A 144,179-nucleotide genomic window follows, 5' to 3' on the forward strand; every position below is an offset into this window, starting at 1 on the left:
GTACAGTACAGAATGCGTTTAGCTTGTCGAATTTACATAAATCTTCGATCGCTAGCAGTGTAACTCTGAAGTGCTGTACTGTATGTTTGGAAGTTTTCTCCCAAACAAACACAACAATGCCGACGAAACGTTTTGCACCCTCAAATGCACCTTTAGGTTTCATTCCATAATACTGGACTTATGTTTCTACGAAGGTTTGAACTCTAAGAGTGTTTAAACAAAAGAGAAAAGTGTGAAAATGTTCATGCCTGTCTGAGAAAAGTGTATAAAGCATGTAGTGAGGGGTTTTACAGTCTTAACATCTATAATAATTGTAAAAAATAAAGTTGGCTACTTCATGGATTTCACCTACCGCGGGTTATTTTTAGAACGTAACACCAGCGATAAACGAGGGGCTGCTGTATTATTAATAGTAGAGTCTGGGACATCTAATTGATTAACATCAACATTGATTATTATGCACTATTATTTTTGTTCAAGGAGAGCCAAAAATATAAAACTCTCTCTCAGCTTGTTTGTTGCCAAAAATGGCCACTTTTTGTGTATGTTCACAAAATGCTATAAAATGTAGATTTCTTAAAACATTTTTCTACTTTTACCGATGTGACTCTTTAAAATAGCACCAGTCCTTTTCATCAAAATCAAAACTGTATCTAAATGTTTTACTCTTTATAGCCAGTTAGGTTATATATTACCATTAACTTTTCAGATAAAACGGTGATAAAGTCCTAATGTTTTCATGAAACTTCCTTTTTTTTCCCCCATCTGAGCATCGGGGAAAAGGCTGTCTTGCAATTGTTGAGGTCACTAGTGTGTGCCCCGTTTCTTCCAGGATCACTCTCTTTATAGGTTTTAGTGGACTCCTAGTACTGCGAAGTGGTTTCATGGTACAAAGGGATTGTATTCCAAGATCTGGGAGACTGTAGAAATGAGCAGTGATGCCCTTCCTACCATCTTTCCAGAAAAATAAGTGATCTGGAAGCTGTTAGGCTTACTTACAGCAGCAGCACTTTCTGCACCTGCATAAACTCCAGGACACATTTACTAACGGTGTTTGTTGCTGTATGTGCAGCTTTGAATTTTTTAATAATATATATTTTGTTAATATTTTGGCTATGGTGTCTTGTTATGAAATGTAAAAGAGTAAAAGTGTTGTTAGCATGTGCTTCAAAGATAAGTTTGACTGGGAAACTCAAAGCTCAATTGGCTGTATCAGCAGAAATTCACTGCAGCCTATGTAATATTTCATGCATCATAATTTATTCTACTCTATCTTGCAAATACATATTTGTGTGGCAATGTCATGCACAACACACACAACTATTAGATCCTTAAGATCAAACCCGTGTCATTGTTTTGGTCCACTGCAGTGCAGTAGTAAAAAAAGAATAAGTGAAGTGTCCACAAATGGCCAGGATAGAGCACAGAGTGTTAATGTTTAAAATGTATAAAAATATTATTGATTACAATTCTTTACTGTTAATATCAACAATAAGCTTTTTATTTTGAAAATACAAGTTTAAAAAAAAATGCTGTTACATTTAATGCTGTTACACTGTAATCCTTTATTATAAGTATGGACACAGAATAAAGTGAACAACATTTTGAAATAAGTTTAATTGGAATTTTGTACTATGTAAAAAACAAAACAAAAAAACAACAACGACGACATATTAAACAAACAAACAAACACAGCCAGTGCCTTCATTTGTCCATTACATGTCATAGCACTGACCCTTAGTCCCTGCTCATCAGCACATGCTTTCAAAAAGAGCTCCATGTCCTCTGCAAACTGAAAAACAAAGAGGAACAAGTCCCTTGCTCCAGTGTCTTCTTCCTCTGACATGTCTCTTAAGACCCTCTGCTGGTCCCCTTGATTTAAGGACAGATATTTTGGCATTGTTACGTGTCCACGGAAAAGTGCCTTATTTTGGACAACCCACTGCACAGCAGGACGCAGATCTTCAACAACTGCTGGCTCCTGTGTCAGGCAAATGGGGATAAAAACATAGTTATTTCTCTGTTGCAGAACAGTTTTTAACAGTTATTCAAATGTCACTAACCATGTAATTACACTACTGTTTAAAGTGAATACTGACCTGACTGACTTCCTGGAACTTGTGCTTTTTCAGTCTGAAAATGGGCACGTGTTGTCCTTCAAGCACAGCTTTGGCTTCCTCTCTCCAGTGTGCAAATAGCTTGCCAGAGCTACGAAGAGTAAGGCCACAGTGAGGGCATGTCATTTTCATGGACTTTCCATCAGCTGCAGTTTTATTGAACACAGAGGGTAGAGCATATGAATGTTCTAACAAAGACTCAGAAAATGGTTCAGATACCGAAGACAAAACCTTGGGGGGGAGCCGGGGCTCCTCGAAGAGTACTGCCGGAGGAATACGGGTCTCCTCGGAGAGTTCAGCGGGGAGCAGTCCTGATAATGGTGGCTGACTTGGCATTGAAGAATGCTGACAAGACAATATATGCCTTGCCATATCCCCACGCCGTATGATTGTAATCTTACAGACAGGGCGGTGAAAGTGTCCTGTTGTCCTACGAGGCAGCCTGCACCGGCATATCATTTTATCTGTAAGAGAAAAACAAACAAACAAACAAACAAACAAACAAACAAACAAGTAGACAGACGTAATTTAAATGTAGTTGTATAGAATGCAATCAATTTGTCTAGCAATCAGATTGTACATGTTAACAAAAACATCTAAGCCAACCTCAATAATGAAAGCAAAATGGTATGGATCACAAAAGTTATGTCAAGAAAAGTGGTGAAAAGTAAATAAAAATATATTTTATAAAAACACTATTTTTGTTGCAGATGAATGCACTGAACTGTACAATATCAACAGCAACTTTTATGTCAACAAAGATACTGCAGAAGTGCTTAAAAAGTGCATATTTATAACTATAAAGTATATTTAATACAAACATACCTTTGAAAGGCAAAGCATTTTTTATATGCACACTTAGATGCTCCTCAATCTTTGCCCTGACAGTAGGGCTGAAAGTGGGGCACAGAGGGCAGTGAAAGAGTCCTCTGCAACACGTGTTGCATTCCTGCAATTCTGGCTTTAAGCCCGAATTCCAGATTGATATGTGCATCTAAAACAGAGAGAGAAACAGACAGACATATAACAGTCAATTGAACAGGGGCTAACTAAAATCTGGGCAATAAAAAAGCTGTACAGAAAAGAATGATGAATAGAAGTATTGATAAATATATAAATCTGTTTGTGACGAAATTTACAGTGTTGACGCTAACCAAAGGTGTCACAAGTACACACGTTCCTTACTACAGTTTAGATACCTCTGTTTAAAAAGCACTGACTCGACTTTTTAGTTAAGTCGAAGTAAGAAGTACAGGGTCTAAAATATAATTTATGTACAAAATTTTGAAGTAATATTGCGTCCAAAGCACGCGTGCGGGGGGCTGATTTACAAATGTACGGATTACAAAGTACAGATACACGTGCTAAAATGTGAGAAGTAGAAGTATAAAGAAATATACAGTAGGCACAAAAAAGTACAGCAGTAAAGTAAAGATACCAGAAAATTCTACTTAAGTACAGTATTGAAGTATTCGTTATTTTGCATCTCTGACGCCAACAATAAATCATACTCTAATGCAAAATGTGTTTTTTGCTTCTTCTCGCCCACAGAAGTCGTTAATCCAGCTCTCTTACTTAAACCAGGCCCAGGAAAAAACATATCTGTGTGTTTCTCTGCCATGGAGCACGATGAAAAAACATTAAAATAAGGAGGAATGTTGTTGTAACGCAAAAAAAGTGGCAACATGATCATTGTAAGAAAACTAGACGATTCCTAGAATTATGAAATCACTAACGGCAAATTTATTTAAGAAAGACTTAACCAACCTTTGCGATCAACTTGTAAGACTTCCACGGTATCCATGCGTGTTTACGGCTAGTGTGGAGGTCACGTGCTTCCGGCTACTGTGGAGGTCACGTGTTTCCGGTTACTGTGGAGCTCCACAGTGGCTGCAGCCAGACCCTTCTCCCTTTTTTCAAGAGCGTCTGGCTGCACCCACCGGTGAGCGCCATATTGCGACCTCCACACTAACCAGAAACACGTGACCTCCACAGTAACCGGAAACACGTAACTTCAGTTAAATCGACTTTGACAGCTAAAACGAAATTGTGTTTTTTTACTATTCATGCAGCTGATAAAGAAATTTGGTTCTAATTTTTTTTTTTTAACAATATGGGTTTATTAAAAAAAATCCATCTCTTCGGCTTGTTCGTGGAAAAAGTGTCCATGTGTTATGTTTTTATTTCTTTGCTACTTTTTCTGCATAAAGGTTTTTTCATAAATATAAACTAGTCATTACTTTTTACATTTTTAATCCTTCAAACACCTTTTTCTAGTACAATGCACGTGTTTGAAGACAACCTCAAAACTCACCATTTCATATATCAGCAGTGCTACTGGAAATTGTTGTACAGTGGTCCCTATATATATGTTCTGGAAACGATATATCCATAAAGTTAATGTCAAACAGGAACTTTTGATATTGCTTTGTAGATGCTGGTGTTGCATGTTGACTGGTTTAGAAAGTCAAGAGTTTTTGTCTGCGATCATTTTCTTATGTGCTACTAAAAAGTTCAAAAATCTCTTTTTTCTTTGTTATAATACTTAAGGATGACATTGATGCTCGAAGGGAGGCCCTCATCAAAGTGCTCCACATGTGTGTGAAAGACAATTGCAACATCTTGGTGCAGGAGTTCATGGTGAGTGTTTTATGAGTAGATTGTGGCTTTGCAACATTTAAAAATGCATTTAGTTATCCACTTGATCCTCATTGGACTGGTTAGGACCAGTAGTCCTCTTTAATATTTGAAGTTCACATGAGGCCTGGTAGTGAACTCTTGAGGCCCCACCCCCACCCCTGTATTAGGGGTGGGGGTGGGGGTGTGAAAAAACTTTACATTTGTCATTCTAGTGAACAAAGGAAAATCCCACCAATATTTACATTAGCTTTTGTTTGAAAAAAAAAATGACCAACTGACCAACAGCTAACCAAATTGTGAGGCTGAAAGTCTAAATTCTAACATCTTCTGAGTGACATAACCTGGATTTCTGATGGGCCGGTGTCTTTCTAACAAAAACTAATGTAAAGCATTTTAAATTATTATGTTTTTCACTCTCTCTTAGAAACTCTGTTAGACCATGAATGGCAGCATGGCAGGCCACTCTTTGGCTATAGCTATTTACTATGTTGCTTGCATTGGTTTAAATTAATCTACCATTAGAACTGGTAGATTCAAAAGAGATGAGTTTAAAAAGGAATCTTAAAGAAATGTTTTGTGTTTAACCAGGACTTGACTGAGGCTACTGCACAGATTGAGAAAACCACAATGAACATCTGTCTCCAGAGGATGCGCCAGGCAATGACTTTTCTGATGTTGGCATCATCATCGAGGGTATAGTAGTTCTTCAAGATCTGGATAACGTGACCTTTGCAGTAGCCATGCTGTTTGGACTTTTTTTATTCCTTCAATATGAGTTACCCATCACAAATCTGCTACATTTTTGAGGTGATTCAAAGGGTGTAATGGAGTAGCAACTCAGCTCTCAAGAAAAGCTCACAAGACAAAACTGCTCCTGCAAGGAAAGCTCACTGTTATGCATGTGAGGTGATCAGCTCTAGGTGAGAGGAGATTTAAATCTCACACTCGTTCTGCAGCATTTTTCAAGTTCAATTCCAGAAACAGATCGCAGGGTTCATTTTTATATACTCTGCAACTGCCATGAGGACAGGGCCATTTTTTTAGTTGTTGTTTGTTTTTCCTTTTGCTCTGTACAAGTTCTCTGTTTGTCTGTTTGTATTTTTCTTTCTTTTACTAGTGAAGAGATGTAGCGTGAACAGTTATACAGTCTAAATATCCCATATGGGTCATGTGAAATGGTATTTTCAGTTTCATTCGGTTGATGTAAAGAACGTTGAATATTTCTAAGTGTGCTGTTTTGAACCAAGATGTCACAGTATGATCAGTGCTGTAATTTTTGACAGTCACTGTATCAATGTTATTTTTGCGTCTCTTGAATAAAGGTTTTGACCTGCAAGTGCTAAATTCTTTAGTTATTGGGGTAAAATGGGTAATGTTAATAGGGAGGTGTTTGCCAATTCAGTAACCTAATTCAATGTTAATGGAAACTAACATTACCCCAAATTGTTTAGTTATAATTGTTGTTTAACTGAATCTTGATGTCACAGGCCTTAAATAGAATGTTTTGTATTGTTCTTTCCCAAGATGGTTACTTGCAGAGATGGGCAGTAACACGTTACTTGTAACGGGTTACTGTAATTCGATTACTTTTTTCAAGTAACTAGTAAAGTAAGGGATTACTATTGCAAAAACGGTAATTAGATTACTGTTACTTTCCCGTAGGAACGCTGCGTTACTCCGTTACTAAAACCGTGATTTTTTTGCGAGAATGTCTCATGACAGTGACGTAAGCAAGTGCAACGTTCACGACAACAGCTGTGTGCAGATCAACAGTGGATCATATATCAGTGCGGGAGAGGGTATGAGCGTGCAGCATTTAAAGCGTGAAAGTACTGACCTTATTTTAAGTTTGATTCCATAAAAATTGACAAAAACATTAGTGTCCGTTGTGGGTGGGAAGAAAACTTATTTTTACAGTGAAAAAAGCCCCCTAAACTTCCAAGAAAGCACCGAGTACGCAACAACGTAATGGGAAATTCACAGAGAAACTGCTGGATTCTTCCACTGACTGCTGCGGCACACCTGCACCAGGATAAACCTCCGCCTACCCTGCTCCTGCTTTACAGGTGAAAATAAGGCAACAGGACCGCTAGTCTTTGACTTTATTTATTTTCTGCTGTGTTTTACTTGCATCTATTTGAAAGAGTGAGTGTAAACACACAAAAAAAGATTTTATTTTATGTGCTGGAATGTGCAGAAAATAGGTTTAAATATTAAACAAATTTCTTCCAGTCAGAGAATGTTGCATATAATTAAAATTTTCTTGATGCATAAAGTTAAAAGGTTAAAACTAATAAAACAAGTTTCAAAAAGGGCCTTTTCCATTTGATTACATTTTGTAAATGGCCTGCATTTGTATAGCGCTTTTCTAGTCCCTAAGGACCCCAAAGCGCTTCACACTACATTCAGTCATTCACCCATTCACACACACATTCACACACTGGCGATGGCAAGCTACATTGTAGCCACAGCTGCCCTGGGGCGCACTGACAGAGGCGAGGCTGCCGGACACTGGCGCCACCGGGCCCTCTGACCACCACCAGTAGGCAAACATGGGGTTAGTATCTTGCCCAAGGATATTTGGCATGCAACCAGGAGGCAGCCTGGGATCGAACCACCGACCTTCTGATTAGTGGCTGACCTGCTCTGCCATCTGAGCTACAGCCACCCATGATGATGGATTATGGTACCGGCCTGCTTCAAATCCACCTCCATCGTCCCGATACCCAAAAACTCCAACCCATCTTGCCTCAATGACTACCGCCCAGTAGCACTCACCCCCATCATCACTAAGTGCTTAGAGCAGCTGGTCCTAGCACACTTCAAATCCTGTCTCCCCCCCACCCTGGACCCCCACCAATTCGCATACCGCCAGAACAGGAGCACAGAGGATGCAGTCTCCATCGCACTGCACTCTGTCCTCTCACACCTGGACAACAACAACACCTACGCCAGAATGCTGTTTATAGACTTCAGTTCAGCATTCAATACAATCCACCCCTCACAACTCATCAGGAAACTGACAGACCTGGGCATCAGTTCCCTCATCTGCAAATGGTTACTGGACTTCCTGACCAACCGCCCCCAACATGTCCGGCTGGATAACCACTGCTCATCTGCCATCACAATGAACACCGGTGTACCACAAGGCTGTGTGATGAGCCCTTTCCTCTACTCCCTCTTCACCCACGACTGCAGACCTGCTGATGGTTCCAACACCATCATTAAGTTTGCAGATGACACCACGGTGATTGGCCTCATCAGTGACAACGATGAGGCCGCCTACAGGGAGGAGGTGGATCGTCTGGCTGAGTGGTGCGACACAAACAACCTGCTTCTTAACACCGAGAAGACCAAGGAGCTCATCGTGGACTACAGGAGGAATGCTGACCCACATCCACCCATCCACATTAAGGGGACGGCTGTGGAGCGTGTGAGCAGCTTCAAGTTCCTGGGAGTCCACATCTCCGAGGATCTCACCTGGACGACCAACTGCTCCAAGCTGGTCAAGAAGGCTCACCAGCGCCTCTTCTTCTTGAGGACTCTGAGGAAGAACCACCTGTCCTCAGACATCCTGGTGAACTTCTATCGCTGCACCATCGAGAGCATCCTGACCAACTGTATAACAGTCTGGTACGGGAACTGCTCTGCCTCGGACCGGAAGGCGTTGCAGAGGGTTGTGAAAACTGCCCAGCGCATCGCCGGAGCACCACTTCCTGCCATAAAAGACATCTACAGGAAGCGGTGTCTGAAAAGGGCTGGGAAAATCATCAAAGACCCCAGTCACCCATCACATGGACTCTTCACCCTCCTGCCCTCTGGGAGGCGCCACAGGAGCCTCCGGACTAAGACCACCAGCTACCGGAACAGCTTCTTCCCCACAGCTGTCAGACTCCTGAACTCTGCCTCCTGACATCTGACCCACGTTAAACTCATGGACTGAACATACACACCCCCACAATGGACAACTGTACCCTCAAACACACAATAATAACATGGAGTGAACCACCACTCACAACCACTAGCACTTTATATAGCCTCTGTAGGAATTATATCTCACTTATCTTAACTGCACTACTGTATAGCTCTGTGTAAATAATCATTCTGTACATTCGATAATCTTTAATCCTACAACTGTTTACAACTTGCATAGTTCCCATTTCTGTATAGCTGTATATCCCAGATTCTGTAAAGTTATTTATTTCATATTCTGTATAGTTTTTCATATTTATATCCTGTTCATAGCCTGTACATAGCTTGTACTCACTACAGCCTGTACATACTTAGTTATAGAATATTCACAACATACTTCATACCGTGTACATTATAACATACCATAATAGACCCATTTCTGTAATATACTTACATATCTATACTATTGCTAATATATATTGTAATATACCTATATCACTAAAGCACTTCTGGATGGATGCAAACTGCATTTCGTTGCCCTGTACCTGTGCAATGACAATACAGTTGAATTCTATTCTAATTCTATTCCTTTAAGCTCATGTCCAGTGGTGAAGGATGACCCACACTAATCACAGATGTGCTTTATCACCACACTGTGGAAGAGTTTGTGTATTTTAATGTACTTGGTATGTGGAAGCTTCTCCCACATTCTTTGCAGTAGTTCATTTTGTCTCCAGTGTGTCTACGTTGATGTGGTTTTAGGTCCCATAATTGATTGGAAGCTTTTCCACAAAGCTTACAAAGAAACTCTTGAGAACTGGATCCATCTGTGTTGCTCTGCTTCTAATCAATATATTATAACACTGAGCTTACCGAGGTTAAAATAAAGAGACAAAAAAAAAAATCCATACCTCACAGTAACTGCACTTGTAGAGTTACTTTCAGGAGTGGATCTGTTGGTGTTTTTTCAGCTGATGTGGAGCTTTAAACGTCTTCTCACAAAGGTCACATTTATAAGGTCTCTCCTCAGTGTGGGTAAACATGTGTTGTTGTAACTGTGCATCTGTTGCAAACAGTTTCCCACACTGATCACAGCAGTAAACATAATTTCCAGTGTGAATCCGTAGGTGAATATTTCGGTACCGTTTGTCGCTGAAACTTTTGCCACAAAAGTCACAGCTGTACGCCTTAATTCCAGAGTGGGCAATTAGATGCCTCTGTAAGTTGCTATTTCAAGCAAAAGACTTTCCACACAATTCACACCTGTAATTTTTAACTCCACTGTGGACGAGTTGGTGTATTTTTAAGTCTCCAGCCTTGGTAAAAGACTTTCCACACAAGTTACAGCTGAAAGGTTTAAATCCACTGTGGGTGAATTGGTGTGTTTTTAAGGTTCCAGCCTGGGTAAAAGAATTTCCACATAAGTTACAGCTGTAAGGTTTAACTCCACTGTGGACGAGTTGGTGTATTTTTAAGTCTCCAGCCTTGGTAAAAGACTTTCCACACAAGTTACAGCTGAAAGGTTTAACTCCACTGTGGATTAATTGGTGTGTTTTTAAGCCTCCAGCCTGGGTAAAAGACTTTCCACACAAGTCACAGCTGTAAGGTTTAACTCCACTGTGGATGAGTTGATGTTTTTTTAAGTTTCCAGCCTGGGTAAAATACTTTCCACACAAATCACAGCTGTAAGGTTTAACTCCACTGTGGATGAGTTGGTGTATTTTTAAGTGTCCAGCCTTGGTAAAAGACTTTCCACACAACTCACAGCTGTAAGGTTTAACTCCACTGTGGATGAGTTGATGTTTTTTTAAGTTTCCAGCCTGAGTAAAAGACTCATCACAGCTGGAGGTTTTCTCTCCCTTTCTTCTGTGAGGTTTGTCGGCCTCCTGAGAGCGCTGACTTCTTGCTGCATGTTGGTCCTGCAGTGACAGAGATACAAACAGAGGCAGTGAGTGAAATGCAGTCGTGGAACAAACTGAAACTCCCTCCGTTGGTGGAATCAAACATGTCAACAAAGACATTGATGGTGTGTTACCATCACCTTCTGGTCATAGTATCACATTACAATGATGTGCTTCAATGAGAGTTGTAATGAAAATGACATTATTGAAGAAATACTGATCAGTGGAGAAAATCTTTCACTTCATAAATAATTGTGAGTTGAACTGATGATATTGTTGTTTATATATATTTATTATTTATATGTGCTGATAAAATATGACCTTTGTATGTTCTTTTAACTTCTGCGGTTTTTGGTTGAGAATGTAGATTCAGTATAGAGATTGAAAATATGACGTAAAACCACAAAGGATTGTGGGTATGAGTGGCAAGCGGTACTAGCGCAGTCTTTCACATGAAAACAGTCACACAGCAATAAAAAGAAACACAAAAAATGGCAAGAAGCTGTTGTATTATTAACTGCAATAGCCGATCACATGACAGCCACGGGAATCCGACGAGTAAAGAGATCGGTTTTTATCAGATTACATCATGGAAGAGAAATTGTTTAAGCCATGTTTCCGAAGAAACAAAGAGCTGACGGATGGCCTTGATTGCAGACCAAATATAACGTTTCAGAACACTCCAGCTCACATGTTAGTCTGCTCCAAGCATTTCCACAAAGGTAAGTCTTCTGTTGTAGTTATTACGTAATTTATAATAACATAATTGTTGATGTAGGTTACAAATAAGTCTTATATTGATTTGAATTGAATTTGTTGCGCTCTGCTGCTTTGTTCACTGTGGCTTTGCGGGCTAAAGTTTGTTGTGTTTTGTAGGAAAACCAGCTTACAAAGTGCAGGAATGTACAAATCACCAAAGTAAACTGGACTTGGGCTTGTTGCAGGGATCTGAAGTTACTAAACATTTTGTGAGTGTGTGCACTCACACTTAGGACTATATAATAATAAATATGTGCGTGATGAAAGTTGGGCAGCACAGTAACATCCTTATTCCACTCTGTATGCTTGTATGGGTCTAACCCTTTCATTCAGATATTTTCCTTGTACTTTTTTTTATGCCTTTTCGTCAACTCTGTCTTTGTACGGACCTGCCGTGTTCACCATCGTTTTGTACATAACTGTTTTTGAGGCTAATAAAATGCAAGTTGGGATTAAAAGCACAAAATTTATGATTACAGGTGCTGGAAATGCTAGTGCTTGATGCGGTGTATTGATTTTATTGCCACTCGTACCCACAATGAAATGCGCGAAAGTCACATGGTCTGTCAATCTCTATATATGGATGAGCCCAGGATGGAAATATAAAGCTGGTGTTAAAGAGTTTTTAAAAACCAACCAGCTGTGCACACAGTTTCGATAACAATGTAACTGTGATATTTTTCTCACTTTTTGTGTTGAAGTCATTGTTTCCTCTGTAGTGGCTGAGCTGAGTCCAAATGGCTGAAATTGTTCCTCTGCTGCTCCACCAGACTCTTCTGCTGTTACTCAGCTGGGGCACAAAAAAGTATATTTATTGTATTCCAGATAAAAAAGAAGCAGAGCAAATAAACATTACTACACTCCTTAGTGACAACAAGACCTATGAAGCTTCAAGGTGAAAGCCCAGGTGAAAGCCTTGTAGGCCCTACAAGCACCTGAAAGGATAAAAGCCACTGACTACCCCGCACATCACCGCATTTACCCAGGGGATGCTACACCCTGTATATATGGACTTCCATAGTTCCACAAAGGAGTCCCGCTCAGAAACATTGGTAGCAGTATAAACTCAGCCACCTACAACATTTCCAAGCACCTCATAAAACATTTCAAAAATCACTTTGTTAATGTGGAATTCAAAAATGACTTTACAAATGCAGAATTTATTCTACAATTCATTATCTAAGCACAGAATTCTGTTTTTGAAGTGTGTGGCTATTGTATTCCTCCATATAGGGGGAGCAAAAATCAGATAGGAAGTGGCACACATCATGAGGGGGTACCTGTTAACACCAAACAGTGTGGTTGGCTAAGTTAACTTGCAAACAGGAGTTAGCTGTGCCTGACTACGATAGAGACTTCTTTCTTTTTTAATGTTAATGAAACAACAAGCTAGCAGTAGAAACTTAATTCGAAATAAGAAGTTCTGCTATCAGCAATAAACATATGGGGACTGACTGGACTGATAATGGGGACAAATGTTTGACTGACTTTACACTGATATGCAAGATTGCACCTTCTCCACCCAGACAAGGAAAAGGGTGGATGTATGCATGTTTTTCAGGAGCAGGAAGATGACAGCAACATCCTAGGGTCGCATGAGCTTGTGGGCCATGCAGACTTAATCTTGTAGTTGTTCATTTCTGTCTGTATTTACCAGCGGTATGTTATTCATGATGTGGTGGCAGATTTCTTTTCTTATGTATTAATCAATTTTCACATTAGTAATAGTGCTATTATTTCCTCACTTTAGTGTTCACCAGTTGTATTCATGCATGTAGAATGCTATCACAAGTGGACCCCTTGTTATTGCACCTTCACGGTGGACCCATTGTAGACTGGAAGATCTCCAGACATCCTGCTTTAAGGGAGGTTACGGGTGGTCATAACCTTTCTAAGAGATGGAGAAGGTCAAGGATGAGCTGGACTGAAAAACCCATCTCCATAGAGACTGTGTCAGCTCCCAAAAAGACAAAAAACAAACTAAAAACCAGCAATAAACAACTTAAACATAAACAATTACAAAGAAAGAACAATACAGTATCCACATCTGAACCAAAGAGTAAAACAGTGAAATGTGGATTATTAAATATTAGGTCTCTCTCCTCCAAGTCTCTGTTAGTACATGACTTAATAATTGATCAACAAATCGATTTACTCTGCCTTACAGAAACCTGGTTGCAGCAGGATGATTATGTTAGTTTAAATGAATCAACACCCCCGAGTCATTCTAACTACCAGAAATCTCAAAGCACAGGCCGAGGGGGCGGTGTGGCAACACCAGCCTATTAATTAATGAAAGACCAAGACAGACTTTTAATTCATCTGAAAGCCTGATGCTAAGCCTTCATCCCCCCCCCCCCCCCCCCCTTCTTAATTCAGATAAAACTGAGGTTATTGTACTCGGCCCTGAAAATCTTAGAAATATGGTGTCTAAGCAGATTCTTACTCTGGATGGCATTACCTTGGCCTCCAGTAACGCTGTGAGGAACCTTGGAGTCTGACCAGGACATGTCCTTCAACGCACATATTAAACAAATATGTAAGACTGCTTTCTTCCATTTGCGCAACATCTCTAAAATTAGAAATATCCTGTCTCTTAGTGACGCTGAAAAACTAGTTCATGCCTTTATTACTTCCAGCCTGGACTACTGTAATTTATTATTATCAGGATGTCCAAAAAACCAGAGGTGTGGACTCGAGTCACATGACTTGGACTCGAGTCAGACTCGAGTCATTAATTTTATGACTTTAGACTTGACCTGAAAAAATGTTCTAAGACTTGTGACTTGACTTGGACTTTTACACCAATGACCTGGGACTTGAATTGGACTTCAACCGGTTTACTTGAAAAGACTTGATATTTCATCCCAAATATAAAATTTAACATGCATATTATATAGAGATTGAAAATGTGAAGTCATTCAGGGGTAAAACTGCAAAGGATTCTGGGAACTCGTGGCAAGAGGTACTAGCGCACGCATGCTTTCAATTGAAATCAGTCACACAGCGATAAAAAGAAACACAAAAAATGGCAAGAAACTGTTGTATTATTAACTGCAATAGCCGGTCGCATGACAGCCACGGGAACCCGACGGGTAAAGAGATCGGTTGTTATCGGATTACGTCGTTGAAGAGAAATTGTTCGAGCCATGTTTCCGAAGCAACAAAGAGGCAACTGGATTGCAGCCATTCAAAGACCAAATATAACGTCCCAGAACACTCCAGCTCACAGGTTAGTCTGCTCCAAGCATTCCCACAAAGGTCAGTGTTTTGTAGTAGTTAATACGTCATTTTTCTTAACATAACTGGTAATATAGGTTACAAGCAAGTCTGGCGCTGAACAGAAATTGTCGCGCTATGCTCCTTTGTTTATTGTGCATAAATAGTGAATTGTCCTGACACAATATTGCGTTTCGCTTCTGTTATTACCATGGTACATTGACAAAAACATGTACATTTATTCACAGGGTAAAACAGGTTTTTGTATCACCAATTGCCCAGTGCGATTACAACATACAATATTGTCAAAGGAGCTTGCAAAGAAAAGCGTCTGGACTTCTTTAAGTTACTTGAAGTTTTCAAGTAACTTAAAGAAGTCCAGACCTGGATGACTGAGAACCTTCACAGACAACATACAATATTATTGTCACTGCTACATTTCTGTGATGAACCAGAAATTATTTCCACTACTAATTAATTACCGTTGAGCTCAAAGGTTATATTGATAAACTGTTAACGAATGTGTATTTATGACGACGATTTGTGAGAGTGGTAAACTTATGATACGTACGATGGTCTTTCGTTCTACACGGTGCATTTCAAGGTCCTGCACCCATCCGTCAGTAAACTGTACCTGGGCTTGTTGCAGTGACCTGAAGTTACTAAACTTCACGAGTGTATGCACTCACTCCAAGAAGCGTATAATTATAAATATGCATATAAATATGCTACGATGAGATAGCTGACTTCATCAAACTAGCAAATCTTATCCAGGCTACGTTGGTGATGCAGTTTTTTTTTAATGTATATGATATTTTTGTCATGCGATTTTAAAGCCGGTCCTACAACCCCATCCAAGAATAACATGCAGCTTATCTCAGAACTGTCGGTGAAAATTATTCTAGGAGCTAAGTTTAATTGAGCTGCATTTTAAAGAGGTGCAATTTCACAATTTGTGTATATTTTCTAAGTTCACTATTTCGTCATGTGTTGAGAAAAACACAAATTTAAAAATTACATGGTCTAATATTTACATTTAGCATATAACTGCAACATTATTTTTTCGTTTGTTTTTTTTAAATACTCGAAAGGACTTGAAATTCAAAATTTCAGACTTGTGACTTTACTCGGACTTTTACACCAGTGACTTGAGACTCGACTCTGACTTGCCTGACATTACTTGAGACTTGACTTGTGACTTGAGGATAAAGACTTGAGACTTGCAAAACAATGACTTGGTCCCACCTCTGCAAAAAACTCACTGAAAAGCCTTCAGCTAATCCAAAATGCTGCAGCAAGAGTACTGACAGGGACTAGAAAGAGAGAGCAGATTTCTCCTGTTTTGGCTTCCTGTTAAATCCAGAATTGAATTCAAAATCCTGCTCCTTACATACGAGCTCTCAAATAATCAGGCCCCATCTTATCTTAATGACCTTATAGTACCATATCACCCTATTAGAGGACTTTGCTCTTGCTCTGCAGGCCTACTTGTTGTTCCTAGAGTATTTAAAAGTAGAACGGGAGGGAGAGCCTTCAGTTTTCAGGCCCCTCTTCTGTGGAACCAGCTTCCAGTTTGGATTCAGGAGACAGACACTACCATGTGCAATCCTACCATGTGCATTCATGGATTTTTTTTTTTCACATTCTGTCTCTCACAGTTGAAGTGTACCTCTGGTGCAAATTACTGACCTCTGTCATCATTTTAAGTGGGGGAACTTGCACAATCGGTGGCTGACTAAATACTTTTTTGCCCCACTGTATAGTTAGGGCTGGACCAGGTGACCCTGAATCCTCTCTTAGTTATGCTGCAATAGACGTAGGCTGCGGGGGATTCCCATGATGCATTGAGTTTTTCCTTTCCAGTCACCTTTCTCACTCACTATGTGTTAATAGACCTCTCTGCATTGAATCATATCTGTTATTAACCTCTGTCTCTCTTCCACAGCATGTCTTTTATCCTGTCTTCCTTCTCTCACCCCAACCAGTCGCAGCAGATGGCTGCCCTTCTCTGAGCCTGGTTCTGCCGGAGGTTTCTTCCTGTTAAAAGGGAGTTTTTCCTTCCCACCGTCGCCAAAGTGCTTGCTCATAGGGGGTCATGCTGCGTGCCAATGCCAAATTGTTATGGAAATTTTAAGAACAACCTGCACCACACCTTGTGAGCTTGATTGAAGTACGTTTAATAAGCAATGTGGAATGTGAAACATTCCAGCCAAACACAGGGATCATCTCTAAATAATGGCCACCACCCTTACAGCTTATATACACCATCACAGATACTCTCGAACATTCCACAGCACATCATGCATACCTATACCTTCAATTCAATTCAATTCAATTTTATTTATATAGCGCCAAATCACAACTAAAGTCGCCTCAAGGCGCTTCATAGATACAGAGAAAAAACCAACAATCATAGCTAACTGACTTAGCGTGACTATGCTAAGTCACGTGGTCTGTCAATCTCTATAGGCTGCGGCTGTAGATCAGAAGAAAAGGAAACGATTTGTAAGTGTGTGTTTTGTTAGGATGACTTTGTTAACTCCTGTTTAAAGCATAAAAATGATACCACAGCAAGAAAGCAAACATTTCATGTCATCTCAAATCTCACAAGAATGAGATTAAGTTGCTGTACCCTTGGGAATATTTAGATGTGACACAATTAAAATTACCACTACAAACAATATTAGGAGATAAAAAATATATATATTTGGAACAGAAAAACAATCTAAACGAGTGGACTAAAACTCCTTTAAAGATATGGTATGATGAATGCGAAAGCTTCAAATCAGTAGCCAACATGAAACAACTCAGATGGGTCACATATGATAGGGAATTTATCCCTGCATAAATAGATGGACATTATACAAATTGGTTAACAAGGGGGATTGGACCATTTTGGTCAATGTCAGGAAAAGAAGGATTACATAGTTTTGCTATGTCACATTTGTCTCTTAGCAAAAATATGTAATTTGCATAGATTCGCTAAGAGACACCTATGGTTTGGAAAACTAAGTTTTTTTTTTCCAATATCTCCAAGTCAGCTCCTATTTTAACAGTAACATAAAAACTACAGAAGAACATAGTAGAGGCCTAGTCCCTCTTATAATAGAGGCTTATAAAGGTAAAGGTAAAGGTAAAGGTGATGATGAGATGATGATGAGATAGCCATTATTTGTCAGTTGCAGGTCTTTTGCCCACAACCGAGATGACAGACCTTGCCGACCGTACATACAATACAAACATCACATTGGGGAGACAGGTCAGGCCAGGTAGCTAGAGGTAAGATTAAAAATAAATTGATAGCTAAACTTATAAAATATTTAAATATGTAAGAAAAATTGAAAAGAAATCAGATGAAAACTACTAGTTCGGGTTATTGGAATTGGAATTCACATGGAGGGAATTCACATGGAAAAATTTTATTAGTTTTTTTTTATAACCCCCAAAATAAAATACAAACAAAAAGGTCAACCGAGAGATGGATACTGCTGGAGAAACTGTGGGGAAACTATGGCAGATCACCTTCATATATATTGGAAATGTGGATTTATAATTTGGAAAAACTATAAAACTTTCAATGAAAATAAAGTCTAAAAAAAGCCAGATAAACAGCGTGGAGGACAGACCAAGCACCCCACTCTATGGCTGTATCCCAATTCAGGGTTGTAGCCTGAAGGCCACCAATGGGCCCTTCACTTTCCCGGATTTGAAGGATGGGTCAGGTGTATCATTCGCAGCCCAGTATATCCCAGAATTCATAGAGCAGCAGTGGCTTTGGCTAATTTTTTCACAAAAAAAACCAAACAAGCAGATGGCTGAAGCGTGGTTGCTGAAAAGTAAACTTTTAAAACTAAGTATTGAATGTTATACCACTTATTTATGTGCAAATGTTAAATAACAAAGAAGATTAAAACATTACTGTTGGCCACACGCTGGCAAAGGTATGTGACATTAGTGATGTTTGTACTTTGTGCGTTAACTTGGTTTTAAAGCTTTGACTTTAAAATATACGCCGTTCAATAGTCGACCTTAATATTAGAGTGAATGTGATGATTTTATGGATAATTAAAGTCAGATATATATCCACAAACACATTAAGCTGAAAGTCAGTGAATGCTGCTCGGTTTGCAGTCCTGAATATCACGGCACAAGCAGGATTCACTGCACTGTTAATGTTAGCTATGTTATATTGCTGCCTCTGTTCGGTGGTGTCGAGCCAAACAAACTTCAACGTATGTTTGAACGAGCTGACGGTTCACTTGTTAAGCTGAAAGAAAGATGCTTTCAGCTTAACAGTGGTCACGCATGTGTCCACTGTACCATCTGGGAGCTCTTCTTGTTTAGCACTCTGTGGTGGAAAATTTCTTTTCTCATGTAATAATCACATATTTAACCATATCACATTAGTTATAGTAATATCGCTTTCTCAGAGCACTCCTGTAACTAGTTCACATGCATGTGGAATGTTAACACAATGAGGCCATTGTAATGGGAAACGTTAAACAGATAGCGAGACTCCTGCTTATCAGGGATGTAAATCCTTAGGTGAGGGCCACTCAGAAAACAAGGTCATAATTCTCTCTGTGAGGGAGGAGGTATAGCCCCGTGAGAGAAGCCAACATGTGTGTTTGTGGAATGTTCTTTGTCTGTGTGTCTTTATATAAGATGTAAGGTTACTTGTAACGCGTTACTGTAATCTGATTACTTTTTTCAAGTAACGAGTAAAGTAAGGGATTACTATTGCAAAAACGGTAATTAGATTACCGTTACTTTCCCGTAGGAACGCTGCGTTACTTTTTTACCAATGAGATGTGGCCATGCAGTCACATGACCAGTTTGAAACTGTGGCGGGCAGAGCGGCCCAAGCGTTTCAAAGTAGCGGACACACGGAAAGAAGAAACATGAAAACATGGCGGAGTCTACGCTAGAGCTGAAGAGGATGAACAACCTTGGCCTCACATACAAAGAATGTTTCACTTAAAAGCAGTACAAAAGAACAGCTATGTCTTCAGTGTCGGTCTCTTCAGTGAGAGCCAAAACGAACCTTTTCTTTTTTTCAGCGTGAAACAACTCAACTCGCGTAACCTGAGGAAACAGTAAGTTTTCTCTAAATATCTTTTTAGCTGTGGTTAGCTGGATGTCAGTCTTATGTTACAGCAGCAGTGTTGAGCTAGAGCTGCGAGTCACATTTTTGGCGCTACGTTGTAGTGAGATAAGTTTGTGGGTGTTTTGTGCAGCTTCGGCTGTCCTTTTAAGCCTATAAGCTAACAGCTTGCCTGGTTAATGACGCTAGAGTTCCACGCACATGCAAACAGCACGTCTCTACTGCTTTAACTGTTAAAACAGAAGGCAATACTGCGGCTGACAGGGTTTATTATGTGAAATAGCAGCTTGTTTAGTTTAAACAGTCTGCAACAGCCAACAACCCTGCGTCAGTGTGGAGGGGCCTGCAGGAAATCACCAGCTACAGACGCCCCCCACCCACTATTGAAGCAAACAAAGACCTGGCCAACGAGTTAAACACTTTCTATTGCAGGTTTGAGACGGACAGACTCCCACACCCCACCCTCCCCTCCCCAGGGACATTGCTTCAGACATTGACCCCCAACACACATTCCACCTCTCCCCCCTTCACCTTGCCCCTCCCCAATCAAGACTCAACGACCACCCCCACCCACCCCAATCCAGACTCAACGACCTCCACCACACCTCTCACCCCCCTTTCCTCCTCCCTGAAACTCAGAATACACACTCAGGATGTGAGCCGATTATTCCAGAAACAAAAGCCCAGGAAAGCCCCCGGACCAGACGGCGTCTTACCCTCCTGCCTCAAAACCTGTGCTGAACAGCTGGGTCCCATCTTTACTCGCATCTTCAACAGATCCCTGGAGCTGTGTGAAGTTCCCTCCTGTTCAAACGCTCCACCATCATCCCTGTTCCCAAGAAACCCACCATCACAGGACTGAATGACTACAGACCTGTCGCCTTGACGTCTGTGGTCATGAAATCCTTTGAACGACTGGTGTTAGCCCATCTGAAAGACATTACAGGCCACCAGCTGGACCCTCTGCAGTTTGCCTACTGGGCAAACAGGTCGGTGGATGATGCAGTGAACATGGGGCTGCATTACATGTTGCAACGCCTTGACCGCCCGGGAACTTATGCCAGGGTCCTGTTTGTGGCCTTTAGTTTGGCTTTTAACACCATTGTGCCTGAACTTCTTTCCTCCAAACTCTCCCAGCTCAGCGTGTCACCAGCTACCTGTCAGTGGATCACCAGCTTCCTGACAGACAGAAAGCAACAAGTGAGGCTGGGGGAGATCACCTCTGAAACCCGGTCCCTCAGTATTGGTGCCCCTCAAGGATGTGTCCTCTCACCACTACTGTTCTCCCTCTACACTAACGACTGCACCTCCAAGAACTCGGCTGTCAAACTCCTAAAGTTTGCAGATGACACCACTGTCATTGGCCTCATTCAAGATGGTGATGAGTCTGCATACCGGCAGGAAGTTGAGCGGCTGGTACTCTGGTGCAGTCAGCACAATCTGGAGCTGAACACTCTTAAGACTGTAGAGATGACAGTGGACTTCAGGAGGCATCCCTCAACTCTGCTCCCCCTCACCATATCAGACAGCCCTGTGTCAACTGTGAAGACCTTCAAGTTCCTGGGTACAACCATCTCCCAGGACCTGAAGTGGGAGACCAACATCAACTCCATCCTCAAAAAGACCCAGCAGAGGATGTACTTCCTGAGACATCTGGGGAAGTACAGTCTTCCACAGGAGCTGCTGATCCAGTTCTACACTGCGGTCATTGAGTCTGTCCTGTGCTCCTCCATCACAGTCTGGTATGGAGCAGCCACTAAACAGGACAGGAGCAGACTGCAGCAGACTGTACAGGCAGCAGAAAGGATCATCGGCACCCCCCTGCCCTCCATCCACGATCTGTACCTCTCAAGAACCAGGAAACGGGCAGGGAAAATCATCACAGACCCCTCACACCCTGCACACAGACTTTTTGATCTGCTGCCCTCTGGCAGACGGTACAGAAGCCTGCAGACCAGGACCACCCGACACAGGAACAGTTTCTTTCCCCTCGCCATCTCCCTTCTTAACAGTTGACCTGTCACACTGCTCCCACTGCCAGACCGCAACTGCACCTTATGTACATTTTGTAGTATTCATTCCACCTCATTGATTTCTGTATTTTATGTTGTTACGAGTTCAAAATTGGGGATGGAAACAAGAGAAACACCACAATAACAACTCTGGTCCGGTCGGGTTGAGTCAAACGATGATTTTAATGAACACACGCGTGGGAGATGGACACTGATGCAGACAGCCTCAAAATCTCAAAATGGTGGAGCATTGCTCAAACTTTTATAGCCCCTGGTGCCTCCACCTTATCATAAAAGCCTAAACATTCACATTCTTTCTCTCACACAGCGCCTAAGCTACGACCTTGGCTCCCTGCTTATCTGCTCCTGCTGAGATGGGGCAGAAAACTCCAGCATATTCTGTTCTCTTCTAATCAGACAAATAAGACAGTAACTCTCTGTGCACAGTATTTCTTATAACTCAGCAGTATAATGCATCATAAAGCAATGTCATTCATTCACAACAAGTCAGCAGTTTAATGTAATGCAAATCAGTTTAACTAATGCAATAGTTATCAGCTTCTTCTAATTCAGGAGGAAAATGCAAACGAAACTACATAATAATTCACAATCTTTAATTCGGGGTATAACATGGCATAAAATAACACTACAATCCAACAATGTATATAAGTTTAGGTTCGTTATTTATAGTTGGTTTTCACAGCTTTGTGTATGTATGTGTAATGTGTATATATAGACACGTACGTGTGTGTGTGTGTGTGTGTGTGTGTGTGTGTGTGTGTGAGAGAGAGAGATTTACATTGCTGTGCTTGAGAGCCACCATCTTCTACCGGAACCAAATTCCCTGTATGTGTCTGCACATATACTTGGCCAATAAACACGAATCTGATTCTGATTCTGATTCTGCATTAAGCTGGGCAAACACTGTGCGATTTATTTTCAGTCGCGTTATTCAGCTCCTGCTCAATCTGTACAATTAAATCTCAGGGGTTAGAAGTTCATAGGTCACGATGCAGGGTCTCACACTACACGGCCTGATGTTCTGATGCAACCTGAGTGCTCAAACTGTGCGTCCATAACATGAAGGTTATCATACAAAATCTGTCTCTCGCTCTCCCTCTTTGTGTCTTTCACTCACTTACACAGACACCACCACCGTCAACTTTGCTAAATTACTAATGTAAAACATTGACCAGGCAGCTGTAATTGAGCAGCAATGTCCATCCAACTCTTTTCATGGTTGTTGTAGTCGTGATAATTTTGTGAGGCCACATTGAAAGGCCTCAGATACGGAAGCGTAGAGTTACCACCCAGGCAAAAGAAAAATAGAGCTATATCACGTTATAACATGAAAAGTATATTATTATTGTTCTAACAATATACCTTTCACGTTTGAACAATATAATATCACGTTATTACAATATACATAATTATCACATTCGTACAATATAAATATTATATTGCACAAACATGAAAAGCATATTGTCAGAACAATAAACTTTTAAGGTTATAACGTGATATGGTTCTATTTTTCTTTTGCCCCGGTGGCAGCTCTACGCTTATGTACTCAGATGGGCTTGCCTCATCCTACAAGTTATGCCTCCATCTCTTGTGTCCAGATCACACGCTGCACTGCCGTGCTGCTCCACCTTTTCTCTTTCATTTCTGTGTTTGTGCGTGCGCAGTGTGAGAGGCTGCGTTGAGAGGCGGCAGGATTTCAAACATGTTTGATTATCATGCAACCATACGATTGATGATTGGGAGCTGGTCGTGAGGTGTTAACTGCTTTTCGTTACCCCATGTATACTACATGATGCACACACGATTAAGGCAAAACATGGGCCGATCCCCAAAACGGTTGCGCGACTGAAAAATTGGCTCAAAATGGGCCACAAATCGCACAGTGTTACGGCCCTAGCAGGGCCTCCTCCTGAAGGTGCCTGTGTGGGCGTGTCCCACCACCTCTTCTGCCTGAGGTGCCACCTTTCCCTGTAACACAGCTGACTCACATCAGTAATTAAAAGTATTTAAGCCCAGGGAAAGGTGAGCTCTGGGCCAGAGTGCCATTTTGTGTGGTGTTTGCAGCTAGTGAGCTGTGTGTGTTTTGTGGTGATTGCAGCTAGTGAGCTGTGTTTGTGGTTTCCAGCTAGTGAGCTGCGCTTTCCTTTTGACTTTGCTTTATTGACCAACGCCTGAGTTTTGTTTGTTTTTCTTAAATGGTGATAGCGGCTTGTCCGTCTTTTTTAGTTGAGCTACTTTAATAAAACTCTTTGATTTAACCCTTTTGCCTCCTTGACTCCTTTTTCTAACCCGGTCACTTTTTGTTACTCTCCCCTCACCGCCTAGACCCCTCAGGGGAACGTAACAAGTGGGGGCTCGTCCGGGATCGTTGAAAAGGGAGTTTAGAGTTGGAATTGGTTTTTGATTATCTTGGGGTTTTTTTTCGCCTTTAGAGGTTCAACTTCCCAGTTTAGTTAGGTGAGTGTCCAGCTGAGCTTCGTTTTAAGTTCTTCCTTCGGGCACTCTTTTGTTATTTTGCCTTTTTTATTTTCGGAGTAATCCTGGGCGGGGATTAGTTCCCTGTTGGGGGTAGGCAATTCAGGGCTCCGGTCGCTGAAGTTCTGCCTTTCAAGTTGCCTCGAGCCCAGCACGCTCCAGAAGATAGGTAGGTAAAGTTTGTTGTGCTTAGGAACTGGGTAGGTTGTATTTGTTAATGTGTGTGTAGCAAAAGGTAAGTTGGTCAAGAAGAGTAAGTTGTTCGGTTACCATTAATTGTTGGCTAGCCTGTGAGAACTGGCACAGGTGTGTGTGGTGGTTTTCTTCAGGCTGAAATGGCGTTCCAGTTGAATCAGCTGGAGCTGACGAGCACTGGGCCTACATCTGTTGGTGAACAGGTGTCTAGAAGCTTGTTTGTGGGCAATAACATCCACCTGGTTCCCGTTTTCTGTGAATCCAGTGTTGAGAGCTTCTTCAGTGTATTTGAAAGCATAGCAACTGCATTACAGTGGCCTGAAGACGTGTGGGGGGTGATGTTGCTGTGTAAATTCACAGGTAAGGCTCAGGAAGTTTGCTCTGGTCTGTCTATGCAGGACAGCCTAGTTTATGAAAAGATTAAAAGTGCTGTCCTCCAAGCCTATGAACTTGTGCCTGAGGCCTATAGGCAGAACTTTCGAGGTTTGGAGTTGGCACAGGGTCAGTGCTACCTTGACTTTGCTCGGGAGAAGGCAAAGCTTTTTGGTAGGTGGTGCTCTGCAAGCCAGGTTAAAAGTTTGGGGTCGTTACGTGAGCTCATGCTTGTGGAGGATTTTAAAAACTCTGTTCCTGAGTGTATTGCTCTTTATTTAAGTGAACAGAGGGTTTCCACTTTACAGCAGGCTGCCATACTGGCAGATGAGTTTACCCTAACTCATAAAACAAATGCTGTAGAATGTGACATCCCTTCTCACTACAATACATCTTGGAGAGCTAGGAGGGAGCCAGCTAACGAGGCTGAAAAAGTGGTGGTTTCAAGTTCCAAAGCAAAACTGTGTTTCTTCTGCCACAAGCCTGGCCATGTGGTTGCTGATTGTGTGAAACTGGCACTTAAGCGGAAAGCGTATCGAAAGGGCAGAAGGCCTGATTTGAAAACAGTCACTCATGGTTCTCAAACTAACAAGGTTGTCAGGCCCAGCAAAGGACCACACTTGGGGCATAGTTGTTTAAGGGGCTCCTGTGGTCAGTGTAAGGGATCAATTAACTCTGAGCGGCCGCTGGTTGACAATTTCCCAGGTCCCCAAAATGACCTGCAGGGGGACAGGCTGTGTATAAAACCACCAGTAAGACCCGCAACCCTGGCTAACAAACATGCCTGTACCGGTGACTTGAGGAATCGTCTGCAAAGTGTTGCAGAAAGGTCTTCTGACTGCCTGTGTTCTCCACATGTGATGGCTCAAAAAAGCCCTAGCCATCACATGAGACATTGTTTTGAGGGTCTGGGGCCACCTTCAGTAAGTATTTTGAACCCATTGAGATGGGGTTGGCAGCTTCCGCTGACAATGCCTAACCGTTGCTATGGGGTTTGGTAGGTGGAAAACCTGCAATTTGGTGATGCAATGGTTACGGACTTGATTAATCATTTTGGTTATCGAGATAATTTGACAAACCACGGGTTTGTATTTATGGGAGGGGGTGTTACGGCCCTAGCAGGGCCTCCTCCTGAAGGTGCCTGTGTGGGCGTGTCCCACCACCTCTTCTGCCTGAGGTGCCACCTTTCCCTGTAACACAGCTGACTCACATCAGTAATTAAAAGTATTTAAGCCCAGGGAAAGGTGAGCTCTGGGCCAGAGTGCCATTTTGTGTGGTGTTTGCAGCTAGTGAGCTGTGTGTGTTTTGTGGTGATTGCAGCTAGTGAGCTGTGTTTGTGGTTTCCAGCTAGTGAGCTGCGCTTTCCTTTTGACTTTGCTTTATTGACCAACGCCTGAGTTTTGTTTGTTTTTCTTAAATGGTGATAGCGGCTTGTCCGTCTTTTTTAGTTGAGCTACTTTAATAAAACTCTTTGATTTAACCCTTTTGCCTCCTTGACTCCTTTTTCTAACCCGGTCACTTTTTGTTACTCTCCCCTCACCGCCTAGACCCCTCAGGGGAACGTAACACACAGTGTATGCCCAGCTTTTGGAGGCTAGCTCCAAACAAATATCCGCAGCTTGGCAGTGTATACAGCACTATAATGACCAGACCTAATTCTTTTGAAAACCATACATCTTTCCACGGGTCTCAACCTCATCAGACATCACCTAGACAGAGAGCTGGATGAGGCCAGCACAAATGGCAGCCTAACCGACTAAGATGATGGATCCATGGGGTCAGGAAAGCCAGAAGCAGGGGAGCTGGAGAGGTACCTTTCATGTCCATTCACTGCAGGTGTGGATCTATTGCATGGCATTCCTCACATCAAGAAGCTGTTGATCAAAATCAATGCAGCTCTTCCTGCATCTGGAGCTTGTGAAGGACTTCTTAGTCATGCAGGATTCCTGTTCACTGCTAAACAGTTACAGCTTCACAGAAAGAACCTTGAGAGCAAACTGCTGCTGAAGCTTAACCATCATCTCACTGAGTGAAGAAATGGCACATTTTTGCTAAATATGCAGAAATAAATGCACACCCATACAATTTATGGTAAACTGAGCTGCCTTGTATTAACATATGTTGAAGATGCCTCGTTCTGTTTTCTCTGAGGCTGCTGTGCCATTTGGAGCAGAAATGAATATAAAGTTTACAGCATATCTTGTCACTGGAAATTGTTTGCACTGTTTATATATTTATATTATTTACTGTAGGTATTGGTGAAAAAAGCTTTATGTTGTGAAAAACTGAAATCTGGAAATTAGAGTTGTTGTGCCTTATTTTGTTGATGTTTTTACATATATTTCTTTTGAAAATACTATACTTTGTATATTTATTTATTTTTGTTTTTCTGATAGCATTTATTTAAAAAATAAATCGGACATTTTAAACAGTTACTGGCTACTTGAGTAGTCTTTTCACCAAGTACTTTTTTACTCTTACTTGAGTAACTTTTTTGACGACTACTTTTAACTTTTACTTGAGTAATAATATTTTAAAGTAATGCTACTCTTACTCAAGTACAATTTTTGGGTACTCGACCCACCTCTGGTTGCAGGTTATTGTTAAATTTTCCACAACTACTCGTAATAACACAAACACTAAATCCTCCTTCTCTTGTGCTGTTGTGTAGCAGTGTATACACCTGAGACTGTCACCTGTCTGTCTGTCCTGCACTCTCTCTATTTATCTTTCTCTCTGATTGTGTAATAAAAGTATGAACATGTATTTATAAGTTACACTTGTGTTTGAATCCTGAAGCTTATGACACATTTGATTTCCATTTTTGACAACTGCAAGTGTCCAGAGTGAGGACAGACTGAGGGACCCACTGCTATACATCATCTGTGAGGCTTTGCACCCCTGATGATCCACCAGGACAAACTCAGCAGTGTGTGAGGAAGAGGAGGTGGAAGAGCCAGCAGCAGCTGACAGATGGAGAGAATAGACAGACTGTTCCCTGTTTGTGAAGGACTGCTAGAAAAGTTTAACATAACTAATCGCCTGTCCTGAATCAGTCTTATTAGGTAATGTTCACAGTAAGTTATCTTTCTTGTAGAATTGTGCTCCAAATAAAGAACTTTGTGTTGACAAGATTGTTAGTTAATCATTTACAAATCAATATTTGAAATAATCAGTCAAGAACAAGCCAAGTCTCCTCCTGTGATAAACCTCCACATGTACCACTGAAAACAGTTTATGTACTTTGAATCTGAAATCATGGGTCAAACTACTTGTTGTGAGACCATTTCTTTATTTTTCACACCAAACTATTTAATAAAAAAACAAAACAACCTTTACACAGAGTTAAGCAAACATAACTAATGCTTTAACATTATCAGGATTTCATAATACAAACTTCAAATCAATAGGAAAACAGCTGCAGAACACATGGATCAAAATGAATTCATTAAAAAAAAACAAAAAAACATATGGACTTCATGTAGACTTCAAGCATACAGTAAATACACCAAAGTAACAGGAGGAGCCAAAAATAGGGGTTTATTAAAATTTTTGAACTTTTAACATTTCTTCGCTGCCAATGTGCTCTTTGCGTAATTGAATCAAGGTTACACTGACTCACTGACTCCATCTTCTGATACAAACTGGTATTACATGGACCTACAGGCCAAAACCAGTTAGCGGGAGTTTATTTTATTCTGGACATAAAGTCACAGCACAGTGTTGTTTCAAAGCTGGTGGACAGATTTAGTTCATTTTGGAAGTTTTACGAGCAACTGCTGTGTAATTATTTGCAGTTTTGGGAAAAAATGATTTAAGAGAAGATTTTACCACAGCAAAAGATTAAATATGAATGAAGGATTGAAATTTAACTGAGATAACACATAAAATGAATACATTAAAAAAAGAAGTTAAATTTAGGAAAAACTAAGAAAGCTGAAATAAAAGAAATTGATATACATATCTGATATGATACCAAACTGATAGATTAAAAGTTTGGTAGAAAAAAAGACATTCCTATAACTTTAATAATACAGTAACAAATACAACTACTAAACACTACTGTGTCCTAAGGGAACAAAGATTAAAATGTAACAGGGATAACATTTTAGAGAATTAAAATCCCTCAAAGGAAAAAACATAAACTTGATATAAACATATATCTCATGTATATCTCATGCACATATCTTTCTTTCTACATAGCACTTTAATTCTTATTGTCTGCACTGAAGCACCGCAGCAATTTCCTAATGTTGTAAACCTCAACATCTGGCAATAAACCCATTCTGATTCTGATTCTGATTCTGAAATATCTATTAGGGGTGCAACGATACTCGTATCGACATTGAACCGTTCGATAAAGTGCTTTCAGTTCGGTACGCATATGTATTGAACAATACAAAATTTTTAATTTATTTTATCAACTTTTCTTCTGACGATGCTGTCTGTGCTGAGAGCTCAGTGGATCTGTGTTCGACTACTCCGCCTAGGCTGCACTGTCGAGCGCAGATCCACTGAGCGCAGCGCAAGCTAGCAAGACAGAAGCTAAGCTCGTTGCAACTTGGCAAATTGAACCTCCCCCACCCTCATTCAGATCTGGCCTTTGGAACTATTTTGGTCTTCATGTGAATATGACCCTGAAGGTAAGCTGTCATGGACAAAAGTAAAACAATATGTCGAATGTGCCACGCAATGCTCAATTACATGGGTGGGAACTACTGCGTTAGTGCAGTTTGCTCGTTAACGTGTTGATGCCGCCCAGCTGAAGCACGGGGCGATCTGCTTTGCCGTGTTGGGGCGTTAACGTCATTTCAGATTAACGCTGACAGCACTAGTGGGTACACAACGAATATTACTGCACATTTACACCGACATCATCCTAGTGCAAAGACAAGTGGAAGCACACAAAAACAAGCACGCATGCTACAAACTTTACCCGAGTCATTTAGACAGCCGTTAGCACATGATTCTTCTTATGGGGACCTGATATGTTTAATATGTTGCTGAGAAAATAGCCCAGAAGAAGCGTATAGTATAGCTTTTATTTCGGAAAGAGCCATTTCTCTGTAATAAACTCTCTTTTCCAAAGATGAGTTATTTCTCGATCTGATTTATTTATTTTTTTATTACTTTGTTGTTTCAGCAACATTAAATTTACAAACTGTACTTTTGAGTTTAAATATATATTTACAATTTTAATAAATGACAAATTAAAAAAGCACAAACATTTTTTTGTATTGAAAAAATATCGAACCGTGACACCAAAGTATCGAACCGAATCAAACTGTGAATTTTGTGTATCGTTGCACCCCTAATGTCTATACATGCAGCTTCCTAAATGTAACATTCAGGATTATTCACTGCAGGTCCAGAAATCAGAGCTACCTCATCAGATCCAAGTGTGACATCAGCTGACACTCTTTACAGGAGATTCCATCTGAACCCTGTGGAGCCTGATCTCAAGGTTTTTAAGTCTGACCCTGAAACCAGAAGAGGATCTTTCTCTCTCTTCAGATTCATTGTGATCCAGTGATTTCAGTCCTGCATGATCAGGCTGATGTTTGCACAGAGCAGATAATGAAGTGAATGTTTTTGCACATTGGTAACAGTGAAACAGTTTATTTACAGCTTGGGATCGTTTGTGTTCGGAGTATGAACTGAGATTCCTGAAACTCTTGTCACACTGGTCACAGCTTAAGTTCACTTCCATGTGTGTACGTTCATGTTTGTTACGATGACCTGATTGTGAGAAGCTTTTGTCAGTGTCTGCACTTGTATGGTGTCTCTCCTGTGTGGATTCCCTTATGCTTGTTCTTTAAGCTCTCGTGCAGTGGTGAAGGATGACTCACACTGGTCACAGTGCTTTTTGACCCCACTGTGGAAGAGTTCATGGATTTTAATGTACTTGGTGTTTGGAAGCCTCTCCCACATTCTTTGCAGTAGTTCATTTTGTCTCCAGTGTGTCTACGTTGATGTGGTTTTAGGTCCCGTTGATGATTGGAAGTTTTTCCACAAAGGTCACAGAGAAACTCTTTCCCACCACAGAGGTGGGAAAGAAAACAGTTTCCACTTCTAAACAAAGACATTGTAAGTCAGAGAATTCCTTCAACAATTTTATCCTGAACGTTGCCGGGAATAAAAAGCATCTCTGCCAACGTCCAATTACATTTTACTGTTTACATTATAACACTCAGCTTACTGGGCAAAAATTATTCTTCAATTTTCCAAACAGTTCATTCAGTATAATTCCAGAAGTTTACTGATCAGATTTGTTCCAAACACTCAGGTTACAATTACAATTACAAGATAAAAACTAAATACATCCTCACGGTAACTGCACTTGTAGAGTTAGTTTCTGGTGTGGATCTGTTGGTGGCTTTTCAGGTGATGTGGAGATTTAAAAGTCTTCTCACACAGGTCACATTTATAAGGTCTCTCCTCGGTGTGACTAAACATGTGTCGTCGTAACTGTGCATCGGTTGCAAACAGTTTCCCACACTGATCACAGCAGGAAACATCATTTCCAGTGTGAATCCGTAGGTGAATATTTCGGTAGTGCTTGTCAATGAAAGTTTTTTCACAAAAGTCACAGCTGTAAGGTTTAACTCCACTGTGGATGAGTCTATGTTTTTTTAAGTTTTGAGACACGTTAAAAGACTTTCCACACAAGTCACAGCTGTAAGGTTTAACTCCACTGTGGATGCGTTGGTGTATTTTTAAGTTTTGAGCCTTGGTAAAGGACTTTCCACAGAAGTCACAGCTGTAAGGTTTAACTCCACTGTGGATGAATTGGTGTGCTTTTAAGCCTCCAGCCTGGGTAAAAGACTTTCCACACAACTCACAGCTGTAAGGTTTAAATCCACTGTGGGTGACTTGGTGTATTTGTAAGCCTCCAGCCTTCGTAAAAGACTTTCCACACAAATCACAGCTGTAAGGTTTAAATCCACTGTGGATGAGTTGGTGTGTTTTTAAACTTCCAGCCTGGGTAAAAGACTTTCCACACAAATCACAGCTGTAAGGTTTAACTCCACTGTGTATGAGTTGGTGTGTTTTTAAGCCTCCAGCCTGGGTAAATGAATTTCCACACAAATCACAGCTGTACGCTTTCACTCCACTGTGTATGAGTTGGTGTGTTTTTAAGCTTTGAACCTGGGTAAAAGAATTTCCACACAAATCACAGCTGTACGCTTTCACTCCACTGTGGATGACTTGGTGCTTTTTTAAGCTTTCAGCCAGGGTAAAAGACTTTCCACACAAGTCACAGCTGTAAGGTTTAACTCCACTGTGGATGAGTTGGTGTGTTTTTAGGCTTTGAGCCCGGGTAAAATTCTTCCCACACTCATCACAGCTGTATGTTTTCTCTCCCTTTCTTCTGTGAGGTTTGTCGGCCTCCTGAGAGCGCTGACTTCTTGCTCCATGTTGGTCCTGCAGTGACAGAGATACAAACAGAGGCAGTGAGTGAAATGCAGTCGTGGAACAAACTGAAACTCCCTCCATTAGTGGAGTCAAACATCTCAAAAAACACTTCGTAGGTGTGTTACCATCGCCTTCTGGTGATATTATTACATAACAATGATGCGCTACAATCAGAGTTGTAATTAAAATTACATATTGAAGAAATACTGATCAGTGGAGAAAATATTTTACTCATAAAAAATTGTGAGTTTAACTGATGATATGATTTCAATGTGTGTAGATAGAATATAGTCTTTGTATTTTCTTGTAACTTCTGGGGTTTTCGATTTTGAATATCGATTATGTACATATGGATGAGCCAAGGGTGGAAAAGATAAAGCTGCTGTTAAGAGCTTTTTAAAAAATAACCAGCTGTGCACACAGCTTCAAAAAGTGTAACTGTGATATTTTTCTCACCTTTTGTGTTGAAGACATTGTTTCCTCTGTAGTGGCTGAGCTGAGTCCAAATGGCTGAAATTTTCCTCTGTTGCTCCACCAGACTCTTCTCCTGTTACTCAGCTAGGACACAAAACGTATATATCAGGGCTCTAGACTAACTTTTTTATTATTAGGAATTAATAGGCAAGTTGTATTTTTGAGAAATAATTTTATTATTGAACAACAACCATGTTCTCAATGAACCCAAAAAACTCATTAATATCAAAGCTGAATGTTTTTTAAGCAGTTTTTAGTTTGCTTTTAGTTTTAGCTATTTTAGGGGGATATCTGTGTGTGCAGGTGACTATTACTGTGCATAATTCAAGTCAAGTCAAGTCAAGTCAACTTTAATTGTCAATTCTGCCACATGTACAGGACATACAGAGAATAGAAATTGCGTTACTCTCAAACCCTAGTGATTAGAAAAATGCAAATAAAATAATTAAAAAGTAAAGTTTAAATAAATACAATACAATTTTACGTATAACAAAAAAAGCTATGCAATATACAATATACAATATACAATATTCAAGTAAGGAGGCATAGTGGTGCAAAATAGGCAAATAGTGCAAATGGAGATTTAGTAGTATATGGTAAGAGATAGTGTAACAACAGAGTCTTATGAGGTAATGGCAGTCCAATGCTCCACAAAGTGACTGGAGCAGGCCAGTGAGTGCGTCAGAGAGTGAGTGTGTGTGTGTGACAGAGTTCAGTGAGACCGTGGTGGAGAAGAGGGGAGAGGGGGGCAGAATCGGGAGGGAGTTAAGCTTCCTGACAGCCTGATGGATGAAGCTGTCCTTCAGTCTGCTGGTCCTGGCCTGGAGACTCCGCAGTCTCCTCCCTGACGGCAGCAGCTTGAAGAAGCTTTGCATTGGGTGCGTGGGATCAGCCGCTATGCAAAGGGATTTTTTAGTGAGACGGGTGCTGTAAATGTCCTGGAGGGAGGGGAGAGAGACACCAATGATCCTCTCTGCAGCCCTCACTATGCGTTGGAGGGTTCTATGACAGGACGCATTGCAGGCTCCAAACCACACAGTGATGCAGCTCGACAGGATGCTCTCGATGGTGCCTCTGTAGAAAGTGTACATGATGGGGGCTGGTGCTCCTGCTCTTCTTAGTTTGCGGAGAAAGAAGAGACGCTGCTGTGATTTCTTGGCCAGTGCTGTGGTGTTGTTCGTTAGTTATTAGGCAACTTAACAAAAAACAAATATATACCCATTTTAATTATTTATTTTTACCAGTGACACCAATATAACATCTCCACATTCACAAATATACATTTCTGACATTCAAAAACAAAACAAAAACAAATCAGCGACCAATATAGCCACCTTTCTTTGCAATGACACTCAAAAGCCTGCCATCCATGGATTCTGTCAGTGTTTTGATCTGTTCACCATCAACATTGCGTGCAGCAGCAACCACAGCCTCCCAGACACTGTTCAGAGAGGTGTACTGTTTTCCCTCCTTGTAAATCTCACATTTGATGATGGACCACAGGTTCTCAATGGGGTTCAGATCAGGTGAACAAGGAGGCCATGTCATTAGTTTTTCTTCTTTTATACCCTTTCTTGCCAGCCACGCTGTGGAGTACTTGGACGCGTGTGATGGAGCATTGTCCTGCATGAAAATCATGTTTTTCTTGAAGGATGCAGACTTCTTCCTGTACCACTGCTTGAAGAAGGTGTCTTCCAGAAACTGGCAGTAGGACTGGGAGTTGAGCTTGACTCCATCCTCAACCCGAAAAGGCCCCACAAGCTCATCTTTGATGATACTAGGCCAAACCAGTACTCCACCTCCACCTTGCTGTAGTCTGAGTCGGACTGGAGCTCTCTGCCCTTTACCAATCCAGCCACGGGCCCATCCATCTGGCCCATCAAGACTCACTCTCATTTCATCAGTCCATAAAACCTTAGAAAAATCAGTCTTGAGATATTTCTTGGCCCAGTCTTGATGTTTCAGCTTGTGTGTCTTGTTCAGTGGTGGTCGTCTTTCAGCCTTTCTTACCTTGGTCATGTCTCTGAGTATTGCACACCTTGTGCTTTTGGGCACTCCAGTGATGTTGCAGCTCTGAAATATGGCCAAACTGGTGGCAAGTGGCATCTTGGCAGCTGCACGCTTGACTTTTCTCAGTTCATGGGCAGTTATTTTGCGCCTTGGTTTTTCCACACACTTCTTGTGACCCTGTTGACTATTTTGAATGAAACGCTTGATTGTTCGATGATCACGCTTCAGAAGCTTTGCAATTTTGAGACTGCTGCATCCCTCTGCAAGATATCTCACTATTTTTGACTTTTCTGAGCCTGTCAAGTCCTTCTTTTGACCCATTTTGCCAAAGGAAAGGACGTTGCCTAATAATTATGCACACCTGATATAGGGTGTTAATGTCATTAGACCACACCCCTTCTCACTACAGAGATGCACATCACCTAATATGCTTAATTGGTAGTAGGCTTTCGAGCCTATACAGCTTGGAGTAAGACAACATGCATGAAGAGGATGATGTGGACAAAATACTCATTTGCCTAATAATTCTGCACTCCCTGTAATGTGTTTTCTGTATACACTGTGCTTTTTCAGCATTCAAAGATTGATGGCACCGTGTCAGAGCACTGGCTATGAATTTCAGACGGATCAGGCCTTAACTTAACAAAAGGTTATCAATAATTCTTTTAATCTTTTCTTATTAACCAGAGCTACATCCACTTCTGTCAGGCCTAGGCTACTCACTAGGGCTGGGTATCATCACTGATTTCTACAATCCATTCGATTCCGGTTCTCAAAGTCCTGATTCGATTCAACTTAGCCTCAGACAGTCAGAAATATTATAATTCTGATCATTTATCAGTACTGACACATGTGAGACTTCATCAGAATTGTGAACATCACAGCAGATGCCTTTGTGTGAAAGTAACTGAGAACAAAACACAGAAAAACATGAAGGAGACTGGCCTGACTTTTTATAGCAGATAACCTTAAAAACATTCTGCAATCTTATGAATAATTTTAAAAAGTTTAAATTTGTTCAGTATTGAACAGCAGAAAAATTAGGCTTTCTTGTCCGAGGTCATTTAAGTGAAAAAAAGTAAAGAAAAAGACTGGCTGACAGCGCTGTAAACAACGGTAGACTGGTGGGTGATAAGCGAATGAATAATGCAGAAAACAGAGATTTGAGACGGGAAACTGTTCTTGAAGTACAGAGAGAGAGAGCGATCTGTGCATGAAGTGTGATTTTTACCGTGGTGGAAAAAAAGAGGCAAAACTCATGACAACATTGATCATATGTCAAGCGCAGTTTGCTGCTTCTTTTGCTGCTGGCTTGGTGAATTTTGGTTGGAGAGAGACAAAACCTGCAGCTCAGAATCTGTGTGCAATCCGTGTACCTCATTTGCGGTGTGGTGGTTGTTGAAATAGTTCTGTGAGCTTTAACCTGAGAATCTGGTGTTTCTGGTAAAACACAGTTATATTTAAAAGTCAATTCAGGATTTAATGAATCGATATCACTTTATTCAAACTACTCACCTGCACTTTCAACTGGACCACGGCCAATCAGAGAGGTTCTGCCCCTGACTATCTCTGATTGGTTTATGCCACAATAGGGGAATAATGTGTGTCTGTTGTTGACCACACGGAGAGTTGCAGAGATTTTTTATTTATTTTTATTGTTTTTACCCGAACAGTTGGTCGCACCGGTGTAACCAAATATTTTTTTTAGTTGCACCACAAAGAAATTTGGTCACACTCTAGAGCCCTGTATATATATGTATTTTATCCCTGACAAAAAGAAGCAGAGCAGATAAACTACACTCCTCAGTGACAACAATACCTGAAGCTTCAAGGTGAAACCTCAGTACCAACTACAAAAAGAAAGTCATCAGGTGTATTCAAGAACTTGAAAGGGAAGAAGCCACTGACTGCCCTGCACATCACCGCCTTTACCCAGGGGATGTTACGCCCTGTATATATGGACTTCCATAGTTCCACAAAGGAGTCCCGCTCAGACTCATTGGTAGCAATATAAACTCAGCCACCTACAACATTTCCAAGCACCTCATTACCATCCTAATGAGGTTTTTAAAAAAACATTTCAAAAATCACTTTGTTAATGTGGAATTCAAAAATGACTTTACAAATGCAGAATTTATTCTACAATTCATTATCTAAGCACAAAATTCTGTTTTTTGAAGTCTGTGGCTATTGTATTCCTCCATATAGGGGGAGAAAAAATCAGATAGGAAGTGGCACACATCATGAGGGGGTACCTGTTAACAACACACAGTGTGGTTGGCTAGGTCAACTTGCATGAATTTAGTTGTGCCTGACTAAGATAGAGATTTTCTTTTTTAGATGTTTCTGAATCAAGAAAGTGTAGAAAACAGTTTTGTTTGGGGGGAAAAAAGGGGGGGGATAATTAAAATGACATACATGAGCACAAAACGTATTAATCCTACTAACACATACACACATGCAATGAAGCTCATGAAGACCAGATGATTTTAAGCATGTTTTTCTAAATTTAATCATCTTGCTCGGTTCACTTAGTGCAGGGGTCTCAAACTCAAATGAGCCATGGTCCACTTCTAGCTTAATTGGAGGACCACTTTAGTGTCCAAGTAGTACAACAAACAAACAAACACGAAAACACCCACAAAATGTACAACCCATTCCTAAAATGTAGTGTTTTGTTTGTTTTATTTAATTCCAAATATTGTGTAACAAGACAAAATTGCAAACATGAGCACAATTTTTTTCTCACTCTTAACTATCTGAAGTCTTTAAGTTTCATTTGTCATATGCAAGTTAGCACAGGAACTTGAAAGGGAAGAAGCCACTGACTCACAGGGTAGGGCTGGGCGATATGGCCTAAAATTCAAATCGCGATATAATTTGAAGCATGTGCGGTAACGATATATATCCCGATATATTCTTTTCTTCTTTATAACGTATTTTCCACACTTTAAGGCACACTTAAAATCCTTTAATTTTCTCAAAAATCGAGAGTGTGCCTTATGTATGAATTCTTGTTGTGCTTACTGACCTCGAACCGATTTTGGCTGCAGAAATCTGTTAAAAATGTTTTAGTACAACTTTGGTAAGCCCCACCGCTTGATGGATTGTCAGAGCATTATGGCTGCCGTAGTGAGGAGCTTCGCAGAGTAATCTGGGTCCAAAACTCCGTCCAATTTAGGTCCCAAAGTCAAACGAACACTAAGAGTTAAAAACAGTCTAAATTATTTCATCTTTAATTAAATCATCAGCGTTGCTGCTTCTCTGGATCCATGAAAATAAAATTTATTAAATTTAACGGAGTTAGAAGTTAACAGGAAGTTAGCTCGCTAGTTTCCACCTAAACATGACATACCATGTTCTGACTGAGAGATTTTTGTAACTAATTAAAACGTACAGCTCTGCTATCACTTCCAACATAAATGAAGACAGAAAACTAAACAGCAGTGGCGTTTGTAGGGTTACTGAAGTTGGACTACCTGGTATATAATGTGCTACGTGATTGCTAGCGACACAGCTATGTTAGCATAACATTAGCACAGTGAAGCTGGAGGATGAACGCCAACTTTTTTTTCACTCGATAAAAGTTAACGTGACGGATTCTGGTGGTTAGGGACAAATGATATCACATAGCAGGATGCTGTACACGGGCCAAACTGCAGTCAGGAGAACAACTGAGATTATTCATCCGCAATATGAGGTTAGTTATTAATATACTGCAACAACATGGGAATAGAACAGCTGTGAGAGAATTCAACATTAATGAATCAATGTTATGGAAGTGGAGGAAGCGCAGTTTTTGGCTTTCCCCATATTTCAAAAGTGCTACGACTGTTGCCCGGCATAATTTGCAGACGATAATGGTTGTAGCTGCTGCAATGCTTTCGACCAAAACAAGCTCAGCTTGATGCCATCATCAACATGCGCTATCGCGATATAGTCAAAATCTCTATCGTTGGCCAAATTTATATCGTTTCTATCGTATATATCACCCACCCCTAGCATAGGGTCAACATTGTAATGAAATGTATTTGGCGAGCAGATGACAGTCACTCAGCAGTGCAGTACAGTAATTTCATTGAACTACCAAATAAACAACTCTTTCTGGCCAGACATGCGGCAGCACTTTTGCTACAATTTTGTTTGTGTGAGGTGTGTGATGGCATGCCACACATGGTAAGCTCCACACCTCACCACCCGCTGTTCACTTTAGTTTAATTAACAGTCACTACTTTAAAATATTCTATTTATTGTTCAATATTGTTTCTTTATTAAATATATTCATTTTTCCATCACACCTTCCAATGTTTATATGGCGTGCACACATATTAACCTTGCAAGGTCAAAGTTCTGTTTTATGTTATACAGGGAGTGCAGAATTATTAGGCAAATGAGTATTTTGTCCACATCATCCTCGGAATCGAATGGATTGTAGAAATCAGTGATGATACCCAGCCCTAGTGAGTAGCCTAGGCCTGACAGAAGTGGATGTAGCTCTGGTTAATAAGAAAAGATTAAAAGAACTATTGATAACCTTTTGTTAAGTTAAGGCCTGATCCGTCTGAAATTCATAGCCAGTGCTCTGACACGGTGCCATCAATCTTTGAATGCTGAAAAAGCACAGTGTATACAGAAAACACATTACAGGGAGTGCAGAATTATTAGGCAAATGAGTATTTTGTCCACATCATCCTCTTCATGCATGTTGTCTTACTCCAAGCTGTTTAGGCTCGAAAGCCTACTACCAATTAAGCATATTAGGTGATGTGCATCTCTGTAGTGAGAAGGGGTGTGGTCTAATGACATTAACACCCTATATCAGGTGTGCATAATTATTAGGCAACATCCTTTCCTTTGGCAAAATGGGTCAAAAGAAGGACTTGACAGGCTCAGAAAAGTCAAAAATAGTGAGATATCTTGCAGAGGGATGCAGCAGTCTCAAAATTGCAAAGCTTCTGAAGCATGATCATCGAACAATCAAGCGTTTCATTCAAAATAGTCAACAGGGTCGCAAGAAGCGTGTGGAAAAACCAAGGTGCAAAATAACTGCCCATGAACTGAGAAAAGTCAAGCGTGCAGCTGCCAAGATGCCACTTGCCACCAGTTTGGCCATATTTCAGAGCTGCAACATCACTGGAGTGCCCAAAAGCACAAGGTGTGCAATACTCAGAGACATGGCCAAGGTAAGAAAGGCTGAAAGACGACCACCACTGAACAAGACACACAAGCTGAAACGTCAAGACTGGGCCAAGAAATATCTCAAGACTGATTTTTCTAAGGTTTTATGGACTGATGAAATGAGAGTGAGTCTTGATGGGCCAGATGGATGGGCCCGTGGCTGGATTGGTAAAGGGCAGAGAGCTCCAGTCCGACTCAGACGCCAGCAAGGTGGAGGTGGAGTACTGGTTTGGGCTGGTATCATCAAAGATGAGCTTGTGGGGCCTTTTCAGGTTGAAGATGGACTGGGGGTTGAGCTTGACTCCTACTGCCAGTTTCTGGAAGACACCTTCTTCAAGCAGTGGTACAGGAAGAAGTCTGCATCCTTCAAGAAAAACATGATTTTCATGCAGGACAATGCTCCATCACACGCGTCCAAGTACTCCACAGCGTGGCTGGCAAGAAAGGGTATAAAAGAAGAAAAACTAATGACATGGCCACCTTGTTCACCTGATCTGAACCCCATTGAGAACCTGTGGTCCATCATCAAATGTGAGATTTACAAGGAGGGAAAACAGTACACCTCTCTGAACAGTGTCTGGGAGGCTGTGGTTGCTGCTGCACGCAATGTTGATGGTGAACAGATCAAAACACTGACAGAATCCATGGATGGCAGGCTTTTGAGTGTCCTTGCAAAGAAAGGTGGCTATATTGGTCGCTGATTTGTTTTTGTTTTGTTTTTGAATGTCAGAAATGTATATTTGTGAATGTGGAGATGTTATATTGGTTTCACTGGTAAAAATAAATAATTGAAATGAGTATATATTTGTTTTTTGTTAAGTTGCCTAATAATTGTGCACAGTAATAGTCACCTGCACACACAGATACCCCCCTAAAATAGTTAAAACTAACAACAAACTAAAAACTACTTCCAAAAACATTCAGCTTTGATATTAATGAGTTTTTTGGGTTCATTGAGAACATGGTTGTTGTTCAATAATAAAATTATTCCTCAAAAATACAACTTGCCTAATAATTCTGCACTCCCTGTATTAATACATCTTTCTTTGTTTGAGTTACCTGGGGGTTGGTGTCTCCTCCTGTCTGGCAAAAGGTGTTGCAAAGGGCTGGGAGACCTGAAGTACTACTGACAGCCTAATTGGATTGCACCACATGCTTCATTGCCTGGGGGGTGTTTCACGTTTGTTTAAATGTTTTGTATTAGTTGGTTATATGGCAGCCATTTTGTTTTCCCCCGTGTGTGTCGTTTGGTTTAGCTAAACCAGTATTTAAGTCCCCCTGTGTGTCATTTCAGCAGGTCAGTTTGTCATATGTTTGTTTGAGGTTCTGTTAATTATTATCTTGAGTTTAGTCTATTGAGTTGACCTCTTTTATTGGTCTGCCTGTTTAAGTTTTGGCTTTGTTAAATATATTTTCATATTTTTGGGTCAATAAAACCCATTTTTTGAATTAAAACCACCTGTGTCCTTTATGCTTTACTGCTTGGTCCCTGACAGCGCTAAACAACAGCAGCACGTTTAAGCTTGATCAGTTGTTGTTAGAATTTATTTAATATTAATTTCTAGTATCAGCTGATGTTTGCTGGAGCCACAGCTGCAAAAAAGCTGCTGGTCATGATATGGTTTGGTTATCTGGTGAGAGGGAAACATGAAGATGATACCAGGAGATGTCCTTACTGGATCATCAGAGCTGAGCAGGTGATGGAGAAACAGGTTTATCTTTTAGGTGACATGAATGAGTTGAAGGGAAATTATGAACTGTTTCTGAGAGACAAATAACACCAGTATCCTTTTTTAGGTAGCTGACAGGTGGTAACTGTGCAGGGGCGGGTCTAGCAAAGTGTTGCCAGGGGTCCATGTAGGGCATTAACAGGGAGAGGGGGGCACAAAGAAGTACAGAAATACTTTTCTTTCTTATTCTCATTTAAAATGTCTAGCTTTAAAAAAATAATTATCTGAATCTTACAACAAACGATTGATAGATTAATGCATATATACCATCAAAACAGTGTACATCACTGTCACAACAGTGTTTATTTTCATTCAAAGGCTTTATGATTTTCCCTACAATGGTGGGCCAGTCTCTAGTCAAAATGCCCGGGCCAATTTTCTGTCCCAGTCCAGCTCTGTATGCAGCTCATGTGGAGTCTGGTGTTACCTACATCTTCCTATTCAGAAGGCAGAATTTCCGAGTTCTGAGTACAATCGAAAGCATCACGACTGCAGTTTTTGTGTTGGATGTAAAAGGCGCACATGACGCTGTGACGTAGGCTGGAATCATGGCAGCAGTCAATGACGGTCCAGGTGTGGGATTTCTCTCGTGGAAATATGCACATTATCTTTTCCTGTCTATTGGTAGGTGGCACAGTGCACTTGTGGCAAGTAAGCAAGCTAGAAGACTGGCAAAGTTATGGAAGCAACACATTAACAAGAGAATTTTGAGTAAAACCAAAGTTACTTTCCCTAGTAACTAGTTACTTTGAAAGTAACACATAACTTGAAGTAACTGAGTTACTTTTGAGAGAACTAACTAGTAATGTAACTAAGTTACTATTTTAAAGTAACTTACCCAACACTGGTTAAGAGACAGCGCAATATCAACACAGCCACGAAACGTCCCGCATATATGTGCCCAAGTGTTGTATTGAATCAATCAAGTGATGAATAACTATTTTCCAGTATGTTGTTTTGATAGGTTTTTTTGGCATTGTTGATTCATTTTTTAACCAATGTAGCTAATAAAGCACAATGGAATACAATTTTGCCTCTTTCTTGTAAGATTCTATAATAGAATGAAATAATAATGGCAGTTATAAATAAAGACAATAAATTGAATGAATTATGAAACACTTATTTTATTTCTATTAGATCTGAAAATTTTGTGTAATACTACAACGTGAAACGACAAATAGATAAAGAAAAAAAATTAACAACAGCTGTGTATGAAGCGGTGTATGAAGAGTCAGATGTGGACAAGGCTTATGATAATTTTCTAGATATTTTTACTATGTGGTACAATAAACATTGTCCTATAAACGAACACATGACAAAGAAAAGAAAAAAAAAGATAAAAAGTCCTTGGCTCACAAAAGGAATTATTAATGCTTGCAAAAAGAAAAACAATCTGTATAAACAGTTTATCAAAGTAAAAACAAAAGAAGTGGAACAAAGATATAGAGCATATAGAAATAAATTGACTGATATTATAAGAACGAGCAAACAATTTTATTATAGAAGAAGATTATATGAAAATAAAAACAATATTAAAGGAACTTGGGATGTGTTAAACAACTTAATTAAACAAGGATCTTCTGGAACATCATATCCTGAATATTTTACTGATGCAAATGGTGAAAATCACAACATGAGTAATATTGTCGATGGGTTCAATAAATTCTTCATAAATGTTGGCCCTGAACTAGCAGCGAACATCCCGTGTCATAAAAATGAAAATATCAGTAAAATCAAATCCCTTTTCACTGTTCCTCTCAGCTACAAATGAGCAAGAAGTAATAAATATCACATTAAAATGTAAAAGTAAGTCTTCAATGGATTATCATGACATAAATATGTCTGTAGTTAAACAGGTTATTCTGAATATTGCTAGTCCCTTAACATATATCTGTAATTTATCATTTCAGTCCAGTTGTTTTCCAAAAAAATGAAAATTGCGAAAGTAATACCACTATATAAAAGTAATGACAAACACAGTTTTACCAATTATAGGCGTATTTCTCTACTGCCTCAATTCTCAAAAATTCTAGAAAAACTTTTTAATTCAAGATTAGAAAAATTCCTTGAAAAACATCAAATAATAAATGTTGGTCAGTATGGTTTCAGAACGCAAAGAACCACTTCAATGGCGATAATTGAGGCAGTAGAAGAAATTACTAATGCACTGGATAAAAATAAATATGCAGTTGGTAAATTTGTTGATCTCAAAAAGGCCTTCGACACAATCAATCACTCAATTTTATTGGATAAATTGGAAAGATATGGTATTCGAGGGAAAGCTGGTAACTGGTTAAAAAGTTACCTAACGGGTCGGGAACAATATGTTAGCATAGGGCATTACCATTCAGAGAAACTTGGTATTACATGTGGTGTTCCCCAAGGGTCAGTGTTGGGACCAAAACTTTTCAATGTATACATAAATGATATTTTTGATGTTTCTCAAGTACTTATAAGCTCATACTGTTCGCAGATGACACCAACATATTTTTCAGTAGCGATGATTATACTGATCTTGTAATGACCGTAAACAGAGAGCTAAAATTAATTTTAAAAAATGGATGGACATAAATAAAATATCATTAAATATAAATAAAACTAAAGCAATGTTTTTTGGTAATTTAAAATATAATATAGAATTACCAATTGTCATTGAAGGTGTACCAATTGATAATGTGAGTGAAAACAAATTTTTGGGAGTCGTAATTGACAATAAAATTTCATGGAAACCCCACGTCAGACACATAAAAACCAAAATTTCCAGAAGCCTCGCAGTTTTGAACAAAGTGAAACAATTCCTTGATAAAGATGCACTTCGTACTCTGTACTGTACCCTGGTTCTTCCATATCTTACATATTGTGTGGAAGTGTGGGGAAATATGTGGTGTGAAAATCTGGAACAGTCTGAGTTTACAATTGAAACAATGCAAAATATTCATAGATTTAAATTTCTCTACAAACAGTGGGTCTGCTCACAGTATACTCAATGATGGTTTTTAGTGTGCTCTGTAATGTCTTCTCTTACCATTGCTGGTATGGATTCCAAAAAAAAAAAAAAAAAAAGTGCGTATGTATGTACATATATGTATATGCATGTGTTTGTTACTTGTAGTTATTACCGCCTGTTACCTGTGGTAATGCAATTTATAATTTATATATTCAGTTATGAAGGCTCTAATTGTTGTTTGCGAGCTGCCGTTTAGATGCTTGTATGTGCCCGGGGCTGTTGATGGGTCTGTATGCAATGATAGGCGTAGCTGCGGGAAGTTTATTGTTTTTTTTTTTTTGTTGATGAGTGAGAATAGGGGTGGGATTTAATAAGTTTTCTTCGTCCCACTCCTTTTTCAGGCAATTTTTGTTTTTTGTTTTGTGCATTTTATGTTCAATATAGGTATTTGTTGTGCCTGAAAATGAACAAATAAATGAAATGAATTAAATGAAATGAAATATTTTAATGATACAAGTTTGCATATGGTAGAATACTGCATGTAATCATTTGTGTTTAGAAGCATATAGTTGGTGACATATTGAAAGAATGTTTCAGACCCCCTAGGATGAGACATTCTAAGGTGTTCTAGCGTCCACCCCCACATCCTGGGAGCATGGGAAGAGGTCGTACCTTGTCTTATTGTTTTACAGTAGGATTAACGTAGCTATGTCAGTTTTAGTCTAAGTGCTTTTTTACATAAACAGGGAGTGCAGAATTATTAGGCAAGTTGTATTTTTGAGGAATAATTTTATTATTGAACAACAACCATGTTCTCAATGAACCCAAAAAACTCATTAATATCAAAGCTGAATGTTTTTGGAAGTAGTTTTTAGTTTGTTTTTAGTTTTAGCTATTTTAGGGGGATATCTGTGTGTGCAGGTGACTATTACTGTGCATAATTATTAGGCAACTTAACAAAAAACAAATATATACCCATTTCAATTATTTATTTTAACCAGTGAAACCAATATAACATCTCCACATTCACAAATATACATTTCTGACATTCAAAAACAAAACAAAAACAAATCAGCGACCAATATAGCCACCTTTCTTTGCAAGGACACTCAAAAGCCTGCCATCCATGGATTCTGTCAGTGTTTTGATCTGTTCACCATCAACATTGCGTGCAGCAGCAGACAGAAAGAAAGACAGACGCAACAACATTGTCATCCCCTATGTAGCCAGTGTATCAGAAAAACTCAGGAGGGTTTTCTCCAAGCATGACATCCCGGTGCATTTCAGACCCAGCAACACGCTCAGACAAAAACTGGTTCACCCGAAAGACAAAACGCCAAAACACAAACTTAACAACGTGGTGTATGCTGTACAGTGCAGCGAGGAATGCCCAGACCTCTACATTGGAGAGACCAAACAGCCACTTCACAAGCGCATGGCACAACACAGAAGAGCCACCTCCACAGGACAAGACTCAGCAATCCATCTGCATCTTAAGGATAAAGGACACTCTTTCGAGGATGCCAATGTTCACATTTTGGACAGAGAGGACAGATGGTTTGAAAGAGGAGTGAAAGAAGCCATTTATGTCCACTGTGAGCGACCATCTTTGAACAGAGGCGGTGGTTTACGACACCAACTTTCTGCCATTTATAATCCAGTTTTGAAATCCCTTCCCAGACGCCTTGGCGGCCACTCACATCCTGGGCCATCTGATCTCAGGAATTTGCATGATAAGGTGGGGCCAGGTTTCACAATGAACTCACCCGAAACTCTGGCTGATTGGGACCCACACCCAGTTTCACACCTTGGCTCAGGTGATTAGAGGATCATCAGGGGGTCCTTTTGTCCCTCTGTGGGGGATACTCCCACTAGGTTTATATCTGGGACTCTCCACCATTTGACCTTAGAACTGAAGAAGCTTCTCGGATGAGAGGTGAAACGTCTTCAAGTAACTTAAAGAAGTCCAGACGCATTTCTTTGCAAGCTCCTTTGACTACGATGACCTGGATGACTGAGAACCTTCACAGACAACGCATTCTGTACTGTACAGCAGCGGTGTCCAACCTTTTTTGCACCACGGACCAGTTTAATATCAGAAAATATTTTCACGGATGGGCCTTTAAGGTGTTGCGGATAAATACAACAAAATAAAATGATACAGACAAAGACAAAAACTGTGGTATTTTGTAAATATAATGAACGCAAATTCAGCTGTGTAATTGTGCAACTTTATTAGCATTGTTCTCCTGAAATGCACCAACAGCATCGAGAGTAACATCCTCCTCTCTGCTTCTTGACGCTCTCTAGTCACTATGGTAATGCGTAAATAGTTCTTTCAAAATAAGATACACAACTAGGGCTGGGCCATATTATACCGTTCACGGTAATACCGGTATAATGTTAGGCAACGATAGGAAAATGAAATATCGCGATAGAATGGGAGTAAAACGCGCATGCGCAGTGCCTTTGTTTTCATACGCACTGTACGCATTGTTGAGCGAAACAGATGAACCAGAATTGGTTTGTAAAAATGGTGCAACTTCAGTGATGTGGAACTGGTTTGGTGTTTGTCCGTCAGATACACGACAAAGCACATTTTTTTGCAGAACATGCAAGCGGCCGTCGTTATTGTCGTATTTGTCGGACTAAGATGTTCTTAAATCTGGGAGTAATCTGGGTCCTAAACTCCGTATGTTTCAGGTCAAACGAACACTGCAGCATCACTGAGTTAAAAACTGTCTCAATTCTTTCATCTTTAATAAAACGGTCAGCATTGCTGCTTTACCAGGTGTAACTATAAAGTTTAACTTCCAGGCATCCATGAAAAAAAAATTATTACATTTAACGGAGTCAGAAGTTAGCAGGAAGCTAGCAGAAGTTAGCTCGCTAGTTTCGCTAGTTACCTAAGCATGATATTGCATGTTCTGACTGAGAGATTTCTGAAAAAATTCAAACGTACAGCTCTGCTATCACTTCCAACATAAATGAAGACAGGAAACTAAACAGCAGTGACGTTTGTAGGGTTACTGAAGTTGGGCTAGCTGGTATATAATGATGTGCTACGTAATCGCTAGCGACACAGCTATGTTAGCATAACATAAACAGTGAAGCTGGAGCACGAACACTAACACTTTTCCACTTATAAAAGTTAACGTGAAGGTTCCTCATGGTTAGAAACAAATGCAATCGCATGGCATGATGCTGTAAACGGACCAAACTTCAGTCAGGAGAACAACTGAGATAATCCATCCACAATACGAGGTTAGTCATTAATATACTGCAACAACATGGGAATAGAGCAGCTGCCAGAGAATTCAACATTAATGAATCAATGGTACAGAAGTGGAGGAAGCAAGAAGAATGAGTTTAATAAAGTTTGATTTATCTGACTGCTTCGTTTCGCTTAATGTGCCTTATAATCCCGTGCACCTTATGGTCCGAAAAATGCGTACTGCACACTGCAGTTTAATGTTGCAAAGCACCTCTTTTTAACTTCAGTGGATATTATACATGGTTATGCTCAGGATATGTCAGCCCATTTCTACTGGAAATGCCTTTTGGTTAAACTTTCAGCAAGGAATTTGCATTTGCACTGTTACATTTTTATAAAGCTTTAATGTACATAAAAACCAGCTTCTTGTTTAAGTGAAAATAAATGGAAGGTTGTCTTTTTGCGCTAGTAATGTTGTGGAGTTGTATTTTGTCTTGCATCAATTATATCGTCAGTTATATCGTTATCGCAAATTTTCAAATACATATCGTGATAAATATTTTGGCCATATCGCCCTGCTCTATACACAACTACAACACGGGAAAAGACCCAGGGAACCAGACTTAACGATTAAAAACCCTGAAAACCATACACTTCACGCCCGAGCCTCAACTCTCGCGACCCGGTACCAAAGGAGCCCTGATGTTGCGGACCGCTGCTGTACAGGAGACATGGCACTAGATTGATTGACAATGGTCTACAGCAATCAGAATGCACAACACAATGTGCTGTAAAATCCAGTTAATCTAAGCGCCAGTTAATCTGGAACACCAGTGTTCCAGATCTACTGCCGTTTAGATCAACTGGCGTTGGTCGAACAGATGTGTGGCAGACTTGCGTTTCAGGAGCTGCTACCGACAAATCAGCAAAAAAAAAAAAAAAAAAAAAAAAAAAAAAAAAAAAAACGCCAAATGTGTCATCTGTGACACTTGTGAGGTTATCTCAAACACACTCTGTCAGTCTTGATGCTGTTGAACAACACAATGTTTAAAAATGTGGCGAGTTTACCTGCTAATATCCTCATGCGCGACACAATCACGAAAACAGCAAACAATTAACACCACGCCGATGTTGTCCACAGGACAGCAGGAGTAAACGAGCGGGAGACTCTTGTCGTCGTAATCGTCCCCCTCGCACGTTTTATTTCTCCGGTTTCAGCGTTTTTGCTTCACAACTAAAGCGAGCAGTTTACTTTGTGCACTAATATGGACTCGAGTCAACCAGCGCCACCTCTGGCCAAGTGCCACAGCCTACAGCCAGAACAACTTGTGACACACATCTGCACCACGTTTGAATTCGTTTCTTGCACAACACATTTGATTGCCTATATTTCTCTGGAAATGAATATTTCCAGCCAATATAGGCAATCCTTCAACATGGCTGGAGAGTTGGTAGTTATATACAGTCTGTGGTTAATCTAATGAACATTTGTAAGGAGATGGCAGTTACTGTGAATTCACAGCAGTTACACAGTGATTAGTAATAAACAGCCAGAAGAAGAAAGAAGAAGAAGAAGAAAGAAGTGTACTTTATTGGTCCCCGTGGGGAAAATCCCTCTCTGCATTTAACCCATTCACTCAGTGAAACAGTGGGCAGCCATTGGGCGCCCGGGGAGCAGTGTGTAGGGACGGTACCTTGCTCAGGGGTACCTCAGGGTAGCTGTTCAGGGGAATCGAACCCCCGACCTTCCGATCATGGGGCCGCCACTCTACCCACTGAGCTATCCCTGCCCTACAGTGAGGGTGAGTGGATATAAGAAAGTCAGTGACTCAGGTGTGTCGCTTGGTTTGTCATCTGTTTGTGAGACTGGAGGAGACGTAGAAATCTTTTGTTTTAAATCTTAGTTAGGAAAGTTCCTGTTTTAAAACAAGCACTTTTTGTGAGAAATGCAAGAAGTACATCTACAGAAAGCACACAGTTACATTCTGTCCATCATGTCGACAAAACTGAAAATGTTGAACATTGAAAAACTGAGAACGTTGGGCAAGTTCAAAAGAAATGTGTTTGTAAGAACGAAAAACCAAATTGTTCCTAAAATAGTTATGGAAAGTCTAACTGTTGTATGTCTTTGTTCTACATGTTTATCTCATGGGAAATAAAGTTGCTATTGTTTCAGTGCAGTTTTTTGACAATTCTGAGTGGATTGACACAGTACAGGTCAAAATGACCCGCAACAAAATCAATGTCACTTTTTTGTTCTTCAACATAATACAAGGGTTAACCCTGGTACATCCAAATCTACCCACAAACATGTTGAAAGATGCAATCCCAGCAATGTGGATTGTCAACACTAAAAACAATCAGTAAGCAAAGACAACAGGGATCAATTTTCTCTGTTTATTTAGCACCCACAACATTTGTAGTTGCCTTCTGCACAAGGGAAGTCCCAGTGCCGTAGCTCCGCAAACGCACATAACGCACACTGCGTAGGGCACCAAATGGCCGGTAGGGCACCAAAAAAATCAGGGTCGTAAAAAAAAAAAGTAAACCATATTAATACTATAAATATCATATGCATTAATATGGTTAAACAATACAAAAGCAACATAAAACAATTTTCCCGAGAAAAGGGGTGAATCTGCTTTGTGCCCTGTCTCCAGTCTCCTCCTGGTGCCCCCCCACTCCCAGTGGTCTGTTCTATAATTGGTAAACACCTGTTTGAACATGGCCTCGAAACGGCAACAGGAGTCGGGAGCGGAGAAAAGAAAGAAGAAGAGGAAGCGTGATGAAACTCAGGCGTCGCTTGCCGGTAAGGCAATGTTTAAATAATAATAATAAAAAAAGTTCATTATTGTAGCCCTTGCTTGCACGCTCATGTCCGTCAACTCTGTGATAGCTCCTGTTAGCAGTGTTCATACTGTGTTAACAAATGTTGCAAATGATTGATGTTGGGTAGTTTGTTTACGTTGTGGATATGAATATAGAATGGACTACTAAAAGCAACTCATCATGGTCACTCAATTGACGGTTTTCAGATAACGTTAGCAATCGTGACTCACGATTGCTAACGTTATCGTGATTCGTGAGACTAGCATTTCCCTCCTCAGGTTGCTAGCTGGCTAACGTCATGCATGCTACTGATTAACCTTAACTTTGGGATAGGTCAGTGATGCAGTCAAGTATTATTATCAGATTAGACAAGATTACTTTGTATGTTGCTGCATTTCAGGATATCTATAAAGACGCATATCTTATTTATGCCATTGACGTCTGAACACATAAATAGTTCTCGTCTTTCTTTAGGTTCATAGATCAAGGGCGACATCTGTTGGTGAAACTGTAATATGAAACCTATATCTTCCAGTAATATAGATTTCCTACTTGCGCATTTATATCAAATTATGTACAGCATGTTTATATTGCCATTTGCCATTATGAAAATCTATACATGTAAAATATAGTTAGTAATTTTTAAATGTACCAGTGACTTACTTAATTTATTAGTCTTATAATGCAATCTTTCGTAGGCCTACTGTAGATTCAAAATTGTATTTCTGTAAAATCCCTGAATATTTTCTCTTGTATGCAGGGTCAATGCTTAAATATGTTCAAGGAGGATCTCAAGGACAGGATGAACCATCCAGTAGTAGTGCCATCCCTGGACATCAACCACCAGCCATTGTAGACCCTGCAACAATCCCTAGCCAAGAAGAACAAGAACCATCAACCACCAGTTCAGGTACAGTTCCATACACAAGTACCACTGAGAGTCCTGTCACTGAGAGACTATCAGAAAGTGACACTGTGGAGACGTGTGCCCCCTTCAACCGATCCTGCTCTTTGGCCAGCTCACATTGTAGATGCTGATCGTGTTGAAATTGTGCGGAGAGGTCCTTTTAATGTCAGCTCTGATTTTAATTTTCCAAAGGGGCCTGATGGAAGAGCATTTCACACTAGCCTTAAGTTCAAAATTCTTCCCAATGGAGAAAAGGTTCACCGGAGCTGGTTAGTGTACTCACCGCAGAACAATGCTGTGTTCTGCTTTGCATGTAAGCTTTTCAGTGTGAAGGATATAAAGCTGAGTACAGAGGGCTTCAGTGACTGGTCGAACATCAACATCCGTTTGAGGGGTCATGAGTGTAGCCAAGACCACATACAGTGCATGCTTAAGTGGAGAGAACTGGACACACGGCTAAAGAAAAGCATGGCAATAGATCAACAGGAGTTGACCTTACTAGAGGCAGAAAGGAAAAAGTGGCGAGAGATTCTCAAACGATTACTCTCAATAACTCTCTCACTGGCTTCCAGAAATTTGTCTTTTAGGGGCTCTTCTGACTGTCTTTATGAGCCGGACAATGGCAACTTCTTGAAGGAAGTAGAGCTTATGGCAACATATGACCTTGTAATGGCAAATCACTTGGCCAACATAAAAGATGAAGGTTCCCACACACATTACCTCAGCCCTGAGACACAGAACGAACTAATTCAGATTATCTCTTCAGAAACATTCCGCGCCATTGTGAAGCAAATCCAGTTGGCAAAATACTTCTCCATCATTCTTGACTGTACTCCAGATGTGAGTCACACTGAACAAATGTCAGTCATAGTACGCATTGTTTGTTTCCAAGCACAACCAGATATTAAAGAATACTTTCTTGGCTATATAAATGTGGAGCAAACAACTGGCCTTAACCTGTCCAATGTTGTCCTTGACAAGTTGAAGGAGCTTGGCATTCCATTTGAAAACTGTCGAGGACAGGCCTATGACAATGGGGCCAACATGAAGGGGAAGAAGCAAGGTGTTCAGGCCAGACTGCTACAATTAAACCCGAGAGCATTGTTTGTGCCTTGTGGAGCTCACACGATGAATCTGGTCATAGCTGATGCTGCCAAGTCCTCTCCAGATGCAACTGGCTACTTTGGGTATTTGCAGAAGCTGTTCAATTTCTTTTCCAGTGCCACCCAGCGATGGGCCATTTTAACAAAACATGTGAAATTGACACTTAAATCTTGGAGTGACGTTAGATGGGAAAGCAGGCTTCAAAGTGTAACTGCTGTCCGGAGTCAGACAAAAGAAGTGAGGGATGCTCTCCTGGAGGCCAGAGAAGCTGTAAGTGATGCAGTCGCAAAGGTGGAGGCTCAAGTGCTTGCTGAGGAAGTAGCCTCATTTCGATTTTTGATTTGCTCCATCGTGTGGTGTGAACTTCTTACAATCACAAACCAGGTGAACAAGTTACTACAGTCCAGCTCCATGCAGCTCGATGTTGCTGTCAGGCTCATTGACACTGCCAAAAGTAACCTCTCTAAATACAGACAGTCTGGGTTTGATGAGGCTGTGTCAGCTGCCAAAGAACTCTGTGAGGCCCTGAACATAGAACCACAGTTGAAGGAGAAAAGGCTCAGGAGCACAAAAAGGCAGTTTGCATATGAAGCTGTTGATGAGCCCCTCCATGATGCCCTTAAAAAGCTTGAGGTCACATTTTTCAATTGTGTTGTGGACTCTGCTTTAATCTCCCTACAGGAGAGGTTTGAGACCATGAATCAAGTGAAGGAGAAATATGGAGTGCTGCTTGATTTCAGCAAAGTGAATGGGATGTCCAAGGAGGATTTAAAAAAACACTGCACTGAAGTACAGAAGACACTGACAGATAAGGGAGTAGCTGACATTGATGGACCTGAGATGATGCAGGAAATCATCAACCTTCCTCAGCTGCCACCACAGACGTCTGCTTTGGAAATGCTGTCATTTTTACATGACAATCAGCTTCAAGAGGTATATCCCAATCTGTGGATTGCTCTGCGTATTGCACTGACCCTGCCTGTCACAGTTGCCTCTGCTGAGCGAAGCTTTTCAAAGCTCAAACTCATTAAAACGTACCTGCGTTCATCAATGGGGCAGGAACGTTTAAGTGGTCTGGCTGTTATCAGCATCAATGGTGACGTGGCTCAGAAGCTATCATATGATGACCTTATAGCTGATTTTGCAACCAGAAAATGCAGGCGTGTGCCTCTCTAGGCCCTAGAGAGGCACACCACGCCTGCATTTTCTGGTTGTCAGAGTATGCCCTAGACTCTAGGGCATACTCTGACAACGAATTGTAAAAATGTTTAACATAGTTACTTAAGGAATGTGGCTTTTGTGTTCAAATTCTTATTTTTCTTATTTAAGTTTCTTATTTAAATTCTATTGTGAAACTATTTGTAAATATATTAATAATAATAATACTATTATATTATATATATTATTTTTTTATAAAAAAAAAATTACACATTATTGCCAGGCTCTTTGTTCTTGTTCCAATGTTCAATTTTTGTTTCAGTATTTATTTGTAACAGTATTTTTAACCTCCTTTAACCTTATTTATTTGTTTAACTGTCATGTTTGTTGTTATTTAATTAAACAAATTCCACTGAGAAATTCAAAAGTATTAATGTTTTTTTTTTTTTTTTCAGTGGCGGGGGGGGGGGGGGGCACCATAAAGCATTTGTGCTTAGGGCACCCAAATGGCTAGCAACGGCCCTGGGAAGTCCACACACACTGTGTGGTACCACTTTACGCAGAAGGTGCAATCTGCAAGATTGAATGAGATTGTCAGTCATTGTCTGACTGTTTATTACTAATCACCTGCTGTACATTCACAGTAACTGTCATCTCCTTACAAATGTTTATTAGATTAACCACACTTATACAGACTGTATATAACAACCAGCTCTAAAATGTTTGTTCGCAGAGAAAAGACGCAGACAGACTATGCTAACAGCATGTGATGTTACAAAACTAGTGAAATATTAGTGTCATTTTCAAAGGTTTATTTGCATGACGCACAAACAGACACAATTGAAAGGTACAAATGTGCATGAAACGAATTCAAACGTGGTGCAGATGTGTGTCACAGGTTGATCTGGCTGTAGGCTGTGGCACTTGGCCAGAGGTGGCGCTGGTTGACTCGAGTCCATGTTAATGCACAAAGTAAACTGCACGCTTTAGTTGTGAAGCAAAAACGCTGAAACCGGAGAAATAAAACGTGCGAGGGGGACGATTACGACGACAAGAGTCTCCCGCTCGTTTACTCCTGCTGTCCTGTGGACAACATCGGCGTGGTGTTAATTGTTTGCTGTTTTCGTGATTGTGTCGCGCATGAGGATATTAGCAGGTAAACTCGCCACATTTTTAAACATTTTGTTGTTCAACAGCATCAAGATTGACGGAGTGTGTTTGAATTAACGTCACACATGTCACAGATGACACATTTGGCGTTTTTTTGCTGGTTTGTCGGTAGCAGCTCCTGAAACGCAAGTCTGCCAAACATCTGTTCAACCAACGCCAGTTGATCTAAACGCCAGTAGATCTGGAACACCGGGTCTAAAGTAGCCTGCGTTTAATATGGCTTTTGTGCTGTTAACATGTTTAATGTTATGTAGGAACACGGGCCGATTTTTTAGTTTGTTTTTTGTTAAGTCCTATTCTAAAGGCTGATTGCCCTCCCCCACGCTTGTACCTGTGGCTTTCTGTCCTGGGGGTGGGGGCTGGTTGTTCTCCTGCCCTGCACCCAATCCTTTTGTTCATATTCAAAGACTGTTTTTCTGTATGTATTCTTACCCCCTAAAAGCCATTATAATGTTGCAAGCAATCACAAACTCTACAGTCTGTCTAACTCCAGTGTATACCAAGCAATCTATTATCCTCAACAGAGCTAAACTCAACATAAACTGCACCCACATTAAAGTTAGCTCGGTGCTTACCTTTAGATGAGCCCACAAACCGAGAGAAACTTCGTGATGAAGCTGGAAGTTTTTCCAAACACAGGGAGCAGAGACCCACGTGATTCACGCTGATCTCAGCTACGATCCAGGAGACAAGGGTGTGCAGATCGATGCAGATATCGATCCAAACGTTGCTAGTGGTATATGTTCCTGTAAGTTCACTACTTTACTCCCGTTTCATGAAAAAGCAGCTCTCTATGCTCGACTCCTCCGCCTCCTTTCTTCTTCTTCTGTGTGTTTAACGGCGGTTGGCAACCAACGTAAAGGAGCATTACCGCCTCCTACTGTTGGGTCAGACCAATGGCTGTATCCCAATTCAGGGTCTGCAGCCTTAAAGTACGCAGCCCCAACGATCCTCAAGGGCCGCGTACTTAAAGACCGCTAAGGCCGGAAGTCCGAGCCTTGTGAAATGGGACGGTCTAGGTTGCGCTGCCCAGGTTGCCTAGCAACCATGATACTAACAGCTGGAAACGTGTCATACAGCTTTGTTTGACAGAAATGAAGGAGAAAATATTTTGTTCATTTGTTTGTTTTTTTCTACATGAGCTTAGAGCTGGGCGATAGAACGATAACGATATGTATCGCGATATAACTTTTACTCGATAGAGAAATTAAACTATCGCGATAGACCTCGCCGCTCTTGTCCTCTTAAAAAAAAAAAAAAAAAAAAAAGGTCAGCCAATCCAAATTAAGTAGCGCAGAGCCGAACCAATCACAGCCGCAGCGTCACGTCGCGTGACTTGTTACGTACAGCACAAGTGCCAAGCCGCACGTGTATTTGTTTGGGAAGCAGCCAGCGACCGTACCGCCCGGGTAATGGAGGAAATGAGTGTGCCGACTAGAAAAATCAACCGAGCTTGACTGAAGGTTACCGAAGAGAAAACAGATGATGGTTCCAATGCCGGAGAGATTGTCGAACGGAAGAGCCATAGAAGTTCCGTAGTGTGAAGGTATTTCGGCTATTTCAAGTCTGACAAAAAACAGAGTAGCGTGCACTGTAAATTGTGCTGGAAATACAATAAACTGGTGCATGCGTCACACTGTGCGCCACGTTATTGTTTCAGTGAAATGAATTTCTACAATACTGTTACTGTTAATTCTACTCTGCAGTGTTTAAATACAGACAGTTACTGTCCCTCCACACATACGACTCGGTTCTTCTTCTCTGCCCCAGCTTTGTTTACTTTTTCCCACCGAGGCTTCTAGACTTCTGATTGGCCAACATTTCTGCACGGTTAGGAATCTAGCTCCACCTGCTGATTTGGCAAGTTCATAGCAGCGTTTTCCTTCATTTCTGCCTTTATGTGTGGACGGGATTATTTTTTAAAACGAAAATGGAAAATCTCCGTTTTCAAAAATACCCGTGTACGTGTGGACGTAGCCTCAGTCTCTGACGGGAAGCGCTAATTCGTCATTTGGCTTTTGTCAGACTAAAGTAACTGTTAAAACTGTTTGAAAAGCTAAGCTATACAACAAGGAGAGATTGAGAATTTCCTTTTAGTTCTCAGTTTATTTGATATTGACAAAAGTTAGTCAGTTTTGTCTGTTCTTCTGTAAAACAAACTAAGATTTATTTTTAGAATTAATATTTTGTTTCTAAGTGGAATTGACATTTTAGTCTGTTTCGTTTGGTCTATTTTGAAACGTAAACGCTTTAGCGGCTGCCTTTTGTGTAGTTTGCAATATTTGCCTTTATTTATCTGAAAAAGTCTCATGTTCCTTAAGTACATCTACCCTGTTGAACTTATTATGGGAAATAAATATTTAAATAAAAACAAGCTGCTGATTATTTCACATTTTACTTGTGAGCAACGGCACATTTAAATCTTAGAAATATAGTTATTTGGCTTATATCGTGATAGATATCGTTATCGCCTGAAATGAAAAAAAAACATATCGTGATATGAAAAAATCTTATATCGCCCAGCTCTACATGAGCTTTGATCATTCTCTGTAGGATTAAGCTCAGCTATTGAACAGCGTATATTTTAAAGTAAAGGCTTTAAAACCAAGTACAAATGTCACTAATGTCAGATAACTTTGCCGACATGTGGCCAACAGTAATGTTTTAATGTTCTTTGTTAATAAACATTTGCACATAAATAAGTGACATAATATTCAGTACTTAAAGGTTCACTCTTCGGGCGCCCCTCATCCACCGTTTTTTTCGGCAAAAAATTATCCACACCCACCGCCGCGCTATGCATTCTGGGATATGTTGGGTCTTGAAGTCTACACCGCCACGTCCTTAAAATTCAGGGAAAGGAAGGACGCATTTGAGGGCCCCATTTCGAGCAGCCTTCGAATTGGGACAGCCTTCGTTGCGTCACGGTGACGTAATCGGCCTTAAAATGCGGCCTTCAAGGCTGCAGACCCTGAATTGGGATACAGCCAATGGCTGTGTCCCAATTAAGAGACTGCACACGGTCGATTTCCCCAAATATCAAGCGTGGTCCGGTGCACGCTTCGTGGTCCCATATATCTCACAATTCATAGCGCGGCGGTGGGTGTGGAGAATTGTGTCGCAAAATACGGCAGAAGGGAGCGGCCGAAGAGGTTTTTTTTTTTTCCAAACTTTATTGAAATCATAAAGCGAACAGTCAGTCATTCCAGTTCAGTTTGTACAGTAGACATACAAGGCAAATAAGAGTAACAATATACAGTACAATGAAATAAGAAGGATAAATAAATAAAGGAGAAAAAAAAGGGGGGGGGGGGAATGTGACAGACAGTTGTGACAGGTCATTCGTTAAACATTACTGAATGAATTTCAATCAATGATAAACCTTTTTTATTGGAAGTTAATTTAAGAGAGTTTAAGTAATATTCAATTTCAATCAAAAACAAATTAAATGATGGGGTTGAGTTTTGAAATTTACATTTATCTATATGGCATTTCCCTAATAAGATGGAGCGGATGAAGAGTGAACTGTCAAAAGTACTGAATATGACGTCACTTATTTATGTGCGAATGTTTAATAATTAAAGTCAGTCATATCTCCACCAACACTATGGAACGCCAGGACTGCCATAATGAATTAATTAAATACACCATTAAATAATTAATTAAATGTGTCAATAATTAATTAAAATTGGAATAAATTAATTAAATAAATAGTTATGACACATGTAATTAATTAATTATTGACACATTTAATTAATTATTTATGTATTTCACATTTTAATTAATTATTGACACATTTCATTAATTAATTATTGACACATTTCATTAATTATTTATGTATTTCACATTTTAATTAATTATTGACACATTTAATTAATTATTGACACATTTAATTAATTATTTAATGATATATTTATTTATTTCATTTTGGCAGTCCTGACGCCTGGCTCTCGTCATGAAATAATTTTATCTGTCAGCCTCACCCATCAAACTCAGGGGGCGGGGTTAACGCTGCCCATGCAGCTTCTCTAACATTTGATTGGTTGCCGTGCAAAGTAAGTCAAAACAGGTCGATCCTAGAAAATCGATTGCTTGTGTAGACTTGGGGCAGCCAGTTATCCCAGAATGCAGATCAAATCACAAGCAGCAATGGTGGTGGTGTAGTTTTAAAATACCCCGTTTTTCTGTCACCAGCTACACTTTTAACAGTGTTTTAGCCGCGAATGTCGCGACGTATGTCTGGTCAGGTTGTCAACATAGAACATGTTTGCAAAAGTGCTCAGATGTTTTCAGAGATTTCACTAGCTCTGCTAACAGTTAGCATGCAGAGTGCACCGAGGGGGGTACGTTAACCGGTTTGTTTACATATTCCACTCTCCGTGTTCCACATGTTGCATTCGCAGATTCTCACCGAACGATCGTCTCTTTCCGCCTGGTCTTGTGTCTCTGTGTTTCTGTAACATAAAGAACGAGCTGACATTTTTCTCACGAAACCAGCGATCAGCTCAACAGACCCTCAGTTTACCTGCATGCATCCTCCTCCTCATCTGTCAGCTGTTTAACACCTGCTGCTAATTCAAGAAACACGCCTAGTTACCTGGTGATAGTCACAGTTTAACTGGGCAGCCGGTGCTCGATATAACGCAATGTCAGCGCATTTTTCTGCACAAGATAAGTAAATATAGTGTTTTCCCCGAGCGCAGAGCTGCTGGAGCTCGTTTCCTTACAGAGCACTTTATAGGCGAACAGCTTTATCAGCGGCTGATGTCCAATCACCGGCACACAGCTTTAAAACCTCAGCTGAGTTTTAGCTCTCAGTGGTTAAACGCTGGACTTCATTCACTCAGGTTCTGTCTGTCGGGTCACGTTTACTTCGCTGTTTTATTTACAACTGAGCAAATCGGTTTGGCTGAGGTTAAAGTTACGTTTCATAACTGCATAGTTTCACAGACGTTTAATGGTTCACTGGCACATGTGTTAGACTGAACTATCATCTAAATATCATCTGTTTTTTAATAGTTATTCAACTGTATTCTAAGCACCAGCTGTCTGTTAGAATGTGATTTTTTTTCTCTCTCTGTTGGCAGAGGTATAAAAATGCGCAGGAAAATCTGACGTGCATGGCGAACTTCACCGACGATATTTAGGGAGGAATAAACACACATCAAACATAAATGAACCATTTGTCTGTCTCCATAATTGAGAGAATTTTCTCTTCTTATGTCAACACTCTCTCTCTTTTTTTTTGCTTTTTTTTTGCTTTTTCGGTCATGTTATGTTTACCTGTCAAAGGCTTGTTACAAACTATGAAACACATCGTGCAGACTTCTGGATGTTAGAAGAAAACTAATACTGCTCATGAATGAGACTAAAGGCAGGAAGGTGTCCTTTAAAACTAAACATGTTAATAGGACCTCCCTGTTTATATCATAGTTTATGATATAGCACGTGTATTTCAGTAATAGCCTGCTGAGGCCACTATACGTGCTGGCCTCATATCAAATGTGAAGGCAGACTGAGTCTATGTTTGACGTTTTTTATATCTAATCTTCCTTTTCAAACATTTAAACAGCAGCGAGTCTGCAGCTGAGGGAATACAAACTCAAATTGTCGGAACAGGTTTGCTCGTTTCTTGGATTCATTTGGTGATTTATTAAATGTATAACTGTTATTCTAATCTGCTGCTGAGTCTCTTACACTTTTCTTTATGCTGTATATTTTCACGTCTCTGGAATAGTTGGCAGTTAGATAGTCAGCTGGGAAACTTTGTGTTAACTCATGGAGCTGAGGATATCGTGGATATGCTGACCTCGCTGCGTGGTGTACAGAGCGAGGTCAGCATGATTAATATTCACAATAAAAATATTAGCCGAACATCATGAAGTCTGTATGTGTTTCATAGTGTCGAACAACCTTTGTACAGTTAAAGCCAGCAGTTACTACATGACGGAAACACCAACGTTATCTCTTTTATGTGTTTATACACAGGTCACGCTGATTACTGAACAAAAACCCAAAGATCAGATGTTAAACAGATTTTTTTGCTCTCTCTCCTCCTTAAACATGTTTTTAATGTTAGTTAGAATTCAGAATTGGCGACTGAAACACGTAGGACACATAAGAACATCAGGAAATAAAACACCGATAAATATAACCTCAGTAAAAGAAGTCAGCGGGGGTTACTACAGCTGTGTACCGGGGCCTGCGCTTTGTCGGTGGGATTGCTTGCGAGGCGAGCGGGTCTATCCCACGCTTTGCCGTGAGACTGGGCAGACATCTCCGAAATCATCGAAACACTTTTGCAAAGAGGCTGTATCTTGACAAACCGACCAGACACATGAAGATTAAACCACTACATTCTCGGCTAAAAAAATATTAAAACGGTATTTGGTGACACACAAACAGGGTTTTTCAAAGCTCAGTTCTGTTAGCTTCCACATGCTGGTTGTTGTGTGCTAGAAACAATGGCCACCAGGCCAAAGCAATGGTTTTGACTCGATCAGCGTTAACCCCGCCCCCTGAGTTTGATGGGTGAGGCTGACAGATAAAATTATTTCATGATGAGAGCCAGGCGTCAGGACTGCCAAAATGAAATAAATAAATATATCATTAAATAATTAATTAAATGTGTCAATAATTAATGAAATGTGTCAATAATTAATTAAAATGTGAAATACATAAATAATTAATGAAATGTGTCAATAATTAATTAATGAAATGTGTCAATAATTAATTAAAATGTGAAATACATAAATAATTAATTAAATGTGTCAATAATTAATTAATTACATGTGTCAATAATTAATTAAAATGTGAAATACATAAATAATTAATTAAATGTGTCAATAATTAATTAATTACATGTGTCATAACTATTTATTTAATTAATTAATTCCAATTTTAATTAATTATTGCCACATTTAATTAATTATTTAATGGTGTATTTAATTAATTCATTATGGCAGGCCTGGCGTTCCATACAACACAACATATATATATATATATATATATATATATATATATATATATATATATATATATATATATATATATATATATATATATATATATATACCGGCAGATAGAGGAGGTGGCTGATATCCAGAAATCCTACCAGTGGCTGGACAAAGCTGGACTGAAAGACAGCACAGAGGCACTAATCATGGCAGCACAAGAACAAGCTCTGAGTACAAGATCCATAGAGGCTGGGGTTTATCACACCAGGCAAGACCCCAGGTGCAGGCTGTGTAAAGATGCCCCAGAGACAATCCAGCACATTACAGCAGGGTGCAAGATGCTAGCAGGCAAGGCATACATGGAACGCCATAACCAAGTGGCCGGCATAGTGTACAGGAACATCTGTGCCGAGTATAACCTGGAAGTCCCGAGGTCAAAATGGGAGATGCCCCCAAGGGTGGTGGAGAATGACCGAGCTAAGATCCTGTGGGACTTCCAGATACAGACGGACAAAATGGTGGTGGCTAACCAACCGGACATAGTGGTGGTAGACAAACAGAAGAAGACGGCCGTAGTGATCGATGTAGCGGTTCCGAATGACAGCAATATCAGGAAGAAGGAACACGAGAAGCTGGAGAAATACCAAGGGCTCAGAGAAGAGCTCGAGAGGATGTGGAGGGTGAAGGTAATGGTGGTCCCCGTGGTAATAGGAGCACTAGGTGCGGTGACTCCCAAGCTAGGCGAGTGGCTCCAGCAGATCCCGGGAACAACATCGGAGATCTCTGTCCAGAAGAGCGCAGTCCTGGGAACAGCTAAGATACTGCGCAGGACCCTCAAGCTCCCAGGCCTCTGGTAGAGGACCCGAGCTTGAAGGATAAACCGCCCGCAGGGGCGTGCTGGGTGTTTTTATATATATATATGTGTGTGTGTGTGTGTATATATATACACACATATATAAGGTGGGACCAAACTATGACCCCCCACCCCCACTAGGTGATGGAGCTGATCAAAGGAGCCCAGAGCAATTGATCTGATGTGGTGGCAGAGGCTGTATCAAGACTAACGTAATCTAATAGATAATTTCTATATTGGTTAGAATTTTATTTTTCCAGTTCATGAGGACAGTTTTCTTGGCTATGCATAGGGCAGTGAAAATCATATGGGCTATATTCTTTTCTGAAGTGACATTATCTAAGCTGCCCAACAAACACACTAAGGGGGAAGTTGGAATGTTACATTTCAGACACTTTGATAAGTCTTCACATACCTCGCGCTAAAACTTCTGCACTGGTGGACAGAACCAAAGAGCGTGAATGTAATTGTCTGGTGTATTGCCTTGACAGTGTGAGCAGTTGTTGGAAGATGTAAAGCCCATCTTGAACATCCGATGACCTGTATAGTGCACTCTATGTAGTATTTTGTATTGTATTAATTGCAGTCTGGGATTTTTAATCAATTTAAAGGTTTTTAAGCATACCTGAGACCAGAAGTTTTGGTCTAAACTGACTGATAAATCTGCGTCCCACTTTGCAATAGGAAGGGATATTGATTCATCTAATTTAGAAAGTGTTCTGTATATTTTAGATAATAATTTGGGGGATTTAAGAGTAAGGAAATGTGCCGCACTTGGTGGTGTTTGTAATTCAACTTGACTGAGGTTAAATTTCTTTTTTATTATGGATTTAATTTGTTGATATTCTAAAAATCTTTTCTTGTTGATCCCATATTGTGCAACTAGTCTGTCAAATGGGATAAATTCTGTTCCCTCTAATATATGTTCTAAGTATTTAATTCCTTTACAACTCCATTCTGGGAAATTAATCATATTATTGTTTTGTAATATGTCAGGGTTATTCCAGATAGGTGTACGTTTGCATGGGATTAGTGAAGACTCCGTTATTTTTAGAAACTCCCACCATGCTGTCAGAGAGGAGCTGATGTTGATACTTTTAAAGCATTCATGTCTTTTGATGTTTGAGCTAATAAATGGTAGGTCTGAAATCTCTAGATCCTTGCATAGTGCCTGTTCAACATCTAGCCAGGGCTCATCTAGGAAGGTATGTTTTGACCATTCTGAGATGAACTGAAGCCTGTTGGCTAAGAAGTATTGGTGAAAATTAGGCAGATCTAATCCTCCTCTACCCTTGGTTCTTTGTAGCGTTTTTAAGCTGATACATGGGGGTTTATCTTTCCAAAGGAATTTGGAAATATATGAATCCAGAGATCTGAACCAATCTTGTGATGGTTTGTTAGGGATCATCAAAAATAAGTAATTTATTTTTGGCAAGATCATCATTTTTATAGTGGCGACCCTTCCCATGAGTGATATGGGTAAAGATTTCCATCTAGTCAGATCGCCTTCTACTTTCTTTAGAAGTGGGATGTGGTTTAATTTAGTTAAGTCTGAAAGCTTAGGAGAAACATTAATACCTCAATATTTAATATTTCTGGATTGCAGTGGGGCAGAGGAAGAATTATGGAAGGAGCAGTTAATGGGGAGAACTGTAGATTTTGGCCAGTTAATTGAATAATCTGAAACTCTTGAAAACCAGTTTATTAGCGTAATTACCTCAGAGAGGTTGGTTTGTGTGTTTTGCAGAAAAAGCAACACATCATCCGCATAGAGACAGATTTTATGTTCTATGTTCTTACATTTTATGCCCTTAATTGTTGTAGCCTGTCTAAATGCTGCTGCTAGAGGTTCGATAAAAATTGCAAAAAGTGAAGGGGAGAGTGGGCATCCCTGCCTGGTGCCCCTCAGGAGACAGAAGCTGGAGGATGTCTGGTCATTTGTTCTGATACGAGCTGTTGGGGAATTGTATAATATTCTTATCCAGTTTATAAAAGAGTTTCCAAAACCAAATTTGTGTAAAGTTGCGAATAAAAATTTCCAGTTAACTCTGTCAAATGCTTTTTCTGCATCTAGAGATAATATTATGGTTTCGATGTTTTTATTGTATGAGTAGTCTATTAAATTAAGTAATCTACGAGTGTTTGTTGAGGAGTGCCGACCTTTTATGAAACCAGTTTGATCAGGATGAATTAAGAGGGGGGTTATTTTCTCTAATCTCTTTGAGAGAGCTTTGCAGATTATTTTAAGGTCTACATTTAAAAGAGAAATTGGACGATAGCTTGAGGGAAATAAAGGGTCTTTGCCTGGTTTTAGCAGGAGACTAATGTTTGCAGAATTCATATTTGGTGGTAGTCTGCCATTTTCCTCGATTTCCTGCAACATTCCGTGGAATACTGGTGCCAGAATTGTCCAGAATTCTTTGTAGAATTCTGCAGTGAAGCCGTCTGCACCTGGAGCCTTATTATTGGGCATACTTATCAGGGCTTCTTGGAATTCACTTGGCGTCAGTGGCGAATCCAGTTCCATTGCTTGACTGTCTAGTAATTTTGGGAGAGTTACGTTGTCAAGAAACAGATCAATTTCATTTTTAGATGGGTTTATTTGTGGTGAGTATAAAGTTTCATAGAAATCCCTAAAAATGTTGTTTATTCTTCCAGGGTCATATATTGTGTTCCCCGATAAATCTTTAGCAGCACATATAGTTGTGTTTTCTTTATTTATTTTTAACTGGTTAGCTAGAAATCGACCTGATTTGTTACTGTGTTCAAAATTCTGCAAGCGAAGTCTTTGTATAAGGAATTGTGTTTTTTTATTAATAGTTTCATTTAATTCTAGTTTTGTCTTGCATATTTTGTTCAATGTTTCCTGATCTTGGTCGCACGCGTAGGCTTCTTCTAGTGATTTGATGTTTTTTTCTAATTCCTGAATATTTTTGTTTTCTTCTTTCTTTTTGTGTGATGAGAAAGAAATTATTTTACCTCTCATCACAGCTTTCCCTGCTTCCCATAGAACAGAAGCAGATATTCCGGGAGTGTCATTAAAGTCTAAATATGAAGTCCATTCCTTTTTAAAATATTTAATAAAATCTTCATCTTTAAGCAGTGATGTATTAAATCTCCAGTTTTTACTTGGCGTAGTATTATTCTTGTGCATTAGTTTTAAAGATACAGGAGCATGATCGCTGACAGCTATAGGATGAATCTCAGTGTCTGAAATGTCACACAGCAGTGAGCTGCTGACCAGAAAATAATCCAGACGAGAGTAAGAGTGATGAACATGCGAGAAAAAAGTATATTCCTTACTGTTGGGGTGAAGGGAGCGCCATGCATCACGAAGGCCAAAGTCGCTCATATACTGTTTGATTATATTTGTGGATTGCCAATTGCGCTGAGTTCCTGTTGTGTTGAGCCTATCGATTTCTTCATTTAGTCCAAGGTTGAGGTCACCGCCAAGAATGAGTGTGCAATCGAGGTGTTCAGAGAGTGCACTAAAAAATCCGTGGAAGAATGAGGGTTCATCAACATTTGGACCATATATACTTACAATACATAGTTTTTTGTTCAATATTGATAGTTTAATAATTAGAAATCTACCCTCTGGATCTATAACTGTATCGAATACTGTAAAATTAACATTTTTATGTATTAAAATTGCTACTCCCCGTTGTCTAGAATTATAACAGGCTGCAAACACGTTAGGAAACTCAGGTGTTTTAAGTTCGTTTAAACCTGTGACAGGTCTGTGAGTTTCTTGTAATAAAACAACATCTGCCTGTAGTTTTTTAAGCTGGTTAAATATCTTTAACCTCTTTCCTCTGGTGCCAGCTCCATTTACATTCCATGTGACAAACCTCAGCATGCCCATAATTGTGTGTGTATGTCTAATGATGTACGCTGGGTGTTTCGTTTAGACAGGTGGAGAGAATGTGGAAACATCACTTGTTTGTAAATAGAAAGAGAGAGAGGAAAAAAAAGTGTGGTGAGAGGCTCCATAAGTCTGACTATGTGTGAATATTCACTAATATGAACAAGCGTGGCTTGCTTATGTGTCCTGCAAGTCTGTGCGTGCTGTGGAGCCTTTCTGGATGAAGCTACGTCGAACTGGGAACAGGACCTTGCGTCGTTCCAGGATCTCTTTGGGGAACTGGTCGTTCACGCTGAAGTCCGTTCCTTTCAGCTCTCTGCCGCGACTCTTCACCTGTTCCTTCTGTTTGAATTGACCGAATTTGGCCACAATAGGCCGTGGTCTCCCGGTCCGCGACCACACGCCTCCCAGGCGATGTACTCTATCGAAGTCGATGTTCTTTACGGTGTCCTCCGGTAGCTTCAGGTGGATTTTGATGAAGCTTTTCACCGTTGCCTCCGCGTCCTCTCCGGCAGATTCTGGAATACCAGAAAACACAAGATTATCTCTCATGCTACGGGCTTGTAGATCGATAACGGACTCTTTTATTTTTTTATTTTCAATGTTTAGCTGGGTCACATTATCGGTGAGAGATTTGACCGACTGGTATTTTCAGCGGCAAGCGTTTCCACCTGCTGCTGGCTGAATTCCAGGGATTCTTTTAGAGATTTAAATTCCCGGTGTAAAATCTCCACCAGGGCCAGCCTCGCATCGAAACTGGACAATCGCTTGTCGATTGACTCCAGGATGTCTGCGATGTCTTTGCCGGCAGGCGATGTTGTACCGGGGGAGTCTGCCGGGCGACATCTCTTCGATGATGGCGTCTCAATTTTGGTCGGGGAGGATGTACTCTGGGCCTTCTTCATTACTAAATCTTGAAAACAGCGGTCGATGTAATCTTGGAGAGCGTCTAAACTCTCCCCGTTGTCCTCCAGGGTGTTAGAGATGATAGAACAGATGTTGTTAGTTATATGACAATTGATTAGTATATTTGGTAATACTGAAGCTTGAAAAACCTTTGTTAAACTCTATGCTACCATTTGCTTTTTTTTTTTTATTCCGCCAATTCTGCGGCGTTCTGCGTCTACAACAAGCGACCCATGTTGTAGGTGACCTACAACATGGGTCGCTTACCTTACTCGTCACTTCCGTCACTTACCGTCTCTCAAGCTTTCCAAAGTTCTACAAGTGCCTCCATCGCTTGTGTACAGATCACACGCTGCACTGCACGTGCTGCTCCGTCTTTTTCACCGACGTTTATGTGTTTGCGCGTGCGCAATGTGAGCAGCAGCAGTGACACCCTCACGACGGTCGTGAGGATCTCAAACCTCCCAACCAAGTGATTGATGATCGGGAGCTGGTCGTGAGGTGTTAATCGCTTCTTGTTACCCCACGTATACTACAGGATGCATGAGGCACGATGAAGGCCAAAATTGGGCCGATCACCAAAACGGTCGCACAACTGAAAATGGGCCAAAAATCGCACAGAGTAAGACCAGCTTTACGTTGCTTGAAGATGTTTCACCCGTCATCTGAGAAGCTTCTTCAGTTCTAGGGTCAAATGGTGGAGAGTCCTAGATTCAAGCTCTGTGAGGCCCTCCAGCGGAGACGAGGAGGTGCTAGCCGGGCTGACCAGAGCCGCCAGCGGAGACGAGGAATGGCTGGAGAGGTTCTCCTGAACCCCCAGCGGAAACGAGGAATGGCTGGAGAGGTTCTCCTGAACCCCCAGCGGAAACGAGGAGCAGCTGGAGAGGTTCTCCTGAACCCCCAGCGGAAACGAGGAGCAGCTGGAGAGGTTCTCCTGAACCCCCAGCAGAAACGGATGCAGAGCCAGCAGGTGCGGGGACCTCTGGCCCAGCGGATGCTAACTGTAGCGGCACAGGGCACGCAGTCGGCTTAGGATGCAACGGCTGGGGCTGTGCAGGGCAAACAGTCTGTCCAAAGTGTGTCAGCACCATGCAGTCCCCAGCTGGCGGAGAAAGTTCACAAAAGCTTCCAGCTGAGGTGGGCAGTGTCTGAACGGGTTGCTGAGCAATGAACTGAGCTGATGACGGAGTTAATAACTGAGCTGATAACTGTGCTAGAGACTGACCTGAAGACAAAATAGGAAACCGGGCCGATAACTGGGCTAATGACTGTGCTATCGATTGAAGTGCAAGTTGTAGTTGTGGTTGTAGTGATGGTGGGACAGCAGGTAGTTGAACCGGTGACTGAACAGGTGACTGACTCTTGGCTGCTCTCCTCCGAGGAACAGGAACGGGTGCTGGGCCCGGCCGAACACCAGTCATCCCCACCCGAGAAACAGATACGGGTGTAGAGACGAGCTGGGCTCTGGCTGCCTTTACCCTGGGGGCCGGTGTAGGTGCAGGAGCTAACTGGGCCTCTGCAGCTCCCACCCGAGGAACTGAGACGGGTGTAGGAGTCGGCAGGGTCACAGTAGACCTCACCCGGGGAACCGGAACTGGCGCAGGCATAGGCTGGGCGTCCATCAACCCCACCCGAGGGGCAGGTATGGGTGCCGGGACGAACGGCGCCTCTGCCAGGCTGGGGACAGAAGCAGGGACCAGCTGGACCTCAGCCACCCTCCCCCGAAGAACTGGTACGGGAGCAAGGGAAAGCTGGGCCCGCGCTGCCCTGGTTACAGGAACTGGAGGCGGAGAGCGAAGCACAGGAACAGAAACAGTCACTGGGTGAACCAAGTTGGTGGGGCCAAACACAGTGTCAGCAAACCGCGACTCATGGTGCGCTGGTGCCAGCAACGCTGCTGTACTTAAGTTGTCCATGTCATGATTAGCAGTTTTAGAAAGAGTGAGTCCAGGAGCAGCCACAGGTACAGGAAAACTCACACAAGCAGCGTCCGGATAATCTGGATGTGGAACCACACTACTCACAGTCGTACAGGACGTAGTCCGAGACGTAGTGCACATAGAGTCCATGAAACCTGGCCGAAAAGCATGGCGCACAGAGTTAAACCGACCTGACCGGGGAACAGAAAAGTTAACCTGTGCAAACAGCTCTGCAGTGCTCAAACTAAAATCTTTTGCCAGTCTATGTATAGCGGATGAAATCCTGCGACTCTTAACCTTAGCAGGCCTTGAATACACAGTTTCAGTGGGTATGTGTTTCTCAGCATGCACCGTCACATCTAGAGCTGATGATGCTAACGGTGTGTGGCTGAGCTCAGACTGGAAAACCTTAGAGTCTAAGGGCTGAAATAAACAGTTCTGCGGGGCTACGATGCTAGTAGCAGTACGTAGATGAGTCTGGTGTGAAGCAACAGTCCTAGGTTCAGTTAAATCAAAGAAAATACTGTGAGCATTACCAGAATCAGAGGGCTCAAAAACACAAAGGCTACTAGCGAGAGCAACCGGTGAATGATCTGACACTGAGGTGCCTCGCTGTACAGTGTCTATGGAGTCCAAACAAAAGGTGACGGAATTATCCGAGTCAGGTAACACAAAAACAGAGCCACTCACAGTAGTGCATAAGTCATGAAGTTCGGGTCCAGAAAACTTGGGCTGAGTATGTGACGCACGGTCACTCTCACCCAGGGATGAAAACTGCTCCGCTGCTCGGGAACGCCGTCGGCGTGAAAGCCGTTTTCTCCGGGAAGGGGAAGGAGACAAGCCAGGCCGCGAATCCGTCAGCGGACCGGGCTGAACATCCTCCGGCTCTTCATACTGGAGCAGCTGCTCCAGGCGGATGCCTACAGTGGAGATGAGAAAGTCCTGGATGTGGGGGCGTAGCACGCCGAATAGCCACGGGAGTCCGGACACCATCCGCTGCAGACGGACGGCTACGATCTCCCGGTATTCGCCTCCTGGCAGCACAACCCACTCCTGACAGTGATACTCCACTGTAAAAATCAAATCCTCCCGGAGCTCAGCGGAGGGGTTGTGAGTTGCTGGGTCCATTACTGGTTGTGTCGTACTGTCATGAACTGGCTGTGTGGAGGCAGAAGAGGACCCAAACGCAAAAACTCACGGAGACTGGAACTGAACTCAAAAATGCTGCTTTATTGCAGAAGTGCAAAGTAACAGAACAAAAACCGGGAATATAAACTGAAGACCGAGGGAACAGAAAGCCACACAGGTTCGGGGAAGACACATTGACGACGCAACACTGGACTGGGGGAGACATGCACATAAATACACAGAGGGTTAACGAGGGAAGTGGGAACACACGGGGACACAGCTGACACAGATAACCATAACGAGACAGGGCGGGGTGAACATAACATGACGTATACAGGCGCGAGAGTCACAAAGTAAAACAGGAAGTACACAGGGGTTCAGACAGGAGGAGAGAGAGAGCACAGGGAGAACATAGACATAACGGGCAGGGGAAACATGGAATAAACACAAAGAGAGACGAGGGCCCCCTGGCTGGGGGGCTCCTTGGCCTCCCTCCTGCTGTGTGCCCAGCCTGGAGGCTGCGGTCTGTGACCGGCTCCCGGTGCAGACGGCTCCCTGTTATAGTGTTTCCTCACTTGGCTCATGCGAGCCCAGCCCAATTTTTACGCTTTAAGTGTGCGCGCGTGTGTGTGTGTGTGTGTGTGTGTGTGGGGGGGGATATATGTGTATTGAGAGTGTGGGGAGTGAGTTGGAGGGTGGGGTGGGCTGCTTTTAACTATGTAAAGCACTTTGTGCTACATTTTTTTCTGTATGAAAAGTGCTTTATAAATAAAGATTGATTGATTGATTGATTGATTGATAAATACACAGAGGGGCACATGGGGGTAAGAGTCACGAAGGGAAAACACTTAGGGAACAACACAACAGGGCAACTCAGGAAACATGGCCTAAATAAGGAACAAAATACAAAAATACAAGAAACTAAGAATACTGGGCCAACATGGCCCAGGATCATGACATGAGGACCCGGCCTTTGCGTTTTAAAGAAAGCCGGGTAGTACCTCACGAGCTCCCTCGGTGGAGTGAAACTGCCGTCTGCTCCTTGCTATCCAAAATATAACCATGTGCTGACTTAAATTCTTGACCATCTCGCACTTCTGTTTAATCAGTTTTCTTTTTGACGTTTATTCAGCTGTGTGAAAACCCCGGAGGAACCTCCTGAGGGATTAATAAAGTTACATTTAACTTAATCTAATATAATAACTTTAATAATTCTTGGACTCTATTGCACCATTCAGAACTGTGCGCGCTAAGAATTCATCAGAACCGTGGTTGAACGATTACACCCGCTCCCTCAGACGCGACTACAGACGCGCTGAAAGGAGATGGAAAAAGGACAGATTGTATGTTTCCTTACAGATTTTAAGGACTCGTCTCTCTGCTTATCAAGAAGCTGTAAAAACTGCAAAAACACAATTTGTCTCAAACTTAGTATCAGCAAACGGTCATAGGCCTCAGGTACTTTTTAACATTCTTAATCGCTTTTTTAGTTTATGTGATAATCCTGGAGTTACTTCTTCACCAAGTATGTGCGATGATTTTTTAGCATTTTTCAATAACAAGATCTTATCGATTAGGGCCCTTGTTTCGTTGTCTGTTGTCTCAGTTCAAAGCCCTCCACCTGTGTGTTCAGCTGTCTTAGAGCAGTTTGATCCCGTCTCCCTTAAGGACCTGACCGCGATAGTTAGTGGCCTAAGATCATCACACTGCCCCTCTGATTCTCTTCCCCCGAGTCTGCTCAAAAACACTTTTAATATTGTTGGCCCTTTTATTCTGAAATTGATTAATACGTCCCTTACTACAGGCTGCGTCCCACTATGCTTCAAACAAGCTGTAGTTCAGCCTCTTCTTAAAAAACAAAACCTGGACCCAACTGTTCTGTCTAATTACAGGCCCATCTCAAAGCTTCCTTTTCTATCTAAAGTTTTGGAGAAAGTGGTCTATCTACAGTTGCAGGCACACCTCGATTCTAATATGATCTCAGAAAAATTTCAATCTGGTTTTAAATCATTACATAGCACTGAGACAGCACTTTTAAGGATTTTTAACGATATTCTCTTAACTATGGATTCTGGCAGCCCTGCTGCCCTTTTACTGTTGGACTTGTCAGCAGCTTTTGACACGGTTGACCACGACATCCTGTTATCACGGCTAGAATCGCATGCTGGCCTAAAAGGATCTGCCCTTCAGTGGTTTCGCTCCTACTTGACAGAAAGGTTCTTTTATGTCAATATGGGCCCCCACAACTCCAAATTAGCTCCTCTTAAATACGGCGTTCCTCAAGGCTCTATTTTGGGTCCCGCCCTCTTCGCACTCTATTTGCTGCCATTGGGCTCCATCTTCTCGCGGTACAGCATTTCATTTCATTGCTTTGCGGATGATCTACAGATTTATCTACCTTTAAAATCAGGATCAGATCAACCGCAGCTCTTATTACGCTGCCTTGACGACGTTAAACAGTGGTTATCATTAAATTTTTTACAGCTAAACGAAAACAAAACTGAGGTTGTCATTTTTGGCAATTTCAATCATATCGACAGCACGTTGGGTACCCTCTCCTCGTATTGTAAAACACATGTAAAAAACCTCGGAGTTTACATTGATGGTTCTTTTAAATTGAATAAGCAGGTGAGTGCAGTAGTTCAGTCCTGTTTTTTTCAGCTAAGACAGCTAGCCAGGATAAAGCCATACCTTCCGGCTGACGTCTTCGAGCGTATCATCCACCTTTTTCTTACTTGCAGATTGGACTACTGCAATTCATTGTATTATGGCCTAGATCATGCCACCATCCATCGCCTTCAGATGGTTCAAAATGCTGCTGCTCGCCTGCTAACCGGTACCAAACGGAGAGAGCATATAACCCCAATTTTAGCCTCTTTACACTGGCTCCCTGTCCCCTACAGGATCCAATTTAAACTCTTACTTTTTGTTTTTAAGTCACTCAACGCCCGAGCCCCCCCCTACTTGTCAGAGCTCCTCTCTGCCTATGCTCCAGGAAAACCCACGAGATCTAGTTCAAAACTATTGTTGTCCATTCCACGGACTAACCTCAAATCTCGTGGTGATAGATCCTTCTCTGTGGCAGGTCCCAGACTTTGGAATAGTCTCCCCTTTAATATTAGATCTGCTCAAACTCTTGAGCAATTTAAATCTTTACTAAAGACACACTTTTACGCTCTGGCTTTTAACACATTATGACCCAAGCATTTTGGATTTATCTGAATTAGTTAGTATTGTTTCAATTCTTCTATTTTATTGTTTCTATTGTCATTATTGTATTACACTGTAGTTTTTAATTTTATTGTTATTGTTAAGCACTTTGTGCAGCATCGGCTGTTGGAAATGTGCTATATAAATAAATCTGACCTTGACCTTGACCTTGACCTTAATATCAGCCAAACCGATTTACCCACAAACAAATAAAACACTGAAAAAGCCAAACAATAACATTTTTAAGTTATCAAAGTGACTTATATATCATGTTTAACCCGAGTAATGCCGCGGGGGTTTGAAAACGATGTGTCGGTCGGCTCAGATATTTGAAGTTTACACAGCTGCATTCTTACCTGCAAATATGTTAAAAGTTTTTTTGCGACCCAGAAAGAGAAATAAGAGTAATATTAAAACTAAGTCGCTGCCTCCAAACTGGAATTGGCTGGGCCGCGCTATGAATTCTGCGATATGGATTTTCAATTTTGTTGTCCAGGTGGAAAATCGGGAAAAATTCGGGAGAATGGTGGCTCCGAGAGATTTTCGGGAGGGGCACTGAAATTCGGGATTCTCCCTGAAAAATCAGGAGGGTTGGCATGTATGGTTGTGGCAACATCACTAACCTTGTCAAACACCTCAGAGTAAAACATATGACAGAATATGACGAGCGTATGTTGAGGTGAACTGAAGAGAAGAGGACAGGTGCTGCTAGGGCGAGACAGACGTCTCTCATGGAGTCCTTTAGTGCTGCAGGCTGGCAACGTGTTCAAATAGCGCGCAACTTCAGTTTTTGTCACAGGCTGGGTCTCCGACCCAGCACTCTGAGTTTTCTTTGTATTTTTTGATATGTTATTAGTTTTTGTGTTATTTCCTATTTTGCCTTTAGTTTAGGCAGTTATTGGTTATTATTCCTGGGTTTTCTATGTTTTGGGGTTTGGTATTTATTCATCACGTATTAGGTCTGTTAAGTTGTGTTGTCATGTTTAGTTAGTATTTCCTGTTTTATTCTGACAATGTCATGTGTTCTCTGCTTATTGTATTTAGCTTTTCTCTCCTGGTCCTGTCATTAGGTTTATGGCTGTCAGCTGTTTCCCCATATGTTTCCACTTCCCCTGATCACCTCATGTCTGTATTTAAGCCTTTTGTTTTCTTCATGCCATTGTCGGGTCGTCTGTTTATTCTGCCCTAGTTCTAGCCTGGTTCTGTTTATTTGACCTCAGTCTTAGTTTCGGTTTTCGTCTGTTATGTATTATTAGTCTTAGTCATGGTCTTTGCTTGTCATTTTCCACCACAGTCATAGTTTAGGTTTTGGTCTCAGTACCGTTTTAGTATTTTGTTTCTTAGTGTCTTGTCAGTTTACTTTGGTTTCCTGGTTTACTTCTGCCGTCATTTAAATAAAGCCTCACCTTTCTGTTAAAACCTTACTACTCCTCGTCGTCATCTGCTTTTGGGTCCTGTTTCCACTCACATCGGCGCACCCCGCCGTGACAGTTTTTGTATTTCTATATGATGAACTCTGCATTATTAAGTGATAAGAATAAGTAATCTGATGTCCTGTAAACATTATGACGCTATAATTTAAGATACAATAAATAAAATACGTTTTTGTACAAAGTATCGGTATCGGATCAGTATTGTCGATACCACCCTGAATATTACTTAGTATCGGATTGGAAAGGAAATCAGTGGTATCGCACATCACTATTGGATATTTGGTGAGAGGGAAACATGAAGATGAAACCATGAGATGAATCATCAGAGCAAAACAGGTGATGGTGAAACAGGTTTATCTTTTAGGTCACATGAATGAATGGAAGAGAAGTTATGAACTGCTTCTGAGAGACAAGTAACTCCAGAATCCTTTGTAGCTGACAGCTGATAACTGTGCAGGGGCCGGTCTAGCAAAGTTTTGCCAGGGGGCCAGGTAGGATATTAACAGTTAAAGGGGGTCACAAAGAAATTATTTTCTTTCTTACTTAATAAATAATTATCTGAATCTTACAACCAAAGTTTTCATCTGACATAAAATGTATAGAAATTATACATACATCAACAAGACAGTGTACATCACTGTCACAACAGCATTCGTTTTCATTCAAAGGCTTTATGGCTTTTCCTATAATACCTGGTGGACTGATCTCTAGTCAAAATGCCCGGGTTGATTTTTTGTCCCAGTCCAGCCCTGATCTTAGCCAAACTGATTTACTCAGGAACAAATAAAACACTGAAATAAACCAAACATTAACACTTAGAAGGTATGTAAGTGACTTATATATCGTGTTTAACCTCAGTAGCGAAATCTCTACTACTAAAAATAGTGTACATGTATGCCTTAATAAAATCAAGCAGGTGAGATGTTAGAAAACTTTGTTTTTTATTTTAGTGGACACTCAAATGTTACAATAGACAGCTGCTGGGGTTTGGAAGAGAACTGAACAAATATTTAAAATAGAATCTGATCATTTTGAAGCAGCCTTCAAAATCTCCACGTATTAACATGCTGTTTTTGTTCCTGGTGAAAATGTTTCTGTTGGGTCTGTGCTTCAGCAGACCCACTAGTTCAGAGACTTATCACCCATGAAGAAAACAAGACAATAACGTAGCCGGGTTTTATTTGCTAGCAAGGGAGGCTGATCGGAACCTGGCTCTTCGAGCTGAATGCTCCTCAATGTGTGTGTGTGTACATGACTTCCTGCCACACAATATTTCCTTACAATTGTTTAACCACATTTCCTAGTTATCCAAATGTCATCTCCCCACACCCGTACACGGCTTAACTTTAATGGTTCACCATATGCAAGTATAGGTGAGCCCCTAAATGGCCGGGGTGGACATCCCTCAGAAGATAAGGAAACCAGAATCTCACATGGAATGTACCTGCAGTTAAACAGCTACAGCTAATTACTCCCCCAGCACCACAGATGTGTAGGGGAGGAACAGATGAATATCTAACCATGCAGTTTAAGGCATGGTTTACAAATTTGAGGGTACCTTCTGGAGTAGCACATGGAATAGACGCGTTCCCAGATGCTCCTCCGTGCAAAACTTAGAAACTTATTTTAACGGTCTCCTAATTCATCTTTCTCTTCGCAAAAAAGTCAACTATTGAAGCTTGTACTGTATACAACAAAAGATGCCCAGAAAACCTGTTAAACAGATTAACTCTTCATCACGAATTATGACTTCAGCCAACACTGCTAGCGCTGTGGCTAACCCTACTGTTAGCATTGGCTCTCCTGAGGGCAGAGATGACAACAATACTGAAGAGATGCCGCTATTATGGGAGAAGATCTCCAACAAAATTCTCCGTCATATAAACAAAAGGTTTGACAATTTGGAACATAATCTTCATGCAGTACAGGAATCCCAAATAGAACTGCTGGAGAAAGTTAAATCTATGGAAGAGCAGGCTCTAGATCAGGAAAATCGTCTGTCCCGCTTGGAGAAAGTGGTCTCCAACTTGGAAAGCAAGAATAAAGCACTGAAATTAAAAGTGGATGACTTGGAGGGTCGTTCGAGCTGAAACAACATTATGATCATTGGCATCCCTGAGAAAGCAGAGGGACCTAGACCGCATGAATTTATTCAAGATTTGATCCCTAAACTCCTCGGTGAGGATCATCTCAAATCCCCGGTTATTGTCGACCGAGCACACCGCTCGCTGAGACCTCTACCGGCGGCAGGCGCAGCACCAAGACCAATCATCGCACGAATCCACTTTTATCGGGATAAAGAACTCATTCTAGAGAGCGAGCGTTGGAATACCAGGGCCATAAGGTGCTCTTTTTCCGGATTATACATCAGGGGTGAGGCAGCAACGTCGTGAGGTGTTGAAGGTATTACGGGAAAAAAACATGGAACACAGTCTTCGGTATCCTGCTAAACTTCATATGAAATATAATGAACACCTGAAGGTCTTTTCTACACCGGGTGAGGTGTCCGTGTTTATAAACTCCGAGCTGAATAGTTTGGAATAGAGCTGTATGATTTATGCTTCTTCTGTAAAATACTCTTTAATGTTCTGAGAGACTAGTATATTGCATTTTTTTTACTATTTAATAGTTTGTTTGAGCACGGAGTCAAGCGTAGTAATTCTTTTTATTTCATTAGACACTCTGTGGAGGAATGTGTTGAAGGCCGTGTGCCCAGTGGCCTCTGGCAGAGAGGGACGCCAGTACTTCATCTCAGAAGTGCTTTATGCGGGGGTGGGGAGAGGATGGGGAGTGGGGGTTTTTATGGGTTTGTTTTAGGCTGCTTAAGTGTGTTTGGTTTTTGTGTGTGTGTGTGTGTGTGTGTGTGTGTGTGTGTGTGTGTGTGTATGTGTGTGTACGCGGATGGGGATGGAAGTTGATATCTCATGGAGTTGATACATGATGTTTGGGTCAAACAATGAGGTGTGTTCTGAGGGAAACAATCTAAAAATAGTTTATTGGAATGTAAAAGGTCTCGGATATATAATTAAGAGGTGAAGTTCTCTCACACCTTAAATCAATCAGTGCAGATATAATATTCCTTCAGGAAACTCATATAAATATTAATAGGCAACAAAGATTAAGAGCGAGTTGGATATCTCAAATGTATCAAGCTCCTTTTACCAGTAAGGCCAGAGGAGTTGCAATTCTCCTTAAAAAGAATGTTTCATTTTGTTCAGACTTTGTGATTGCTGACCCATATGGCACATAGCTTATAGTCACCGGTCAAATTAATTCACTACCGATAACCTTGCTTAACATCTATGCTCCAAATGTGGATAATCCTGATTTTTTTTTAAAGAAAGTTTTCAACTTAATGTCATGGTCCTGGGTTGGTGACCCAGTGCTTTTAGTTATCATTTTCTAGTTTATTATGATGATGATTATTATTATTGTTTGAGTTCTATGTGTTATATTCGGTCTGCCTTTGAGTCTGTGTCTCTGTCTGTCTATGGTGTCACCCCATCTATTTGTGAAGCTGTCTGTTTAGATCTGTGTCTTGTTTGGTTCCTCGTGTCTGAGTTCCCTGTTTTATTGTGAAGGTCTCTGTCTGATGTGAGTGTGTTCAGTTTACATTTCCCCTGTCCCATCAGCTCTGATTTCTCCCAGCTGTGTTGCCCTCCTGTCTCTCATCCCCTGAGAGATAAAATTTTTATCATTAGAGAAAAAATTACCAATAATCATCCCACAGATGTAATATTATCTACAGCTACTCTTAGTACCATTGATGTTAAGTTAGACTCTTTTTCTCCAATTGATCTTTCTGAGTTAACTTCAATAATTACTTCCTCCAAACCATCAACGTGTCTTTTAGACCCCATTCCTACAAAACTGCTCAAAGAAGTCCTGCCATTAATTAATTCTTCGATCTTAAATATGATCAACCTATCTCTAATAATCGGCTATGTACCACAGGCCTTCAAGCTGGCTGTAGTTAAACCTTTACTCAAAAAGCCATCTCTAGACCCAGCAGTCTTAGCTAATTATAGGCCAATCTCCAACCTTCCTTTCATATCAAAAATCCTTGAAAGAGTAGTTGTCAAACAGCTAACAGATCATCTGCAGAGGAATGGTTTATTTGAAGAGTTTCAGTCAGGTTTCAGAGCTCAGCACAGCACAGAAACAGCTTTAGTGAAGGTTACAAATGATCTTCTTATGGCCTCTGACAGTGGACTCATCTCTGTGCTTGTCCTGCTAGGCCTTAGCGCAGCGTTCGATACTGTTGACCATAATATCCTATTAGAGCGATTAGAACATGCTGTAGGTATTACAGGTACTGCGCTGCAGTGGTTTGTATCATATCTATCTAATAGACTCCAATTTGTGCATGTAAATGGAGAGTCCTCTTCACACACTGAGGTTAATTATGGAGTTCCACAGGGTTCAGTGCTAGGACCAATTCTGTTTACATTATACATGCTTCCCTTAGGCAGTATCATTAGAAGACATAGCACACATTTCCACTGCTATGCTGATGACACCCAGCTCTATCTGTCCATGAAGCCAGATGACACACACCAATTAGTTAAACTGCAGGAATGTCTTAAAGACATAAAGACCTGGATGGCCGCTAACTTTCTGCTTCTTAATTCAGATAAAACTGAGGTTATTGTACTCGGCCCTGAAAATCTTAGAAATATGGTATCTAACCAGATTCTTACTCTGGATGGCATTACCTTGGCCTCCAGTAACGCTGTGAGGAACCTTGGAGTCATTTTTGACCAGGACATGTCCTTCAACGCACATATTAAACAAATATGTAAGACTGCTTTCTTCCATTTGCGCAACATCTCTAAAATTAGAAATATCCTGTCTCAGAGTGACGCTGAAAAACTAGTTCATGCATTTATTACTTCCAGGCTGGACTACTGTAATTCATTATTATCAGGATGTCCAAAAAACTCGATGAAAAGCCTTCAACTAATCCAAAATGCTGCAGCAAGAGTGCTGACAGGGACTAGAAAGAGAGAGCATATTTCTCCTGTTTTGGCTTCCCTTCATTGGCTTCCTGTTAAATCCAGAATTGAATTCAAAATCCTGCTCCTCACATACAAGGTCTTAAATAATCAGGCCCCATCTTATCTTAATGACCTTGTAGTACCATATCACCCTATTAGAGCGCTTCGCTCTTGCTCTCCAGGCCTACTTGTTGTTCCTAGAGTATTTAAAAGTAGAATGGGAGGGAGAGCCTTCAGTTTTCAGGCCCCTCTTCTGTGGAACCAGCTTCCAGTTTGGATTCAGGAGACAGACACTATCTCTACTTTTAAGATTAGGCTTAAAACTTTCCTTTTTGCTAAAGCATATAGTTAGGGCTGGACCAGGTGACCCTGAATCCTCCCTTAGTTATGCTGCAATAGACATAGGCTGCCGGGGGATTCTCATGATGCATTGAGTTTTTCCTTTCCAGTCACCTTTCTCACTCACTATGTATTAATAGACCTCTCTGCATTGAATCATATCTGTTATTAACCTCTGTCTCTCTTCCACAGCATGTCTTTGTCCTGTCTTCCTTCTCTCACCCCAACCGGTCGCAGCAGATGGCCGCCCCTCCCTGAGCCTGGTTCTGCCGGAGGTTTCTTTCTGTTAAAAGGGAGTTTTTCCTTCCCACTGTTGCCAAAGTGCTTGCTCATAGGGGGTCATATGATTGTTGGGGTTTTCTCTGTCCGGTTGTTCAGTCTGACGTCACTAGCCGTGTCTGGGTCTAAACTCCGCTGCAGGTGCATATATCAAACGATCACTATGGCATTACTGAGAGTTGAAAAACTGTCTAAAGTCTTTCATCTTTAATAAAATGATCAGCGTTCTGCTCTACCAGGTGTAACAATTGAGTTTAACATCCAGGCATCCATGAAAACGGAATTTATGACATTTAACGGAGTTAGAAGTTAGCAGGGAGTTAGCTCGCTAGCTTCTATCTAAATACAATATAGCATGTCCTGACTGCGGGGTTTTGGAAACAAATTAAAACGTACAGCTCTGCTATCACTTCCAGCATAAATGAAGACAGAAAACTAAACAGCAGTGACGTTTGTAGGGTTACTGAAGTTGGGCTAGCTGGTATATAATGATGTGCTACGTGACCGCTAGCGACACAGCTATGTTAGCATAATATAAACAAGCTAACTTTTTTTCCACTCGATAAAAGTTAGCGTGAGTGTTCTCGGTGGTCAGGAACAAATGTAATCGCATGGCAGGATGCTGTAAAAGGACCAAACTTCAGCCAGGAGAACAACTGAGATAATCCATCCACAATACGAGGTTAGTCATTCATATACTGCTGCATGGGCTGGGCTGTAGTTACATCCTAAGGTTTTAAAAACTGAGCTTAAATAAATGATTAGCGGTAATAAAAGCCGAGGGAGGTCAACAGTGATCACTGACTGTTTTAGGAGCTTTTTGAGATAAAATAGAAGAAAATACATAACATTAAACATGTTAACAACACAAAAGCCATATTAAACGCAGACTACTTTAGACCCGGAAGTAGGATTCGTTGCGTCATCACTGAACAACCGGGTATCTATGAAGCGCCTTGAGGCGACTTTTGTTGTGATTTGGCGCTATATAAATAAAATTGAATTGAATTGAATTGAATCTTAATGTGGGGGATGTTTTTCTCTATCCACGCTCTTGATACCATAGTCACTTGGGCCCCTGAATCAAGCAGCATCTTAAGTGGTACTCCATTGATGGCACATGAGACCATACATCTGTTCCCAATAAGCTGTGCAGTGGGTTTCCCTGGTGGTGCAGGACTGGGTGCATTTGATCTCACCACACTTGAAGTCTTAGTAAAACTGGTGTGTGCTGGGGACTCCTCGGCTTGTTCGATCACTGGCAGCCCCTCTCCAGTGACCTCACCCCGTTTCCCGACACCTTACGCCGCTGGCAGCCAATAGCCCGGTGTCCTGGCTGGCCACACGCAAAACAGTTGCAGCTCACTTTGCCTTGCTGTACACAATCACCACATCTGCCCCGGTTCTCAGCTGGAGGTGTTGGAGGGTGGTTCAGGGGCGAGCAGGAGTCTCCAGATGTCACACTATCAGTCTGGCTCACCACTTTAGTTAGCTGTCTGGTCAATGAAGACACTTGGGCAGTCAGTTCTCTAATAGCTGCACGGTTAGCCTGTAGCTCAGTGTCAACTTTCGCTTGCTCAGTCAAGTCAGTATTAGCAAGCTGAGCGGCACTTATAGTCACAGGTCTAATTTTAGATGCTGTACCCAGTCACCTCAGTCTCTCAGCTTCCTCACTGGTGGGCTTTGTAATCTGTTCAAGCAAAAAGTCGTCACTAACCTGCAAGTCATTAAGAAAAGGTTTGAGGTCTTGTCTCACATAGTTGTTTTTTTCATTGAACCCTTGATAAAGTGTGTGAAGAAATATGCCCTGCACAAGCTTTTTGTCATAGCTAAAGTCTGCACCAGGCTGTCGTGACTCAAATAGTACACGCTGTTTTAACCCTATAATTCTGTACAAAAACTGCTGTGCACTCTGTTTGTCTTGCTGCTTAGCATTACTTAGCTCTTGAAAGAGTTCAGCGCTATTCTTGTCTCGAATATGAGAGCGGAGAAGTTTCTTCAAACCATCAACTGTCAAATCATCTTTGTTGGTTAACATTTCCTTGAGAGTACCAGGCTTCATTATCTTTAGCACGGTTCTGATTATTTCACACTCAGTAAACCCTTCTTGTAACCCCTCATCAATTTGTTTGCACAGACTACTGTAGGACATATCCAAGCCAAGATCTGAAATTTGTCCACCATGCAACTTGAATTCTCTGCGTGGAAACAAAGCTGCCACATCACTGAGACTCAAAACTTGGTCATATCCTCTGGACGGACGACTCACCCTGCCAGGGGAAACCCCAGCAACACTAGGCGCCGGTGACACTGAAGCTGGGATGTTGAAGTTCTTGGTGGGCGTATCAGTGTCTCTTAGCATGGATGAGGGAAAGGTGGAGATGTCTCTGTCCTGCGGTAGAATGGGCTGTGTGTGAGAGTCTTTGTTAGGGTGTGATGGTAGAGTGGGGACGTGGTCAGCTGGCATAGCCAGGTGTCTGTCAGGATGTGTGGGGTCAGTGTGGGGTGAAGTAGGGCACTCCTGCTGCTGGTTAGGAATATCTTCCATCTCAAGCGGCACGGCCAGATGATCTCCAGCCCCTCTGACGTCCGTTGACAGCAGGTCACTCACGATGTCGTCGAGGAGCAAGAGCTGGGCCATACCTTCATCCTCCAATGCTCTCAACTTTTCACCTCTGATGTACTCAACGATCAGGTCATACAGTTCTGGTTCATCTAAGCCATCAAAATTGCGAGTCATACTGCCATCCTCCACTGAAGAAACAACAGTGCGCAGCTGGCTCACACTCAAATCTCAAAGTCTTTTCTGGATCTTTACTAACAACAACCGCCGTGGGGTAACAGTGGCCATCTTGACGTTTTGACTGTGACCTGGGCTCCCTGGATGACGCACTCAATGCAGCCTTCCCTGAGACTTTGGACACCAGTTCTGGTCGTTTGGCACACACGTCACCACTAGACGATCCCGGACGAGCCCCCAGTTGTTACCGGCACCAGACCTAGGGGAATCTGGACAGGCAGCAAGCAGCACACAGGCTAGAGAGCACTGCGTAGCCAAATATGAGCAAACTGTGGATTAATAGAGAGGACACTGAAGTTAGCGTCTTGCTCAGGCCGGAGCTCATTTATTTCTGCACATATACACAATACAAATCACACTAGGCCATGCATTCTTCCTATAAAATAACACACACACACACACACACACACACACACACACACACACACACACACACACACACACACACACAACTTCACTCGCTCATCTGGAGGATCAGCACTCAGGCTAATGGTGCTGATGGGGTTATTGCTCTGGGGTTTTAGCACGTGAGCTAAATCATGTGTAACATGTGAATTTCCTGAGTGTGGCATTAATAAAGTCTGTGTCTATGTCAAAGCTGACGTTTAAATTCCTTTTTAAATTTACCAACATTTCTCATTTGCAGTTAAGACTGTGACATGTTTTCACCATTTGAAAGCCAGAAGAGTGATCACTCTTGAAGCCTGGTTGCTGCAGAATACTAGGACTACTAGCACTAGTTCTAGTACTACTGCTACTGCACAAAGCATATTGTTCAGGAATTTCACAAATTTGCTTACGTCTAATGTGTTGGCTTACAGGTAAACTTGTTTTGCAGGTGGATAGGATGAAAACTTCCAGCATCACATAATGTTTTCCAATCAGTAGGTTTGGAGTAAAAAAGAACTGGACATATATTTGTCTTCTTTGGGCTACTTTTATGTCAAGAAAGTTAACTTATTTAGAACTGTGATCAAGGATAACACATAAACCCTTGCAAATGTGATGGTAAAAGAGTCTAACATCTAGGTGTTACATGGTGTTGCAGGTGATAAAGATCCATAAACTACTTCCATTTGTTTAGAGGTGATTGCCAGTTTTGTTGGGATTTTTAAAGATACAGAGATCCTGTTCTGCTTTACTTTAAAAAAAAAAAAAAAAAAGCATTTTTCAGAGCTGTTGATATATTAATCAGTGTTCATAGAAACATGGATCAACCCTGTTTTGACAGTGAGAGTGTTACATTGTGACAGTTTCCATAAAAGTCTGCAAATTCTCTGAACAGATAGCCATGAAGCAGCCATTTTTTTTAAGATTAATTAAACTTAATATTATTTGTATGGCCATATCACAACAACAGCATAGCCTTAAAGCCTTAAACCAGGTTTGGAGTAAAGAGAACTGGACATATAGTTTCTTTTTTGGGTTACTTTGAAGTGAAGAAAGTTAACTTGTTTAGAACTGTGATCAAGGATAACACGTGAAACGTTGAACGTTTCAATATAAAAACTGTACAAACTGTACAAAAGTGGCAACTGAGGTGGCAAAAGTGCAGGCAATTTTTACTTACATAGAAGTACAGCTGCTAGTGTCAAAAACACTCAAGTAAAAGTTTGATAAAGTATCGGGTCAGAAATGTGCTCAAATTGAGGAAGTCAAAGTAGTAACCTAACTGAACCTTGTGCTATAATAAAACATAAAATAATATTAGTAGATAGGACTACAAACTTAGTCTGGTGGTAAAAAGCACAAAGGCCTCAGGGGGGCATTTGGCAGCCAGGGTTAGAGCTCAGACACCTGGAGCCTGGGGGTTGGGGCTAACAACACTGACTGGTAAAAGAATCTAACATCCAAGTGTTACATGGTGTTGCAGGGCCCTATTTCAGGAAGCCGGTTTAGTGCAAACTCTGAGTAAGTACACCCTGAGTTAACGAAAACTCCGGGTTTTCGGTTTCACAAAGCGAGTTTAGATTAATCCTGAGTGAGTTACTATGACGACACACTCCGTGAAGCTAACCTGCTCCCTAGCAGGTTTACTCCAACTAACCCTGACGTTCTCCACCTCTGTGTCGGAAACCTGACTGTAGGAAGTGTCAGACATGGCGTGCCCCTTCCTTAAAAGAGCCAGTAGATGTTGAAGCCCAAATTCTCCGCAGAGCTCTCCGCCGGGAGAGAGTGATTAGAGCGCGTTTTTTGCAGGTAGCAGGATGAACAAAACTTAATTCATGATGTGGTGATACTTGAACTACTACTTAAATTTTATTTATTTATTTATTTTCAGGGTTCCCAGGCGTGATTGGCTGTATAGATGACACTCACATTCCAATCATTGCTCCTTCAGTAAATGAAGGAGACTATGTGAACAGGAAGTCTTTCCACAGCATTAATGTACAGGTACATAGTTCCCTGTAGCATTTCAAACTAACAAATTATTTCATTATAGTAATGGATGCTAATTTGTGTTCTCTGCACTGTGAAGATCATATATGATGCTGCCAACATTATCACAAATGTGGAAGCCAAGTGGCCAGGCTCTGTGAGTGGTGGTGGTGGAGGACCCCCACTCTGCTTTTTTTCTAGTGGCTATAACAGGTCACATTTGAGCATACAGAGTAAGCAAATATGTACTTGTAATGTGCTCAGATAATTTCAATAAGTGCTTACAGAAAGAAAATTAATGTAGCCTCTAACTGCAATTGATTTACATAGGACAAACAGACCAAGCACTATGGCTCATAATACAATTACACCTTACCTGTTTGGACTATATTTTTATATTTCATTTTTACTTGCTGCCAGGAACATTTGGGGCCTGTTGGGTTGCACCTGCGCTCACATCACGTCACAGAATAAAATGTATAAAATAAAAAATAAAATATAATAAAATAACATGTTAAATGGGTGGAAATCCCTAGATCAATGTTTAAATTAACACTCACGCATTGACTCTGTCGGCTATGTTTTGCCATGCATGCTCCCTTTGTTTTGCAGCTGAGGCTGTGTTACTTTTTTCCTGCAAAATTTGCATGTTATCGGCATATGCTGCCATCAGAATTTCGGCCTCAAGCGCTGTAAAATACATTGACCGCGCCTTCTTTCCCTCCGTCTCCATGGTGACTCGCTTAATCTGTGCTCCACTAATCAGGGCTTTATGTATCCTCGTGCGCGCGCTTAATTTGGGGTTAAAGCAACTCCGCGTAGATTGAACTACTTGTTATCAGCCTTTCTGAAACTGAATATTCTGAGTTGGACAGTTCGGGGTTACTCAACCCTGAGTATCGTTTTTCACTCTGAGTTTTCTAAACCGGCTTCCTGAAATAGGGCCCAGGTGACAAAAAGCCATAAACCACTGTTTAGAGGTTGTTGTGGAAGTTTTCCATTTAATAAAGCCAAGCGATGAGCGGTAGCTAACATTCTTTAATCAAGACAAAGAACAGAAATCAAGCTTGGTGAGGGACTGCCATCGCTGGGACAGAGGGTGAGCAGAGTTTCTCACTGAACCTAGCATGGTTCTCAGTTAAATACCTCCTACAGAAAAGAAGGCAGGACACAGCTGTTTTCACACCTTTCGTCTTTCCCACAAAGAAAGTTTCACACTGCCTTGCTATCTTTTACAGTGGAGAAAAGACAAAAAGACTCTTCCTGTGGAGTTGTCTGCTTCCCCCCAACTTCCTTACCAGACCCCACTATAGGGCTTTGGAGTTGACGTCACGCCGCAATGCATTGTGGGAGCGCAGCGCCATTTTCGGGGTCTACGAATCAAAAGAAACACACTGTGTTGGAACGACGACTGCAAGAAAGATGCTTAAAAGCAGCTCAAAAGAGAATGAACTGTATAGAGACCGATTGCGTCCAGAGGCGAAGCAGCGGTACTTGCAGAAAATAGCTGCATTGGAAATGTGGACCCGTATGAAATACGGCCGTGGAGTAGAAACCCCGAACACCTAGCGCTATTGACGTAGCCTGATATATTTTCATACCTTGTCTGTGGAGTCAGCGCGTACAAGTCGTCATTCAAACAAAGGTAAGTCAGCTTGAGTACTGCGAGTGAAACGCGTTTGATTTCCCTGCAAACATTCACATTAGTGCAGCATAAATTCATTCATGAGGGGAAATTACAGTGAGAACATGTGGAGGCTGTTAGAGGGATAACATAGTGAGTTCAGTGCATTGATGAGACACTGTCCTGAAGGATTGTTATTCTTTATGGTTGAAGAAATTGCACTATTCATATTTATTATAAATAATCCTAATTACACATCTTGCTTCCATGTTTGTATCCTGTGTCACTAAAAATACATTTTATTTTAGTTTTATACTTTGATTAATGACCTGCAGAATCTCCTTATCATATTAAGGGATTCATAATTGTCACTTTATGCTTTCTCCATCTCTAAAGTGATGACATCCTTGCATTACATACTTTAGGTTCATTTTCTGCAGGCAGGTTTGTGACCGAGAACAGACAGATTTACACTATAAGATGCAGCGTTCTATAGATGGACACATAAAGAAATGAAAAATGACATGTATGTGCTAACTTTCTAAACACTTTGTTACATTTATGATAAAGTAGATAAAACACATTTGTGTCGGCCTTGGCTCATAGTTCTTGTCTTCAAATGAACTTTGTCTGTGTGTGTTTCAGGTACTGCACTCTCAAAGACTGAATGAACCAGCATTGCAGCCATGGGTCACTGTGAGCATCGCAGGGAAGGTTGAAGCTGCCCACTGCAGCTGTATGGCCGGAGTCGCAGAGACCTGCAGCCATGTCGCTGCTCTTCTGTTTAATGTAGAAGCAACAGTGTTGATCTGTGGCACAAGGACTGTTACAGATGAACCTGCATACTGGGTTTTGCTGGGTAATGTGACCAAGATACAGCCAGAGGTTGGCCATAAGATAGACTTCTCCTCTTCAGCTGCCCAAAAAAAGGCTCTTGATCAAAACATAAACAGACCATCTGTAGTGACAGGTAAAAGGAGCCGTCCCTCAAAACAGAAAAATCCCACCTGCTACTGTGGAGGAGTTGTCACTGCTATAATGCCATCATGTTTTATCTAGGGGTCTAGATTTATGCCTGTAGTGCACTGCTGTGTAAATAATTTGCATTTACTGAATATGTACTGACTGAGTCCCGCTGTTCAAAAGTTGAATAAAGAAACAAACTAATTTTTGCCTCTTTTTTTTTTTTATTAAAACCACTTTATAGAACATCACATCAGTAACAGTGTAAAATCCATGTCATTTATAGTTTACAAATGACAAAATGTTTACACCAAATCATGAGTGTTTACATGATATCACCCACTACTAACATTACTTTATTTACTGTATCTTTTGAAAAAATAACAGCACAAGACTTAAGAACATTTAACAGGAGCAGGTTTAATTCTTCCCTGGTTTTATTATCACACTGTTCACCAAACGCAGCAAACCTTCACCATCTTATCCAGGAGGGTCACCTCTTCACCCTCACATGGAAGAAGTAATCTGATTGGCATGGTGGTATGTTTGAAGCAGGTCCCTTGTGTAGCGCTGGAACCCAGTCCCGATGTTTCATCCATTTAATATAATTTCATCGGCTGGTTTGCTGCAATAATGGCAAATAATTAGCAACTCTATAAATAGAAGGTAGTTCTGCACTCAGTAGGATGTTTGTTCTAATTTGCTATGAGCTCAGAGCACATCGAAAATGAAACTTAATAGGCTATAAAGAGAGATATGAACATATTTAGAACTTACTGTAATGAAAATGTCTGGAGCACCAACAGATATCTGGAGATGGAAGAGAACTGGATATCAGCTCGTCTCACAGCTGCTCTCCAGGCTAGACGCCTTCGTTTGGTAACATCGATACACGAGCTGCCTCATGTTGCTTCCAGGTTGGGAAAGAATGAAAAGATAAACCATTTTCAAGCTTATTTTCTTGCCGGTCGTGCGATCGAACATTGCAGCCGACCACACAGCAAATACGAACCATGGCTGTTGTGTGTGCCTTCGCTCCCTTTTCACTTGCGCTAGACCCCCAAAATGGCGGATCGGGCCAAAATCCTTTCCACGCCCACCCCCGTGACATCACGCTCCAAAGCCCTATCTGTCAAACTGTTTAAATGGGGTGTGAGGCAGACATGCTAAAACAGTGACTTAAAAGCATTACCAATAAACAATGTGATCAATACATAAATGAAAGAAATGCAGCTGATAAAAAAGCCATAAACTACTTCCATTTGTTTATTGGTGATTGCCAGTTTGGTTGGGTTTTTTTGAGACACAGAGAGTGAGAGATCCTGTCCTACATTACTTTAAAAAAAAGAAGATATTTTCAGAGCTGTTGATATATGAAGCTCTGAGCATTGAGTGTTGCATTGTGAGAGTTTCAGTAAAAAGCCTGCAAATTATTGCATTTATACTGGAGAGCAAAGAAAAATTAAAATTCTACTTGTACTATGGAAAATCAGTTTCATAGAAGCTACATAAACAGACCCGAAGAAGACTGAGCTCGTAAAACTAGCGGTAACGTGTGAGAATTATAAGTTATAAGACTGTTTCTGCTATCTATACAATTTGTGTTGTTAATCCTGAATGATTCACGGTGACAACATCATAAGAAGGAGGCCATTTTACTCCACACACACACACACACACACACACACACACACACACACACACACACACACACTTGGAAAATCACATAGTTTGACCATAAAAATACCCAGAACAATTAGTATTTGAGATTGCTGAAGCAACATCTCTAAAGAAAAATATCCTTGCATGTCACTTTGCTTTCATTTGAAAATCTAAAGGTTTTTTTTTAATGTAAAACATAAAAACAACAAAAACTTTAGATGTTAGAGATGTCCTGATGAAATTTGTGAATATCTAGATCAATGGTGTTTCCATGTGAGTCTATAGGGCATAGACTGAGGCGGGGTTTTAGAAATACATGATGGTAACATGAGACATGTTACCTTTGAGAACACTAACATCTAGATTAAGGTGTGAGAAGTAAATGCATCACAGAAGCTGAAAAGGAGTTCCTTGTCTCTAGATTAGTTGAAATAAATTGAAAATAAACTGATTTGAACAGGTTTGATGCATTATACAAAAAAAAAAGGTTCATGAAATAGTTCACATGATCTAAGCAAGAGTCACTCGGAATCTCAAATGTTAAAGTACACTTACTGATTGTACTTTTACTACATGAGCTAATGCAGATGCTCTAAAAGCAGGCTGACTGAAAAAGAAGCACACACTTGGAGAAGGTGTGCTGTAACTTCTCATACTGTGAAGTTTTCTGACAAAAGTGTATTGAAAACTTATGCTGTACAGCTTACTAAGGGGTCCTGTGATGGGCCATGTGCAATTACACAAAAGAACAAGTAAAATTTCACCATACCACTGACTGGAGAAAAGCCAGTTTGGTATTCTAATTGAGATTACAACCGTAATCAGTAAAATCAGTGCTGTGATAGTTAGTTTAAGATCAAAACCTGATTTAAAACACAGTCTAACCTCAACATTCTTGCCCCTGAAAATAGGTCAGGATGGCCGAAAAATGTACTTTAAAATGAGATTTTCTTTTTGTTTCATTGGAACAGTAAAGTACCATAACAAAGAAATGAGTACACCTTTGTAGATATCACTGATATGGAGTTTTTCCTGTTTTACATAAAGACTTAGAGCTGCTAGTTTCCTAGTGGCATTTTCTCATTTAAACCATGGTGACTTAAAAGTTTAGCAGCAAGACACTTGTTTCCTTTGTTCCATCAAAACATTTCTTTCAGAGATCTGTGTTTATCAGAGCGATATGTGACTCATTTTTTATTGAATCACCAGGAAGTACACAAATACAAGATTAAATATTTTATTTATTTATCAAAGATACATAATTACACATTGATACAATGAACAAGGTGTTTATAAAAATTACACATGGTGTAAGAAAAACATTATAACATACAAATAAGTGTTTTATGATAATCTGACATACTTTAAAAGCATAAGAATAAAAGTTTTTAAAAAAATCATGTTCTTTGATGATCACATTACATGTATCATATTTTTAAAGCATAACATCAGGCACGTGCAGAGGGGGGGGGGGGGGGGGCTAGAGGGGCTTGAGCACCCGCATTTTTAGCGGTCCGGAGCTGTAAGAGAAACACAAGTTAACTCAGGGACACAGACTGATGCGACAAAACCAGTAAGTAGGTGTACAGCGTACACTGTAGTGTATAGCACCCAGGAGTATTAGCTTATTACGTACACGTTGGTAAGCTGTCTTGTTGCAACTGACGAACTGAAACAAACGAGCGTGCTGTGTGTGCAACAGCGCGACAAACATTACCTGTCCTTTTATTAACTGCACAAGTAGTGCTGGTCATAGCTGCTGGCTACCTGTGTAAGGCTGTCATGGGTCTGTAGCTCTGTCACCGTTTTAGGGAACATATTTAGTTTTAAAGTAAGTTTCCGTTCTTTTCCTGCCTTTCTGGAGGGATTATATTTCACTAAAAAACAATCTAATATGCATGTCCACATAATTATGCATTATTATAATTATAATATATTAAAAACACGCTGTTTTTTAAAGAACATACATTAAGAAGCAGATTATATTAGATTTATATTTTAAATAAGACAAAAGTTGGATTTTATAGCAGTAAAATTATTGTATCTCTACAGTTTAAAAATATAACAAGCTTTGCCCCTGCACAGAGTGGATAGTGAAACAAATGGAATCATCATAATGACATTATTTCATATTTATTACTTCCCCCTCCTCATTGCTTTATTATTGTAGTATTGCATTATTGTAGCTCTAGTAATAAATATGTAAGGATTCTGGATCAGCACCATGATGCCCATAGTATATACAGTATTCTGAAGAAGGTCTAAAATGTCAGTGTGTGTGTTTTATTTAGATGGATTTAAAAAAAAAATATTACTCATGATATAACATTGTCCAGACATGGCTGGTAAGGACATGAGGAGGAAACAGTAGGAGCTGTGTGAGGCTACTAAAGGCAGGGCTATAACATTTTTCTGTCATAATTTTATTTTAGATTAAGTGCAAGAGTTGTTAGGTGTGGATAATTAGATTATAGTTTATTGCAATAGCAAGTTGTGCCTTGTTCTCAGATAGAAAGCAAGTGGAGAGTGATATATGAAATGATGGGATGGAAGGAAGAAGAGAAGCAAAGAGTGATTCACAGGCAGAGCCTAAATTATTTCTCACAGTTTTTTGTTGCCTTATGGTTCCAAGCGCTGTCACCAATCTTTGCATTTTGTTATTATCTCATGACACTTGTTTAATCAGCTACCATCTCTCCTATGGACTTTTTAATGTCTACAGTCTCAGATCAACACAGCCCTGCCCTCCAGCACTATCCACAGCAACCCCTCAACAGCAACATTGTACCCATCAGGTAAAGCATCGGCTACATTTGCTCTGCCTTTTTGCCCATATTAGATTCTTGATGAATGTGTGTTGTTGTTATTCAGCCTGGTTCAATGTGCCCCTTTTTAACTTTGAGCACCCACCCCTGCATAACATAGGGAGCAAAGTGCTCACAAAAACAGTTTTAGAGGACTTAAACACGATCATTTTTTCCACAGTGCTTGTATGCCTCTTGCAAAACTATGTACTTTTCACCATAAGACACAATAACTCACGATTATCTAAGACCAGCCATGAACATGGACAATCGCTTCATTACAATCATTTGTCCCCGCTGCTGCCCTCAGATCCAGATGCAGTCTTCTGTACTGGGGGGTAAAATGGCTCTTTTGGTGGTTCATAAAAAATATCTCAATAAGTTCGTGAGGGGACTAGAAACTAGAAACACTGGGTTGCAGAGCAGTTGGTAAGGACTTGTATATTTCTGGAGAGTCTGCAAAATCTGTATTCCTCGTGCTCCTGATTGGATATGTGGAGCCCGGCTCTGATATCTCACTGGTGGCAGCTAAAGATATGCATGCCTTGGAGGCGGAGTTGGTCTCGGGCGCAATCTTTCAAACGAGCCTCACGGCATTTCAGGAAAACTCAGGCCAGAAACAACATCCGGTCACTCGCGGTCAAAATCCACGCAGAGCTGATCTAGCTTAGAGAGCAGAGGCTGTCTATCGCGTGTGGAGAGACGGATGTTCTTGCCTGTGGATCGCTCAAGCACTGGTGGAGAAGAATTTGGCGAACTCGAAAAAATAAATGTGTGCAAGTCTGAGATATCTGCTGTGACAAAACAAATTTCCCACGTGTGGGACTAATAAAGGTTATCTTATCTTATCTTATCTTATTTTCCACCCTAATTTACGAATAAATTCTTTACAAATCCTACCATGTGGATTCATGGATTTTTTTTTCACATTCTGTCTCTCACAGTTGAAGTGTACCTCTGGTGCAAATTACTGACCTCTGTCATCATTTTAGGTGGGGGAACTTGCACAATCGGTGGCTGACTAAATACTTTTTTGCCCCACTGTATATTTTTGAAAAGTGTATTCCAAGTGTTACAGAGCCTATTTTGCATGGCTTTTGAAGATGAAAAAGCTTTTTTTGACAGAATGGTAAAAAGGAAAATGCGAAAATGTAGTTAGAGGGGGAAGATTAACACTTACTGAGTGATATGCACATAGGGCAAGCGAAGGCAGTTGTTGTTGATCCCTGGTTTCGTGGCTGTTGCGAGCTCGCAAGCAGTCTGAGCGGCGCGAGTTGTTGATATGTCTGAAGTCAGAGGTCTTCTGGGAGCTCGACGGCAGTTTTAACCTCAGCGGGAGATCATAAAATCGGACCTGCAGCAGATTGGCTAACCGGAGTGCGAAGGGAGCCGCCCGATTGTTATGTGATTGGCAGCGGGGCGAAGTCAGGGGGAGTTGGTCTCCAGCGGAAATTTTCAAACAAGGTAAGCAGCGCATTTGGGAGCAGAGCGGGGAGCGAACAAGCAGGAAAAAATTGTGCTCTGCTCTGGAAGCAGTTGCGGGTCGGCGATTAAGAGCGAGGTAGAACTTAGACTGTGCGTTGAATTTTAGAGGTTGCTAGTAAGAGGGAAGTTTTTGAAGAAAAAAGACTAAGGAGTTTTCCCCCTGTTTTGGATTATAAGATTTTTGGGAATAGAGGGTAGCTAACAAAGTTATTCTAGGGATTTTGGAGAAATCGCGGAGGATATTTTAAAGGAGTTTTGGCTTTGTTCGGTGGGTGGGAGCCGCGGGGCAATTTGAGAAAAGACTAAGGATTTTTTCAGGATTTACCCTGTTATTGAATATAAGGTTTTGGGAATAGAGGGGGTACCTAACAAGTTATTCTAGGGTTTTGGAGAAAACGCGGAGGGTTTTTTAAGGAGTTTTCCCTGCTTATGTTTCTAAGGATTAGGTTAAGGGGGCTGCGGGGATCGCGAGTTTTTTTCTGAGTATGAGTTTTATTCTAAATGAACAAATGCATATAAATCGAAATAAAGTTTTGCCCCAAGGCATGCAGCCTGTATTTCTGGCCATACTGAACGTTACAAAAGCACAAGTTAAACTAAACAATTTTAAAATGGTTTAACAGATTTTTAAACACATAAGCACGGAGCCCGAGAGAGCACGGTCCGGAGACACGGGCGCACCCGTGCACGCCGAGGCACACAGTCTCGGGCATACACACTGACCCGCCACCAGATGGCGTTTTTTGAGCATAAAAAGTAAAAACTTTTTAATGGCTTATAAAAAATAAAAGAATGCTACTTGATATATAAGAAACTTTGAAAATAATCAATTAGTTGTTTTTTTTGGGGGGGGAAGCAATGAGCTATGAACTAGCATATTTTTATGAATATCATATTTTTATTACTTCCTTTATTACTTCCTACTTCCTGAGCTCATGAATAATTTATTGGGGGGCCATAAATCACTCAGTTTGACATAAGGGGTATAATATCACTCTCTCATGAGACCTTCACTTTGTGACAATCATCACAGAATCGTATAAAACCCTGCACTCACTTCTTAATTACCTGGAAGCACCTTAAAGACAACCGGCCCCTCTCAACTGCGACAAATCATCTGGAGAAAAGGTAAGCATAGGAGACCAAACACTGAGGAACAAATCCTCGTTTCATCCTATGATAACAGCATTTTCACCATTTCAGCCAATTCCTTTTGCACAATTTGTCTCTTGTGCTTAGGCAACCTGTAGGGCCATGAACGCACTTTCCAGGCTGCGTTTCAAATTGGTGCTGCATGAGAGTCTTGCAGATGGTCGGGGGATGAACACATCTGCAAACTACTGTTGCAATGCAGGAACATCTGCTTTATTGGAACGTGTGAGATGCTAATCACAATGCATCTTAAACACACTCATGTTAAAACTTCATGCCCACATCTTGTTTTTAAGAAAAATTAATCATCTTTTCCTTGAAGATCATTTCAGAGTTTTTAATGAGCTGCAGGAACCGTGCCGAGAGCAGCCAAGTCTCCTCCTCTGATAAACCTCCACATGTACCACTAAAAATGGATGTGGATCAAAATGAATTCATTAAAAAAACAACGTGGACTTCAAGGATACAGTAAATACACTAAAGTGAAAGGAGGAGCCAAAAATAGATGTTTAATAGGGTTTGAATTAACTAAAAGTAGTCACCTGTAATCTTTAAAATGGTTCTGATGTGTGCTGCTGTTTTTAACTTTTAACAGTTCTTTTGCTGCCACTGTGAATATTGTGTTCTTTCCCTAATTAAATAAAGGTTACACAGCATCACTGCTCCATCTTCTGGTAAAAAAAAAAAAAAAAAAAAGGTATTACATGGAAATACAGCCCAAAACCAGTTCAGCTTGAGTTTCTTTTTTCTGGACATAAAGTCACAGCAGGTGTTGTTTCAAAGCTGGTGGACAGATTTAGTTCACTTTGGAAGTTTTAAGAGCAACTGCTGTGAAAATATTTGCTTGTTTTGGGAGAAAAGGATTTAAGAGAAGATTTTACCACAGCAAAAGTTTAAATATGAATGAAGGATTGAAATTTAACTGAGGTGAAACATGCAATGAATACATAAAAAATAAGTTAATTTTGGAAAAGCTAAAAAAGTTCAAATAAAAGAAATGCTTTACATATCCATATTTGATTTTTGATAGAATACCAGTTTGTTTAAAAAAAAGAAAGAAAAGACATTCCTATAACTTTAATAGTACAACTACTAAACACTACTGTGTCCTAAGGGAACAAAGGTTAAAATGTAACAGGGATAACATTTTAGAGAATTAAGATCCCTCAAAGGAAAAAACATAAACTTGATATACATATCTATACATGCAGCTTCCTAAATGTAACATTCAGGATTATTCACTGCAGGTCCAGAAATCAGAGCTACCTCATCAGATCCAAGTGTGGCATCAGCTGACACTCTTTACAGGAGATTCCATCTGAACTCTGTGGAGCCTGATCTCAAGGTTTTTAAGTCTGAGCCTGAAACCAGAAGAGGATCTTTCTCTCTCTTCAGATTCATTGTGATCCAGTGATTTCAGTCCTGCATGATCAGGCTGATGTTTGCACAGAGCAGATAATGAAGTGAATGTTTTTGCACATTGGTAACAGTGAAACAGTTTATTTACAGTGTGGGATCGTTTGTGTTCGGAGTATGAACTGAGATTCCTTAAGCTCTTGTCACACAGGTCACAGCTGAAGTTCACTTCCATGTGTGTACGTTCATGTTTGTTACGATGACCTGATTGTGAGAAGCTTTTGTCACAGTGTCTGCACTTGTATGGTGTCTCTCCTGTGTGGATTCCCTTATGCTTTTTCATTTCATGTGCTTTTTGAACACACTGTGGAATAGTTCATGTATTTTTAATGCACTTGGTGCGTGGAAGCCTCTCCCACATTCTTTGCAGTAGGTCTCTCCTCAGTGTGGCTAAACATGTGTTGTTGTAACTGTGCATCTGTTGGAAACAGTTTCCCACACTGATCACAGCAGTAAACATCATTTCCAGTGTGAATCCGTAGGTGACTATTTCGGTACTGTTTTTCACTGAAACCTTTTCCACAAAAGTTGCAGCTGTACGCCTTAATTCCAGAGTGGGTAACTAGATGCTTCTGTAAGTTTCAACTTTGACCAAAAGCTTTACCACACAACTCACAGTAGTGTGCTTTAACTACAATGTGGATGAGTTGGTGTTGTTTTAAGCCCTCACGATACGTAAAAGACTTTCCACACAAGTCACAGCTGTAAGGTTTAAATCCACTGTGGATGATTTGGTGTGTTTTTAAGCTTCCAGCCTGGGTAAAAGACTTTCCACACAAGTCGCAGCTGTAAGGTTTAAATCCACTGTGGATGAGTTGGTGTGTTTTTAAGCTTCCAGCCTGGGTAAAAGACTTTCCACACAAGTCGCAGCTGTAAGGTTTAAATCCACTGTGGATGACTTGGTGTTTTTTTAAGCCTTCAGCCCGGGTAAAAGACTTTCCACACAAGTCACAGCTGTAAGGTTTAAATCCACTGTGGATGAGTTGGTGTGTTTTTAAGTGTCCAGCCCGGGTAAAAGACTTTCCACACAAGTCGCAGCTGTAAGGTTTAACTCCACTGTGGATGAATTGGTGTGTTTTTAAGCCTTCAGCCCGGGTAAAAGACTTTCCACACAAGTCACAGCTGTGAGGTTTAAATCCATTGTGGATGACTTGGTGTCTTTTTAAGCCTTCAGCCCGGGTAAAAGACTTTCCACACAAGTCACAGCTGTAGGTTTTCTCTCCCTTTCTTCTGTGAGGTTTGTCGGCCTCCTGAGAGCGCCGACTTCTCACTCCATGTTGGTCCTGCAGTGACAGAGATACAAACAGAGGCAGTGAGTGAAATGCAGTCGTGGAACAAACTGAAACTCCCTCTATTAGCGGAATCAAACATGTCAACAAACACATTGTAGGTGTGTTTCCACCACCTTCTGGTCATAGTATCACATTTCAATGATGTGCTACAATGACAGTCGTAACGAAAAATACATATTGAAGAAATATTGATAAGTGGAGAAAATATTTTACTCATAAAAAATTGAGTTCAATTTTTGATATTGTTGTTTCAATGTGTGCCGATAAAAATTATGTTTGTATCTTCTTGTAACATCTGAGTTTTTTGTTTGTGAATGTAGATTCTGTGTATATATGGAGGAGCCCGGGATGGAAAAGATAAAGCTGCTGTTAACATGTTTTTAAAAACCAACAAGCTGTGCAGTTTCAATAACAGTGTAACTGTGATATTTTTCTCACCTTCTGTGTTGAAGTCATTTTTTCCTCTGTAGTGGCTGAGCTGAGTCCAAATGGCTGAAATTGTTCCTCTGTTGCTCCACCAGACTCTTCTCCTGTTACTCAGCTGGGACACAAAAAGTATATGTATTTTATCCCTGATAAAAATAAAAGCAGAGCAAATAAACATGACTAAACTCCTCAGTGACAACAATACCTATGAAACTTCAATGTGGAAACTGAGAAGCAGCTACAACAAGAAAGTCATCAGTTGTCACAAGAACCTGAAAGGGAAAAAGCCACTGACCCCCCTGCATATCACTGCCTTTACCCAGTGGATGCTACACCCTGTATATATGGACTTCTATAGATCCACAAGTCCGGCTCACACTCAATGGTAGCAGTACCACCTGAAGCACCTCATTAGATTCCACCTACTCCACCCAGACAACCCACATGGAAAGGATATATATAAATCTTATAAAGTTTGTATCCGTCTTGTGTGAAACTTGTATGAAAAGCATACAAGAGTGAAAACAGATATAAGACCCCTTGAAAATTATATAATGAAACTTCTATGTTTTGGATACTTACTAAAACAATGTATGAAAGTAATGAGAAAGTGGCCACTTTCATGAGTAAATCATATAATTTTTTACTATTTCTTTTCCATATGGGAAGGTAAAGGGTGGTTGTATGTAGGGATGGGTATCGTTTAGGTTTTATCCGATACCAGGGCTGCACGATTAATCGTTAGAAAATCGCGATCTTGATTCATACTTTTGTGCGATCTCATTTCCAAATGACAACGATTTTTTAAAAAGAAGAAAAAAAAAGACGACGACTGTACCGCATTTTGATCCAGGACGTAATCTGCATGAAAACAAGCGCTCACTCTTCCTGCTCAACAAATGACAAGGGCGGAGTCTTATACCACGTGATACAGAAGCTGTGCCGTGTGATGCTAAAATTAGTAGGGAAAAAACATCGGAGAGCACGTCAGGGAAGACAAGAAAGTGACAGGAGAAAATCCATCCCGGTCAACCACCCAAACATCAATAACGGGAACCTTATACAGCGCTTCCCTATACCCGTCGAACTCCCGCAGGCACAAAGAAATTACAGAGGCCATTACTTATCACCTGACCAAAGATATGGCTCCCATCAACACTGTGCAAAATGAGAGATTTAGGGAAACGATCAACACCCTAGACAAACGCTACACAGTGCTGTCCCGCAACTATTTTTCTATTGTTGCACTACCTGCTCTATACACGCAGTGTCGAGCAACGGTGGAGACGGAATTTCAAGCAGTACAACATTTTGCAGCAACGACAAATGTGAGACATTTGTTGTTTTTATGTTTATTTATTGTTTTTATGTTCAGTCTCAACTGTTACGAAGTTGATGTGCAGTTAATAAGTGCAATAAATATTTATATTGGAAAAGAAAATCGTGAGAGAATCGTGATCTCAATTCTAAGGAAAAAAAATCGTGATTCTCATTTTATGCAAAATCGTGCAGCCCTATCCGATACCAGTACCAAACTGGTACTTTTGAAACGGTGCCAGTGCTTAAACGGTACTCAAACTGGTGCTTAAAGAATGGAGAACACAAAATTGGTCCAAAACCCTCTCATGTTCAGCTGTTTTTTTTGTAAAAAGATAACAATGTTAGCCTTTTCTGCAGCCATAGGGCATATATGGTATCACTCTTGGCTGGAAGCAGTGCTTAAACAATGGAAAATACACAAACTTTGTCCAAAACCCTCTCATGTTTAGCCGTTTTCCATTTTTTCTTTGGTCATTTTAGCCTTTTTGGCCAGGGTGAAGGGAGTATCTGCCATCAGACAAGAAGAAAGCCATGTAACTATGACGGTGTTTGCTAGTTCACCTTACATGCATTAATGTAATAACGTGGTTAGCCTACTCAACGTAAATTACACACGAACAACATTAATCTACATATATTGTTACAAATATATGTAAGAACTGAGCCAAATTTAGTAATGCCAACAAAATGAAATAACAATATTTGTATCTTATATATGATACATTCTTCCACAGGAGCTGCTGATCCAGTTCTACACTGCGGTCATTGAGTCTGTCCTGTGCTCCTCCATCACAGTCTGGTATGGAGCAGCCACTAAACAGAACAGGAGCAGACTGCAGCGGACTGTACGGGCAGCAGAAAGGATCATCGGCACCCCCCTGCCCTCCATCCAGGATCTGTACCTCTCAAGAACCAGGAAACGGGCAGGGAAAATCATCACAGACCCCTCACACCCTGGACACAGACTTTTTGATCTGCTGCCCTCTGGCAGACGGTACAGAAGCCTGCAGACCAGGACCACCCGACACAGGAACAGTTTATTCCCCTCGCCATCTCCCTTCTTAACAGTTGACCTGTCACACTGCTCCCACTGCCAGACTGCAGCTGCACCTTATGTACATTTTGTAGTATTCATTCCACCTCATTCATTTCTGTATTTTATGTATATAAGTTTAGGTTTGTTATTTATAGTTGGTTTACACAGCTTTGTGTATGTATGTGTATATATAGACACGTGTGTGTGTGTGTGTGTGTGTGTGTGTGTGTGTGTGTGTGTGATTTACATTGCTGTGCTTGAGAGCCACCATCTACTGAAACCAAATTCCCTGTATGTGTCTGCACATATACTTGGCCAATAAACACTATTCCGATTCAGATACATCTATATATACACTGTAGGGCTGCCACGATTAGTCAACTAGTCACGATTACGTCGACTATCAAAATCGTCGACGACTGATTTAATAGTCGACGCGTCGTTTGAAGCTTTGTAAGATCCCAAAAGACGCAGGAATAAGTAGCAGGATTTAAGAGTGTAATAACGGACTGAAACAGAAGATGGCAGCACTGCATGTACAAGGATGCCAGCTGCCGTTAAACCCCGAAGAAGAAGTAGTAGCTCCGTCCCAGTCAGAATTCATAGCGCAGCCCAGCCAGTGTTGCCAACTTAGCAACTTGGTCGCTATATTTAGAGAGTTTTCAGACCCCTTAAAAAAGACGTGAAAGCGCTACTCTCAACAAGCAGCGGGTGCTGTAACGCAGTCAGTTCTTCTTTTACTCTTATGCTGTTTTGTGAATCACAAGGTTTAAAACTACTTATAAACACACACACAAAGTAACTCCACCAGAGTGCCTATTTCGGGTTACTTTTGCTGGTCCAAGCCCGGGCAAAGGAGCAGGGTTGGAATTGTGACATTAAAAAAAACAATAATTGCTAAAAGAAATTTAATTTGTAGTTCTAAATAAACTAACTGCATTTAGGACGTTTTTACTCACTTTATGTCTCTTCCATGATGTTATTTCTCTCTCCAACAACATAGGTTACAATTAGATTAGCATGACCAATTATGCAAATTAGGCGATGACATCATTTAGCGACTTCTAATGACTTTTTTGGACAACCAATAGCGATTTTCCCTACTGAGGAGTTGGCAACACTGAGCCCAGCTCAGTTTCCAACAATGGCGGCAGCTAGTTAGCTTTAATATTACTCTTATTATTCTTTCTGGGTCACAAAATAAACATTTAACATGTTTTCAGGCGAGAATGTAGCTGTGTAAACCTCAAATATCTGCTCAGTTTATCAAGACACCACATATTTTCAAAAGCGCTCCGACGTTTTCGGAGACGTCTGTTACCCACTAGCTCGATAGCTAGCCGGGGGCAAGGCTCGCTAGAGCCATGAGATCACTGGACTCCCGGCAAATCGTTTTTAAACCCACCGCCGTCTTTCGCTACTCAGGTTAAACATGATATATGAGTCACTTAGATAACTTAACAATGTTATTTTTTGGCTTTTTTCAGTATTTTATTTGTTCCTGAGTAAATCAGTTTGGCTGAGATTAAAGTTATAGTTCTTACACAGCTGAATAAACTTCAAGCAGACAGCTGATCATCAGAAGTGTGAGATGCTGGAGAATTTACTCCAGTGTCCTGTTATATTTTAGATAGCAAGGAGTTTATTAAACTTCACCGAAACAATCTGCAAATTTCATTAAAATTTAATAAACTATCATCTTGTCTTTATTTTTAGTTAGCACATACCTTAAACACTTAAAGCTGTAAGCTAATGATAGTTATATAAGAGCAGATGCTGCTGGTGCAATAAGCTGTATGTTTTACATTCAATGGATGATGATCTGATTAGTTGACTAATCGCAAAAATAATCTGTGACTAGTCGACTATCAAAATAATCGTTTGTGGCAGCCCTAAAACACTGTCAAAGATACTTGTCTTTGAGTGAAGATTTAAGGTGATAGGACATAAATAAATGCAACTTGAATCTTTACTGAAGCTCAGTATTTGACACAGAGTTCAAGTTCAATGCTGTAATAACTAATAATGATTAATATAATAATAATAACTGTAATATTGGCTGTATAATATTTACATCACCAACATGAGATAACTTTAGTCTCATGAACAACATTAGCTAATTGTTATTTACTAGCTAATCTTAAAATGACTGTTCAGTACAGAAATGAAGCCCAACAATCATGTTTTTACAGTCCCGCGGTCTCAGCCTCAGATACTCAACAAATCAAACAAAGCTCATAAAAAAATAAACAGATGAACAAAAACTGTTTCTCTTCCATTTCAAACAATGCTGTATGAAACGTTTCAGCGGTTAGTATCATGGTTGCTAGGCAACCTGAGCAGCACCATGGAGGCCAGACCGTCCCATTACACAAGCATTTCACTTTCGGTCTTTGAGGACGATTCCCGCGTGGCCCGCATCCTCCAAGCCTGCAGACCCTGAATTGGAATACAGCCTATAAAGGTGTGTGTATGAGAAGTACTTCTCAGAACCACTTGGTGTTTGCTGTGACTGCATGTAGTGGGATCAGTGGTAATAAAGCTTTGAAGAAACATACTTCAGCCTCATCTGACCCTTCTTCTCCAGCAGGAATATCAAAAGAATCGGTGAAGTCAAGAGAAAGTGAACCTCAACAGCACCTAGCCACATGAGAAGTCCGATCATTTTCTCTCTAAGCTTCTTAGACTCAGAACAAAAGTTGTCCGGCTTTGTGTGTCTGGCAAAACACTTTTTACAAATCCTGCTGGAATAGGTCTGGTTACAGCCGCAGTCAAAGCATGATGGAAATAATTGAACAAGCAAGAAAATGTAGCCCTTTCGCACCCTTCGCGGTAGGCTTCCACTACTCTCTCTATAGGGCTTTGGAGTTGACATCACAGAACGCTGGGAACGCTGCGCCATCTTCCGGGGAAATGAATCAAAACAAACACACTGTGTTGTAACGACGACTACAAGAAAGATGCTTAAAAGTAGCTCAAAATAGAAGAGACTGTATAGAGACTGATTGCGTTGTGAGGCGAAGCAGCAGCACTTGCAGAAAATAGCGTGCGTTGGAAATGTGGACCCGCATGAAATACAGCCGTGACGTAGAATCCCCGAAGACCTACCGCTATTGACGTAGCGTGACATTTTTTCGTACCTTGTCAGTGGAGTCAGCGCGCACAAGTCATTAGATATCGTCATATCGCCCAGCACTATCATGTGGACAATAGAAAAGTGTCTAGTGCCATTTGTCTTCTATCGTTTTTAACCCAAATTTTATAAATTATTACATAAAATATATAATTAACCCTTTACAACCGGTCGGAGAAGGCACTCCGTTTTACCTATTTTTAAATCCCTGTAGAACTGGAACCAAAAATTATTTTTTTGGCATGTGAAACCGGAGGAGTTGTACTTACATCTTATGCCATTAGCTTGTCCTAGGTCCCGGTTTCCTTCCACATACAGGGAGTGCAGAATTATTAGGCAAGTTGTATTTTTGAGGAATAATATTATTATTGAACAACCACCATGTTCTCTATGAACCCAAAAAACTCATTAATATCAAAGCTGAATGTTTTTGGAAGTAGTTTTTAGTTTGCTTTCAGTTTTAGCTATTTTAGGGGGATGTCTGTGTGTGCAGGTGACTATTACTGTGCATAATTATTAGGCAACTTAACAAAAAACAAATATATACCCATTTCAATTATTTATTTTTACCAGTGACACCAATATAACATCTCCACATTCACAAATATACATTTCTGACATTCAAAAACAAAACAAAAACAAATCAGCGACCAATATAGCCACCTTTCTTTGCAAGGACACTCAAAAGCCTGCCATCCATGGATTCTGTCAGTGTTTTGATCTGTTCACCATCAACATTGCGTGCAGCAGCAACCACAGCCTCCCAGACACTGTTCAGAGAGGTGTACTGTTTTCCCTCCTTGTAAATCTCACATTTGATGATGGACCACAGGTTCTCAATGGGGTTCAGCTCAGGTGAACAAGGTGGCCATGTCATTAGTTTTTCTTCTTTTATACCCTTTCTTGCCAGCCACGCTGTGGAGTACTTGGACGCATATGATGGAGCATTGTCCTGCATGAAAATCATGTTTTTCTTGATGGATGCAGACTTCTTCCTGTACCACTGCTTGAAGAAGGTGTCTTCCAGAAACTGGCAGTAGGACTGGGAGTTGAGCTTGACTCCATCCTCAACCCGAAAAGGCCCCACAAGCTCATCTTTGATGATACCAGCCCAAACCAGTACTCCACCTCCACCTTGCTGGCGTCTGAGTCGGACTGGAGCTCTCTGCCCTTTACCAATCCAGCCACGGGCCCATCCATTTGGCCCATCAAGACTCACTCTCATTTCATCAGTCCATAAAACCTTAGAAAAATCAGCCTTGAGATATTTCTTAGCCCAGTCTTGACGTTTCAGCTTGTGTCTTGTTCAGTGGTGGTCATCTTTCAGCCTTTCTTACCTTGGCCATGTCTCTGAGTATTGCACACCTTGTGCTTTTGGGCACTCCAGTGATGTTGCAGCTCTGAAATATGGCCAAACTGGTGGCAAGTGGCATCTTGGCGGCTGCACGCTTGACTTTTCTCAGTTCATGGGCAGTTATTTTTCGCCTTGGTTTTTCCACACGCTTCTTGCGACCCTGTTGACTATTTTGAATGAACCGCTTGATTGTTCGATGATCACGCTTCAGAAGCTTTGCAATTTTGAGATTGCTGCATGCCTCTGCAAGATATCTCACTATTTTTGACTTTTCTGAGCCTGTCAAGTCCTCCTTTTGACCCAGTTTGCCAAAGGAAAGGACGTTGCCTAATAATTATGCACACCTGATATAGGGTGTTGATGTCATTAGACCACACCCCTTCTCATTACAGAGATGCACATCACCTAATATGCTTAATTGGTAGTAGGCTTTCGAGCCTATACAGCTTGGAGTAAGACAACATGCATGAAGAGGATGATGTGGACAAAATACTCATTTGCCTAATAATTCTGCACTCCCTGTATAGCTTTAGAAAAATTTGCATAAGAAGCACTTGCAGCAACAAAAACATAATATTCCAGAAACACGCTTTGCCGATGTTCATAACACTTCTTACGTTGGCATATACATCAGTGCAAAGTATTGCATGTCCGCCATTACCTGCCCGAAACCGGAAGTGACGTCATTTTTGTGGGCCTTATAAGCCTATGTTGATGTTCATAAAAGTCATGTGCATATTAGTATTGTACAACACTTTGGTCAACCAGGTGTGTTTTTAAAGTGCTATATAAATAAATAAATAAATAAATTGATGATGATGATGATGATGATGATGATGATGATGATGATGATGATGTTTGACTTTATGCTTTTCCGTATTGTTTCTGGGATCCTTAGAACTGAAATTACACTGTTGGAAATATTATAATGCATCAAAATAAACTATTTATTTTCATTTTTCCTGTAGTATATAAAAGGACTGTTACAGATGAACTTGGATACTGGGTTTTGCTGGGTAATATGACCAAGATACAGTCAGAGGTTGGCCATAAGATGGACTTCTCCTCTTCAGGTGCCCAAAAAAGGCTCTTGATCAAAACATAAACAGACCATCCGTATGGAAAGGTAAAACTAGCCGTCAACAAAAATAGAAAAATCCTACCTGCTACTGTGGAAGAGTTGTCACCGCCATAGGGCTTTGGAGCGTGATGTCACGGGGGTGGGCGTGGAAAGGATTTTGGCCTGATGCGCCATTTTCCGGGTCCAAACAAAGCGCAAGCGAAAAAGGAGCGAAGGCACACAAAACAGCCATGGTTCGTACTTGCTGTGTTGCCGGCTGTGGAATAAGCTTAAAAAAGGTTTGTCTTTTTTTTTCTTTCCCAACCTGGAAGCATCATGAGGGAGCTTATATGGCGGACCTTACAAAGCGAAGGCATCTAGCCTGGATAGCAGCCATGCGACAGCTTGATATCCAGTTTGCTTCCATCTCCAGATATCTGTTGGTGTGCTCCAGACATTTTTACTCCGGCAAGTTCTGTACGTTCATATCACTCTTTATAGCTTAATAATATTATCGTTGGGGTTCTTGGAGATTATAGAAATTGCAAACAAACATAGAATTGAGTGACTGTGGAGACATACGTGCTATGTAACGATTTGCTAACTCTTTCGCACAACTGTAGGGAAGCCTGCCTATGAAATGAATCAAACAAATCCAGACTGGTTACCAACGTTAAACATAGGGCACTCCGAAATCCGAACGTGAGGGTTAGGGTCAGGGTTAACAAGATACGTGAAGATATCGGGGTAGGACAGTGGCGGCAAGTACTCTGGGTCTTTACTCCACTGCCGTATTTCATTCGGAAGCAGACATCTGAAACACCCGGGGCTTAGCCCTAAAGGGTAGTATGGATGTGGGATTCTTTTTTTTTCTTTTTTTTTTTTTTTTTGGGGGGGGGGGGGGGTAGACATTACTGAAAGATTAATTGGAGCATAACTGAGCCACTGTGTGAGAGCTGAGCAGCAAAAGGAAATTAAGTGAGGGTAGAAATGACTGAAAGATTAATAGGCTTTCTTATGAATTTTGTTCAAAAAAGACAGACTTCATATAGGAGAAAATATGTATCACATATGCAGGACACCTTATACTAGTTTTTTAATTAAGCAGCAAGGCAGAACAAAGTTGGGGCTGCATCAAGACACGAGGACTAAACCACAATTCAACCAGATCCAGAACTGATCCGGAATTAAAACAGGACTACAACAGTTCAAAATCAGGACCACTTAGGACTTAACCAAGACAGAACCAGAATCAGAACTAGATGATAGTAGCACTAAAAATCATCATAGACCCGCACTACACTTATTTTTTTAATTCTACCAAAAGTACACTATTTAGATTCAGAAAAGTTTATTTAATTATTTAACCTTCATATGCCTGCATAACTTAATAAATATATAACTTGAAAAATAACAAACCTGAAAAGAAACACTAGGTACGAGATACACAAGTACCTATGATACGGATTTTGGTAAACAACCATTTGACTAACATGTGTTTCTCACCTGTTCTTGTTCCCTTACTGTTCTGTCCTCATTCTCCTCTCTCTCCCTCTCTGTTCCTCTCTCTCCCTCTTTGTGCTGACAATCATCAAATATACAGTTGAAACCAGATATTTACATACTCTTCAGATCAAAACAGATACACTTTTTTAATTGTAACATCAAATCAGACTACCGTAATTGTCGGGCTACAAGCCGCTACTTTTTGCACAAGCTTTGAACCCTGCGGCTTTTAGTCAGGTGCGGCTTTTCTATGGATTGTCCATGATTTTTATCATATCGTAAGACAATTTGTTTTGTTTGTTCCGCTGTTGTACGGCACTACGTTGCCTGGCGGAAGGGCATGTGATCAGACACACAGTATCGGGGTTCAAGAGTGGTATGTTGGTCACGTGTCCATCCGCCAGGCAACATAGTGCTGTACAAGTAGCACAAAAAACAAACTTCAAATTAACGCTACGCGTTCAGCGGGAGTCGTGGATGACGAGCGGCGATAAACTTGCGAAAAGCAAGTTATGCTCAACTCCACCATTGGAATCTGACAGCGTGGAAAAGTGTGAAAACATCCATGATCACCAACGGATGTCGAAGGGCTGGACTGCTGCATGATGGAGAGGAGGACACCGCCACGGCCCTTCTGAGGGTGTTCGACTCCGACACTGACAATGAGGATTTCTTTGGTTTTGAAAGTGACAACGAAGGAAAGAAGCTGAGAGTGGATGACGTAGCCATCCTGAGCCTGTTCGTATCCGACACTGGAGGAGAGGACTTTGGTGGTTTTAGTGCGCAGGAAGATGGTGGTGAATGACTGACTTTTCTTCTTGTTAAAGCCGTGTCACTGCACCTGAGCCTAAAAGGTAGTCTGAATCTATTTTTCTGGTGTGCTGTAGGTTATTGTTATGTACTACATTTGTTACTCATTCATGAAGCACAGTACATGTTTCGTACTTGTAATTACTGCTACTTGCACATATACCTAAAAAGTTATGCAAATATGTACCCATAACTTGTTTTTCAAAATATTAATAAAAGGGGTGTTTCTCCAAACAGCCATCTCTTTCCTGACAATTTGCTTTGTGCATATTCTCTTACATATGATAAGTCAACATTGAAACACCTGCGGCTTTTACTCAGGTGCGGCTAATGTATGTACAAAACAGGATTTTCTCCTGATTTTAGCTTGTGCGGCTAATATTCAGGTGCGCTTTTATAGTCCGGGAAATACGGTAAATGTTTATTTTTTTTAGATTGATAAATATAAAAAACATATTTGTTAACTTTAAGAGTAAATAGAGAAACTATCTGTATTTCTTAATTTTAAATGGCACCAAATTGTATTCAAAATTGAGCCACACTTATGGAGCTCCACAATCCTTTTCCTGGTGTTTTGGTTGATATCTCTTAATTTTCCCATTTCAAAGAAACAGGCTCTGTGTTTTGTCTTATATGCATCCACAGCTGTTCCACCAATTTACTCACATGGACTCTACTAACCTATCAGAAGCTTCTTCAGCGCAGAATGGAATCGTCTGGAGTTTTCTTTTTAATTAACAATAAACTTAGTGTACATGTACTCCTAAATTTGATGAAAGTGATTAAAATAGACAGCTCTGTCTCTCTTTATTCTGACATTTAACTAAGTCAAAAGATATTTCAATATTTATTTATCTAAAACAAAACAAGTTTACTCTAAATTGATGTTGTACAGTAAAAAAATGTTCTTGTGTTTTCCATAAAGTGTATGTAAATATCTGGTTTCAACTGTGAATATCCTGCTGTGTATTGAAAGTCCTCTTGTTTTGCATAGATATACTGAACAACATACAAAGCATAATATATAAAATAATATCTACCTGAGTTTTTTCTTTGAAAGAAGCTCCTTATGTCCATTCTTGTATATCAGTGCATTACTGAAACAGATTTATTTAGCCGTGGAGGGAAACAACTGAAAATATGAAATAAACACACATGTAAGCTAAGACTCTCTAAAGAAACAGCATTGTTGTTGTTCGGCTTTTCATTTCGCCATTTGTTGATTAACTTGAAGAGCAAGTAACGTAATACTGGTCAAGTGATCAGTTTGATATCAATCTTTCGTGATACACCGTCATATTTACATTTTTTGTACAGTATGAATGATTTACTTTGGTACCTGGTCAATCTTCAGTTCTCCTCTGTCTGCCTAGCTCCGTTTCTCCAACAGCGCACTTGCAGTAGTGATGTGTCGGTCGCGAACGAAATGGCTCTTTGGAGTGAACGACGCGAGCCGGCTCCTTATTGGGAACCGGGTTTTTTTCTCTCTCTCTCTCTTGCACTTTTTTTCCGGAGCCGGAGGGAAACAGCCAGGGACATCAACGTCACATTAGAAAGGTATAGTAATCATCCAAAACTATATTCAGTTGCGGATGATAAAGGATTCAGAAAGTTTATTCATGCAGGCCCAAATGGCAGAGAATGTGCATGTTCTTTTTGTTTTCATATTTTAATTTATATTTAATTGTGTTGTGGTTTGCAGTGTTTTGTGTTCTTTCACTTTAAATTTGTTTAAAAGGAAAAAAGCTGAAAATTTAAATAGTTAAAAGTTGAAATGTAAATAGTTGGTTTTTGTATTATATTATTTATTTATTACATTTTGTGTGGAGTGAATAAATAAAAGTATATTTACAGTGGCCCCTAGAGACAAAGCATGTAAAAACTCCAAAACACGTACAAAACACAACAGAGGTGCTCCAGGATGCTCGGGCGCAGTGTTGAGCTTTTGTTACCTAGTGGCCACACAAGCCAGCAAGTACCAACGACCGGATTTGGTGTGTGGTAGTAACAGGTAAATGAACTTTTTTTTTTTAATTATTTGAATATATATGAGTGCTTGTGTATAAATACATAAACAATACACACATGCTTTCAATTGTGTAATTTAAGTGATCTAGGTAGCAGTTTTGAAAGTTCAGTTAACGCTAGAAATGTGTTTTGGAGTTTGTACATGCATATACATCCGCATATATTTATATATAAACATATATAAATAAAACCACTTCTTTTTTTTACATTAGTAATTCCTTTTGTGCATAATTTTATATTTTTGTTAATAATAAATTAATTAAAGCAACAAAACAACCGAAAAGAGCCGGTTCGGAGCCGAAAGAGCCGGCTCTTTTTAGTGAGCCGAGCTGAAAGAGCCGGAAATCCCATCACATCGTCACTGCGGGGCGATTGTGGCTCAAGAGTTGGGAGTTCGCCTTGTAATCGGAAGGTTGCCGGTTCGAGCCCTGGCTTGGAAAGTCTCGGTCATTGTGTCCTTGGGCAAGACACTTCACCCGTTGCCTACTGGTGGTGGTCAGAGGGCCAGTGTCGGCAGCCTCGCCTCTGTCAGTGCGCCCCAGGGTGGCTGTGTGTGTGTGAATGGGTGGATGACTGGATATGTAAAGCGCTTTGGGATCCTTAGGGACTAGTAAAGCGCTATATAAATACAGGCCAACAATCATGTTTTTACAGTCCCGTGGTCTCAGCCTCAGATACTCAACAAATCAAACAAAGCTCATAAAAAAATAAACAGATGAACAAAAACAGTTTTGTAATAGAGTGAATTGTTGCCCCCCAGTGGTAAAATACAGAAGTGCCTGTTACAGGGCTAGTTCTTGGTTGACCAATATATGGTAAATGGACTGGTTCTTATATAGCGCTTTTCCACTCTTCTGAGAACTCAAAGCGCTTTACACAACTTGTGCATTCACCCATTCACACCCATTCGCACAAGCACAACTGACATTCACACACATTCATACTCCGATGAATGCATCGGAGAGCAATTTCGGGTTATTATCTTGCCCAAGGATATTTGGCATGCAGACTAGGGGAAGCCGGGAATCGAACCACCAACCTTCCGATCAGTAGATGACCTGCTCTACCACCTGAGCCACAGCCACCCTACATAACATACCCTATATAACAACAAAAAGGGTAGTTTTCTGCACGCTAAGAAAACAACAAGTTAGTGTGTGATGTCCTGCTGTTCAATAAAGGCACCTATCCACGTCCTTCTGTCCTGATCTTTTTAAAGAGCCTAATCCAGAATATCACAGTTTCTCTAAATACAGGCCATTTACCATTCACTAACTCGCAGGCAGTAGCTGCCCCGTCCTGCTTAGTGCCTGAGCTCAGATCATACCAATATTAGGGGGGATTTACGCACAGTCGTAAACACATACAAATACAAATCCTGATTTACAAGTACAAAATATTTATGATCACATTTTGAGCCCATATTTGAGCTTTGCCCCAGAAAATGGCGCGTCAGGCCAAAATCCTTTCCACGCCCACCCCTGTGACATCACGCTCCAAAGCCTTTTGGCCTCCTTCTCAGCAAGCTTCCACTACTGCGCTCCCCCAGGCTTGTACCTGTGGCTTCATGTCCTGGGGTGGGGGTTGGTTGTTCTCCTGCCCTGCACCCCATCCTTTTGTTCATATTCAAAGACTATTTTTCTTTATGTATTCTTTCCCCCCAGCAACCGCCATATTATGATGTTGCAAGCAATCACAAACTCTACAGTCTGTCTAACTCCAATGTCTACCAAGCAATCTATTATTCTCAACAGAGCTAAACTCAGCATAAACTGAACCCACATTAAAGTTAGCTCGATGCTTACCTTTAGACGAGCCCACAAACCGAGAGAAACTCCGTGATGAAGCTGGAACTCTTTCCAAAAACAGGAAACAGATCAGGGAGCAGAGATCCACGTGGTTCACGCTGATCTCAGCTACGATCCAGGAGACAAGGGTGTGCAGATCGATGCAGAAATGAATCCCAACGTTGGTAGTGGTATATGTTCCTGTAAGTTTACTACTTTACAACCGTTTCATAGAAAAGCAGCTCTCTCTGCTCGACTCCTCTCCTGCACACACAGTTTGCTCCGCCCCCTTATCTGACTCCGCTGTGATTTGTTGCTGTGCGGTCACGTGACTCAGCTGCACAACGTAACCCAGTGGAGTGTTATTTCAAAAGTAGCGCCAATCTCCTTTTCCTAAACTCTTTTCCTTGGCCTCGATGAAAACGTCATCGTGGGGAGGACAATATGGAATCAGAACGATGCCACCTTGAAGCGAAAACGAAAAAAAATATTGAAACCGAAAAAAAATATTGTAACTGAAATAAATGTACTGAAAAATCTTGTTTTGAAACCGAAAAAAAATTGATAGTGAAAAACAATTAATTGAAACTGTAATTTTTTTGTTTTCGCTTACATTTTTTTTTTTCGGTTTCAAACCATTTTTCAGTTTCAATCCATTTTTGTCATTTTTGTCATCCACATTGTCAGATGTAGCCCCCAAAATTTTTACATACTGTAGTCAAACACCTGTTTAAAAAAAACCTGTTCTTGATCTTACGATTCTTGCAAATTACAGGCCTTTCTTCTAACTACCTTTTCTTTCCAAAATTCTTGAAAAGAGAGTTGACAGTCAATGAATGACCTTCCTGAAAAAGCAAAATGTTTTACACGTTTTCCAATTTGGTTTTAAACCCTTTCATAGCACTGAATCAGCCATTTTACAAGTTTTTAATGACATATTTTTAGCCACTGATGCTGGGGACTGTGTTGTTCTTGTACTTTTAGATTTGACAGTTGCATTTGATACAGTGGATCATGCATTTTACTCTGTCATTTGGAGCACTGGGTGGGCACTTGAGTGGTTCAGGTCCTACTTGGCGGGGCAAACATTTTGTGTCAGTCTCTGTGACCATGTGTCGTCCTCCGCTCCTCTCTTGTGTGGTGTCCCACAGAGCTCAGTTCTAGGCCCCCTTCTCTTTTCTTTGTATCTGCTCTCTCTTGGATCTATACTGAGAAAACACAGCATTGCATTTCACTTCTATGCTGATGACTGTCAGATATATGTCCCTCTACATAAAAAAGGCACATATTCCATACAACCATTACTTCAGTGTCTTGATGACATTAAGGCTTGGATGTCTCTTAACTTTTTAAAATTCAATGATAAAAAGACTGAGGTGATGATTTTTGGTAGCCCCACTGAGATGCCAAATGTATATTTAGATTCCTTGGCTCGGTATGTTAAGCCAACTGTCACAAACCTGCTGGTCAAAGTGGACTGTAATGAGAAAAGATGACATTATATGCCACTGTAAATGCACTGCTTAATTGTTACCTCTCCCCACTGTCTTCAGTGGCAGGCAGCAGGAAACAGATCAGGAGGCAGAGATGATATTTAAGTTTAACATTACTCACAATATTGCCAAAGAGTCATATGGAATTTAAGCACAAGCGCGTTTCAGTAACTTATCTTTCTTGTAGATCTGTGCTCCAAATAAAGAACTTTATGCTGACAAGATTATTAGTTAAAATAACAAATTTTAAGTTACAAATCAATATTGTCTGCATGGACAGATATTCCACATTCCATATATCATCCTTCAGGTCCTGCATCAATACATTTCCATATTTTTATATCTATAAAAAAAGCTGACACTTGCTAGACTCTATCAAAGGTGTGAGCATCACAGCAGATGCCTTTGTGTCAAAGTAGCTGAGGATAAAACACAGAAAAACACGAAGTTGATTTTCCTGGCCTGGGATTTTATAAAAATATTCAGCAGTACATCGAAAACGAAAGAAAACCATTAATCAACATATGAACCTTAGCTGATGCTGCTGAAGTGAAGCAGAGCAAAGTTACAGAGGTTTTATTAGAGACACAGCTAAGCGTTTTGAAATTTCGCATAATTTTAAAAAGTTTGAATTTGTTCAGTAGCCTATTGAACAGCAGAAATGAGACTTTCTTTTCAAAATTAGGTAAAAGGGAAAAAACAGAGGCCGACAGCGCTGTAAACAACGGTAGACTTGTGCGTAATAAACAAGCGAATAATGCAGAAAACTGATTTTTTTTGACGGGAAACTGTTCTTGAAGTACACATAGACAAAAAGACAGAGAGAGAGGGAGAGAGCTGTGCATGAAGTGTGATTTTATTGTTGTGGAAGTAAAACAGCAAAAGTTCATGACGATGTTTATGTGAAGGGTTGGATCTTCTTTAGCTGCTGGTTTAGTCAATATTGTTTGGAGAGAGACAAAACCTGCAGCTTCAGAATCTAGTGGAAAAAGGCCGTGAACTCAAAGCACGGATCAGCGAGCTGTCGGCTTTCAGCCCCGACCGTGTCCGTGCTGTCGTGAGAGAAAGGCGACATCTCGCTGATTCTGATCCGTCGGTGGATCCACGCTTTGTGTTTACGTCTTTGTGCAGAATCGTGTTCCTGCTCTCATTTACTATTTCAGCTGTTTGGTTGTTGTTATTTGTTGAAATTTTCTGAGGTTTAACCTGAAATTCTGGCATTTTGGTCAAAATAAATTTGTATTAAAAAATCATTTCAAGATTTTAATGAATCGATATCACATTATCCAAGCTAGAACCGATTTTAATCGATAAATCGATAATTAAAAACCCACCCCTATACATAACTTTGTGGACATGTAGCCAACAGTAATGTTATAACGTTCTTTGCAGATATATAAGTGATCTAAAATTTAATACTTGCTTTTAAAAGTTTATTCTTTGGCCACCACGCTTCAGCCATCTGCTGGGGTTTTTTCTTTTTTGAAAAAAATAGCCACAGCCACCACTGCGCTATGAATTCTGGCCTATGTTGGGACATAATCAGCCTTCAAATGGGGCCTCGAGGGATGCAGACGAAGTATAGATAGATACTTACATTTTTTTTTTTTATCCTTTATTTATCCAGGTAAAAAATCTCATTGAGATTAAAAATCTCATTTCCAAGAGAGACCTGGCATCATAGCAACAAAAGTCACATACCACATAGGTATATAACATTTAAAACAAATACAATATCGCATACAAACATGTGTAAAATATACAATAACAGATCAAATACAAAAAGAGTACATTAAAAACAATCACACTGAGTAAAAGAGCTGTTCTCTCGTTCCTTTAAGACAGACTTAAACTCTCCCAAGGTAACCAATTCTGATAATTTCAGTTCCTTCTGCAGATTATTCCAGGAAGCAGGGGCAGCGTATTTAAAAGCCCTTTTCCCCCATTCTGTTCTGATTTTTGGGACAATCAATTGTATGATTTTGTTCGAACGAAGGTTGTATTGGTTGTGGTTTTTACCCATATAAACACATAAATAAGATGGAACCAGCCCAAGGAGAGATTTATAGATAAAAATCAACCAATGGGAGAGTCTACGAATATGCAAAGATGGACATTTAGCAGCAGCATACAGAGAACAATGATGTACACGACTTCCATAGCCAGTAATAAAACGTAAAGCACAATGGTACACAGTATCCAACCTCTTTAGGTAGTGGGCAGGTGCATTCATAAAAAGCAGGTCACCATAATCCAATAAAGGTAAAAAGGTTGAATGAATCAAATGTTTTCTCACTTGGAGGGAGAAAACAAACATAATAACTTGATACTGTCACTGGGTTTAAACTAAAGGAGTGTTCACAAGAAATCATCAGTATCAAACTGTGACAATAACAAAATGTTCATTAAAGCAATCAAGAATGAGTTTGATGTGAATCTTTGGTAATGCATGGGGGAAGCTCTGTGCCAATTTTATCAACAGCTACGGATTTTATCCTTTTCTGGATGCAATACCTTGGCCTCCAGTAACACTATATGGAATCTTAGAGTCATTTTGACCAGGATTTCTCCTTTAATGGAAATATTAAGCCAATATTTATGACTGCTTTCTTCCATTGCTGCAATATCTTGAAAATCAGAAATATCCTGTCCCAGAGTGATGCTGAAAAACTCGTTCATGCATTTATTTCTTCTTGTCGGGAATATTGTAATTCATTATTATCAGGATGTTATTTTTTTGCGTTGGGACACAGGCAGGATGCGATGGCTGCTGTTTTATCCATGTGTGGATGCACATACCCAGCTCCCAAATTGTACCCAAATACTGTACGTCCCTCCATCCAACCACACACTTTAGGGACTGTGACCACCCACTGCACATGCTCCACCGTGGTATCACTATGAATGACAACATCATCCAGGTGGCAAACAGCATATGCAGTGTGAGGACGCAGCTATCGCTACAGCAGGTGCTGAAAAATGCCCGAGTCTTCAAACAAACCTAACAGAAGTGTGATGAATGGTACAAACCCTGCACTCACTTCTTAATTACCTGGAAGCACCTTAAAGACAACTGGCCCCTCTCAACTGCGACAAATCATCTGGAGAAAAGGTAAGCATAGGAGACCAAACACTGAGGAACAAATCCTCATTTCATCCTATGATAACAGCATTTTCACCATTTCAGCCAATTCCTTTTGCACAATTTGTCTCTTGTGCTTAGGCAACCTGTAGGGCCATGAACGCACTTTCCAGGCTGCGTTTCAAATTGGTGCTGCATGAGAGTCTTGCAGATGGTCGGGGGATGAACACATCTGCAAACTACTGTTGCAATGCAGGAACATCTGCTTTATTGGAACGTGTGAGATGCTAATCACAATGCATCTTAAACACACTCATGTTAAAACTTCATGCCCACATCTTTTTTTTTAAGAAAAATTAATCATCTTTTCCTTGAAGATCATTTCAGTTTTTAATGAGCTGCAGGAACTGTGCCGAGAGCAGCCAAGTCTCCTCCTCTGATAAACCTCCACATGTACCACTGAAAACATTTTAATTAGTTTGAATCGGAAATCATGGCTCAAACTACTTGCTGTGAGACCATTTCTTTATTTTTCACACCAAACTGTTTAATAAACTTTACACAGAGTTCATCAAATATAACTGATGCTTTAACAGTATCAGGATTTCATAATGCAAACTTCAAATCAAAAGGAAAACAGCTGCAGAACATGTGGATCAAAATGAATTCATTAAAAAAAACAGCGTGGACTTCAAGGATACAGTAAATACACTAAAGTGAAAGGAGGAGCCAAAAATAGATGTTTAATAGGATTTAAATTAACTAAAAGTAGTCACCTGTGATCTTTAAAATGGTTCTGATGTGTGCTGCTGTTTTTAACTTTTAACAGTTCTTTGCTGCCACTGTGAATATTGTGTTCTTTCCCTAATTAAATAAAGGTTACACTGACTCACTGCTTCATCTTCTGGGAAAAAAATAAGGTATTACATGGAAATACAGCCCAAAACCAGTTCAGCTTGAGTTTCTTTTTTCTGGACATAAAGGCAAGGCAAGGCAAGTTTATTTGTATAGCACAATTCAACAACAAGGTGATTCAAAGTGCTTTACAGAGACATTAGAAACAAAAACAAATAAAAAGCATGATTTAAAATTGATTAAAACAAGCAAATAAACTAACTAACTAATTAACAAACAAACAAACAACAGTATATAAAATAAAAACAGATAAAATCAGAACAGTAGATAAAATCAGTAGTTAAATGTAAGTTTTGAAATTTAAGCTTAAAAGTGTGGATTTGGTGCTTTATTCAAATGCAGCTGAGAACAGGTGAGTCTTCAACCTGGATTTAAATAAACTGAGTGTTTCAGCTGATCTGAGGCTTTCTGGGAGTTTGTTCCAGATATAAGGAGCATAAAAGCTGAATGCAGCTTCTCCGTGTCTGGTTCTGACTCTGGGAACTGATAAATTTCATAATAAAGTGTTGTTTCAAAGCTGGTGAACAGATTTAGTTCATTTTGGAAGTTTTAAGAGCAACTGCTGTGAAAATATTTGCTTGTTTTGGGAGAAAAGGATTTAAGAGAAGATTTTACCTCAGCAAGAGTTTAAATATGAATGAAGGATTGAAATTTAACTGAGGTGAAACATGCAATGAATACATAAAAAATAAGTTAATTTTGGAAAAGCTAAAAAAGTTCAAATAAAAGAAATGATTTACATATCCATATTTGATTTTTGATAGAATACCAGTTTGGTTAAAAAAAAGAAAGAAAAGACATTCCTATAACTTTAATAGTACAACTACTAAACACTACTGTGTCCTAAGGGAACAAAGGTTAAAATGTAACAGGGATAACATTTTAGAGAATTAAAATCCCTCAAAGGAAAAAACAAACTTGTTATGCATATCTATACATGCAGCTTCCTAAATGTAGCATTCAGGATTATTCACTGCAGCTCCAGAAATCAGAGCTACCTCATCAGATCCAAGTGTGACATCAGCTGACACTCTTTACAGGAGATTCCATCTGAACTCTGTGGAGCCTGATCTCAAGGTTTTTAAGTCTGAGCCTGAAACCAGAAGAGGATCTTTCTCTCTCTTCAGATTCATTGTGATCCAGTGATTTCAGTCCTGCATGATCAGGCTGATGTTTGCACAGAGCAGATAATGAAGTGAAGGTTTTTGCACATTGGTAACAGTGAAACAGTTTATTTACAGCGTGGGATCGTTTGTGTTCGGAGTATGAACTGAGATTCCTGAAGCTCTTGTCACACTGGTCACAGCTGAAGTTCACTTCCATGTGTGTACGTTCATGTTTGTTACGATGACCTGATTGTGAGAAGCTTTTGTCACAGTGTCTGCACTTGTATGGTGTCTCTCCTGTGTGGATTCCCTTATGCTTTTTCATTGAGCTCACGTGCAGTGGTGAAGGATGACCCACACTGGTCACAGATGTGCTTTTTGACCACACTGTGGAAGAGTTCATGTATTTTTAATGTACTTGGTGTGTGGAAGCCTCTCCCACATTCTTTGCAGTAGTTCATTTGTCTCCAGTGTGGCTGCATTGATGTGGATTTAGGTCCAGTTGATGATTGGAAGTTTTTCCACAAAGCTTACAAAGAAACGCTTTCCCACCACCACAGTGACGACAGGGCTGAGAACTGGATCCATCTGTGTTGCTCTGCTTTATTTATTTTTATCCTGAATGTCGCCTGAAACAAAGAGCATCTCTGCCAACGTCCAATTACTTTTACTGTTTACATTATAAGACTGAGCTTACTGAACAAAAATGACTCTTCAATTTTCCAAACAATTCATTCAGTATAACTCCGTAAGTTTACTGATCAGACTTGTTCCAAACAGTCAGGTTAAAAATACAGGATAAAAAGGTAAATACATCCTCACAGTAACTGCACTTGTAGAGTTACTTTCTGGTGTGGATCTGTTGGTGTTTATTCAGCTGATGTGGAGATTTAAAAGTCTTCTCACACAGGTCACATTTATAAGGTCTCTCCTCAGTGTGGCTAAACATGTGTTGTTGTAACTGTGCATCTGTTGCAAACAGTTTCCCACACTGATCACAGCAGGAAACATCATTTTCAGTGTGAATGCGTAGGTGACTATTTCGGTACTGTTTTTCACTGAAACGTTTTCCACAAAAGTCGCAGCTGTACGCCTTAATTCCCAAGTGGGTAACTAGATGCTTCTGTAAGTTTCGACTTTGAGCAAAAGCCTTACCACACAACTCACAGTAGTGTGCTTTAACTACAATGTGGATGAGTTGGTGTTTTTTTTTTTAAGCCCAAATGCTACGTAAAAGACTTTCCACACAAGTCACAGCTGTACGTTTTAACTCCACTGTGGATGATTTGGTGTGTTTTTAAGCTCCCAGCGTGGGTAAAAGACTTTCCACACAAGTCGCAGCTGTAAGGTTTAAATCCACTGTGGATGATTTGGTGTGTTTTTAAGCTTCCAGCCCGGGTAAAAGACTTTCCACACATGTCGCAGCTGTAAGGTTTAACTCCACTGTGGATGAGTTGGTGTGTTTTTAAGCTTTCAGCCCGGGTAAAAGACTTTCCACACAAGTCGCAGCTGTAAGGTTTAACTCCACTGTGGATGAGTTGGTGTGTTTTTAAGCTTTCAGCCTGGGTAAAAGACTTTCCACACAAGTCGCAGCTGTAAGGTTTAACTCCACTGTGGATGATTTGGTGTTTTTTTAAGTCTCCAGCCTGGGTAAAATCCTTTCCACACAAGTCGCAGCTGTAAGGTTTAAATCCACTGTGGATGAGTTGGTGTTTTTTTAAGTTTCCAGCCTGGGTAAAAGACTTTCCACACAAGTCGCAGCTGTAAGGTTTAACTCCACTGTGGATGAGTTGGTGTTTTTTTAAGTCTCCAGCCTGGGTAAAAGACTTTCCACACAAGTCGCAGCTGTAAGGTTTAACTCCACTGTGGATGAGTTGGTGTGTTTTTAAGCTTTCAGCCCGGGTAAAAGACTTTCCACAGATGTCGCAGCTGTAAGGTTTAAATCCACTGTGGATGAGTTGGTGTTTTTTTAAGTCTCCAGCCTGGGTAAAAGACTGTCCACACAAGTCGCAGCTGTATGGTTTAAATCCACTGTGGATGAGTTGGTGTGTTTTTAAGTGTCCAGCCTGGGTAAAAGACTTTCCACACAAGTCGCAGCTGTAAGGTTTAACTCCACTGTGGATGAGTTGGTGTGTTTTTAAGCTTTCAGCCCGGGTAAAAGACTTTCCACACAAGTCGCAACTGTAAGGTTTAAATCCACTGTGGATGAGTTGGTGTCTTTTCAAGTCTCCACCCCGGCTAAAATCCTTCCCACACTCATCACAGCTGTAGGTTTTCTCTCCTTTTCTTCTGTGAGGTTTGTCGGCCTCCTGAGAGCGCTGACTTCTCGCTCCATGTTGGTCCTGCAGTGACAGAGATACAAACAGAGGCAGTGAGTGAAATGCAGTCGTGGAACAAACTGTAACTCCGTCTATTAGCGGAATCAAACATGTCAACAAACACATTGTAGGTGTGTTTCCACCACCTTCTGGTCATAGTATCACATTTCAATGATGTGCTACAATGACAGTTGTAATGAAAAATACATATTGAAGAAATATTGATAAGTGGAGAAAATATTTTACTCATAAAAAATTGAATCAATTTTTGATATTGTTGTTTCAATGTGTGCCGATAAAAATTATGTTTGTATCTTCTTGTAACATCTGAGTTGGTTTTTAAAAACCAACAAGCTGTGCAGTTTCAATAACAGTGTAACTGTGATATTTTTCTCACCTTCTGTGTTGAAGTCATTCTTTCCTCTGTAGTGGCTGAGCTGAGTCCAAATGGCTGAAATTGTTCCTCTGTTGCTCCACCAGACTCTTCTCCTGTTACTCAGCTGGGACACAAAAAGTATATGTATTTTATCCCTGATAAAAATTTTTAAAAAAGCAGAGCAAATAAACATGACTAAACTCCTCAGTGACAACAATACCTATGAAACTTCAATGTGGAAACTGAGAAGCAGCTACAACAAGAAAGTCATCAGTTGTCACAAGAACCTGAAAGGGAAAAAGCCACTGACCCCCCTGCATATCACTGCCTTTACCCAGTGGATGCTACACCCTGTATATATGGACTTCTATAGATCCACAAGTCCGGCTCACACTCAATGGTAGCAGTACCACCTGAAGCACCTCATTAGATTCCACCTACTCCACCCAGACAACCCACATGGAAAGGATATATATAAATCTTATAAAGTTTGTATCCGTCTTGTGTGAAACTTGTATGAAAAGCATACAAGAGTGAAAACAGATATAAGACCCCTTGAAAATTATATAAATGAAACTTCTATTTTTTGGATACTTACTAAAACAATACATGAAAGTAATGAGAAAGTGGCCACTTTCATGAGTAAATCATATAATTTTTTACTATTTCTTTTCCATATGGGAAGGTAAAGGGTGGTTGTATGTAGGGATGGGTATCGTTTAGGTTTTATCCGATACCAGGGCTGCACGATTAATCGTTAGAAAATCGCGATCTTGATTCATACTTTTGTGCGATCTCATTTCCAAATGACAACGATTTAAAAAAAAAGAAAAAAAAAGACGACGACTGTACCGCATTTTGATCCAGGACGTAATCTGCATGAAAACAAGCGCTCACTCTTCCTGCTCAACAAATGACAAGGGCGGAGCCTTATACCACGTGATACAGAAGCTGTGCCGTGTGATGCTAAAATTAGTAGGGAAAAAACAACGGAGAGCACGTCAGGGAAGACAAGAAAGTGACAGGAGAAAATCCCGGTCAACCACCCAAACATCAATAACGGGAACCTTATACAGCGCTTCCCTATACCCGTCGAACTCCCGCAGGCACAAAGAAATTACAGAGGCCATTACTTATCACCTGACCAAAGATATGGCTCCCATCAACACTGTGCAAAATGAGAGATTTAGGAAAATGATCAACGCCCTAGACAAACGCTACACAGTGCTGTCCCGCAACTATTTTTCTATTGTTGCACTACCTGCTCTATACACGCAGTGTCGAGCAACGGTGGAGACGGAATTTCAAGCAGTACAACATTTTGCGGCAACATTTTGCGAGACATTTGTTGTTTTTATGTTTATATATTGTTTTTATGTTCAGTCTCAACTGTTACGAAGTTGATGTGCAGTTAATAAGTGCAATAAATATTTATATTGGAAAAGAAAATTGTGAGAGAATCGTGATCTCAATTCTAAGGAAAAAAAATTGTGATTCTCATTTTATGCAGAATCGTGCAGCCCTATCCGATACCAGTACCAAACTGGTACTTTTGAAACTGTACCAGTGCTTAAACAGTACTCAAACTGGTGCTTAAAGAATGGAGAACACAAAATTGGTCCAAAACCTTCTCATGTTCAGCTGTTTTTTTTGTAGAAAGATAACAATGTTAGCCTTTTCTGCAGCCATAGGGCATATATGGTATCACTCTTGGCTAGAAGCAGTGCTTAAACAATGGAAAAAGGCAAGGCAAGGCAAGGCAAGTTTATTTGTATAGCACAATTCAACAACAAGGTGATTCAAAGTGCTTTACAGAGACATTAGAAACAAGAACAAATAAAAAGCATGATTTAAAATTGATTAAAACAAGCAAATAAACTAACTAACTAATTAACAAACAAACAAACAAACAACAGTATATAAAATCAAAACAGATAAAATCAGAACAGTAGATAAAATCAGTAGTTAAATGTAAGTTTTGAAATTTAAGCTTAAAGTGTGGATTTGGTGCTTTATTAAAATGCAGCTGAGAACAGGTGAGTCTTCGACCTGGATTTAAATAAACTGAGTGTTTCAGCTGATCTGAGGCTTTCTGGGAGTTTGTTCCAGATATAAGGAGCATAAAAGCTGAATGCAGCTTCTCCGTGTCTGGTTCTGATTCTGGGAACTGATAAAAGACCGGATCCAGATGACCTGAGGGAGCTGGATGGTTCATACTGGGTCAGGAGGTCATTGATGTATTTTGGTCCTAAACCATTCAGAGCTTTATAGGCCAGCATCAGGACTTTAAAGTCTATCCTCTGACGGACAGGCAGCCAGTGTAAAGACCTCAGAGCTGGACTGATGTGGTCCACTTTTTTGGTCTTAGTGAGGACTCGAGCAGCAGAGTTCTGAATGAGCTGTAGTTGTCTGACTGATTTTTTAGGTAGACCTGTAAAGATGCTGTTACAGTAATCAAGCCTACTAAAGATGAATGCATGGACTAGTTTTTCCAGGTCCTGTTGAGACATCAGATCTTTTATCCTTGATATATTCTTGAGGTGATAGTAAGCTGACTTTGTTATTGTCTTAATGTGTTTTTCTAAGTTTAGGTCTGCATCCATCACTACACCCAAATTTCTCGCCTGGTTTGTGGTTTTTAGATGTATAGATTGAAGTTCTCTGGTGACCTGTAATCGTTTTTCTTTGGCGCCAAAGACTATTACCTCAGTTTTGTTTTTGTTTAGCTGGAGAAAATTGTGGCACAACCAGTCATTGATTTCCTCAATGCATTTACCAAGAGCCTGTACAGGGCCTCGGTCTCCTGGTGACATTGTGATATATATTTGTGTGTCATCTGCATAGCTGTGATAGTTTATTTTGTTGTTGTTTATAATCTGTGCCAGTGGGAGCATGTAGATGTTAAACAGAAGGGGTCCCAAGATGGAACCTTGGGGAACTCCACATGTGATACTTGTCTGCTCAGATGTGAAGTTACCTATTGATACAAAGTATTTCCTGTTTTCTAAGTATGTTTTGAACCAGTTTAGTACAGTTCCTGAAAGACCTGTCCAGTTCTCCAGTCGTTTGAGTAATATGTTGTGGTCAACTGTATCAAATGCTGCACTGAGATCCAGTAAAACTAAGACTGACATTTTTCCACTGTCTGTATTCAGACATATGTCATTGAACACTTTGGTCAGAGCGGTTTCAGTGCTGTGATTCTGTCTAAAACCTGACTGGAAGGCATCGTAGCAATTATTCTGTTTTAAGAAGTAACTGAGCTGTTGAGAAACTGCTTTTTCAATGATCTTACTTAAAAACAGGAGATTTGAGATCGGCCTGTAGTTGTTCATTTGTGTCTTGTCAAGATTGTCCTTTTTCAGTATAGGTTTGATTACAGCAGTTTTTAGTGATTCTGGAAACACACCTGATAATAAAGAAAAGTTGACGATCTGTAACAGGTCTGACTCTAAAGTCTTTGAGACCTTTTTGAAAAAACTTGTTGGCAGGACATCTAAACAGCAGGAGGAGGAGTTCAGTTGACCTAAGATGTCCTCCAGGTCTTTGCTGTTAATAGGTTGAAACTGTTTCATGGTGTTTAAACAGTTTTTTGGTGGACACAGTACATATCCTGGATCTGCTGTTGATGTACCAATTGCTTGTCTAATTTTTTGGATTTTTTCAGTGAAGAATTTGGCAAAGTCATTGCAGGCCATGGTCGAATGAAGTTCAGCTGCCACTGACACAGGGGGGTTTGTTAGCCTGTCAACTGTAGAAAATAAGACCCGAGCATTATGGCTGTTTTTAGTGATGATGTCAGAGAAGTAGGACCTCCTTGCATTCCTCAGTTGTAAATTATAATTGTGAAGTTTCTCTTTATAAATGTCATAATGAACCTGGAGGTTTGTTTTTCTCCATCTGCGCTCAGCTTTCCTACACTCTCTTTTTTCATTTTTCACCAGTGTGGAGTTTCTCCATGGAGACTTTTTCCTTCCAGAGATAACCTTCACCTTAATGGGAGCAATAGTGTCCATTACATTTAACATGTTAGCATTGAAGCTATTGACGAGCTCATTGACTGAACCTCTGGACAGGTCAGGTGTTAATGGGAAGACCTGGTTAAAAATTGCACTACTGTGTTCAGTTATACACCGTTTTGTGATCACTGTTGTTGATATATTTGTGTGGGCTGAGATTTTACTTTCAAAGAAAACATAGTAATGATCAGACACGCCCACATCAGACACAGTAACCTTTGAAATGCTCAGGCCTTTGGAGATCAGTAGGTCAAGAGTGTGTCCTCTATTATGTGTGGCCTCTGTTACATGCTGAGTCAGCCCAAAGTTGCCCAGAGTGTTACTCAGGTCTTTAGTCCCTTTGTCCTGAGGGTTGTCCACATGGATGTTAAAATCCCCAACAATAATTACACAGTCAAAATCAACACAGATCACAGACAGCAGTTCACTGAGGTCATTAAAAAAGTCTGTGCAGTATTTGGGAGGCCTGTAAACATTAAGAAACACAACTTTGGATGGGGCCTTCAGCTGTAAAGCCACATATTCAAAAGACTGAAAACTTCCAGGAGATAGCTGCTTACATTGAAATGATTCATTAAATAAGACAGCAACCCCTCCTCCTCTCCTGCTCACCCTGACCTCACTGATAAAACTGTAGTTAGGAGGGGTCGTCTCGATGAGAACAGCTCCACTGTTACTTTGGTCCAACCAAGTTTCAGTTAAAAACATAAAATCAAGGCTGTGCTCAGTGATTAAATCATTAATTAAAAATGTTTTCCCAGCTAGAGATCTAATGTTTAATAAAGCCAACTTAAGTGTTTTAGAGGTATTACTTGTCCCCTTGTGTTTGGGAGCAGTCTGTGGCACACAAGGTATGTTTACTATGTTTAAAGATCTTTTAGAGTGCAGCTCTCTGTGTTTTGACCAGGCCACATGTCTCCTGTCACCTAAAAGTACAGAAATTTTAAAACCTTCTAGTAAACAGGGTCCCAGCTTCTCCTGGGAAAAGTCATCACTGCCATAATCCTCACAGCCCGGACCCTCCACACATCACACATCAGACTGCGGAGACAGGGCATGAAGAGGAACTAAGGGGGGCGAGGCTGGGCAATGTGACTTCGATTGCTCTGTTGAGGGTGGGGCTCGATGGCGAACCTTTGGCCGCTCTGGTGGGGGGTTTATGGGGGACAAAAAGGGATTGGGACGGGGGGTAGATCTGAGCCCAGCATTGACCCGCTCCATCATCTCCTCAGTGAATTTCAGGTGTGGGGAGGAGGGAGAAAGGGAGGGGGAGGAGGGTGATGGCCTGTCAGGGGTTTGGGGGACTGGGGAAGGTCGTGGTCCCTTGTCCTGGTCGTTGGTGTTGTTGAGAGAGTTGGAGGCAAATAGGGACCCCTCTTCTTGCCTTAGATGTCTCTCCTTTCTGAGGCTCTTCCCGGGTGGGGGCAAATGGAGCTCCTCCTCAAGGTTTCTGCTGGGCTTTGTCTGTTCTTGGAGTACTGTTTGTTCCTCGTTTATCTCAGCCTTGGCACCAAGCACAGATGGATGACGTATGGAATAAAACAAGTTGGAGGTGAACAGTTTCACCCCTGACTTGTTAAAATTAAATCCATTTGCTTTGAACAGATGCCTGCGTTCCCAAAAAATATTAAAGTTGTCGATAAAATGCACTGAGTGGTCAGCACATGCTGATATAAGCCATTTATTCAGTGTAAACAACCTGCTGAATCTCTCGTCTCCTCCTCTGACCGGCGGTACAGGTCCACTGATGAATACAGCTGCATTCAGAGAGTTTACAGTATTTAGTAATCCAGTAAAGTCCCGTTTCAGAACCTCCGACTGTTGTTTGGACACATCGTTTGACCCTGTATGCAGAACAATGTTTGTCACAGTTGGATATTCATCTGCAATTTGAAGAATTCTCTCCTTCAGGTTGTTGACCATATCGTTAGGAAAGCAGAGGACTTTAGTATTCTTACCGCACATCCTTTGTACATCCTTTACGGCAGAGTCACCCACAATCAGAGTTTCAGGCCTAGCCTTTAGCTTTCCCTGTGGCCTTTCACTTTTCAACAGATTTTCAGACCTTATTTCGCTGCTTTTAGATGGATGGTTGTCCGATATAGATCCAGGGTCCTTTGATAGTGGAGCAAATCTGTTCTGCAGTTTCACATTCAGTTGTTTTGGAGGTTTGTTGTTAACCTTCCTATTCACGGTTGTCCAGTCCTGTTTCCTCCCGTATACAGGGGTAGAAGAGCTTCTCTGTCTCGTAGGAAGTGAAGGCCAGTCGGTTTCAGAGATTTCAGCTCGCTGTGCCCTGCCTGTGATACGTCCTCCCCCTTCCAGGAGACATGATTTATGTCTTGGTTTTGCACCAAGACAGTCTAAGGGGGGATTATCACTTGAGGATTTATAATAATGCACAGAGTCTACTTTCTTGGTCATGTTATCTGTGCTCCTTAGCTGTGTACTAGCTTGCTCATCGCCATTGTTTTGAATCAAAGGCAAGGTTGTTTCATTTCCACACAGTCCATTTACCTCCACGTTTACTTCTAAGCGATGAATTTTTGTCTCCAGTACTGCAATCTTCTGCAGGAGGCTGTGGTAGTCATCTGTGGAGAGGGAAGGCATCTTGTTGCTAGTTAGCCTAGCGGTTAGCACCTTTCCAGGCTATTGAGGCTGCTCGGTGCCCAGACGCTGTAATCAGGCTTCAGCTGTGTCTAGGCCACAGACACACGGAGCGCTGAGGACAAGGTAACTGTAAAAATGTTGCTGTTTCTGTTAAGAACACTTTAGTCCTAATGATCTATAAGTGTCCAGAAGTTATCGCAGGTAAGCTCACACGGAAAAAAGGGAAAAAAGGGAAAAAAATCAGCATAAAAATCAATAAAAATCAATATAAGAAGCAAAGCATTCAAGAGCAAAGAGATGAAGCGTCCACACTCACAAAGGGGAGGAGCAAAGTTTGTCCAAAAACCTCTCATGTTTAGCCGTTTCCCATTTTTTCTTTGGTCATTTTAGCCTTTTGGCCAGGGTGAAGGGAGTATCTGCCATCAGACAAGAAGAAAGCCATGTAACTATGACGGTGTTTGCTAGTTCACCTTACATGCATTAATGTAATAACGTGGTTAGCCTACTCAACGTAAATTACACACGAACAACATTAATCTACATATATTGTTACAAATATATGTAAGAACTGAGCCAAATTTAGTAATGCCAACAAAATGAAATAACAATATTTGTATCTTATATATGATACATTCTTCCACAGGAGCTGCTGATCCAGTTCTACACTGCAGTCATTGAGTCTGTCCTGTGCTCCTCCATCACAGTCTGGTATGGAGCAGCCACTAAACAGGACAGGAGCAGACTGCAGCGGACTGTACGGGCAGCAGAAAGGATCATCGGCACCCCCCTGCCCTCCATCCAGGATCTGTACCTCTCAAGAACCAGGAAACGGGCAGGGAAAATCATCACAGACCCCTCACACCCTGCACACAGACTTTTTGATCTGCTGCCCTCTGGCAGACGGTACAGAAGCCTGCAGACCAGGACCACCCGACACAGGAACAGTTTATTCCCCTCGCCATCTCCCTTCTTAACAGTTGACCTGTCACACTGCTCCCACTGCCAGACTGCAGCTGCACCTTATGTACATTTTGTAGTATTCATTCCACCTCATTCATTTCTGTATTTTATGTATATAAGTTTAGGTTCGTTATTTATAGTTGGTTTACACAGCTTTGTGTATGTATGTGTATATATAGACACGTGTGTGTGTGTGTGTGTGTGTGTGTGTGTGTGTGTGTGTGTGTGTGTGTGTGTGTGTGTGTGTGTGTGTGTGTGTGTGTGTGTGATTTACATTGCTGTGCTTGAGAGCCACCATCTACTGAAACCAAATTCCCTGTATGTGTCTGCACATATACCTGGCCAATAAACACTATTCCGATTCAGATGCATCTATATATACACTGTCAAAGATACTTGTCTTTGAGTGAAGATTTAAGGTGATAGGACATAAATAAATGCAACTTGAATCTTTACTGAAGCTCAGTATTTGACACAGAGTTCAAGTTCAATGCTGTAATAACTAATAATGATTAATATAATAATAACTGTAATATTGGCAGTATAACATTTACATCACCAACATGAGATGATTTTAGTCTCATGAACAACATTAGCTAATTGTTATTTACTAGCTAATCTTAAAATGACTGTTCAGGACAGAAATGAAGCCCAACAATCATGTTTTTACAGTCCCGCGGTCTCAGCTTTAGATACTCAACAAATCAAACAAAGCTCATAAAAAAATAAACAGATGAACAAAAACTGTTTCTCTTCCATTTCAAACAATGCTGTATGAAACGTTTCAGCGGTTAGTATCAAAAAACAAGTTACCAGGTTTGACAGGCTCATGCCCACTCACGTCAGACCACTGGCTTGTGCCTGTCCGTTCGACAACCTCGGACCGTCCAAACCTCTAACTTCCACCCCAATACCACAGGACGAGCCCCCAAGCTGTTACGAGTTCAAAATTGGGGATGGAGACAAGAGAAAAAACCACAATAACAACACTGGTCCGGCCGGGTTAAGTCAAACGATGATTTTAATGATCTACCTGTTGAATTATTTCCAAAGTGTGCCAAATTGGACATGATTAAATTAAAAGTCTACTCACTGAAATTACTGGTAGAGGGTCTGTTTTGATTTTGATGAGGATCCGCGTGTGTCTAATGCAGTTAAAGTCGGTTAAGAGTATTTAATGAAGTTGAAAAAGTATGAAAGAAATGCTGGGTTAGAGTCCCAAGAAATTGAGTTAAACGCTCAAGTAGTATGGTAGGGAATTGGTCATGTTGTTGGTTAAAGTCCAAATTGGTTATAAGTGTGGACCTGTGTGATTATAAGTGAGGGAAAGGCTCCATTGACCTCTAGGTTGCACTTGCCTTAGTCAGACTCTTGTGTTGACTGTTGTTTCAAAGTGTTATAAATTATTATAGGACGGCAGTCGGAAACTGCTAAGAAGCGCATAGCCCGGAGGTTACACTCCCTCCTGGCCATGGACGCGCGGTCTTGACCTGTCGGCGAACAGGGTTAGTTCAGTTTGGCTTATCTGTGGGGTACAGGGCATCATGGAATAAGCTAGGAGTTAGAGTCTCCTCACCGTTTGAAACGGTGTGATGTGCTTTTTTGGACACAGTTAAATTGAGTTAGGAACTTTAGAAATTAGGCCATAGGTTGTTCTGGAGGAAACAGATACTGGTTAATTGATTACAAAAAAGTTAGACTTTCTTCGGTTGGACCCGTTAACTTAAATTTGTCGAAATTTGTTAGGTGCTAAATCTGTCAGGCCTGTCAGTGATTGTAAATATAAGACGTCTTTGTAATATAAAATAACAGAGCTTTGTGTGAGACTGTGTGTGGCGTGCAGCTGCAGCGCTGCGAGCTATTTTTAGACTGTGTGTGAACATGCAAATGAGGTGGCTGCTGTGAAGCGCACAGAGGAGTTTTGCTTGCTGTTTAGCGTGTTATTGAGTTTTATAATTATGATTTGTAAATAATGATACATGCCTGTAATTAAAACGCTGATTTTGCTGATTATAATATTACAAATAAGGTTTTGAATGACTAGGGTGAATGTTTGATGTTTGGCTGGGTTTTGATATAGAAGAGACAAATCATGTATGATTTAGACCGGCACTTCAGCCGGCATAGTAAGATTGTGATGAAAATGATATTAAATAAATCTCTTAGTGTGTTGATACAGGTGGCTATGGGCCTGGACCAACTGCCCCCACAAGCACAGCGGCCGAAGCAAAATTATAGTAATGGAAACCACACTCAGCAAGAATCAGCAGCTGTGGAAAAGACAGCAGCTAGCAGAGAATTAAAGGAGAAATTAAGAGAAGTTTTTAAACACATAAAATTGGGGCCAACAGACTTGTGGAAGTTGGGAAGGTGTCCGGAGCATCACAACAAAAGGTGAAACAAAAACACACACAAGCAGAGTAATGTGAGAGAGGCACGTGCTAGAGGAATGCCTCGTTTGAAAAAAAAAAAAAAGAAAAAAAAAAAGTTAATTTAACCCACCTACAAACGCACACACGTGCAATGAAGAAACAGCTTAAATTCATGAACACGTGAAGATTTTCCAGCAAGTTTAAAGCAGCGAAACTTAACATACACCTGTTGTTAAATAATAAAGTTTATCCACTACTAACAAATAAACTCTCTGGGTTGCAGGACAACAACTTAACTTCAAAAAAGACACTGGCCCAACCCGGGGTAGCAGTCATGTCCGGTTGGGGGCTCTTTTCTGACCGTTTCCTCGTGGCTGCGTGCAGCGGGGCTAGGGGAGGGTTTGTGCTGACTAGGGCTGCCACAAACGATTATTTTGATAGTCAACTAGTCACCGATTATTTTTGCGATTAGTCGACTAATCAGATCATCATCCATTGGACGTAAAACGTACAGCAGCATCTGCTCTTATATAACTATCATTAGCTTACAGCTTTAAGTGTTTAAGGTATGTGCTAACTAAAAATAAAGACAAGATGATAGTTTATTAAATTTTAATGAAATTTGCAGATTGTTTCGGTGAAGTTTAATAAACTCCTTGCTATCTAAAATCTAACAGGACACCGGAGTATATTCTCAGCATCTCACACTTCTGATAATCAGCTGTCTGCTTGAGGTTTATTCAGCTGTGTAAAAACTATAACTTTAATCGGGCCTCGGGGACTTGGGTCCTGGTTTGTGTGTTGCTGGGGTTGTGGGCAGGTGGGTGCGTGGGGGCCCATCCCTGGCACATGGTGCCGCCGGTGTGTCGAGTCACCTGGGGGGCTCTTCAAATGGTGGGGGAGATTGTCACACCTTGCAGGAGCTTTCCTCCTTCAGCCTCTCCTCAGGAACTCTCTGCAGGAGGAGGAGATACAGGAGAGGTGGAGGAAGATCTCAGCCTGGGCGTCTATCGTCTCATGTAATCTGGAAGATGAGTGGATGGGGGGGTGCAGTTTTCTCTGTGGGTGGGGTTGGGTGGACTGTCCCGGGCTCTGTGGGGCCGGGGGGCGCTGCTGCGCTGGGCCCCGGTCTGGATGGGCCTGGGCCCCCTTTACCTGGCGGGTCGCAGAGTATGGGAGTGCCTACTGGGGTCAGCGGGGGAGCTGGCCCCAGGGAGGGGTCACCTGCCGCTCCCTTCCTTCTCTCCCCATCTCCAGCTGCCTCCCTCTTCCCGCTCCACCACAACCACAGCCTCCCTGCTGCTGCGGAGTCGGGGCGGTCTGCTTCTCCCCGCCGCAGGGAAAAGGGTAACACCACCTGGGTCTGGGTGCAGTTCCCCCCTCCAGGGGCAAGGGTACCTAGACCCGGTTTGTAGAGTACGCTAGGGGAGTGTGATCGTGTATACAGCGTCTCTTTATGTCTGTCTCCACATCGGTTGAGTGTGAAGTGCACATGAGAGCATGAGGGTGGGAATGGATGTTTGTGTCTGTGTGTGCCTGTATGTCTGTGTCTATATGTCAAGTTGGGTATCAGACGCCACCTCTCTGGGGACATCTCAGGCCTCCAAACCTTGGAGGGCCTATCTCCACCCACCACCACTTCCCCTGCCGGTGGCGTACTCCCTCAGGTGGCGGTGCGTTGGTGGTTCTTTGTGTCTGGGGGTGGGCATCCGTGTACACACCGGCTCACTCCTTGGCGGCCGCTTATCGGGGCCTGGAGCCTGGGGCTCGCTCGGACCACTTCGGAGGTGGGGTGCCCCCGGCCTCTCGGCCTGGGGCTCGGTCACTCAGGCACAGCTGGCTGCCAGCGGAGCTCACGGGCACGTCACTGCAACTCCCCTGGCTTCTGCTCCGCGGCTGCTGAATGAGCCCTCATCTGGGACTCTCCTCAGCTCTTACTGGGACAGTGGCGCGGCTGCCCATCTGTGGGTCTTCCTTGGTCTCTTGTGTTCTGGGGGCCTCTGGATGTCTGGAGTTTTGATCTCCTCCATACCTGCTTGATACCATAAAGGATAGGGCTGTGGCTCCCCACACTCCCTAGCAGATCATTACATGGAGAAACCTTTGGAATGCAAGCATGCTGATCCACACAGGTATGCACACAGGTGTACACATGGGTATTCACAGACGCGGACTACAGCTTTCTTGGCTGCTACCTCAAAGCACACTGTGCGCTGTCTATCTTGCGTGCTGCACAATATCGTTTATTATTTAGTAACCATTGATATCGATTGCTAGCTAGTTTATTGTGATGGTGCTTTTTTTTTTCTTATTATGTTGCTGCAATGCGTCCTGTCATAGAACCCTCCAACGCATAGTGAGAGCTGCAGAGAGGATCATTGGTGTCTCTCTCCCCTCCCTCCAGGACATTTACAGCACCCGTCTCACTAAAAAAGCCCTTTGCATAGCGGCTGATCCCACGCACCCAATGCAAAGCTTCTTCAAGCTGCTGCCGTCGGGGAGGAGACTGCGGAGTCTCCAGGCCAGGACCAGCAGGCTGAAGGACAGCTTCATCCATCAGGCTGTCAGGAAGCTAAACTCCCTCCCGATTCTGCCCCCTCTCCCCTCTCTCCTCCACGGTCTCACTGAACTCTGTCACACACACTCACACACACACACACACTCTCTGACTCACTCACTGGCCTGCACCAGTTACCAGTCACTTTGTGGAGCATTGGACTGCCATTACCTCATAAGACTTTGTGTTACACTATCTCTTACCGTACATTACTAAATCTCCATTTGCACTATTTGCCTATTTGCACTACTCTGCCTGGTTTGCACTCAATGTCATTTACCCTTATATTGTATATTGTATAGCTTTCTTGTTATATGTAAAATTGTATTATATTATTTAATTTTTTTTACTTTAAAATATTTTACTTGCATTTTTAATCACTCTTATATTTAAATGTTCATTTTCTATTTTATCTAGGGATTGAGAGTAACGAAGTTTCTATTCTCTGCATGTCCTGTACATGTGGCAGAATTGACAATAAAGTTGACTTTGACTTTGACTTTGTGTTCGTTTTGTTTTTTCTCTTTATGCTTGATTACAGGCTGCTTTGTCGGCCCGGAAAGCCGAGGCTGACCTGGACTCCTGCTCTCCCCCCTACCATCTTTGCTCTCTCCTCTACCATCTTTGATGTGACCCTGACCAAATGCTACAGCAGCTGGACCCACAACAACAACCTGAAAATGTCAACAGTGCTGCAGGAAAACGATCTCATGCAGCGGAGACGGAGAGCGTTAAATCCAAGGCCCGTTTCACTACACGGGGAGATTTTCAGACAGCTTCAGCTGACAGAGCTGTGACGAGACGCCCATTAAGCCCAGATGAAAAGTGAGGCCGAGCAAAAGAATGCTGACCTTAACAACTCTGCATTAAAACTGTGCAGGACAGTGACGGACCAACACGGACGTTCGGGCAGCAAAAAGGGCGTGCCAGAGACAGGAGGAGGTCAGGAGGCACCTTGGAATGAACAAAAGCACCAGGAGAAAATAAGCTGAAGGCACAGGTGTCGGGGCTCGGCCAGGAGCTGACCTCTGAGAAGAGCCGAACAGCAAAGCTGTAGAAGGCCGTGGAGCAAAGCAAGGGAAACATCAATGGACTTCATTCTGACTTGTACGGAGAAGACTCTGAGGTTTCTGCCCTCAGTAAGAGCTCAAGGCATCAGAGCAGGAACTGAACATGGCTCAGGAGGAGCTGGCTGATAATCGAACCCATCAGGCTTGGAGTCCCAGACACACGACTTCGAATCAGGCCGGAGCTTGCTGGAGCAGGAGGTCGCCAAACCTGACGAAAAAGCTCCAACAGCAGGAGCAAGCCCTGAAGGAGCTACAGAAGCAAAAGGGTCAAGTTAAGGAGGAGCGGAACAAGGAGAAGATGCAGGATACTGGAGAAAAGGACTGCCTCAATTGGGGCCAGAACCAGTATGGACAGAACTTTGAGCAGCAGCACCAACGGATGCAAACGGACTGAAAAGGAGGAGGGCAGGACCCCAGGGCACGCTTCAGGCCGTGGTTTACCCAGAACACCAGAACAGGAAAGTGATGAACATAAACACCCACATCTACATGCACTGACTCAGAATGAAGAGAAACACACATATGCACATATGCACTTGTTGATTGAGTGAGAAATGACACACACACACACAAATCGAAATGCTGATTCAATTCACTGAGAAGTGATCCACACACACACGCTGATGCAATGAAGAATGCTTTACTAACAAATGCTGCACATGTAACCCACATAAAAATAAAAAGAACTGCATCTATAACTAAATTGGAATCTTAAATTCCAACCGGAGTGTGTCCGTGAAGGCATCGCGACGCGTCGTGACGCACGCCACGCCGCGAGTCTGCACGTGCCTGTTGTGACCAATCATATTTGCGAGGCACCGATATATGCCTTCCGGGTTGTCGTCTCGAAAAGACGCGGGGGAGAGGCGTTAGCGGATGGAAGCAACAGGTACGTGGGGCGAGCGCTTTTCGCTGTTTACTAGCTTGACTTGTTTTTGAATTAATTGTGGATTGCGTTCAACAGTATTTTGATACCGCCGCGGGTAGATGCGTGGGGCTCGTATGTGACATCGCACGTAGTGAATGGTGAGTTGAGCCTGAATGTTTGTTTGTATTTGTAACCTGTATCAGTATGCCAGTGCTATTAGCTGATGGGATAGCTAAGGCTGAGGCCTACTACATTACTACTACTCTCACTTTACGTGGCTGTAGTTTTGTTATTAGAGATTGTTATTTATTTTAATTTATTACAATGGTTGGATATGTATTTGTTGTATATTGGTATTTTCTCATGAACTTTATTGTGTACACTGGAACTAAAGCTAGCTTGGGAAATTTAGATGAATTTTGCTAATAGTGGTCCTGTGATTATAGTGCAGGCTAGTGGTGCCCTGGAGAGACCACAGCGACACCACTACCTTGGATGGCGAGCTAGGCCCAACGAGCCAGAACCCCAGCTACAACTTCCTGCGGTCTGGTAGGAGGCTGCTGCGGCCTACACTCTCCCCCCTGGTTTTCAGTCCCCCAAATCTCACTTTCGAGATCTCAGTCTTGGAATCTCAGTTCTGATCATCACACTTCCAATTTCAACCTGTTACAGACTGTCATACGCGTTGGACTTATATCAATCATGAAATAGCAACTTTATGGACATTGTCTGCCGGGGGTTGGAGGAGGTTGCTGCACCGCTGTGCAGCGGATATTTTACAAGCTTGAATTATGTTTTATCTTTTTCCTGTCTGCAGAATTTATAAATATTGGTATTTGGTAATTGCACTTTATTTTCACTATAAATAATAACTGTAATCACAATATCTGTGGTTGTATGTTTATTGTACTTCACTCACCTCCTAGAGCCGAATCTGATATCTTCTGAATTAGCCCAACTACTCATAACCAACTTAAATTATTTTAGCTTATGTACTTGCTACACACACAAACATCCAAATACGGAGTCTGTTACAACAACAAGAACCCATTGATTGTTTATTGGTTAAATGCATTTCATGCCACCCAGAGGGCATCTGTGTAGATTTAGGGGACAAGGATTAGTGAATGTCCACAAACAATTCACCAAGCCTGTAAAAGAAGGGTGGATGTTTTGTCTTGCTTTGTTTTGTTTTTGCAAGAACAGAAGGATGATAGAGACTAAGGGGGGAGGCTGTAGCTTCACAGGAGTGTGAACTGCAGACTTAACCCTTTGGTTGCTAATTTTGAGTTACTGATGTTTACATTAAGAAAATTGTGTTTTATTAGCTGTATTTCGATTAATGTATCATATTATATGGTTGGGAATGTTAAATGCTAAAGTGAAGAAAAGGTTTGATTTCACTCATAAGTGAGCAGATTATTATTAACCATAGCGGGTCACTGTAAAGAGTCAATCAACTTTTATAGAGATAAAAAACAAAAAACCCTAATAAGCCTAATTCTTAAAGACCCCTCAAATTATTTACTAGATGTTTATTTTTGAAAATTAATAAAAATCTGAGTTTAACAAAACATTTTAAATGTAAATATCAAGCTTACCTTTCTTTCTTCCATAAAATGTGCTTGTGGGCATGCCAGCCATTTTGAAAAGGTGGGAAAAACAATTGGCAAGGCCACACCCACACATGTGATATAATGTTAAAGGTACTGTTGTCCTCTCTAAGAAACATCAGGACTTAGAGGAGTGGCAAGTAGAGTAGGAGAGCTACAAGCAAAAACTAAATGTGTACTACAGTGCGCAAAAATGAATTACTGGGTCAAAAGGGGTTTATGAGGGACATTTATAAAACTAAAAATCCCACAAACTTTAAAGTGCACTTGAAAAGCTCACACAAGAAGGTTAACCTAGCTTACCTTGAAGAGCTCATCAGGGGGAGCACACTCCCCCTCCTTGAAGAGCTCCCCCACTTAACCAGCATCCCCAGAAAACAGCTAACCCCAGATAAGGCAGCGTGATGCATCCCGAGACAACAGGACTGGGACATCTAAATAAATGTGTGAGTCAATCGCCTTCAAAAAGGTTATCAATTCATTTGAACTAAAATTAGGAACACCCGGTGCTGCAAGAGTTAATAGTCTCAATACCCAAGGATAAGCGGAAGAGCATGATTGATATAATGGAACTAGGATTTGGTTACACTTAATTTTTGCAAAACACAACTAAAACTATAACTGAAACTAATCAAAACTAAACTCAAATTAAGGACTTTCTGAAAATAAAAACTAGACTAAACTAGCAAAGAATTGGTAAAAAAAACTAATTACGACTGGTATAAAATTGAAAATCTGGAGTCGAAACTAAATAAAACTGAAAACTAATGAAAATGGCAAAACAATTAAAACCCCGGTGCAGAGATTGGCAAATCTGACCAGGAAATGTTATAAAATGAATTGTCGGAACAGTCAGCGTTAAAGTCACCTTTGACAGTCCAGACTAAGATGGCGTTGAACATCTTCAGGGCGGAAAAGGGTTGGTGTGACCAAGGTGTGGTTTGGCTTGTTGTATGTATATTTTGAGATGATGTGGCTCTGGAGGGACCAGTTACCAGGCCATGGAAGGAGGACAGACTCATTAAATGAGGAGAAGGAATTTCCTGGGATTGGAGATCCTCTGGGTGAGTGGTTGACTGAGAGCATGTATAAAATAAAAGTTATCTGTTGTTATTGATTGGTAATAGATTGATAATTGGCCACATTTACAGCTGTATTGACTTGTTGTGGACGTAGTCGACTTCAGGTTTAAGCACTCTAATCAACAGGTTGAAAATAGTGATATTAAAGGAAGAGTATGCAGCGCCACCCTGTCAGACGCCAGTGACGGTGGGGCTCACTGATGAATCAGGTGAGCTGGATTCATGGCTGATTCAAAACTAAGATTCCCCTGCTGTGGTCAGTAAGGGGAAGACAGGGGGAAATAGAATTTAAAAGAGGCATTTATAAACGTTTATGTGCCAAGTTAAATGGGATAAAAGGGGATGTTTTTACGCTTATCTTGGCATCAGCTTTATTATTGCATCAGAATCATATAACAAGCATTGCATTAAACATTTATTGAAGTTTTTGACATTGTACTAACGTTTGTCTTCCAGTGATTGTTATAACCGCAGGTTAATCTTCTATTCTTAATCGTATATTCACAGGTGTCAGGATAATCATGTGATCTTCTATTGCAGGTGTAACCATGATCATTTTTATACATATTGCAGTTTGTTGCTCATTATAGAGTTGTGCACAAGTTAATAAGGGTTAAAAGCTACAGTCAGCGCGATGTTTGGCTGATCTATGGTGTGGAGTGACTTCGAGCATGGAAGGCTGCACGTGCTTACATAACACTGATATCATGTTATTCTTTGTGATCTTTTATTCAATTATATCTTTAAGTCAAGTTTTAAATAGTGGTAGTTAATTAAATGACATTCATTTAAGATCATATTCTTGGGTCAGAGCATCACACGCAGATCAACTTAACAACCTGGGAGACCTTGTAGCTGCAATATTGTGTCTCCATATGGAACAGTAGGCGGAAGCAAACACATGATTTTTGGGGGGCAAAGGTGAGGATTAAAAAAAAAAACGGCTAATTTGTTTTTGATGTCTTCTCTTAATATGAGTGGTTTTAGTAATCTTCAGACACACCTTGCAAATGTGCTTATAATGAGTTTGCACTCAGTCTTTTGAAGGTCATAAGCTTCGTTCGGCGTGATGGTCCGGACTGATAAAGTGTAGGAAATGCCTTGAGTGCAGAGGGCTAAATGCAAACACGCGTACACACATAGGATATGATTAGAATAAGTCCCTGGGACATTCTGAATATTCTAAACCAATTCTGAATCACTAGAAGGTCAGTAGATAACAACATTAGATTATTAGGGTTAGGAAGAGAGGTGTTTTGGTTTTCTGTCTCTTACAGAAAAAGGAACAGACACCAGATGAGGTCACAGAGATGCGAGGATCCTCCGCAGCAGAGACAGACACAGTGACTGCCGAGACACCAACTGGGTCCAAGTGTCATGGCGTTTGGGCTCCAGCTAGTCACCTCAAAAGGATGGATCCCATAAACACAGCAATAACCATGAAGGGGTTGGCGGAAATCCAGGAACACCAGACCAACGAGGTTCGAGAGGCTCTGCTATTGTTGGAATAATTGTTTTTCTTACATTTGAACTGCGCAAACACAGAGGTCATCTCACCTATGGTTCGCTCATCAGGGGGACAAAGGACCTCAGGAGTGAGAAGAGATGAACCTGGCCACACTGGGTTATAGGGTGTTGGTGAGCTCATTATTCTAATGACCTCATCAGGGGGAATTGTTAGATTATAATATTATTTTATGCCATGTTATACCCTTAATTAAAGATTATGAATTATTATGTAGTTTTAGTTTGCATTATTCTCCTGAATTAGAAGAAGCTGATAACTATTGGATTAGTTAAACTGATTTGCATTACATTAGACTGCTGATTTATTGTGGATAAATGATATTGTTTTATGATGTTATCAGAAATACTGTTTGCAGAAAGGCATCGCCTTATTTGTCTGATTAGAAGAGAACGGAACATGCTGGAGTTTTCTGCCCCATCTCAGCAGGAGCAGATAAACGGGGAGCCAAGGTCGTAGCTTAGGCGCCGTGTGAGAGAAAAGCATGTGAATGTTTAGGCTTTTATGATAAGGTGGGGGCACCAGAGGCTATAAGAGTTTGATCAATGCTCCACCATTTTGAGATCTGAGGCTGTCTGCATACAGTGTCCATCTCCCACATGTGTGATCATTAAAATCATCGTTTGACTTAACCCGGCCGGACCAGTGTTGTTATTGTGGTTTTTTCTCTTGTCTCCATCCCCAATTTTGAACTCGTAACACTGGTGGCAAGTGGCATCTTGGCGGCTGCACGCTTGACTTTTCTCAGTTCATGGGCAGTTATTTTGCGCCTTGGTTTTTCCACACACTTCTTGCGACCCTGTTGACTATTTTGAATGAACCGCTTGATTGTTTGATGATCACGCTTCAGAAGCTCTGCAATTTTGAGACTGCTGCATCCCTCTGCAAGATATCTCACTGTTTTTGACTTTTCTGAGCCTGTCAAGTCCTTCTTTTGACCCAGTTTGCCAAAGACAAGGACATTGCCTAATAATTATGCACACCTGATATAGGGTGTTGATGTCATTAGACCACACCCCTTCTCATTACAGAGATGCACATCACCTAATATGCTTAATTGGTAGTAGGCTTTCGAGCCTATACAGCTTGGAGTAAGACAACATGCATGAAGAGGATGATGTGGAGAAAATACTCATTTGCCTAAATTCTGCACTCCCTGTATAGCTTTAGAAAAATTTGCATAAGAAGCACTTGCAGCAACAAAAACATAATATTCCAAACTTGCAGCAACAAAAAGATAATATTCCAGAAACACGCTTTGCCGATGTTCATAACACTTCTTACGTTGGCATATACATCAGTGCAAATTATTGCATGTCCGCCATTACCTGCCCGAAACCGGAAGTGACGTCATTTTTGTGGGCCTTATAAGCCTATGTTGATGTTCATAAAAGTCATGTGCATATTACTATTGTACAACACTTTGGTCTACCAGGTGTGTTTTTAAAGTGCTATATAAATAAATGATGATGATGATGATGATGATGATGATGATGATGATGATGTTTGACTTCATGCTTTTCCGTATTGTTTCTGGGATCCTTAGAACTGAAATTACACTGTTGGAAATATTATAATGCATCAAAATAAACTATTTATTTTCATTTTTCCTGTAGTATATAAAAGGACTGTTACAGATGAACTTGGATACTAGGATATGTATCCTGTGTCACTAAAAATACATTTTATTTTAGTTTTATACATTGATTAATGACCTGTGACCATGGGTCATTGTAGCATCACAGGGAAGGTTGAAGCCGTCCACTGCACCTGTATGGCCGGAGTTGCGGAGACCTGCAGCCATGTCGCTGCTCTTCTGTTTAATGTAGAAGCAACAGTGCGGATCTGTGGCACAAGGACTGTTACAGATGAACTTGGATACTGGGTTTTGCTGGGTAATATGATCAAGATACAATCAGAGGTTGGCCATAAAATGGACTTTTCCTCTTCAGCTGCCCAAAAAAGGCTCTTGATCAAAACATAAACAGACCATCCGTATGGAAAGGTAAAACTAGCCGTCCTCAAAAAAAGTAAAATCCTACCTGCTACTGTGGAAGAGTTGTCACCGCCATAGGGCTTTGGAGCGTGATGTCACGGGGGTGGGCGTGGAAAGGATTTTGGCCTGATGCGCCATTTTCCGGGTCCAAACAAAGCGCAAGCGAAAAAGGAGCGAAGGCACACACAACAGCCATGGTTCGTACTTGCTGTGTTGCCGGCTGTGGAATAAGCTTAAAAAGGGTTTGTCTTTTTTATTCTTTCCCAACCTGGAAGCATCATGAGGGAGCTTATATGGCGGACCTTACAAAACGAAGGCGTCTAGCCTGGATAGCAGCCATGAGACGGCTTGATATCCAGTTTGCTCTCCAGATATCTGTTGGTGTGCTCCAGACATTTTTACTCCGGCAAGTTCTGTATGTTCATAACACTCTTTATAGCTTAATAATATTATCGTTGGGGTTCTTGGAGGTTATAGAAATTGCAAATGTAACCCATATCAACTACTCCCTGTCACATGACCCATGTCAGCTGATTTGAGGCCCCTCTTCTGATTGGCTCCTTCCATGTCGCGGCAACTCTGAAAACCGGCTGTGAAGGGATACTTCCGGGTTCGACTCCTGCTGTGGCTGTGAGCTTATGGCATTTAGAACGGCGTTGGAAAACAAAGCGTTTTCTCCTCAATTCATCTGTAACCTCATTTCACCTCAGCGGTAAATGTCCTTAATATCTTTCAACCTTTGGTTGTCAGTAACCAGCCGATCGTTTTTGCGATTAAAAAATGATTTTGTGCGGCAGTGTTCCCACCGCGAGCAGAACTCCGGTTCAAAAAGCACTGTTTTTGAACACTTTTATTTACTTAAGCATTTTTATGGGCTTACTTTGAAACAAAGTGCGATTGAATGATTATTGTTATGTGTTGCCTTGAATTCGGCTATGCTGTCTGTTAGACAGTTGTTTTTCTTTATTGTTGTTTTTGTATTGTTTGTAGCGAACGCTACTGGAATGTATAGATTAAGCTACGTAGCCAAGATGATTAATAATTTAACTGTTGTACATTGATTGATGATGATTTATGATTTGCATTATTACATAGACTTGCAGAAAAATATATTTGTTTTCCGGTAAACTGAATCGAACTTGATGTGCTAATGGACATTTTTCTGACCTACAGGTCAGGTTTTTTTTCCCCTTTGAATTGATCTTCTTCATATTGAAGTGGCGAGCCGGTAGGAACATTCTTTGTTTTCCCCCACTTAGCCGTCTTTGGATTATGGACATATTTCCCCATTGTATGCAGCTGGACCCTAAGGAGGAATACCTTAAAAGTGAACTTTAAAAAGAAAAGGACCAAAAAAAGGACTCTTAGCAAAAGGACTCTTGCACAGAAAAAAATCCCAGCATTGATTTATTATTTAATTGTGGACATTTA

General features: G+C 41.0%; 2 protein-coding genes across 2 annotated transcripts; both read right to left on the reverse strand.

Annotated features, from left to right (window-relative positions):
• Positions 1-31,075: 31,075 nt before the first annotated feature.
• On the reverse strand, positions 31,076-98,856 carry LOC146635099 (uncharacterized). The gene is made up of 5 exons (XM_085350025.1): positions 98,765-98,856; positions 97,705-98,317; positions 73,183-73,189; positions 31,526-32,036; positions 31,076-31,285 (listed from the first exon to the last, which is right to left on the reverse strand). Exons 1-5 carry the CDS (start codon positions 98,780-98,782, stop codon positions 31,076-31,078), a joined length of 1,359 nt encoding a protein of 452 aa, XP_085206151.1. The 5' UTR covers positions 98,783-98,856.
• A 21,367-nt stretch (positions 98,857-120,223) lies between these two features.
• Positions 120,224-122,115, reverse strand: LOC146635100 (uncharacterized). Its single transcript, XM_085350503.1, has 4 exons — positions 122,098-122,115; positions 121,358-121,724; positions 120,801-121,273; positions 120,224-120,460 (listed from the first exon to the last, which is right to left on the reverse strand). Exons 1-4 carry the CDS (start codon positions 122,113-122,115, stop codon positions 120,224-120,226), a joined length of 1,095 nt encoding a protein of 364 aa, XP_085206629.1.
• Between the last annotated feature and the right edge of the window lie 22,064 nt (positions 122,116-144,179).

This window comes from Diplotaxodon limnothrissa, linkage group LG3 (genome assembly GCF_057381915.1).
Source record: "Diplotaxodon limnothrissa isolate DT_005_m linkage group LG3, D_limnothrissa_male_GT1.1, whole genome shotgun sequence".
Classification (NCBI taxonomy): domain Eukaryota; kingdom Metazoa; phylum Chordata; class Actinopteri; order Cichliformes; family Cichlidae; genus Diplotaxodon; species Diplotaxodon limnothrissa.

Bases quoted from the DNA above. Each gene is read 5' to 3' on its own strand.
- LOC146635099 (XM_085350025.1), bottom strand. The intron at 31,286-31,525 runs GCACACCAATTC...TTCATTGACAAG, and splicing joins CCCAGGCTGGAGGCTTAAAA to CACTACCGAAATATTCACCT.
- LOC146635100 (XM_085350503.1), bottom strand. The intron at 121,274-121,357 runs ACTTAAAAAAAC...CCCGGGCTGAAA, and splicing joins GTCTTTTACCCAGGCTGGAG to GCTTAAAAACACACCAACTC. The intron at 120,461-120,800 runs ATGTGTGGAAAG...TACAGCTGCGAC, and splicing joins TTAAACCTTACAGCTGCGAC to TTTTGTGGAAAACGTTTCAG.